Here is a 144,179-nt window from a genome sequence, read left to right as displayed (position 1 = left end):
TGTACATCTGAAAGAGGAAAAAAAATATATTCCTATGGGGGGGGGGAGAATATTTTCCAATTATTTCCAAAACACAAAGACATCGAGGACCAACAGTTTAATTCACTAACAGTCAGTTGATTTATTAGTTCTGAATTTAGATAGCAGAAGTGTATGTTGTACCACGTATACAAAGTTAACAAGTTGAGGCATGCGGAGGGAAACTGGGTGGGCTCTTCCAGGTTCCCTTTCCTGTCCTACTGAAATTACTTATAATTTTTTTGATTTCTATTTCTATTTTTGTTTTGTTTTGAAAATACACCCCTTTAAACTCTAATTCCAAAACAATATTCATCCGACTGATTGGTAAACTGCAGTATGGATACTAAACACCCAACTAATGCTTTAAATTATGAGGAAACCAGCAATGCTAATGAAACTAAAGAAAATACTTCCATGTATAGGAGAAACGTATCAAAATGTGAATCTAGAAAAACAATTAAATTTGTGTTGTTTTGAAAATCGAAGAAACATAAAATATGCACAAAATATAACATATAATACATAATAATAAAATATAATAATTACATAATGAAATATAATTAATACACAAAATATAATAGTACATATAAAACAAAACATAATACAACATAACACAAAACACAAAACATAAAATTAACATAAAATATAACACAAAACATAAAACATAAAATTAACATAAAATATAACACAAAACATAAAACAAAATTAACACAACATAAAACAAAGTTATGTTGACTAGCAACTAAACGAATACATCGAACTGCCATTGCTTAAATAAAAGCGAACAATAACTTGTAGCTTGAGCATTACTATCATCTGTGCTACTTATAGGTGGAGGACTTCGGATATTGTCACAAGGACCTAAAAAATCGACTGGTTAAAAGCGAAAAAGAAAAAAAAAATATCAAGATATATTCATACGAAATCAAGCCAAATTGTAGACGCAAATAAATGCAAAAAAAAAAAAAGGCTTAAATCTTTCCAGCGATTACTAAATATGGTGCGGTATATGAGAATCATCCAACACCTACACTTACAGTGATCACACCGAAATGCCGAGAGGAATTAGACTGCATCCCTGTTCGTGTTTTACCGTCCACCATCACCCACCTCTCCCACCGTTGAAGGGTAGACCCACGTATACCCTTCTATAGCAACCAGACTAGAAAGACGCCAAAGAGGAATTGGTGTTACACCAACGATGTACATCTGAAAGAAACAAAAAATATTCCTATCGAGGGGGGGATGGGACCACACAGTTTAATTCATTAACAGTCAGCTAATTTTATTAGTTTGGAATTAAATACCGAAAGTGCATATTGTACCACGTATACAAAGTTAACAAGTTCAGGATTGCGGAGAGGAACTGTGTGGGCTCTTCTAAATCCCCCTTCCTGTTCTTGGTCGGTACGTTCCATTACTTGAAATTAAACATTTTTCCATCATTATTTTCTTTTGAAAATACATTCCTTTAAACTCTAATTCCATAACAAAATTCAACCGACTGATTGGTAAACAACAGTATGGGAACTAAATAGCACCCGATGCTTTAAATTCCGATGAAACCAGTAATGCTCTAGAAAATGAGAAAATACTTCCATGTACATGACAAATGTATTAGAAAGTGAATTGAAGCCAAAAGAAAACCAGGACGTCCTCTTAAAAGATTCAACGATGACCTCTAAGGCCGGAACAGGCCACGCCAGGCCTGTAACTAATAACTAAATATATTAACTAAATATTAACTAAATAACTAATAACTAAATATAGGTCCTTGACTAATAACTAAATATAGATCCTTGACTAATAACTAAACTAATACGCCTAACTTAACACTTAAAGCGGAAGAGCAACTGTGCTGGGTTTATCTATCAATCAAATAGGACAACTCTACAGGACTCTATCTGTTTTTATACCTAATTGTCTGTTATCAACACTGAAAAATACATCACACGTCAACAATACTTCAATCCAGCTTTTCGCATTCATCAGAAGTGACTGTTACGCTATAAGTGATTGTTAATACTATAATGTTGGACTATTATAGTATTATAGTTATATATATTATAGTATTATAGTTATATATATTATATATATATTATAGTATTATAGTTATATATATTATATATATATATAATATATATAAAGTATTTTTTGTTTTCCACATATCTCACAGAAATAACGTACGCAATCAATGACGTAACGTGCAATGAAAGCGCCAACGAATATCGGCGTTAGATCGCAGTGCATTTGTTTCTTGTTAGGACGGGTTTAATTACACCTTTACATATTCTTATTTTTATTTCTTTGATAATGTCCTTATTCTTTTAAATGAACCTTTATTAAGAACCTGTTAAGACATCTAGATATTCTACTAGTTTCTATTGCTTGTTCTTGTACAGTACGTCATATTGTGTGATGCCCATAATCAGGCTTTCCATACATGCAATAGATACATTCGATTGAACGGAAACCAAGCATTACGCATGCGCCAACCAAGTATAGTAGCACATTTCGTTGATTATTATTATTATTATTTCGGGCGAATCCAGGAGTCCTTAGACTCATCGAGGGAGGCCCTAAACATCATGTCCACACAACTATGCGATTACATTCTCACAGTATCTATCATACCTCGCCTTGAACTCGTTCACCGTCATAGCACCCACAACAGACTCTGGCAGCTTATTCCACTCATTTACCACTCTAAAAGTAAAGAACCCAGCTCAAACACCCCTGCTAACCATACTCTTGCCCAGCTTCCATAGGTGTCCCCTAGTTCTCCCACCACCAGTCCTGATCTCAAAAATATCCTCCGAATTAATCCTATAGAATCCCTTTAGCAATTTGAATGTCTCAATCATATCTCCCCTTTTCCGCCTATCAACTAGTTTCTGCAACCCACGAATCTTCAACCTGTTCTCATATGGTTCATTCCATAGACCTGTTATCATCTTAGTCACTCGTCTCTGGATCCTCTCCACCTCCTCCCCATCAAGAAGGAACCGAGGTGACCAAATCTGGGCACAGTAGTCGAGATGAGGTCTTATCAAGGCTCGGTACAGAGGTACAATAACTTGCTTGTCTCTGCTCGTCAAGGTATTTTTCAACAACCAAGTGAGTTGATGAGCTGATTTAGCTACTTTTGCAATGTGCCCCCGAAACTTCATCTCCCTATCCACCAACACTACCAAGTCCCTGGCCTCATCAATCTCTGGGAGCACAGTTCCACCAATGTGGTATACTGCTGCTAATCCTTTCACCCCAAAATGCATAACCTTACATTTTGTCAGATTAAATTTACATCCATTCTCCTTAGCCCAGAATTCCAATCTATCTAAATCATCCTGCAAGACTTTGACATCTTCTGCATTCACTATTGCCCTACCCAACTTTGCATCATCAGCGAACAAATGAATTGTTCCACTTAGATCCTTCCCTATATCGTTAATGAACAGATTAAACAGCAGTGGTCCAAGAACAGAACCCTGCGGCACACCACTAGTCACAGGCCGTCTTTTGGACTCTACTCCTGAATAAACTACTCTTTGATATCTCTCCATCAACCAACCACCTATCCATCTCACCAACCCTATATCCATTCCCATATGTTGTAGTTTACGGATTAGTATTCCATGTGGTATCCTGTCAAACGCCTTTGCTAGGTCCAGCAGTATCACTGTAAACCCATTTCCCTTATCCAGTTCAGCCGTCACCTTGTTATAAAACTTGAGCAAGTTACTGAAGCATGATCTACCCTTCACAAAGCCATGCTGTCCCCTGTACAGTATCTCATTTTCATCAATCCATTCCTGTATTTTTACCTTGACTACTTTCTCCAAGACCTTGACAACGACTCCTGATATGCTGATCGGTCGGTAATTTGCAACCGTAGTCTTGGATCCTCCTTTATGCAGTGAAACTATTTTCCCCTCTTTCCACACCTTCGGGTCTAAACCAGACCTGAGACTCAGATTAAACAACATGGTCAAGGGCACTGATAATTCCTTAGCCGCTTCACACAAGACCCGTGCCGGTATACCATCCAATCCCACAGATGTGTTCACATTAATGTTCTGTAATAGACTAGTCACCTCCACTTCATTCATCACTATTCCCGTATAAACTAAAGGTTCCTTCATTTTTTCAATGTCACCACCTGGATGATATGCTTCTGCAAAGTGCGCGCTCAGTAACTCCACTATATCGACTGATTCAGTGACCTCCTTACCATCGTCATTCCGTAAAATCATTTTGCCGTGTACAGTTTTTTTCTTGCTTGCAGCATATTGAAAGAACTGTTTGGGATTCTCTTTTGCTGCATAGCTAGTTTCCTTTCATAATCCGCTTTCCTTTTTTTACCACACTCGTTACATTTCTGGCCTGCACTTTATACCGTTCGTGTGCCTGCAGGTCATCCTTTTCTTTAAATTCCCTCCACAGTTGTTTCTTTTTTTGGCAGCTCAAGCTTAATGGTGTTATTCATCCATTTAACACCTACTTGTTTTACTATTCGGACCCTAGGTATACAATCGGCCATAACCTCCTGTAAATGCTCCTTGACCACTTCCCATGCTCTATCGACGTCCAGCCCTTGCAGTTGTACATGCCATGGCACTGATCCAAGCAATCTCCTAAGCCTGTCATACTTGCCAGCACGGTAATTCCACATATACCCTGTCTTAATCGAAAATTCCACACCTTTAGCCACCTCCCAGTTCAAGACCTTATGATCACTCTCACCAATAGGTGGCAATATGGTCATATTCATTACAGTCAAATTCTCAGATGCTATTACCAGGTCAAGCACTCTCACACCCCTAGTATTTTCAATTACATGCTGTCTCAGATAGTTATCCCTTAATAATTGAATAAAATCCATTTCCTTCCTCACATGTGTCCTCTCCTCCTTCCAATCAATGTTACCACAGTTGAAATCCCCCATAATAATTACCCTCCTTCCACTCATTTCATCAATTTCCCTATGCATACTATCTCCACCATCTATTCCATCACCTGGTCTATAGCAGCACCCAACTGTATATTTTATTCTGCCAGTGTCAATCTCACATCAAATAGCCTCAAATGAGCTCCTTTCACTATCCTGCGATACAACTTCAATTCTCCTTGGCTGCAGTTCATCAGCTATCATCAATAATACCCCTCCCCCCATTTTATTCTCTCTGTCCCTCCTAAACACACTATAACCTACACATTCTATCCCACTAACTATATCATCTTCCGTCAGCCATGTTTCACTAATGCCAATAACCTGTGGCCAGGAAGAGCCAATCAAGGCCAAAAATTCTTCCTTTTTGTTCCTAATACTCCTGGCATTAGTGTACATGAAATGCAGTGATCCCTTAGTTCCACCCCTATATTGATGCGTTATTCTAAATGACCCATTCCCATTTTTTGTCCTTAGTTCTGGCTCGGGTACATGATAAACATTCTTACACTCATCTGTCTTACTGATGTCTGCATATCCATTCTCTCCCTCCTTGGTAGTTCTAGTTTCCCTGGTTTTGCACATCCATTTTCACTTCATTCAGCAACACTCTTTCCAGTCTCCGCACACCAAGTCCATTCAAATGCAGGCCATCCATCTTGTATAAGTCCTTTCGCCCTTCAAACTCATTCCACACGTCCACGAATTCCACACCACACCGTCTGCATAACCTGCGTATAATGTCATTTGCGATTATGGCCCTCCTTCTAAACTCCTCTCTGTCATACCGCGGCAACAGACTAACCATTCTAACTCTGTCACTCTTTTCTTTCGCTACCTTTAACAATATTTTCAAGTCCTCTCTCATAAAAAATTTATCACCTTTCAATTCATTCGTACCCGCCACAACTATCAATTCTTTCACCCTCTGTTTTTGCACTCTAATACTCTCACTTACATCCTTAAATTTCGCACCCGGTAAGTACGATTTAGTTACACTGCCATCTATCACCCCTCTTAATAACGAGTCACCATACAACACTCTTTCCTTCATTTCAGAAACTCTCCCATTCTTACGCTGTTTATTTACGTTAGCCGAATCACTCTGGAAAGAGTTTTGCAGGTGCTCTAATTGCCGTTGCGCATTTTGTATCACTGCGCGCAACATACCGATCTCACTTGCTACAAATAATTCCTCATTATTTTTATCATTTAAACCATTTTCTCTCTCTGTATGGTTGCTTTCACTCTTTCTAAGATCACCGCTCTCATTGCCATCTTGTACACCGCAATTCCCTATCAAGCCACTATTTTCACTCACATTTTGGCTTTCTTCAACCATAACTATCTCACAACCTGACACATACTTCAACTCCTCACTTTGCTTACACTTTCTGCACATTCTCCCACCACTATCACTTTCAATCCACATTCCAGCCTCATTCGGGAATGCATACATCCCACACACATCATATTGGACAAACTCTCTCACATTATAGTTTTTGAACAATGGCGTCGTATTTTTGGACGCCATTATCTTGCGTCGCATTGGCGCCATATTCAAATCTATGAAACGTAACGTTATATACTAAATTAAATAACGGAATTCACACCAAAATCCCACAGACACAACAAGCTACCGAAATTAGGCAATATTACGTTATGATTTTAACCTATATTCTAATTTTTACTTAAAATTGAAAATTGTACTTAGCTTTCGGGAGCTCTCTGAAAACACAACCATCCGTCTGGCCCTCTAGCCAACTAATAAATGCATACTATCTTTTAGGTAGCAGTACGAAAACTAGTGTTTACGATAATGGAATTGTGGCATTTATCTGCCGTATTGGATCTCTTTTTTTTTTTTTTTTTTTTTTTTTCCCCGGAAAAGCCTTGATTCATTGATAGCATGAGTTCTCTATCAATGGTCGCTATCTTTAAAGACTAAATAAGCTCTGCCTATTCCCTATGAGGTATAAAAGGCATGAGAGGATTTAAATGTGTGTGTAAATTAAAATATAAAATACCAAATAAAACGAGCAATATATTATATAACAAGGGGATGGCCAACTACGCGTAATTTTGGAGTCAAAATAATTCCGGTAAGACTTAGAAGAGCCGCAACTTTTGACCGATGCGATGGTACGCAAGTAAATGAGTGTGCATATGGCGAGGTTGTAACCAGCTTGTAAGAACTGCTTTGACTAATTACCAGTGGCAGCTCGTACATAAACACTGCGACACTGCAGCACCCCCCAAGGAAAAAATGAAAAAATTAAATTTTGTTTGTGTTTATAAATAATAGCAATGCTTACAACGTTATATAAATGCAATACAACCTGTTAAAGGTCACAGCTTATGTTTCGACATTGATTGAATAGTTAATAATTGGAATTGTTCGATTAACGCTTTAGATTACGAAGCAAATGCACTGCGATCTAACGCCGATATTCGTTTGCGCTTGTCATTGCTATTGATACGAAACTTTTATTATTGGTGTTTGTTCGTGGTGAGGATGAAATATTTTTAATAAAGCAATTTTTTAATATGTAAATTGATTTATTAATAAATTGGTTACTGATTAGGAAAAAAAGTTTATTTTTTATTTTTATTGTTATTTTTTTTTATATATGCAGCACCCCTGCTGATTACACACCTAATTTTAAGGACCTTACTAAGAAACTGGATACAAGGAAGGCTTCTACTAGTAAATAAGTAACTAAAATTATTGTTCGACTTTAACATTATTCTAATTGTTCAAAGTAAACTTCATTTTCGAAGTTAACTTTTTATTGCAGTAATTTTTTATTAACCCTGTTTTTCTCTCTCTCTTCTGTCTTTTTTTTTTATTTTGTTCCTTTTTTTGTTGCCTCCTCTTCTCTTTTTGTTTATTTTTTTCTGGTAGATCGTGAAGAGCCAGCTGTGGCCACCCCTGTTATATAACATTAAGCAAAATTATATTTTATTATACATAATGAAATGCATTTTAATCATGTATTTTATTATAAATAATTAAATACGTGATTAAAATTAGAAATTATAATTATAATAATAATGTAATATAATAATATATTAATATCATTATTATAGAAACACCTCCTGGAGTCAAGACTCATTAAGGGAGGCTATAAAAAGACGCATTCTAACAGAGATAATGTTCATCATACCTCATCTTAAATTAGTTCAATGTTTGCGCACTCACCATCTCACTAGGCAAAACATTCCACTCACCAACCACTCTCCATGCAAAGAAACAGTCATGCCTCACTTGTTACGCACCACTTCTTTATACAACTTCCAAGAATGACCTGTTGTCCCTATCCGTTTCCCTCCTCCAACCCTTTGAAAAATATCCCGGGTATCAATGTCTTCATAGTCGGTATTCCATTCCCAATACTGCTTTCGTTATTCGCCTCTGAACTTTTCCCAGAGCTCGTTTCTCACTTAGGAACGCAGATGACTAAACTGATGTGCAGTAGTCTAACCAAAGCCTTGTAGCGGAATGACCACATCCTTATCTCTACTTCGACTTCATGACATTTACAATATGTTCCTTGAACTTCAATTCTTTATCCACCACTGTCCCAAGATCCCTCGCTTCCTCAACTTCCTGTGATAACGTCTCCAATATGATACACAGCTTCACTTTTCTTTGAGATCCATAGTGGAAATTTCAAATGATTGATTGAGAGAGAGAGAGAGAGAGAAGCATTGGCGTCGAGTGGACGCTGCGTTCCACTTGATTGCTCAAATGTTAGAATTCAAATCAGGAGAATTAGGCAACCAGAGAAACACATGGAAACCTCGGATATGATATTCGAACCATGCTGTTATGGTTAGCATGACATCGACATGGAAAGTTGTGTTGCTGGCTGAGTTCGTATGCATCAGGCCACATTTTTCATGTAGAGCAATACCTGGTCTGAAACAATCTCCAGTTTTAGAATTAGTAGTATTGTACGCCCATACTTTGTAGAACCGACCTTGGCTTTGTGCCAAGAATAGTCATTTCATGTTGAAGGGGAGAAAGAAATAAAGGATGTACGAATTAGTACATCCAACACGCGAAGTCACGTGCTTTATATTTATACATACATTTTCCAATTGTCGTTGGAAAATTTTCATAAAAGAAAAGCTCATTTTCCGACGTACAATAATAAACACTCATCCCACGAAACACATTGATTACTCAAATATCGGAATGGATTCTCCTTCTTTTTACACGCGCAGAAGTGTCGAAGGGTCTCGCATCTATGGGTGTACAGTAAAGGCGTGTTGAGTAGGGATGAGAGGACCCAGTGATATCCAAGAGAACAATTCCTTACACCCCAATTATTAAATGTATGAATTATAACTACAGTCCAAAAAAGCATTAGTTATGATGAGAGGAGTGCTATTTCCTATTAGGAGGGATAATCGTAGTTTATTGGACCTGTTGAGATTAGGGTAATTTAATAATACCTGACAATTCTTTGTAAAGTTTTCCCATCAGAAATCTGCTTTGTGCAGGAATTTTCCAGCAGGACTGTACTAAAAAGAGATGGCATGTTCCGCAACACCAGACTGCTTAGGTGCGTAGTATTTGATGTAACGTTTATGTTCTTTTGGATTAACAGCAGATTATCTTCTGGATTGATTAAAATATGACAGATCGAAAAACCAAGAAATGTCGTACATACTTGGAAAGTCTAAAGTGGAGGGAGAAATTTTGAAGACAAGCCGAAACGTTGCTTGAATATTAAGATACCAGAATGTTTTAGGGATAATCTTAGATATTTATTGTAATAAGAAATGTGTCTAATTTCATCCTTTAACAACAGGTTGCCTTTGTGGTTTTTTCAGGGTTCTGTATTAGTAATTCTACATCAGAGTTCCATGCTTTGGTTACAAAGATGCAACAACACGTAACACAGTGCATTCAAGGGCAAGTTTACTTTAGAAATACAGAAGTATCGTTTACTATTTTTAGATTTCCATTTCCTTATCAACCTCAAGTTTTACATCAAGAAATCCAATACATTAAATTCACTTTCAGGACAAATGATTTCAACGAGGCCTTTCTCGACAAAGCACTCAGTACTTAGACGAATCCATTTTTTTCTTCTCAAAACGAAATTAATAGTATTTCCATTCTTTATGTAAAAGGAATATCTCAACTATCTCTAATTCTCTGATGACTCATTAATATTGAAGTATCGTTTGCTGTTCTCAAATTTCACCTTTTCTCCTTTCGAATTTATAGGTGTCTACGAAATGTATTGCTATTGTGGTTTATGATATTTATCGGAAGATCCTCTATGAAAAACATAAAATAAAAATTACATTACATAAAATATAAATTGAAATATAATAAAATATATAATACATATAATATATAATATATATAAAAAGTATATATTTTATTATAGAAAATACGCAGGACACAGGACATTAATGGCGCAGAGGGTGAAGCTTGACGCTTTTTATATTCCCTGTTGTCTGTTTCGGGAGCAGTGATGGGAGAGATTTGTGAGCTATTTTAGCTCGCCCTCAGTAGGCAGAAGTGGCTATGTGTCGTCGTTGGGTGTTAGGATGGCTTTTGGTCTTTTGTGTTTCCAGTGGCCATTACCGTCATAGTTTCCGGCTTGCTGAATTAGTTGGTTTGGATGCGTAGATGTCTTCATAAAGAATTTCTCTGCTAGGGAGCGTAGTAGTGAAGACAGGTAGAGAATATTTAAGTCCTGGTGGATCTGGGCGTTCCTGACGAACCACGGGGCGTCCAGGATCATCCATAGGCACTTGTTCTGTAGTCTTTGTAGCTAGAGGATATTTGTTTTGGAATTACGGCTCCATGCTGGGGAGGCGTATATAATTGTGGGACGGATCACTGTCTTGTAGAGTAGAATTTTGTTTCTTGTGTTTAGTTTGCTGTCTCTGTTGATCAAGGGGTACAGCTGGGTGATAGCTTTTAAAGCTTTGGTTCATGTGCTCTTGATGTGGCCGTTGAAGGATAATCGTTTGTCGAGTTGTATTCCAGGGTATTTAATTTCGGTTTTCCAGGGAATTTTTGAGTTGAACAGGGTGATGTCTCCTTTGGGGAATACTCGTCTTCTTGTGAAGAGTATCGTTGTACTTTTCTGGGGGGTTTACTTGTAGTCGCCAGTCTGCAAACCATTTTTCTAGATTCTGGATGGTGTCTTGTAGTTTTTTGGTTACGAGATGTGGTTTGCGGGATCTGGCTAGTATAGACGTGTCATCTGCTTAAAGGACGATGGTGGATGTGATGGGATTTCGAGGGATGTCTGCCATGTAGATGTTGAACAGGATCGGGGCCAGCAGTGATCCTTGAGGAACTCTGGCCAGGATTGTTCGTTGGGTTGAGACTGCTTCATTTATTTTCACTTGCATCTTCCTAGAAGCTGTTTGCGAGATATGACTTAACCAGATATATCATGTTTAGTGGAAAGTTTGTGATGATAAATTAGTAAAGGAGACCTTGGTGCCAGATCTTATCGAAGGCCTTTGAGATGTCCAAGAAGACGGCTCTGGTGTGCTGATTCCAGTTGAATCCTGTGGTGATATGGTCTACCAGCCTAGGGATGTGTTGGGTGGTGCTGTGGTTTTGGCGGAAGCCAAATTGTTCTTGTGGAATGATGTTTAGTTGGTTGACATGTTCTTGGAGTCTAATGAGGATGATTTTCTCTGTTTTTTTTTCCTAAGTTGGATAACAGGCTGAAGGGACGATAATTTTATGGTAGGTGTGGGTCTTCGCCTGGCTTGTAAATTGGATGATGTCGGCTGTTTCCCATGACTGGGGGGAAGTGCTGCCATTTGAAGATGGAGTTTATGATATTTGCCAGATGTACTATAGCTTTGCGTAGTAGTGCCTTGATGACTTTGTTTGTGATGCCGTCAGGACCTGGGGATTGTTTTGTTCTTGAAGTGGTTGATGATGCAATTATGATGATGAAAAAGTTATGTTTTGTATTTATTTGTTTATTTATTTTTATGTAGCACGAAAATGACTTTCTAGAGATCGGGTATGGAACTTGTTTAAAACTATTTTTCAGATTTCTAATAAGCCGGACAACATTCTTATACCCAATAATTAAACTCATCTACTATCATAATATATTTTATATATTCGATCGGTTCCCGGGTTAGTCGATCTCTGGCACGGGCTAGGGGGTTTTTCGTCCCGTAAACTCAAGAAAATCGACCGTCGAACCCACACAATTTTCAGACATTAAAAATATTGTGTTTGGGTTAGGGATCACGAGATGGCGGCACTAGCTTGTCGCCTTCTTCACTGCGTACCGATGAATCAATGATAGCCTTGGGACAGCTATCTCTCAGATTGGCTACCAGTGGAGATTGAACTGCCCACTCAGTCTCCAAAAGTTAGATAGGGCTAAAAACGGCCCCGCCTATTCTCTATACGGGAACAAATAGGCGTTAACTGATTTTTTAATTTTTTTTTATAATATATATATATATGTTGCGGCTTTTTAGAAATCTGAAATAGTTTTAAAAAGTTCCATACACGATCTCTAGAAAGTCATTTTCGTACTATATAAAAATAAATAAACAAATAAATACAAAACATAACTTTTTTTTGAGAAAGAGATAATATATATATTTATTTAAATATAGGCGATATTAGTAATTGACCGTTGATGCTTTACTAACATAGTGGTGTTTGTTGACCTGTTGTCTGTGCGTGTGTTTCTCTTCTCTTCATTTCATAGTTCAAGTACTTATACAAAGTACTTGAACTATGAAACTTGAACTATATATATATATATATATATATATATATATGTATGTAATAAAACAAGCTGTTTTATTCTATATATATATCATGCTTACCTTAGAGAAAAAAATTAATAGCTTCTTTAAAGTCATATTTTAAATTAACTATATCTAAAGATGTAAATTTAACTTTAAAAGTTTCAAAATTTATTCAAGAAAAAATTTAAGAAATTATTAGTGTGTCATATAATATTTCATATTTTAATTTATTTCTAAAAATTAGAATTAGTTAAATTTGTTTTAATATTTTCTTTTTCAAATTATTAATAATTTTATGTTTATAATTAAAATTTATTATAAGTAATTAATGGAAAAGAATGAACTAGAAGTATATTTATTTATTTATAAACAAAACCGTATAATTAACTCACGGTGTTCGATCAGATATTTTCATGTTATGACGTCATGGTTAATACTACAAGCACATTTTTTGAGGTGGGGGGGGGGTACATGTTTCAAAATGAGCAGTGCATTAATTTTGTGCTAATAGAAATGAAGACAATCTGAATATATTGCACACACGTTCTTCGCATTACAAGAAATTTATAAAACAATAATTATCCAGAATTTTTTAACATTCAAAAAGTTTAAAATTGAGTTATATTCTTTTGGTATATTAGTCGACTATAAATATTAAAAGATCTACACAATTGTCAACAATAATTTTACAATAAATTTACAATAATAGAAGTCGAGATGGCTATACAAAGCATAAGGTACGTTCGTTTGAAAAACTATTATGTAAAAAAGCGAGAATGTTAAACCATCTGACTCTTAACTATCAAAGTTAAGAACTTTGATAGTTCAGAACTTTCCTAAGTTCTTAACTATCAAAGAGCAGATAAAATCAATAAGTGTCAAACAGATTTACTTTAAGGCTTCTTTAGCGTTACTCCATGAGAGAATCCAGCACGTCAGATATGTACTTAGTAAACTAGACCTCCAATGCTTAGAAATTTTCGAAAACATCTCTAACAACATAGATAGCAACGTTTGGAATATTCTTGACCGCATGGTTCATAATAGTGTTAACAAAGTTTTTCTAGCCAGTAAAGAATCGCAAATTAATAAATTCAATACACTCTATGGAAGAATACACGACGCAAGACCGCGTCTCCCCGATGAAAAACTTATTCTCAACTTTTCGGACTACACATTATCAAAACCAGAATCTGACATTCTAAAAAAAAAAGGTTTCAACTTTGCTATCATTCCAGATCACATTCCAAAGATTGATTTCATAAGTAACATAGAGACTTTCTTCATTCTCGGAAACATTAGCAAATGATATTTGTTTAAAAAGGTCATCATCCTTTCAACCTAAAAACCACCAAAACCTAATATAACCCCTACTGAAAAGCGTGCTCTCTCAAACTTAAATAAGAACAAAAATATAATCATCCTAAAGGCAGACAAAGGAAATTCGACGGTTATTTTGAACACCAAAGACTACTTGATAAAGATCACTGATTTAGTTTCAGACACGGCAACCTATTGCATATTCGATGTAGACCCAACTACAAAAAATCTAAACGAGACTAATGTCCTATTACGTAATATGACGAGGTGGCCTTCCGAATTACAATCCAAATTCCCAATTACACCCATTGACGCCACGCTTATATGGTGCACCAAAAGTGCACAAAGTTGGTGTTCCGCTCTGTCCGATTGTCGACGGTAGAAAATCTCCGACATATCTACAAGCTAAATATCTAACTGGTCTTTTGAAAGATAATAAAAATAAATTGAATTCCTTCTTAAAGAACTCTAAGCATTTCACGGAAAAATTAAAAGGCATTACCATCTTAAATACAGACATACTTGCAAGTCTTAACGTAGTGTCGTTATTCACAAACGAAGAATTCACAATACCTGTTGAAGAAGTTATCAAGATCATAGAAAATCTCTATCCACATGACATAGTTTAGCTCTTTCGTGATTGCCTCAAATCAAATTATTTTAAAGTAAATAATACTATTTATGGACAAGCTGATTTGTTCGTGGAAAAACTAGAAGCTGATATCCTGGCCAAAGTAAATCCTAAGTCTTGATTTGGTGGAGATACCTAGATGATATATTCATTATTTGGAAAGACACGGAAAACAACTTATTTAATTAATTAATAACCTTATTTAAGTTCCTTACAAAATAAATCCGTTCTACCAGAAAATAAAGTTCACGTTAGAGTTGGAAAATAACAATCAATTATCTTTTCTAGATATACACTAATAAAGAAACAAGAGAATGGACAAACAACCTACAGACACTGGACGCTAACTACATTTCAAATCAGCTCACCATTATGCACAAAAACTCAGCATTATACGTATGCTTAAAAATAGAGCAACCAATAATATCTCAAAAGAAAAGGATCTCCTTGATGAACTCACTCTCATTTCTCAAACATTGGTAAACAACGGTTATCCACAAAATATAATCCAAAAGATTCTTCATAGGAATAATCCACAGCAACTACCTCCTGTCACACAACATGTATCGTCTATCGCCATCCCTTATGCCGGATCAGTTTCAACAAAAATAGCCAAACTCATGAGATCTTTCAACATCAGAGTTTCCTCAAACCTGTTAAAACTACACAACACATGCTAAGATCTCCTAAGGACAGTAATGCCTTTTACAAATACGCAGGTGTATACAACATCCCATGTTCCCGTGGGTTAAATTATATAGGCCAAACTTCAAGAAGCCTAGAAAATCGAAAAAAAAAAGAACATATAGGAGATGTTAACAACAACAGAACAGACACTTCAGGATTAGCCTATCATTTTTCGATGTCTCACCACTCCATCGATTGGGATAACAGCTCCATGCCTTAAATAGAAGAGGATTTTAGATGTAGAAATTTCAAAGAAGCTGCAGTTGTACTCCAGACAGGAGATAATCTAAATAGAAATTAAGATATGATACTGAAAGACATCTAGAAAAGCCTAATAAATTCACTTAGCTTACCAGAATTTTATTTCGCGAAAAAACTATACAACACGCTCAAGGAACAATAACTAAGACGCCATGCTCCATGCGTATGATGTTACGCGTCAGTTTTAATTTTACTTGATTTGACTATGCTACTCCATTTTTCTCTTTTTTACTAGTAATGTATTGTACCGATCTTCCTGAAGAAGCCAGACAGAATAGCTGGCGAAACTTGTTGACAATTGTGTAGGTAATTTAATATTTATTGTCGACTAATAAACCAAAAGAATGTAACTAAATTTTAACGTATAATTCAAAACGTTTATATAGATTATAAATAACTTTGCTATTAATAAAAATCATTCTAATATTAGGTGAATTAATTATTATGTTATTAATTTCCTTCTTAATCTGGTTAAATACTTTCACACCTTTTAAAATATCGCATATTTATGTTTATATACTTGATATTTATTTATATGTGTGATTTTTTGACCATATGATGAGATGGAATAGATGGATTGATTCATTCAATCCAATATCCTTGGAGGGTAATGGATGGCAATGCTGTAGCTAATGAAGTTCTAACTGAGGCTCGGCTATTGCTGTTACCCTCCTGCCATGATCAGAGCTTTAATAATATCTCAAAATAACACATTATCCCTACACTGCCTCCTACAGATAACGGGGAAGATGAAAAGCATTCTTGCTTCGCCCCTTTAAGCCAGTCCTTATAAGGACTATATGTGTGATTTAGGGGTTGGAAGTTCGGCCATGAGATGCGGTAATTAATACCCTTGGAGGGTAATGGATGGCAATGAAGTTCTAACTGAGGCGCGGCCATTGCTGTTACCCTCCTGCAATGATCAGAGCTTTAATAGCTCAATAGCACTTTATCCCTACACTGTCCTCTACAGATAACGGGGAAGATGAAAAGCATTCTTGCTTCGCCCCTTTAAGCCAGTCCTTAAGGACTCTATTTGATTTAATGCACATTTTTTCACCTAATGATTTGCGCTTTGGCACTTTTCCATTTATCACATTTGTGACACATTTATTATGCATTGAAAAACTGATCTGGGTCAACTAAATAATAAATCCTCCTGTTTTGTGTATATAGATGCTTTAGCACAGACCATAAAGGAAATTTTTGAGATGTTTTCTTTATTCGGTGCTCTGAGTATACTCGATCTCGATTATGGATGTATTCGTTTATACTTTTTTTAATAGCTCGCATAACCTAGATAAACAAAGTAAGCTAGAAAAACTCAGAACAGAACCGGGGTCTTTAGTCTGACGCTTTCTTAACAGAGATTTCGGGGCACTGTTTTATAACATATTTAGTTTCACGGGATTTTGCAACAATATTTTTAAGGTTTTTTTTTTTTTTTTGTCGTTCCTCTCTAAAAGATCTGGAATTCGATTTTAGGTCTTTTAAACTATTTTTCAAACTTTACAGTGAAACTGTTTTCCAAATCAACTGAGAGAGAGAGAGAGAATGCAGATAACGATACCTAATCCTTAGATCTGTGATATAATACAAAAATAAAGTTTTGGTCTATTTTTTTAGAGTAAATGAAGTGCAAAAAATAGATATTTTTTATTTTTATTTTTTGGGGAAAGGACAGCGCTGTCTAAAAAATGCGAAATTTCCATTTGGTTGAAAAGGGAATCCGTTCGAGCTATGTATATATGAGTATTCCTGAGTTTCTACTCAGTTGTTATAGTACATTTTAAAAAATAGATATTTAATGACTTTAAACCGAGTATATATATATATATATATATATATATATATATATATATATATATATATATATATATATATATATATATATATCTTTTAATCAATATCCGAATAATAATAATAATAATAATAATAATAATAATAATAATAATAATAATAATAATAATAATAATTTTAACATTTTATTATGTCTCAGATAAATTAAATGCCTAGATACTATAATGGATGTATATACACGCAGGCCCGGCTGGTGGCGTGTGCGAAGTGTGCAATATACTCCTGTTCGTTTTATCCACACTTTATTCAAAAAAAAAACTTTTTGGAAAGGCGCCGAACATTAACGCACACACAAGAAAAATACTAGGCGCCGGCGCTGTATACACGTATACATATATATAATATTTATAATACATTATAATTATGAATAACAGATATTTGAGAGTTAATAATATTTTTAAATAATAATAATAAATCTTTTAATCAATAATATTTTTGTTCACTGCTAAAATATTTACACATATGTGTACAATAGTTATCTTGAGTATAATTTTACAAAATTTTTCTACATTGGATTTCAGTTAAGAATTTTAATAGCACTCTTTGCCTCCATATTGTGCATTTACAACGCATGTTCTAATATTCATAGTGATGATTATACAGATTTTTTTCCGTGAATAACTAATATAATAATTATAGTTTGGGAGGCATTTCTGATTTCTTCCTAGGAGCTTTGCAAAGCTTATCTGAGGAAGATAATAGATCGTGGTGGGTTTCGTGGTTATGTTTCTATACTGGTCGCAAGCCAGGTGTTGATTTTACTGTAAAAAACAAAGTTTGTACGTGCTTGGAAGGCTTCGACTGCTTTTACACAGTTTCACTTTTTTTTTTTTATGGCAAGTAGGGTTGGATTTGGACATGGTGTGTTTGTTTGTATCCTTGTAGTGGTGTTTTTTGAGAGGGTTTGTCATAGGTTTTGTGTGTGTATGTGTGTGTGTGTGTGTGTGTGGGAGAGAGAGAGAGAGAGAGAGAGAGAGAGAGAGAGAGAGAGAGAGAGAGAGAGAGAAACAGGAATTTCTCTAATTTTCATTCTCGCTATAATATTTATATAGTGCCTGTTTCAGCTCTCTGTATGTTCCTAGGTTTCTGTTGTCGAACGGCAGTTTGTTTATCATGTCAGGTACGTAGAAATTTCGGGTGGCTTTGCCGTAGTGATTGTTGTACTTATATGTTATGTAGTTTGTTGACTGTGGTCTTGTTATTTGATATGTTGTTCTGGTTACTCTATATGTTGGGTTGTAGTAGTGTTTTAACATGACTGTGTAGTGGCGTAAGTGTTTCACCTTAAATATTTTGTGTTGTGTCCGTGCTTCCTGCATAAGTGTGGGTTGTTCCCAGAATATCAGTTTTACCATTTTATCTTGCAACCATTCTAACCTGTTAAGTCTGTAGTCTGTGCAGAATGCATATGATGTGATTGTGTATCTTAAAATGTTTTCACATAATGCTTTATAGATTAGTATTTTTATGCATGCCAGGGCTATGTCTTTAAATCGGTATATTTGCTTGCTATTATCCAAAGCTTGGTGTGTAGGTAGTTTATATGGCTATTCCAACTTTGATCAGCATCAAAGTGAAGTCCGAGATAGCATGTTGTTTTCACTTGTGTGATGGTTGTGGTTTTAGGTTCAGCGCTTTGTGTATGGGTGGGTGAATGTCAGATAGTGAGATATTTTGTTTCTATGGGCAAGGTTTGGGGGTTTTTGATATCATTAGCTTTGTTTTTCTGGGGTTTATATATATATATATATATATATATATATATATATAGGCGAAGCGAAGCCTCTTGGCTCTTTATTTCAGTGATTCTTAGTACTTTTTAAAATGTGACACGTTTTGTCAAATCGTATGGGAAAGCATGACTTCTGCATCATTTCAACCTGGGTATTTTACATCTGGGTCTGGCTTCCACTGACGTGACCTCAACAAAGGTCGAAACCGGTCTGGGTAGTGACCCCTTCCCATAATGCATAGCATCATACATGTCCCAAGGAGATGTGCTTTGCATTATGGAGAATACTAAGGAAAGTGATCAGAACTTACTCCACCTTTGCCACGAGTTGCCCCGGTCCTGAAAAGGTGCTTACGCTTGGATCCGCCGAAACTTTTATAGTTGCTATATTCGGCACGAAACTCTTGTAGTTTCTATATGTTCGGCTTTGAAATAATGTTGGATTCAATATCCACTTAATTTGTATAATAAAACAACAATAATAATAATAAGGTGAAGAAACCATACGTTAGAAATTTTATTAATAAAGTCGAAGGAAATATTTATCCCTATTAAAATAAATTTTTTGCTTTGTATGTTTACTTCATTTTGCACTCTTTTCATTTCTTTTTTTTTTCATTTCTTCCTTCAATAATATTCAACTAATCTGACGAGTTTTTCAGTACTTATTGAATGAGTCTATTAATTTAAATGATGTTAGTTGGTTTTAATGTGAATGCACAAAAAACTGATCATGCACAGGATCGTATCAGAAATATCCTGGAATTAGGAATTTCCGTGTATGTCGGGATTCCTACAATTAGAGAAATTTGTTTTATTTTATGTTAATCATTCAACAGAGATATATTTGATTGATATTGTAAAGTATTAATATAATATATTTCACATTTTTGCATTTATGCAATGAAGAATACCATGTACTTATAATTGAATCCTAACAAGCAATGTTTAATATTAAATCTAGGTTATTTCAAAACGGATTCCTTTACTAATATTCTTAATTTAGAAATCAAGAAGAGACGCCGCCTTAGATTAGTGTTTAGAAATCGACGATTTTAAAATTGAGAAAAATTTTAAACTTAAATGAACACGTATTATTAGATGTATACCTGAAAGGATTTCTATACTACACTGCCTGTTATTCCTTTATGTTTAACTCAGGGGATTTTCCTTCATGGAATGTTAATATATGAAGCAAATCTATTACAGTGACACTCGTGCTATACGTTGCCCCATAGTTTTCTCATTTGAAATTCCTTGCATCCGAGGTTCTCTCTCTCTCTCTCTCTCTCTCTCACACACACACACACACATACACACACACACACATACACACACACCCATCTACACACAAACCACGAGAGATCATTTAGTTATTAATATTAAAATTAACAATCTTCCAATCTTACAATCTTCTAATTCTAATTTAAAGATCAACGGCTTATTATCAGAGATTTTTATTCGAGAAGAAGAAGTATTATAGATTTTATAAAAAAAAAAAAAAAGTCCACGGGTTAGCCTAGTAGTTATGCGCATCGCAACCATATGCCTGTGAAATGTTTGTCCTGGGTTCGATTCCCGTCGCTGACGCCAGGATCTTAGGATCTTTCTCAGACATAGCCAAGTTAGCCGGCCTTGGGCGTCGACTGCAGGGTTTTCCTCCACAGTTTATCTGGGGTTTTTCATCCCACAAGCAGGCAAACCGGCCTTGAGAACTCAACGCTTCTACAGACATAGGATATACCGGAAGGCTAACTACGTTATCCTTGTGTACGACTGCGGTTAAATGAATAGAAAAACTCCCGACATCACAAGGTGAAACAGGGAAAAAGAAAGAAGAAGATTTTTAGCATTCACACAGCGGGGAGTTTACACAGATTAATGGACTGGTTATCATTAACACAATGTTCCGACATAAAAGTGTACACAAATTCACATGAAGAGGCAAGGAATAAGAAAAGTCTCATTGACAATGTTATTGTTGATAGTGATGTTTTCTCCCTGGTGCAGAACACCAGAGTGTACAGAGGATATGAAATTGGAAGCGATCACTATTTAGTCTTGAGCAGGATAAAATTGAATTTCATATTGAAAAGAATAACTTGTAAGAAAGTTTTAAAGAGAATAAAATTTGAGCAGCTCTCAGATGCGAACTGTAGAGTAAAATACACAAGCATAATTCAAGAAAAAATGAAAGAGTTTGAGAACAGGAAATAAACCTTGAATATTCAGTGGCAAGCCTTGAAGAAAACTCTGATTTATTCAGCTAGAGAGGCATGTGGTGAAGTTGTCTGCAAGGATAGAAAAATCAGAACTCCATGGTAGACACAGGAAGTTAAAGAAGCAGTGAAGGAAAAGAAAAAAGCATATCAAAAGTTACTGTCAAATAAGTCAGCTTGTGCTCTTAGAGAATACAGAGACAAATATAAGAAAGCTAAACACTGTGTAAAACTAGCTAAACAAAAGTCATGGGAGGACTTTGGCAAGAACATAGAAAATAAATGTCAAGAAGGTAGCAAAATATTCTGGAGGTTGTTGAAGAAGCTTAGGAATGGAGGAAAGAGTGCTGTAAAAGGAATTAGAGATGATAAAGGTGAAATGAAAACAGGAGAAAAAGATATCCTTGAAGTATGGAGTAATTACTTTGAAAAACTGCTAAATGAAACAAGCAGTGATGACAGCACAGTGATAAAAAAACACTGACCAGGCAATGCAATCAGGAATACATATCCATGCTTGAAGTAGAAAAAGCCATCAAAGGCTTGAAATGTGGAAAGGCAGCAGGAGTAGATGATATTCGACCAGAAATGCTGAAGTATGGTGGTATAAGAGTCTTACAGTGGCTGCACTGCATAGTTCAGAAAGCCTGGACAGAGGGACAAATTCCCGATGATTGGAGTAGAGCTCTCATAGTACCCATATATAAAAAGGGAAATAAAACCGAATGTGAGAATTACAGAGGTATTTCCCTACTGAGTGTTCCTGGCAAGATCTATGCAAGTATACTTGAGAAACGGTTGAGAAGAATTGTGGAAGAAAAGCTGGGTGAAGAACAAGCTGGATTCAGGCCAAATAGAGGCTGTCAGTATCAGATCTTCACTTTACGACAAATAGTCGAGAAAGCATGGGAATATAACAAAGATCTGTATTAAAGTTTTGTCGATTTGCAAAAGGCATATGACAAGGTGCCAAGAGAGAAGCTATTCAATACGCTACAGTTATATGGTGTCAATGGGGCATTATATCAATCAATATTTAGTCTTTATTTGAGTTGTAAATCAGCAGTTAAGATTGAAGGCAGTACAGAAAGATGGTTTAATGTTAAATCTGGTGTGAGACAAGGATGTACATTATCCCCTTTCTTATTCACTATCTATATGGATCACATTATGAAGGAAAGTGGTATTAAACGTGATATCAAAATTATGAATATTATGGAGGTGTTAATATCAGCTCTGTGCTTTATGCAGACGATGTTAACATTCTAAATAAATCTGCTACAAGTGTGCAAGATTCCCTGATTAAATTGAATAATTGTTGTAATAGATATGGACATCACACCTAAAGCAGGTAAATAAGGTTTTATGAAATAAGAGAGAAATTAACAAAAACACTAAATTATCTGTATACAAGACAGTATTCAAGCCAGTTTTAACTTATGGATCTGAGAGCCTGGTCAGAAGTAAAACACTTGACCAAAGACTAGATTAATACGAAGATATAGGTGGATTGATACGGTACAAAGTGCCTTAGAAGATAAAATATAAGATCTGATAATGTTGCAGTCTTGACACGTAACAGATTGATTTGGAGGAAAATTGTAGATAGGAAGTTAGTAACGATGTGGATTTTTTCATGTAGTACTGTTACATTCTCTACTCCCCTTGAGGGTACATATCATGAATTTGATAATGATCATCCCTCACCACCGCAAGGTAAAGGGGGGGGGGAGGAAGGGAAGAAGAAGATTTTTAGCATTCACACAGTGAGGAATTTACATAGATTTTTCTTCTGTAAGCAGACGCCCGCAGATTACCGAAGAGTTGTATTTTTCCGAGACAAGCACATCAGTTTATTATTTGTAAGACCCTTTAAATAGATATCCCAAACATTTCCAGTTCGATTACAGAAGAGAAATTTCTCCGGTAGATCCGGATTAAATTTGTGTTATATGATAGATGGGTACCACGGTCTCCATTGGATGTTAGAGTAACGTTTGACAGCTTTAGTACTTCAGAGGGATCAATAATCATTCAGAGGGATCAGTACTCAATAAAATTCACATGGATGATTTTTATTGAACTGATGGATTCTCTGATAAACCCACTTCGTAGGTCTGTTGGATTAATGATTACATGCGCATGTAATTATTACTGTTTATGGATAATTATTACTAACTACTCTTTACGGATGCTAGAGTTGAGCCAACCAAAGTATCACCGGTTACAACAGATGTATTGGCATTAAGACTTTTGCTGTTGGCCCTCGAAGCTTGCTTTAGGTGTGATGTTTGACATCGCTGATGAGGAACTGATTTAATAATGTTCAAGGTTACATAAGGATTGGGGAAGTGAAATGTAATGCTTCAGGATAGGATGTCCTCTACGATCCTCATTAGGCCAACTCCCTGGACTAAACAAAAGCTACTTTGATGTGAAGAGGCTTCTTATCATGGTATTGTGGAAGAGAGGCTCCTTGAGAACTTCAGAAAGTAGGGATCAAAGGTTTTCCACCTTTCAAAGGCATCTCTATAAAAGATGTATTTTTGAATGCGGGATGTTCCTCTGAAGCAGTTGATGTGCTTGCAGTTATTGCTTCAGTTGAAGAAATGCTGACTGTCATCTCACTTTCAACTAGTGGCTGTAATTCTGTGTGAACATGATAAGTATGATCTTGAGGAGCAGCCACAAATCAGCGACTGAATATTATAAGATTCATTATATATTCATGCATGTATGCATGAATTTGATTGAATAGATCCTAACCGTGTACTTAGACTCGTCTTACGAATTACAACAGTTTCTCTCTTAATTAAACGAACTTCATCCAAGGATCAAATTTACCCTAGAGCAGTGCTTTCCAAACTTATGGATGTAAAGGCCCTCTTGGAAATATTAAAATATTTCACGGTCCCCATCGAAAAACAAAATCGTAATACAGACATACATTATTATAATATTATTGTATTTATATTCGATACAAAGCATACACAGAGAATATCGCAAAAATGAAATGCAAATATTACATTTTTAGCATCTTACTTACACATTTGACATGCCACACTTAGTCTTAAAACATTTTAAATTTGGTTTCATTATTTCACGGCCTCAATAAAAGTAACGGCCCGAAGGGGGCAGCGGCCCACAGTTTGGGAAGCGCTGCCCTAGAGGAAGAAGTAAACAAACAGTTAGCCTTCTTAGATCTTTTAATTCTTCGCCAACCAGATGGTAGCTTCCATTTCTCTTTCTGTTTAGGAAGAAGACTCATATAGGTCATTATATGCATGCTGGATCTCATCACCATCCGAGTCAAAAGGCTGGAACTATTAAAACACTGGTTCATCTGGTCCACTCTTTATGCTCTACAAATGAGTTATTACCGAAAGAATTGCAAACATATTTTTTCAACTTTTTTATCAAAGGGTTATAAAAATTCCTTCATCAAAAGAGTTTTTAGCAGTTTTGGTATCTTTACCTCTTCAAATACAGAAGAAATAACTCGTATTCCTATTCATTGTGAGTTATTTCTTCAGTATTCTTATGTGAACACATAGCAAAAGTTTTAAAACCACTAAATATTTTTGTTGCCTTAAATCCATAAATCTCCACATTTCGCACTTCTCCCAAGGACAAGCTCACACATCTCAATCTTCCAGGTGTCTTTCAGATTCCTTGTGGGTTATCTTATTTTGGACAAATAGGAAGATCTGCTTTTATTCGGCTAGAAGGACACAAGTCTTATATTCAATACCTTGAACTTGAACAGTCTGGACATGCAGAGCATGTCATCAACACTAGACATAGAGTTCATTGGAACAAGGCAAGAGTTCTTCATAAAAGTCAGTTCCTCATGGAATGGTTTTATAAAAAATCATGGGAAACTTTACTTCACTCTCCTAACTTAAACAGATCCGATGGTTTATGCCTATCCCCTTCGTGGGAGATAGTACTTTTTAAATCAGCTAATCTTTCCTAACTTTTTAAAATTGTATACATATATATTATTTATTTTATTAATCATTTATTTTATTTTATTATTTTTATTATTTTTTAATAAGTTAGAAAATTTAATGACCTTTTTTTTAGTTTTCTTACTTTAGCTACTTCGGTGGCGCCTTTTGGAATTGTCAGTTATTGTTCTATCAGCTTTGTACTGAAGATGCCTGTGATACTCAGGCGAAAATTATACTAATAAATAATATTTTACGTGAGTTAATTCCAGTATTATAATTATTTAAATTTGATTGAATAGATCAGAACCATGCACCATCTCTAGTAAGGTCAGCTCTCTCCATCCGATATACACCAATATATATAAAGACAAAAGTTTGGAGGTAAAAGTTTCAGATTAGTGCTTCTTTTTCTTTAATAAGTGAGTTATTTTTATTGTATTCACGTTAAATATTATTGGTTTGTTCAAGTAATGCGCTATTAATTAATCAATATAGATATAGATTTTCGCTAATATAGATTTTCATTATTGTCAAATCAGATCGTAAATGTGTGTAGTAATCTATTTCAAATGATATTACAACAGTTTACAAACAGTTTACAGCAATATTTTAATTCTTAAATAATATTTCGAAATACATGTGGATAATGCGAGTAAACTAATTACTCGTATAACTAACCAGCCTTATCGAATTTTGAAAATTATATGTTTAAAAACGAAATGAACTTTACAGATTTCCATTTTTATTTCTGACATCTTAAGCTGTGTATGAGGTCATGTGCCTACAGGGTTGCAAGTTCTTCATCAGTGCACTCAGACAACGGTCATTCTGTATAGCCTTATTAATATGGCGAGGCTGGATGATAGCTCCTTTTTTCCCCCTTGCGATTTCTTCTTTGGCTAAACCTCCTGCCAATTCCAGGAGTTCAGATGTAAAGTAAGACAGTACACCTGCCAGATATACAGGAGCGGTCACACTGATTTTTGGAGTCGGTTTTCTTTTGCGCAGAAGACGATATATGCAATTGTAGGAGATTCCCAGTCCTATCAAATTAGTCAAACTTTTCCTAGCAAACAGGTAGGAGAAATTCTTGTTTTCTCCAAATTTATTTCCGGGCATGCTGATGCGTTTGACCTATACGATAAAAACAAAGAGACGGATGAAAAAAAAAGTTATATATATATATATATATATATATATATATATATATATATATATATATATATATATATATATATATATATATATATATATATATATATATATATATATATATATATATATATATATATATATATATATATATATATATATATATATATATTATTTTAAACTACGTCATTCATGATTTCTTTAAAACATGCAATCGTTTAAAAATTCCCCATATAATATAATATCATCACATACTCGCATTAAAATAACTAATAAAATAAGCAATAAAATAAGATAAAATTAAATTAAATTAAATTAATCTCTATGAACAGCTAATTCCATTGTAATAAAATTCTGGGGAAAGTTTACTTACCGTTGTTTTCAACAGAATTTAAATGAAATCTCTTAAAATCTCAACTGTCTACTTGTGCGTTCTGATGGATTGTGAACAGTTCATTTAGTTGACTCTGTGTTGCTTTGTTTTTGTAACAATAAAAACCATTACGAGCCAAGCAGTCAATTGTTGGAAAATATTTCGATTGATAGAAGTCTTAACAATGCAGGAGGACCAAGGTTTAATGATAAGTGAACAATGAAAAGAAACATTTTTCTTATTTGAATAAACTAAACGAATTACGCCAATAGCTGAAAGGAAGTGGTGTATTCATCTATGGCGCTAAGCTGCCAGTCAAATGAACACCTAAATTCCATTCTTGTTGCCGACTACATAAACGTTTTCTAAGCTTTTTCTTTTTCTTTTTTCCCGCAACTGGTTCCCGACTTAGTTGATCTCTGGCACTAGAAAGCAGTTTTTTTTTCCTCATGGAAACGCGGATATTTTGTTCCTTAAACTTACGGAAATCGACCGCAGAACCCATACTAATTCAGACAGTAAACATAGTGTTAGAGTTAGGGATCACTAGATGGCGGTACTTTTCAGTCGTTTCTCTTGCCGAATGCCGTGTATAATTAGTGATAATCTTAGGCCAGCTATCTCTAATTGGCTACCAGTGGAGACTGAACTGCCAAAAGCTAGATAGAGCTAAAAGCGGCCTCGCCCACTCCCTATAGGGAATAAAAGTCATTACCTGTGTAGCTCAGTGGATGTGGCGTTTGCACACCACCGCGCTTGGCCGCACGAAGGAAGGCTTGGTTTCGAGTCTAGTCGGCGACTAGAGGAAATTTTTCTAAGCCTTTTTTCGACCGGTTCTCGAGTTAGTCGATCTCTGGCACGGGCAAGCAGATTTTTCCTCCCGGAAACTCGGGTTTTTCGTCCTGTAAACTCAAGAAAATCGACCGTAGAAACCACATTATTTCAGACATTAAAAATATATTGTGTTAGGGTTAGGGACCACGAGATGGCGGCACATTTGAGCCGTCTCTCTTCACTGCGTACCGCTTAATTAGTGATAGCCTTGGGCAATCTGTCTCTGATTGGGTACCAGTGGAGTTTGAACTGCCCACTCAGTCTCCAAAAAGTTAGATAGGGCTAAATGGCCTCGCCTACTCCCGTATACGGGAATAAAAAGGCGTTAGTTGATTTTTTTTTTGATTTGTCGTTTTTTAATTATGACATCAACTGTTCAAGGTGTATAATGAATTTAAATTTTTGATTTAAAAAATATTAAAAATATAATTATATTTTCAAGTAAAATTTAAAATTTATTAATATTATAGAATTAACAAAAAAAATCACTTATCATAATTAGCTAATGTTATTAATTATGTAAAACGAGTAAAATCTTGCCAATAATCTCTTACACCTACAGTTAAACAAAATCACAGATTATTAAGAGATATGTTATTTGTTAAAAGCGTTTGGAGAGCAGCGATTTAGGGATGAATCGACCATGAGATGCGGTAATTAAAACCCTTGGAGGGTAATGGATGGCAATGCTGTAGCTAATGAAGTTCTAACTCAGGCTCGGCTATTGCTGTTACCCTCCTGTCATGATAAGAGCTTTAATAGCTCAATAACACCTTATCCCTACACTGTCCTCTACAGATAACGGGGAAGATGAAAAGCATTCTTGCTTCGCCCCTTTAAGCTAGTCCTTATAAGGACTTTAATAGCTCAAATGCGTTTGGGTATATTGACCATTGGAATGAAGCGTAGGAGAGATGCGATGATTAATACCCTTGGAGGGTAATGGATGGCAGTGCTGTAGCTAATGAAGTTCTAACTCAGGCTCGGCTATTGCTGTTACCCTCCTGCCATCATCAGAGCTTTAATAGCTCAATAACACCTTATCTCTACACTGTCCTCTACAGATAACGGGGAAGATGAAAAGCATTCTTGCTTTGCCCCTTTAAGCCTGTCCTTATAAGGACCATTGGAAATCCATTCATGAAAAATCTTTTACATTTGTAAATTTCTTCAATGATTGTGCACTTAAAATATGAAATTACCATTCCCAAAACCTGAGAAAGAGAGCGCCTAGATTCGAAATTTAGTTGGAATTTCCTACTGTTGGATCATTTTGGAACAAGGATTTAAGGAATTAGATTTCAGAAGGTTTTGAACTAAGTCGCTTTTTTTGTGAGTTGTTTTATTTCGTGGGTTTTAGTGCTTTCAACAATAGGGAAGTCTTACAGGAAATTACACGAAATTATAAGAAACCGTCGAATACTCTTAAAGGTTTGAGTCTAAGACTAAACATAATTTCCGATATAAGACACCGAAGTCGTATGAAGTTGGTGTATTATATCTGTATGAGGGTTAACTAACTAACTTTCAGTTGAAGAAGAAACGGGGAAAAAAATTATAAAGGTTCTTTGTATCCTAGACAGGAATTCAACCCGGTAAAAGACCATCGTTGTTCGTTACCGATTGAACTGCAGCTATCTAGATTCATTTCATAAAATCAAAGTCGAAGGGTACCTTTACAAGCGACAGTATTCCTAAAGCTGGAATTTACAGATAAAAGGAGATTCAAAATTTACGTGTGATAGAAAAAAAAAAAAATCCGAGTTCATCGGTTGATGACATTAATACATTTAGTAATACGTAAGAGTAGAACCTGGTGACTTGGATATTCTCCCTTTATTTCAAAGATTGTGGCGTGTGAAAAGTGATTCATTGTAAAAACGTGTTACATCATGTCCTTTGCCATTTTCTATGCCAAAAATCGATTCTAAAAAGTACTTGTTCATCGGAAAACTTCCACATGAAACCTTTACGATGTTCAGTTCTTATGATCAGCGAGAGAGTCGCTGTTTCCACACCTCAGGAAGATAGAAACGTTCGTTACAATGTAATATGAATGCATTTTTGATTCATTTTTATATTTTATTATTACACATGTGAAAGTGAATATCACAAATTCATTTTTAAGAGTCAAACTCAATTATTTTTAACGACTCTGTTGTACTGAGGGATGATCCGGGTTAAAATATTTGAGACTGGCATCGTGAATATTAAGTGAATATTTGGAGATGTTAGGTAAGAGAAATCATCATTGACACAATTAATTAAGAGAACACGTTTTGAAAATTGCAATTTTCTGCAATTTTGGAGAAATATATTATTATTATTATTATTATTATTATTACGGGAAACTCCAGGGAGTCATTAGACTCATCGAGGGAGGCCCCAAATCATATTCATCACAACTATCTGACATTCATATAGTATCTATCATACCTCGCCTTAAACTCATTCACTGTCACAGCATCCACTACAGACTCAGGGAGCGCATTCCACTCATTCACTACTCTAAAAGTAAAGAACCCAGCTCTAACACCTTTACTAACCACACTTTTGCCCAGTTTCCATGGATGTCCCCTAGTCCTCCCACAACCAGCCCTGTTGTATAAACACAATATGCTAAAGAGGTTTGAAGTAATATGGATGACTTAGGAATTCATGCATGAATTGTAAGTGATAAACAGGTTGTGGAAAATATATAAAGCGAAAAGTGAAGTACAGTTATATGAGAACTGTAAAGGGAACACCAGAAGAGTGACTAGTGTCATAAAAAGGAAAAAAATTAGCATTTGAGAGGACACAAGAACTGCATGTCAAGGAAAATTCCAAAGAATTATTCTGTTATTTGACCAATTCTAGATAAAAGGGCTATGAGCGAATGATTGGAACAGATGATTGGGTGAATAATGCAGACCTCGTAATAGAGGTATTTTAAAGAATGCTTAAATAAATTAATTCAGCAATAAGGAATTTTCTGCCCATTGAAAATGATACTTGTAACAATAAATCTAGTCCGCATGAAGCGAAGAGTTCCTCTGGTCGACAAATATATTATAATTGAGTCTGATCACTAGAAGAACTTATCTAAGCTTATTTTCGAGTGGTTGCTTAGTTAATTGACTTCTATCACGGGCAGGTAGGGCTATTTCCTCCAAAAGGATTTCGTTTTTAATCCCACAACTCAGGTCATATTTTGGTTCAGATAACTCTAAATGGTTAACGGTGAAGATTGACTTCTCACCAGTATCCAAAGGTTAGGGCTAAAACAGCCTTTCCTTCTCCGTTTTGGTTTAAAGGATTTATTTATTTATATGAATTAACTAACGCATTTATTCCTAAAAGGCAGCATACGAGACCTTTTAGCTCTAAACAGATTTTGAAGATTAGTAGGCAGCCAAATTTATCTTCATCTCTAATGACAGAAAGCTCGCCCAGGACCAGCAGTGATTAAATTATCATCTAGGGAGGAGAGTATGGCGTGGTAGTGAAGATTTTTGAAAAGTTGGTAAGAACTCGCATACAGAACTGGGTAGACAAACAAGCTATACTTTGCAAGGGTTTACTAAGGAACGGTCATCTTTTAGCAAATTGCTCATATTTTATAACAATATTACGGCCGAGTTGGAGAAAGGGAATCGATACACTATTATAATCTTGGCTTTTGTGTGGCATTTAATACGATACCACACGAAAGGTTGTTACATAAACTGTAGAATATGGGAATGGAATATTAAACTCTTGACTTAGATCGGTGGATGGTTGACAGACAGTATCAGAAAGTTGTATACGATGGATGTGAATCTACCAGATTTAAGGTGACCAGTGACACACACGCACGCACGTACGCACACACACTCACACACACACACACACACACACACACACACACACACACACACACACACACACACACACACACACACACACACACACACACACACACACACACACACACACACACACACACACACACACACACACACACACACACACACACACACACACACACACACACACACACACACACACACACACACACACACACACACACACACACACACACACACACACACACACACACACACACACACACACACACACACACACACACACACACACACACACACACACACACACACACACACACACACACACACACACACACACACACACACACACACACACACACACACACACACAAATTAATACATATGATAAGTGACCTAGCCTTAGTTGTGGCGTCGCCCGTACGTAATTCCAACCAATATTCAATGGTCTAATTCAGTGGTCTAATAATGTATTTTCTAAATCTCCTTTTCACTCATTGCAGTGCACAAACGCTTTCTTACAGCCTTAAAGTGGGACCTCATTTCGTGCTTTGAATCCTTCCAGCGGAATACATATTACAGTCCCTCTGATAACAAGTGTTCCGAATCTCGTTTCTTTCCAAAATTGAAAGATTCGATTTTATAACACAATCATGATTACTATAAGCACACTGGTTCACTCTTTGCATATAGAGATACATTAGTATTTAGTTTAGTCTTTGCTTTTTTTTATTCTCGTTATCAGCAAATATGCTTATGACGAGAATGGATAGTCAAGCAACTTTAGCATTAGTGCTTTTAGTTAGTCTTGTGCGATTTTTGTCCAAAAAGCATCTATTATTATTTTTGTAGTTCACGTAGCACACAGCGGGGAAATGATGGCGCTGTTAACTAAGCGCGTTGTAATGGCGACCAACTTTTACAGGTGTGGTGTGTATTCATGTGATTTTTGACTGCGTACTTCTTCAGATATAGAAATTGTTATTGACGCGTGCTTCAGTGTGGCCTCTTGATTACTGATTTCGTTTGCATATCACATGGCGACTTATAAATGCATAGGTATTAGTTAAATGTAATTACAAAAGGAAATGACATCGGTTTCTGCGGGTTCTACTTCCAGTGAATGACAGCGATCTGTCTTTAAATTACAATTCTGAAAGTAAATAAAAATATATAGTGCTGCTGAAATTTGTGCACGTTGTTATCTCTAACGTCTTTATTCGAGATGATTTGAATGAACCCGGTGTGCGATAGGCGTTCATTACCGGTAAGTTTAAAAACCATTTTTTAGTGTAGTAAAAACTGACAACCTCCATATGTGAAACGGAATATAAATGTTATCAAGTAAAACAGATATAGATGAGGGAGGAACGATATTACCACATTTTGGTGTAGTAAAATTACACATGTATAAGAAGTGCAAACCCTACATCTAGTAGGAAGTGTTTACACAGAATTCCTTTCCCCTTCACCCTTGACAGTGGATATGTCTAGTTTGAATTTGTGTAAATATTTGAGTTCAAGTAAGCTTCGCTATTTTAATGATAACTATAGATTGCTTTATTATATTATTTCATTTTTATTCGGAGTACTCTTGGTAAAAAAAATTATATAAGAAATTGCACAAATGAGCTTTCTGCTCGTAATTTGTTTCAAGGAATTATTTGCAAAAAATAAAAAAAACTAACTAAATAAAAAGAAGTTGACCACCGAATAACCACACGCGTTTTTATTTTTGACGTGACTGACTATCATCCATGTGCTGATTGTATACAATCAGTATAAGGATGCACATATGATCTGTACAGTCAGGACATCATGCGTGCATAATATAGCCGACAACTTGTAGTCAATATAAAATAGTTAAAATGAAATCTCTGAACATCTCAACATTAATGTTATCCATGATGTCCAATCCAAAATGACTTAATTATTTTTTATTTGGTACAGACTTGTAGTAGTGGTATACTACTACTACAAGAAGTACTGTAGTAGTAGTATACCACTGATGAAACGATAATTACATCTTGTTAAATCGTAAACAAAATAAAATGCCATTGAATATGAATGGAATTTGCAGTAAATTCCACAGAAATCTTTCTGATAATTTCACCTCTGTTTATATGTAGCTTGCAGTTATTTTAGTCCTCAAATTCTGCATATCTTCACAGCTGTGACATTCCCCCCCCCCCCACAAGAAAAAGAAACAAGCAGACAAACAAGGTATTAGCTATGCATTAGAGATAATGATATCTAGTAGCTACAAATTATTTTCTAGTTAAATGTTTATTGCTGCAGCTACATCTGATGAACCCAGTTATTACCCACAAATCAGAGGTAGATAAGTTTTGTATTTTTTTATGAATCAAAATAAAGAGGAAAGAAAGCATCATTTCTCATACTTTATTACAGATTGATGTTCATGTAAAATTATTTCCTTATTATATCTCAAATCATATCAAGAAGGAAATATTGTCATTCAAAACTGATTCAGATGGCTAGGTGAACTCATGAGGAAGCCAAGCAGAATAAATATCTGACTCACCTCTGTTAGTGCCTCGCTGATTCTATGGCATATCTTTTCATACTTTCTTCATTATTAGTATAACAGTATCTGTAAAATATTTTTTTAAATTTTTTTTATAAATGCTATTAAAAACATTTGCAGCAAAACATTTTGGTTGTATCCCACTAAATTTTCTTCAAAGAAATTGTTACATAAAATAATAATGAGATTTTTATGCCCCCCCCCAATCCCTTGAGGGAAGACAGTTGAGCCCTCCTAATGAGGGATTAAGTGTGTATATATTTATTACTATAAATTACGTGTGTGTTTATGGGGCTGGTTTGCCTGTTCTGAGGGATGAAAAACATGAGTTTCCAGATGGAAAAACTCCTACTTTTATGTGAGACCAGCTAACTCACGTTTAGTTGATAGAGACCAGATAAAGGTTCCTCCCATCATGGACAGGAATAGAACCCAGGTCTTTCCAACCACAGGGCTATACCAACTGAGCAACGGAAGCTCTTAGTGTTGCATAAGAGAAGAATGTTGTGTTCAGTTTCAGGAAAGTTCATTTTTTCATCCCATCCATGTATTTAATGCAATGCTATTGTGATAAAATAAATGCAAATGGCTCTCTTTAAAGATTATATTCATATGAAAGGTAACATGTACCTCTTGAAGTAGAAGAATCATAAAAATACTTATGAATAGAGTAAGAGATTTCTCATAGTAAATTCTCAAAGTAGTGGTAGTGGATTCTTCTTTGGGATTATATTAAAAGTATCCTTCTTAGTGGTATCTATTATTACAGTAGTGCCTATAGAAGTAATGAATGCAACTACTAAAATGATATGTCATGTTTACAAATACATTCATGGACATGAGGTGCTATTAGAATTGTACATAAATTGAAATTCAGTGATATTTTAAAACAAAGTTAGTCTAGAATGTTTGATTGTTATATGTTATAAGGTAAGGGAAATAAAAACAAAATAAGATAATTTGTCAAATAATTTTTGCTCAGTAAGAAGTTGTGGAGTATAATTAATGTCACTTAATTTTTGTTTTGTTTTTAGTTGTAGCTGATTCTGAAATAGGATTAGGGTCAAGAATACTGCTAAAATACAACAGTAATAAATGAATTGATTATTAGTGTAATTATCTGTTTTACTAGTAAATGATGATAAGGCAAACAGTGATATTAAAATTTTTCACTTCAACATCTGTTATGCATTAGAAGTTTGAAATGTTTGTTGCTGCACTAATAAGGTACTGATAGTTAGTAATTATTATTATCTGATACTTCAAGGGGGTCAAGGACTTATTGAGAGAGGCTGTATGAACTGGTAAGAGGTTATCAGTTTATATGGCTCATAAATCACCCAAACCACTGTCATACCTTCCCTTGAATTCATTCATTCATATTAGATGTACTCACTACTCCTGAAGGTAAACTATTCCATTCATTCACTGCTCTGTTAGAGAAAAACCTAGCTCCTATCCCTTTCTTGACTGCGAACAAACTTAACTTATTCATTCCAAATTCATCAGTCCAAAGACTCATCCTTTGATGAGTCTTTGAACTCCTTGGAGGTGTCACATAATAATAATTAACTTTCATGGATGCCCCCCTTGTTTTTTCCCCATCTTCCATATAATGAAAAATTCCATCAGAACAGTGTCCTATAACACCCATTCATAAGTTCATACACCTCTATCATATCACCTCTCTTTCTCTTGTTAACCAGAGTCTGTAATCCACATACTCACAATCTGCCATAATCAAATCCCATAATCTGGATATAATCTTTGTAACTCTTCTTTGCACTCTTTCCACAGCTTCTTGGAACCCAGGAGACCAAATCTGTGCACAATAATCCAGGTGCATACATATATATATATATATATATATATATATATATATATATAACAGTTTCCAATAAATAATTGGAGAGACATACACTGAGAACACCAGACAATCTATTGTGGTGGTGGGGGATATTGTTGCAGAAAAAAAAAAAAAAAACACCATATTGACCTTTAGACTTGCATTTCAATTTCATATTGATACTCAGACTTTGGTATATATTTGGACCAGTTTTGAACTTAGAAGTGTATCACAGAAAATAATTCTGTTACTCTATATTGTAAATAAAAATGTGATTTGAAGACAGTTTATTTGGATGCACTATTCCTTGCATTTCATCTACATGTTTTTAAAAATTGTTCCTGTATTGAGTTAAGGAATTTTTTTTAATATTGCCTTTGTCACATAATGGTGTCTACTTGAAATAAGAAATCTTATGTCTGTTCATTTCTCCCAGAGAATGTAGGTGCCATCTGTTAGTTCTAACATTTAGAAATTGGTAAGCTACTGGGTCTCCATTGCATCAGCTGAATGCATTACTTTTAGCATTCTAGATGCAAGGCATGGAGAATATATTAGATAATTGTTTCCATCTTGTGTTCTTAATCCTAACTTGGATTATATGTATGTATATTGTCTGCATTTCATGAGTGATTTTTCTGCATTGCAAGGTCAGAACCTGAAGCCTTTGGGAAAAAGAAACACTGCCCCACTTCAAATATTGACTAACTCAGGGACTGGCTGGGGAAAAAAAAAATACTAGATTAAAAAAAAGTTCCTGCTAGTCATTGACCAGAATCAAACTCATATCTTGTTTTCCACTGAAACTTTCTGGAAGTTATCACAAAGCTGTGTAGGCACCTCTATTCGCTTAATTAGATTATATTTCTTTTAATGATGATTGTTATTTTAAAAAGACAGAGTTGAAGAGTGCCAGTCAAGAGGATAAAATTTGTGAGGGAAGATCAAAAATTTAACCCCTTGTATTGTGAATGCTGATTATACCACTGTATTGTTACAGTGCAAGAGTTAATTTTGCATATATCACATTTCCTGCTGTTTTTTTCTGATGGAGCCTCATCTTTTAAAATTTTCATGGAACTTATTTCATAGTGAAGAATGCTATCAATTAAAAAAAAAAAAAAGCACATGTTTTGCTTTACATTGAACTAGGGCTTTCTTTTTCCAGCCCTGATGAGTGTGATGTTTTCCATTCATTGGGATGGCTGAATCTTTGTTTGTGGATAACAGCTGTAATCATAAATCCAAGGTATCATCCTTGGTTATGACATAGTACAATATAAAGTTCTCTCATCTACAGATTCATGAAGTTCTTGTTCTTTATTCATCAGTCAGGTGCATCAGTGTTTCATTGTCAGAAGTGTTGTTAAAGTAAATTCTATCCAATGTAAACTATTCAGAAATCTTCTGTCAGCATAGTCAAACATATTTCATATGTGTATGTTATAAGCAATCGTAGATTACAAATTTGAAAAAATGCCATAATTTGTAATCTGTAATTGCTTCAAATAAATTTCATAACAGTTGTTGATGCTGTCTGTTCACTTCATACTCATTATTTTAGGTTGATGTTCAACTATTTTGAAAACTGATGTGCAAGGTACAATAGTAAAAACTCTTGTATGATGATTTTGTGATTTTGAATCTGCAAGATAAAAGTTACACCAGGAGTGCTTGCTTTGAGTATGTTTGAGAATATTACCCTGACTATGTAGTGGGGTGCAGAGGCAGTGCTAGTTGGAACAAATGATCTGAGAAGCAGCATCATAAATCATATGGCAGAAGAGATATCTCTGCAAAGTATGAGTTGTACTTGAGTGAGTATGGAGGTGTGCTTTTAGAAAGGTGACTATGAGAATTTGACAGTAGACTGAATGAGAACCAGGGCAACTAAAATTATCACAGGGAAAGATACCAGAATGGTTTCGGATTCCTCCTCTCTGGAAGATTTTAGCTGCAGAGAAGGAATATGGGATGGCATTTTGTAGGGTTTAGTCAAAAATTATTATATAGTTAATATGCTCTCTTACAATATACTGCTCTGTTTATATATGATGATGACTAGATAATGGTGCTATGAGATTATTGGTTTAATTTTTTAATAGATAACAGTTGAGGCATTTTATATTTTCTTATTTTAACCTTTTTACCTAAATTATGATTGCTTTTTACATTTATTTATTTATTTATTCTTATGGAAAAAGGAATACAGAACAGCTACAGGTCAATGTCCAGTCTGGAAAGCCCATCCAAAGCCTCATCCATCACCTTGTGAATGTCCTGTAGGCCACCACTGTGAAATTGGCACCTTGGGTAGTAGTTCACAATATGAGTAATCGTCTGAGCCATGGGAGAACACTCACAATAAGGGTGGTCTGACAGCCTCCATTTATGTAGTAGGTAGCCACATCTGCCCTGGTTAGTTCTGATCCTGTTGATTGATGACCAAATCTTCCTAGGAAGAGCAAAACCAGGCTGCAGAGCACAGGGATCTTCTACCAGGAAGCTGTTTGTTGGGAGATTGTTGGACCAGTATTCTCTCCATATGTCAGGTGTTGATGGCAGGGCAGCTGAAGAGAGTTTGTCCATGGACCAGAAAGGCTTTCTGGATTTTAGGCAAAGCCTAGGTGGATTTATGAGAGTCTGGTGCAGGGGCAGGAGTGGGTTGCTCATTGCTTTATTAAATTCTTTAATTGAGGCTTATCTTCTCCGTATGTTTTGTGGAGCAATGTTAGATAGGACAGGCAGCCAGGAGAGAGAGAGAGAGAGGTGCTTCTCACTGTCCCAGTAATCGTGCATATGATAGAGTTTTGCTGGTGTCTATAATGTTAGTATGTGCACTTCTTTCCCAGACAGGGGCGCAATATTCTGCTGCAGAGAATGTGAGGGCTAGTGCAGACGACCTTAGGACTTCAGCACCACAAAACCAGGTTGTTCCAGCAAGCAAGCCTTGAAATGATATTGTTTCTTGTTTTAATTTTGTTGGACAGGTTGGTGATGTGCCTTTTATAGGTTAGGCTTCTGTCCAGGCTCACGCCAAGGTATTTCGGGTGAGGCTTGTGTTCTACCATTTCTCCACAGAGAGAAAGGTTGAGGTGTCTTTTCACCTCTGCATTGTTCAGGTGAAATACTGTGGACACAGTTTTTGTTGAATTTGGCTTCAAGTACCACTGCTTGAAGTACTCTTCCAGGATGTTCAAGGTTGATTCCAGGTTGGCAAAGGAGGTAGATTGATGTAGGATCGCTAGGTCATCAGCGTACATATACTTGCTTGAGCTGGTATGTGATAAGTCGTACACGTAGATGTTAAAGAGTAAAGGGGATAACACAGAACCCTGTGGGAGTCCGTTGTGAAGGAATCTGGGCCTGCTCTTTTTTCTGCCAATATGGACCCGAATCTTTCTGTTGGAGAGAATGGATTCAAAAAGCTGGAAAGTTTTTTTGCACCTTATAATATTCTAGCTTTAGGAAGAGGCCTCTGATCCAGACTGTGTTATAAACTGATGTTAGGTCAATGAAGGTGGCTCTGGATTTAAGTTTCTTCTGGAAGCCTGCTTCAATGTGTGTTGTCAGGGCCAGGACATGGTCACAGCAACTTCTTCCTGGCCTGAAGCTATCTTGTTCAATCGAGAGTGCTCTTTCGATGAGTGGTGAAATTCTTTGAAGGAGAATTCTTTCAAAGAGCTTAAAGGTGGAGCAAAGCAAGGAGATGGGTCATAGATATTTGACATCATTTGGATCTTTGCTAGGTTTGGACACAGCAATTATTTTGGCTTCCTGTCACAGATTTGGTAGTTTTCCAGTCATTATAATTTTTGAGAAAAGGGTGGCCAGCCATATTTGGCCTTGTTGACCGAGATGTTTTAAAAAATTGGGAGGATACCATCCACTCCTGCAGCCTTGACATTCTTGGTGAGTTTTAAGGCTACCTGTACCTCTTCCCGAGATACTGGGTGTACAAGTTCAGGAAGCTCAGGGCCCATCTTTAGGATTTGTTTGATGGAAGATTGAACAGTAATTTTCCTGATAGAGCTGGGAGATATCTTGGAGATTTTCAATAAATGATTAGCCATTTGATCAGAAGTTATCTCTGTTGTTTTGTGTGGTTAGTTCTGCCCCACCTAATTTTCTCAGAAGTGACCAGCTTTTCTGGCTAGATGTGGTGAAATTGAGTTCATGGATGGTTGAGATCCATATTTCCTTTCTGTTTTTATCCAGCGTTGCTATGAGCTCCTTAGCAATAGTTGGGTCTTCAGTCTCTTCATATTTGGCACTAAAAGTTCCTCAGTTTCTCTACTCCAGCATGGGATGTATTGTTTTTTGTAGCCTCTGTGAATAGAGGCTTTGGCTGCAGTTTTGATTAGTTTGACAAATCTTGGATAGCAATTAGGGGTAGATGGAATTGCTCTAATGATTTGCTCGATTTGTTTCTGAAATGCATTCCAGTTGGACCTGAGATCTGGGGTGTAGGTTCTGTTCCATCTGGCTGAGTGGAGAGTGCCTTCCTGCTTGGCATCGTAAATCAAATACATTTTATATGTATCCATCCAGTTAACTAGATTATTACCATCCCAGTTGTAAGAGGAATAGCCCCACATGGTGTGATGAGAGTTGAAGTCACCAACATAGATAGCAGGGTGAGGTGGTGGTGGTCAGTCCATCTGATCAGGCCAGGATTGTGATGGTGGTTTGTAGACATTGTAGATGATGATATTTTGAACTTTAATACCTATGGAGTATTCTGCATTAGGTAAACTTTGGGTTAAAGTTATGTTAAATGTTATGTCCTTGAGGCCAGGCCAGATGTAAGTTACTAGGCCATGCTTGGGGTGGCAGTTGACACGAGAATTAGGCCTGGGATCTTTCGTCTAATGAGGGCTGTGTCAGGCACATTGGTTTCCTGGAGAGAAGATGTCAATTGCTTTGTCTTTGGCTATTTTGCCAATGACTTTGGCTTTGGATAGTCGTTCTATGTTCAAGGAACATATCTTGAGAGAGTGTTGTTTAGGAGACTGTAACTTATTTTTCGAAGCTTACCCTCCACCCAAACAAGCAACGTGATCCTTGTAATTTCAGGCGACAATCGAGCTGGCATTTAGCTTTTTAAGTTTATTCATCATAGTTGCTGTAAGTGGTCCAAGAGGCTTGGTACCTTTGGACGCTTTGTTTGAGACATTAACTTCATGTTACCTGTGATTCATCTCTGAGGCTTCTTTTGTCTGAAGCACCAGCAATGTACCATAAGGTAACACTACGGAGCACGGGAAGGCTGTCTCAACCCCCCCCCCCCAACTTTTTACATTAAGGCCTTTGCATTTATCTCATATGCACTCCTCATACTGAAAGTGCCTTCATGTGCATCATGATTAATGCTATTGATGATTACTGACCAGCAGCATTCTTAAATAATTGCTTAGAACATGTGGTGATGTGCGTGACTAAGTATTTTGCATATATGTTAAGCAAGTGATGTTGACCTCTATCTACGTAATGGTTTCTAATTCAGTGGCTGGTATGTGCATAATGAAAAAGCATTGTAGTAAGGATGATTATGGGATATGATTTAAACAAGAATATGATTTCTTGTCAAGTATAATATGTAAGCAAGCAGAAAAACTTTCCAAGACTGTCATTCTGAGTATTTAATAATAAGATGATACATCTTATTTTTATTTGTGTAAATAATATATGACTTTCTATTGATTTAACCTTGGTATTTTCTTTGGGCTGGCTGTCACTGAGACCTAAAAGGTTGAAACCAGTCTGATTAGTGACCCTTTCTAATGCTTTTGCATTATCGGATGCTAAGGCAATTGATGTGAACAGCTTCTATATATACAAGTAGATAAGTCATATTATGCCTGGATATAGGATTAAAATAAGAATATAATTTCTTTTCAGATATTATATTATTTTTGGTTCTGGTTTCTGTCACTCACCTTTTTCCATGCCAAACATACTTAGAGATATATGGAATCAAGCATATATTCAATGTTTTCTAGACTAATTGACAATTCTGAGAATCTAGAGCCATAGCTGATCTCTTAGTGCACATCACCCACAACTGGACACATGCTGTGGAAGGGTTTGGAGAACCATGTACTGTTAGCTGATGGCATTTCCAGAGTTTTGGATCATGCTTGGTATTGAGGACTGCTACGATCAAATTGTCATTCTTTGGTCTATCTGCCACCTGTGTAATTGGGTAGTCAGGTTTCTCTTTAGTCATTCACTGCATGTCATGGTGGATGTTCTGTCATCTACCCCCCATTCTTCTATATATAAATGACCTTTCAATAACCAGTAATCCTATCCACAGCTTTGTAGGTGATAATACACTCCATCCTATGCATGAAACCATAAAGTGCACAGACATCCCAATCAAGATCATCTTCAAGCAGTGCTTAAACGCTGATCTCCATATACCATCCTTCAGTGTGGTGAGGATAACGTGGTCACTTTCAATGCCACCAAAATGCAATCCTGCCTTTTTCCCTTGCAAAAGGGATCTTAGCTTGTCTTTCCTTACATTCACTATACTTCTAGACAGTATCAGATTTCTCACTCATTTGATGGATTTATTTCCAATCTCTCCTGGCATAAACACATTATATCAGCCTTTCTCAGCTCTAAAATACCCTAGCATTATTTTCTTTTCAGGAGATGCTATTTTTCAACCACCTGAAATGTCCCTAAAAATTCTCAGTGCTGTCCAGAGGAGAGCAACTCGTAGAAGATCTCTTCCTTACAGACTCACTTCAACCTCTGTCTCACATATGCATTGTTTCAGCTCTGTGTTGCCTTTACAACAGGTACTGCCATGATCACTGCTTCACTGAACTGGCAGCCATCATTTCTCCACTTTCTGTTGGGCCTGTTAAAACAAGAGCAACAGCTTCTCACAATGCAGTTTCAGTACAACTGCAAACATCCTGAACTTCCTTCTCCTCCTTTCATTTTTTATTCCATCTATCCCTGGTTTCTGGGACAACCTTTCTTGTGAAGTGTTCCCAAACAACAACCTCCAATTCTTCAAGAAAAATGTCAATAAATTTCATGGCCAAACTGCAATTTGCAAGCTGCATGCAATGTGCGAAGTTGTTTGCTATGGCTCTTGAAGCAATTTTAGATTTTATTGCGTTTATCATAAAAGACTGAAATTCATGATACATACTGTATATATAACATTATATATACGAATATATAACATTATATATACGAATATATAACATTTTCCACAGACATTTTTATACGTGTATATTTAATATTAGATTATTTTATATAGTCTGTTTAACATTTAAATAGAATATAAATCTGTATTTAAATTTGTTTTTAATAATTAAATTTTTTAGACAATGTCTTGTAGATCTCAAACATCTGAAAAAACAACCTGTGTAGCTCTTTGGCTAGGTAATCTGGCCACCCCTGTGCTATGGATGCTCCTTCATTTTGTGCATGGGATCAATATATTTAGAATATATATATATTTATTTATTTATTTATTTACAAGATGAATATCAGGAAAGTGGAAAGATGTTCTGGAGGCTATTGAAAATCCTTAGAAATGTAAGAGTGATGTAAAAGAAATCAAAAATGGTAAAGGTGAGATGACACTGCAGATAAGAATCTAGAAACAAAGAAACAAGCACTGAAGAGGAATGCAAACAGGAGTGTATATCAGTATTTGAGGTAGATCAAAAGCCTGAAATGTGGAAAGGCTGCTGGAGTAGATGTTATTCAACCAGAAATATTCAAATATGCAGGCATAAAAGTTTTGCAATGGTTACACTGCATAATTCACATGGCCTGGTCAGATGGTTGAATCTAGATGACTGGAGTCAAACTCGCATAAAAATGGAATAAAGCTGAATGTGAGAATTAAGAGGAATTTCTCTAATAAGTGTTTCAGGTAAGATTTATGCAAAGCATAACCTTGAGATTAGGCTGAGAAAAATTGTGGAAGAAAAACATGGAGAATAACAAGCTGGGTTCAGGCTAAATAAAAGCTGTGAAGATCAGATTTTCACTTCAGATAACTATCTGAAGTGAAACTATATGAAATAACTATATGACAAGGTGCCCAGAGAAAAGCTTTTAAAAACGTTACAATTATATGAAGTAAATGGAACATGCAGAGCAATATATAGTCTATACTTAAGTTGTAAGCCTAATTGACAAGCTTAGATGTTGGATGTTATTCATAACTTATTTTTAATGGTATTTCAACAACAAACAACTAAATTATAAAAAGATTTACTGGCTGATATTTAGCTAGATTTCAAAGCAAGCAACATGTTATTACAGTTTATATGCAACAATGAGTAAGTGAAACTATTCAAATTGTAATAGACAAAAGATCTCAAGTCCTAATGCAGTATCCTCCAGTGTAAACACGTAGTGTTACAGTTGCATAGGAGTTTACCTTAGGATAACAGTCTCCCAAATTTTTGGCAAATTAAAGCAGCCATACTGGTCAAGGTTAGGAGAATGCTTCATAGCCATTGCTCACAAAAAATAGTCTTTCTGATCTGTGATATATTGCACATTATTTATTTTTTTTTTTTTTTCCATTTTATCACATGTAGGTGTATTCAAAACATGATCTGCCGCCCAGACTCGCTGTAATAGTAGTAGCAAATGTATTTTTTATGTTCTTGAGGTAGATGTTAATAGATCTTTCTGTCTGTCTGTAGTAGTAGGCTATGGACAGCCATTAGGAACTTTATACATTCCAGGATATGTTTTCCATTTATAGAAAGCCAACACATACAGGAAGATGTCTACATCAATAATCACATCCTCATCCAGTCCAGCAGTATGGAATTCTTAAAACACTTACACCTAAGGCTGTTTGTTCTAATGATGCAGCTGTGTCCACAGAACTAAACTATCTTCACCATACTTTCTTGTGCACTGGCTACTGGTCCTACAAAATAGATGAAACACTACATGACCCTTCTACTTCCCCACCACGCAAGAACAAAATACATATTCTGAGGTACATCTGAAAAGATAGCCAGAGTACTAATAAATTATAACTTTCACACCACATTTAAACGACATGTCAAATTAGCAACTTTGGCCTGCTCTCTATCCTCTAGTATATTGTGGAGTGTATGAGGTTCCCTCTGACATAGCTTAATATGGACAGACAGGAAGATCTGTTAACATCTGCCTTAGAAAACATAAAAAGAACTTTTGTTATCATTATTATGATAACTGGACTTCTGGACTGGTAGACCATGCTTTGGACACCCCCTTCATACAGGATTAGATGTAAGAAACTCAATATGCTATTTAGAGGTCATTACAGATCAGAAAAATTATTTTTAGACTCAGCCATGGCTATGAAAACTCTGCCATAGGCGGAGCTTATGCTCGGCCCTATGCCGGTCCTAAGCCTGGGTAAAAGAAAAAGGTTGTGCGATGGGTTAATTACCCATCCTTGTAAAAAATCCCTGATTACAGAAATCATGAGTGAAGCAAGAAATCCTTTGGTGCAGAGTGCTATAACCCATGGCCCCTTGACAGATGAATATTTACAAAACTTTGGAGAGGAGACAACAACTATGATGCATCTGGGGCCAAGCTTTATGGAACCTCACTTGTGGATGCAGTCAGTCAATCGGCCTCAAACTAAACTTAAAATCGGAACAAGGAACATTTGCACAAGGTATCAAAATTGGAAAAACTAGGCAGATAGTCAATGAGATAGTAAATATGGTATTGATATCTTAGGAATTACTGAATCAAGATGGACAGGCTTTGGGGAGATAAGAACAACTGACAAACACTGCATATTGTATTCTGGAGATGATGAAAGACATGAGAAAGGAGTTGCAGTGATTGTAAGTGAGAAAGCAAGAAAAAGTCTGATGGAATTGAACCCAGTAAATAATTGAATAATTAAACTAGATTTTTCTCCAGATTTATGAAATTGACCGTCGTACAAGCATATGTACCCACAAATGATGCTGAAGATACCAGTTCTATGATCAACTCCAAAATGCGATTGATAAAGTTCCTAAAGTGACATTAATTTCGATGGAAGACATGAACTCTAAAGTAGGATAAAGAAAAGCAGAAGATGAATGTGCTATAGGAAATGAAGCGAGTGGTGACCAAAATGAAAATGGAGAACTTTTTACATCCTTCTGTGAATTAAATAACCTCATCATAGGAGATAGTATCTTCAAACTTAAAGAAATTCACAAAATAACATAGCTCTCCCATTATCGAAAACAAAAAACTTGATCAATCACATTGTTATATGTAATACTTTCAAGCGGACAAGATGTAATGGTCAAAAGAGGAGCTGATGTAACTTCAGACCATTTTCTGTTAATTGCAGTAGTTAAATTAAAGCTAGCAAGAAATTCAAAACTAAGAAAGAATAAGTAAATATAACATTGACAAACTAAAAGAAAACAAAAGAGAAATGTACCAATGAACTGAGGAATAGATTCTCAGTTTTGGAAGAATCAACTGAAAATGACAAGGAAAATAAGATTGAAGCCAACTGGGAAAAGTGTAAAGAAGTCTTCAACAAAACTGCAGAAGATATTTTAGGAGTGGCAAGTGGGAAGTCACACAAAGAATGGATTACAGGAAATACATTTAAATTAATTGAAGAAAGGAGGAAGATAAAAGAGAAAATAACTTGAAGTCAGAAAGATTATGTGAAGAATATCAGAAGCAATACCAAGAAGTATATAAGATGGTGAAGCACTCCACTAGAAATGACAAGAGAAACTACTATCAGCTGTTGGCTGAAGATGCTTAGAGAGCGAATGATACCGGAAATCTTGGAGAAGTTTATAAAATTATAAAGCAACTTGGAGGAACCTACCAGAAGAATGAATGTCAGGTTAAAGATGGTGAACTACTAATTGAAGAGCAAGAAGTCCAAGAAAGATGGAAAGAGAACTTTGAAGAAATATTAAATGTTAAACATAATTCTTTAAATCAAAATATTGAGTCCCCTTTTGAAGAGATACTAAATGAATTTAAATTTCATGTAAACATGGAAGAGATCACAGTGCAAGAAATCATGGAAGAGATCACAGTGCAAGAAATCATGGAAGCAATCAAGATCTAAAAAAATAGAAAGCAAATGGAAATGATAACATTAGTACTAACTGCTCAAAGCTTCTCCTTATAAATGGAAATCAAGTAGAAGTGACAAACACTTTTAATTACCTCGGAGCAACTGTCAACATGGAAGGTAGTACCAATGAGGACATTGCAATAAGAATAAAAAACCTTGCTATCCATTTAAAACTTTACAGAAAATTTGGAAATCATCCAGTATAAAAACAAACTTAAAGGTGCAAATATTAATTCAACTGTTAAATCTGTACTGCTTTATGGAAGTGAATCATGGAAATTAACCAAACAACAAGAAAATAAAACTGTTGCCTTTCAAACAAAATGTCTTCGCAGAATTTCAAAATTTACCGGTCAAATAAAATCTCAAATATTGAAATATACAACAAAACAAAAACCAAACCATTACAATAAAGAAACACAGATGGATATGGATAAGCCATGTATTGAGAATGCATCAGAACACACAAGAATAGCATTGACGTGAGTGCCTCATGGTAAAAGGAAGAGGGAAGACCCAAAATGACATGGCGCCAGATGGTAATCGAAGAACAAAACAAACTAGGATGGTCATGCTGGGAGAGAGCAAGAGAAGCAGCACTGGACAGAAGAGGATGGTGCACTAAAGTCTTGGCCTCATGCACCTTATAGATGTACAGAGCAATAAGTATGGCTATGAAGAATTCTCTTAACATGAACAAGTAAGGTTGCGTTAATATGGCAAAAATTTAGGAGGCTGTTATCTTAAGATCAACTCCTACGTAACTATAATACTCCTTCTTTTTTTTTTTTTACAACATTAAGGGATGCCGAATTAAGACTTTAGATCTTTTGTCCATTGCAATTTGAATAGTTTCACTTACTCGTTGTGGCATGCAAGTTGTAGCACGTGGTTTGCTTTGAAGATGCTTGTTTGAAATCCAGCGAAATACGAGCCAGTTAATAAACATCTTTTTATAATTTAGTTTGTTTGGTGTTGCAAAACTGTTAAAATAATTATTATTAGTTTTATGGCTATTATAGCCTGCTTTCATTTAGGAGTGTCCCTTATTTTAAATATATTGGCTTTTTTACTCAAGAAATTTTTAGGGCATTATAAGTGTATTTGAAAGGAAATTATAGCAGAATAATTGAGGAAGAAAATTTTGTACATATCCTAGCATCTTGTTTAGATGCTAGGATGACTTTATTCTCCATACTTCTGCTGTTAGGCTGTTAAAGAAAAGGGGTGGGGGAAACGTGGGGGGAGTGTTCGACGCAAGGCAGGAAGAATAATTTTGAAAACCCGGGTTTTTCTAAAATAATATATATATATATATATATATATATATTATTATACTTAAGGGCGCTTCTTTGGGGAAGGGTTTTATGGGAAAAGTGGGGCGGGGAGAGCATTAACGATAGTTAAGAGTGTTAAAATAAGTTATGAATAAGTTATCATGAAAATAACTTATGAATAAGTCAGCATTGTGAATTAAAGGAAATACAAGAAGAAGGTTTGTGTAAAATCAGATGCATGACAAGGATGCACCTTACCTCCATTCTTATGTATCATCTGTATGGATCTTATTATGAAAGAAAGTGACATTAAACTTAATATTAGAAATGGTGATATCAAACCTAGCTCTTTGCTTTATGCAAATGATATTGTACTCCCAAACCCATCTAGTCTCCAGGATTTTCTAAATTGAATAACAGCATAAAAAGCAGCAATAAAAAAGACCAAAACAGTGAAAATAGGCACAAACATAGAAAACTTCAGCTGCATTCTCAATGGAAAACCTATAAAACAAGTAAAATATTTCAGCTATTTAAGCACAGCTTTTACTGAAGATGGCAAATTAAATTTTGAAATAGACAACAGAATAAGCAAAGCTGGTATGGTGGGGAGCCTGTTGAATAAATTTATAATAAGAGAGAAATACAAGATGATGTTCAAAGTTGTTTAAGTTATGGATCTGAGAGTTGGGTTAAAATAAAACACTTGATCAAAAATTAGAGACCAAAAATTTCAGAGTTCTGATAAAAATTAAAGGCATGATCATATGACATCAATGGCAGAATCATGTTAAGAATGAATATATTAGGAAGGAACTTGACATGTTAGCATTCAAGAATGTGTGAGCAGAGCTAATGTGAGGTGGTATAGTTACTTACAAAGAATAGGAGAGAAGAAGGGTTAGCAAAACAGGGGTTTGATGCCACGATGGCAGGTAAAAGACCCAGAGAAACACCAAGATCTAAGTGGATTGATTCAGTCAGAAGTACCTTGGAAGATTGAAAAGTTAGATACCATAATATTGGAGGGCTGACAAGTAATAGACTAATTTTGAGGAAAATGGTTAATAGGAGATTTAGTAATAATATAAACTTAATCAGAGTACTGTCATAGCAGCCATACATCACTTGAGGGTACATATCAAATAAATACATCAAGGTAACTGATGATGTATTTGTTTATTTTTTCTTTGCAGTTGTTTCTAGCTAAGATTTAAAAAATGTAGAATTTGCAGGGAGAGAAAATGAGTACTACTGCTAAATTTTTTAGCTCACCATGGTTATAATGTACTACTGATATAATATAAAGTTTATGCACAGTTAGCATATCTTATGAAAAGAAACGTTTACTTTTTTTTTTTTTGTTGCCATTTGCAGCCAAGATCATCAGGATATGATATATCACAAGTTCAAGGTGAGATCATAACTAAATAAAGAGAAGGGCCATGTTAAACAAAAGTTTTTCTTCCTTTTCAATTTTTTTTAAATTTCTCATTAGTGATTGATATTCTCTGATGATATGTCATGGAATTTACTGAATTTAAGACAATCAGTTAATATGTTTGATGACTTAATCTTGAACCAAGCATTTTGTTTTTCCTTATTGATGCATTATATGATTCATTATTAACATCATTTTTTGCCTACCACAGTTGGTAGGCAAAAAAAAAAAAGCATACAGTTATTCTGCTTTTTGTCATCAGTTGTATTCCTGATCATATCATTAGCTTAGAAATACTGACTCATTATCACTATGGTAGTTGCCACGTTACTCAAACCCTAATCAAATCAAGCATAGAATGAAAAGATGTTGAACAATAAGATAATCAAGATATTTTAACTATTTTGTAAGGTGGGATGTTCGCCTAAGTGATTAGTGTATCCTGCTCTCTAATCAACAGGCTGTTTGAATTCCATTGTGAACAGATGCTTATGATATCTTTAGGTTGGAGATGAATTTCATCTTTGAGTATGAAATCATCATTCCACTTAGTGGAGGCCTGAAGTGTCTTGAAAACATTCCATGTTTAGTCTCTAGAGCAGGGTTTCCAGATTATGTAAAGAAAAAAAAAATGAAAAATTCAAAAAAAAAAAAAAAAAAGGGGGAAAAGAAAAAGAAAGAAAATATGGAGATTAAGGAATTTCGTAAGATTGATGGAAAGAATGGTGAGAATCTGTGCATTAGAGTTACTAGGTTATGCTGCTGTGTTAATATTACAAATATGTTTAATCATGGAGGTAATTATAATGTAAAGATGAATGATGTGCGTTCATCTGGTTTATACTTATGAAGTATGTATATGGATGTCTGTATATGTGCGTTCATCTGGTTTATACTTATGAAGTATGTATATGGATGTCTGTATAAGTGAAGCATTAGATATGAACAGAGATCTGAAGGTTGTCCACCTGAGTAGTGAAGACTACAGAGGTGAGTATACAAAAATGCTTGGAGGTAACTTACTATGTTTCTACACAAATGCCAGGACTGTTGGAAAAAAAAAGGGGTTGGGTTTATTGTCTTGGTATTAGTGAGTCCTGGTTCCCACTGATGCATATACTAACTAGTATTCTGTGTAAATGAGATGTTGAATGTGATTCTGATCATATTGGATGATTTGAATCCATGGAGGGTAAAGCCATTACTGCAATATTAGTAATAATTTTCATGTAGTAGTAGTGAGTTTGAAGCTATATTTTGTGAGATAGATGCTGCACGAGTGATCATCATGAGAAACATTGACTGATAGCAGTGAAATCTCATGAGAAGAATAAAGCCAAATTTTTATTAAGCTGTTGCAAGACCAACCTCCTTAATCAGTATGTGACTGAAGGAATCCAAAACTATAAATAAAAAGTGTATTCGACTTGATTATATTGTTAGCAGATTTCATTTGAAGATGTCACTGTTCTGCTTCTGTTTGGTGACGGTGATCATGCTGTACTGACCTGGAAAGTGGCCAAGTACAGTAGCGAACAAATTAATCCAAACAAACTGAATTTTCATCAAATTTTTGGTTTTTGTTTCAGTTCACAATAGTTTTGGTTTACTATTTTCGGTTTTGGTCTTAGTTCACTATTTTGGTTGAGTGCTGCACCTTTTAACTGTTTTAACTATCTCCACAATGTTTATTAATAGTGTTGTGTGTTTTTAATAGCGTAAACAAGTTGATATTTGTGGTGTTTTCTTCATTTTTGTGTAGCTATAAAATGGATACATCTCCAATGAAGCATTCAAAAATATGTACTATTTCTCAGCACACATCCATGACTCAAAGACAAATTGGCAATGACTGCAGTGTTGGTTTGGATACTGTTAATGTGATTTTAAAGAGGTTTAGGGAGACAGGTACCTTTTCTCCTGACAGAAAAATAAAATATGGACAATGAAGGAAAACTACATTTACTCAAGATTGTTTAGGAAAAATAAAATGAATCCAAGATTGTTTACTGTAGACTTAAATAGTGACTTGACAACTATTGGGATTAATGTTTCTGACATGACAGTCCATCAAAGATTGTTGGAAGCAGGGAGGACTGCCACAGACCAAAAAAGAAACAACTGTTGACGAAGGCTATGCAGAAAAAGAGGCTCCAATGGGCAAAAGATTGTTGAGAAATGGAAGAAGGTCGTATTCTCAAATGAGAGCCATTTCTTTGTTCAAGGAGTGTGAGTACCCATATTCACAAATCTCCTCCTACCCACATTCAACAAGCTCCTAAACACTCAGCTAAAAAAGATGTTCTGGAGTTGTTTTACATTTGAGTCAAAGATCACTTGTGCTTGTTGACGGGATGATGAAAAGTGACCAATACATAAAAATATTGGAGAAAAGAGTGGCTCCACAGATCCAGAAAGACAAAGAACTTAAGTAAAGGGGATAAAAATCCCTTATTGTTTTTCAGCCAGTATGCGAAACTAAGATCGAAAACTACGATCTAAACGTCTCATGCCACACCAAGGCAACTCTTTTATCCCCTTTACTTATCAACCTCACCAGAAAAAATAGCCGTTTGGCTTTTCATCTTAGACAAAGAACTTGTTTTTCAACAGGATCTCACTCCATGCCACACTTCAAAAAAAGTGAAAGAGTTCCTCAAAAATCATAACATCTAATTGCTTCAGTGGCCAGGTAACTCTTCTGACATTAACCAACAGAAAATTTGTGGGCCATAGTGAGAAAAAGACTTGGTAAATTAAATTATGATATAAAGGAAGGTGACCAATGTATAACCCTAGGGATCATTCCTTGGTATATTATTCCCCAAATTTGACAGGATACAGCATGGAATCCTGTTGCATAAGTTGGAGGATATGGACTTGGATGATAAATCAAACCTGGATAATAGTTATCAAAAAGCAGTATATGGAGAATGTGATTTAAGGGCTGATTTAAGGTGACCAGTGTATAACCTAGGGATCATTCCTTGGTATATTATTCTTCAGCACATTAATGACATTGGAAAGGATTATGCTGGGTCTTTGTCTAAATCAGCCATTCTCATAATATATTCACTATAATTATAATCCCTTTTTCCACTCAAACACTGTTTCGTTGAGGACTGTTTTTACTGAAGCTTCTTGGTTGTCATACAGTTCTCTGATTAAGAGAATTAGATGCTCCTAAACAGACAAATACATTTTGCAGTTCTCTTGTTCTTTCCATAAACCATGTCATGTTCACTATCTGGTCTCTAGTTCCTCTACCTCTCCTAAAATCTTCTGGCATTTCTTGATTCACATGTGGTTTCTGTCTTTTTTTGGATCACTTGCAACATTACTTATATTGAAATTAAACCATTGGTTGTTCTGTAGTTCTCTTCAGCTCTGGGATTTGACTTTTTTGGAATTGGAATGAATACTGATGTTTTCAAATTCTCTAGTACAGTCTGTTGACGAATTTCAGTTAATATTTTCACTACTTTATCCCGGCTACTCCTAGCAATTCCACTGACGCTCCCTAAGCTCCAGGAGTTTTTTTTTTTGGTTTTGGCAGCTGTTCCATTACTCATATCAGTTCACTTTACATTATTATAGATTCCTCAGCAAATTTTCAAATTCTCCTTCAATATTGTTATCTTTCTCCTACAAATCCTGTACATTTTTTTTCCCACTTTTTTCCAAATTTTACTATCCCTAATCTAGGGATAAGCTTCCCTGTAACTTCATTTATCTTTCTAAACAGATCTCTATTCTCCCTGTAATGTTACTTTGTTTAGTTTCCCTGCACATTTTATTTAGATGTTTTTCCTTTATCTTTCTTAGTCTCTCTCTCTGAAAATCTGCATTCAACTGTCCAACCCTTTCTTAGTTTCCCTGAAGTTTAATTTTTTTTTCCATTTTTCTGATATTTGAATAGCTTCTTCTGACAACTATTTATAAACTTTCTTTCTTGTCATTTTAATTAGATTCTTCTTTGCTTATTCTATTATTATATATTTTGTTTCCTTCCCACACTACCTGTCCTATACAAAATTTTACTTTCTTACAAACTTCTACTTTAAATGCTCCATTTATGATTTAAATCATTAATATCTTTTTGTGTCTGTTTAACCATTCAGTTTACTATCAGCTGTCAATAGTTCATAATTTGCTCTATAGTCTGCACCAGGTAGTGTTTTTGTTGCTTTGATAGCACTTCTCCATCTTCTGTGGGCACAGTAAAATCTATCTGTTTCTCTATTTGCCATTAGGTGAAGTCCATGTGTATAGTCTTCTTTCATGTTGTTGAAGGTAAGCAAAAAAGAAATTGTTCTCAAGACAAATTCCAACATCCTTTCTCCCACTTTTCCTCAATCTTAAATGAAATTTTCCAGTGATGCCTTGTTCTTGTTTTTTCTCCTACTTTTGCATTCCATTTACTTAATATCAATAGAAAAATCTGCCTTATCAATACTGTACACAACAACAATACTTGTTTCAATCTACTGTGAAAGCATTCTACCTCATCTTCACTTGCATCTGTAATGGGTGCATACATCTGTATGAGTATAAAATTCACTGGATATTCATTTATTCTGATTAGGGTTATTCTGTTAGATACTGTGTTGTAACCCAAAATGTATTTTTCATCTTCTCTTCTCTTTAAGCCTATGAATGCTACTTCATTTCTTCTGAAACTTTCATGTCCAAAGTAATAAAACCTGAGATCAGCAGTATTAAAGTGACCCATTCCTGTCTGCCTAAGTTCACTAATTCCTAAAATCTCTAGGTCTTCTAATTTTTCCCTTTACTAGTCACAGTTTACCTTGATAGATATCTCTTACATTCTGTGTTCCTAATCTATGAAGATCAGTAAAGTGGAGGTATCTTCTTCAGAAATTAACTCTGTCAGAAGTCAAACTTCCAATGGCTTTGATCTAGCTTCACCATTCTTGTTAATTTAAATGGAAATTCTCTTCCACTGTATAGTCATTTTGATGCATGCCAACATGGGTGTCCCATCTTCCAGCACTATATCTCAATAATTTAAGCCTCTGTTCATGAGATTTTCTTGGCAAAGTATGTATAGAGGTGGTTTGCCATTGACCTCTTCTATGCTTGTGGTGCATGTTGCGCTATGGGATCACTGCCATGGGAGGCCCTATCAGTAGAAGCTTGCAATTCTCCAGACAGCATAGCTAGTTTTGTTTTAAGTTCACCTACTCAGGTTGCATGTCAGATGTAAACCTACTGAGGTTTACATGTGACTTGGGGAGGAACAGATATTTAGGGATAATTAATTAATTTTTATTTAATTATTAAGCTGATATTAAGCTCTTACTTGACACTTTAGTTATCTTCCGAATGGAACTTTCTGTGTCTATAAGAAGACTATCCATGCTAGTTAGGTACATACATTATCTTTCACACCACTATCATCACTCCTCTTAATAGTACGCCGTTATTAAAATTTCTGCAAATAGAGCTAGAACTATCTGTTAGACCATACTGGATTCAAAATTTAAATTAGCCACATTTGTTTCACAGTGGTTTCCCCTCATTGCAATTAGTAATTCTGCATTCTTCACCCAAACCTAACTCTCCACAAAGCTGAGATAAAAAAATTTCATTGTCATCGTTTATATCATAGAAAAAAAAATTACATATTCTTAAACATATAATCAGATTTCTTTCATGTCACCAAAAATTAGCTCCCTTTATCTTCATACCAAATAATCTTCTCCATCATGTAGGTAATCCAGCTGTCTACAGTATTCCTTGCTCCTACAAATTGACATATTTAGTCAAACTGGAAGAATTCCCAATAGCTATCTAGATGAACATAAAAATATACATTTAATATTTACACTACAGCTACTCTGGTTTGCAGACTGTGACATTGATTTTGATTATCAGATTCAGTGGGAAAAAAAGCCTCTTTATTTATATGGATATAGACTTAAATGTGAAAGACTATGTTTTGGAATCTGCTAGAATCTACAATATTCTCCTAACCTAAACAAGAGCCATTTTGGACGACTAAATTATATTCATATCTTTTGTGCCTGCGAAATTATCTCTGTTGCTGATTTTTTTTTTTTGTCTCAAAGTATCCATACCAGCTTAAAAATATTCCAAAGTTTGTGTAATAGCTCTCATTTGTCATATCGTTTACACCTTTGACTTGAATTTTTGATTAATTTATTTCTTTTAATGTAGTGGTAATTGATTGGCTAGTTTCCTTAATGTAATACTAAGTTTACAAAGTTTTAATGAGTTCGCAAGACTTAGTTCCAGCTGATGATTTCATGCGAACAAATGACATCAGAAAGTTACAAATTTAGATTAGGACTAAAAATAGGCTTAATACTCAAAGTAAGATAAACTTAATCTTAATACTTTTTAACTAATTTTTATATAGACAATTGATGTGAATTCAACAGCCTCACAGTAGCTTAGCCGTGAAGATACTTCACACGTAAACTCTGTTTATACTTGGAATAAAGGATTAAACAAGAATATAATTTTTTGTCAAGTGTAATTTAATAATTTTTATTTCTAATTTTCTCTAAAGAATCATTCCATAATTTTTAATTAGATAAATAAGCATTTACTTGTTACTAGTTTTAGTAATGCAGAGCCTTATCAACTTTACCTATAGAAATTGCTGCAAGGTGTTTTTATTTTTAATAAGAATCTCTGGAGCAGATATAGATGTAATAAATTTTTAACTTGGGGATACTGTATATTAGGGTTACCAAGTAATTTTATAAGCTTGGTTATTTAACTCCTAAAACTTTGGTATTTAGGGTCTAGCTACTCACTGAGGAGACCTCAAAAAAGGTTGAAACCGGTCTGGGTAGTGATCCCACCCATAATGTATTGCAGTATACATCTTTTAGTGAGATGTGCTTTATATTATGGGAAAATACTAAGAATAGTGATCAGAGCTTTACCCACCTTTACAATGAGTTGCCCTAGTGTTGCACCATCTTTAGACTTGAACTATGTTTCAGGTGCAAACTTAATTATTTGCATAGTTGGGATTAGGAGTTAAATAACCAAGCTTATAAAATTACTTGGTAACCCTAATATATATATATATATATATATATATATATATAGAGAGAGAGAGAGAGAGAGAGAGAGACTCATACATCATGTGCTAAGTCTGTAGTACAACTCCCAGAAAGACATTGGATCGTAGTTTTTGATTTTTCACCTCCAAACACCACTAAGCAAATTTGAAGACCGTTCTCTGCCTGTGAATGCAGATTAGTCTGGTTTCTTAGGGTTCAAGACAGTCCTAAACTTGGACTACATTGTCAGTACAAATAATAATTATCTGTTTGACAGTGTCAAATGCTAAATAAAAACAGTCCTTAGAAAATTAACTCAGCTTAAGTTAGTATAAGGACACTAATTAGTGAGCTTGTTATTTACCAGTTTAAATAAAAAATTTGAGTGAATATATAAATTTGCTACAAATAAATTTATTTATATATGACATCGTTTAATGAATGTGTAAACCTATAGTTATGCTTCTGTGTCTAACAGTAGAGCATCATCATCATGAAAAAGTAAGATTTTAATCCCACAATTCAGAAGAATATATTATAGAACTCAAAGTATTTCAGACAGTAATATACCATTTAAGAATATGGGATGAGATATTCATAGTCACAAATTAAAATACTAATCTACAGATTTCCGAAAGTAAGGTCTAAAGAGTTATGCCTGCCCTTTGTTGTGAATGAAAGATGTTAGAAGATTTATTTTTTATTTTATAATGATCCTACAAAATCTTTTTATTACTCAGGGTCAGCAGGTGGCATTTCTTTTTGCTTTAACTTTTTGGAAATCAGTAGACAGCTGGTCTCACTTTTTATCATTACTGAGGTTGACTACATTTCAACTTTATGCTAGAGATTGAATAACTCAGGATGTATGTGATATAAAAACATTTTGACAACTGTTTTCTCTGATTAGGGCAGATCATTATTAGCTATAATAAGTTTGTTAAACTCTGTTTTAATACTGTATCAGATCCTCTTTAGTTAGCTAAAAATCAGGGCTACTTGTGCAGAGTTTTATTTATTAAATCGGTAATTTTGGATCTCATATTCTTAGGATTAAAACAGAGCAAATTGTTCAGGTGCATCTTATAAAGATGCTTGTTGCAGAATAAGTACAATCTTGGGATGTGGGTTACAAATGGAGGAGATAGACCTAGGAACAGTAGCAGCTACATGATATAGCTAGAAAGTTAGTATTTCTTTAGCATCGTTGTTTCAGAGGAAATCTGTGCAGTGTGGAGGATCGTTATAAATGGTAATTTAAATACAGCATGAATAAGCAAAAAAGTCACTCCACGTTGACAGAAATCCTCATTGTTGGTGGTAAACAGTTGGAATAATCGTAGTAAGAACTGTGTATATCATCTGATTATCAAGACTTTCATTGTAGAAGCATGTAAAAATAGGGCATCTTCTATTAGGGGTAGCGGTGGTAGAAAGTAACAGAAGTACATTTCGAACAGAACTCTGGACGTTAATTGCTATTTTTCCACAGTTAAATGATGCATATTCATTAAAATAAAAAAAAAATATGGTGTGGTAATTCTTATATTTAAGGATTATGCTTGAGGTTAATAAGGTATGTTAGTACTGCCAATGGGTATCTTTGCACCCTGGCAAAATTCTAATTATTTAACTTCCTCTTCTTCCCTTTTGAAGATGATTTAAAACTATGCAAACTGGCCAGAAGAACACGGAGTTAACAATAATACATGGGCCTCATAGCCCTTGTTGCTTCGGTTATAATTCTAAATATCATCACCCTTTCCCCTTTTTTTTGTTGCTAAATCAGAATGCTGATATTCTAATATTAAGTAGTAAATAATTTTCGTCATCCATTGTGCGACCGTCATTCTGCTTATTGGAATCCTGGACAGCTTGAATTGCTTTGAGAAAATTCCGTATTTGGTTTCTAGATCCGAGTTTCCTGATTAAACCTTTAGTCCACCCATGATAGTAATGTGCTATAGTTTAATAATCTTCCATGGTGGAAGCGATATAAAAGAAAAAAATCTCCAGTTGTGAAGAAGGTGTCTTAGAATTTGACTGTATATAAAGATTATTTAAATACAATACATGAATAATTATTAATATGTTAAATTATAATAATAAAAACTTTTTTATTATTTAACGGTTTTGGTATTTTATTGTCCCAGTTATAATACTGAAGACCCTTGAACCCATGTTTATACATATTTGCACAATAAGGCTTACGTGTGTAGACAACGACATCAGTTGGTAGACGTTGTCTCATCTCCTGTGAGACAGTGACTGCCACTAATGTGGTTGATATTACAAGAGATAACCAACAACGTCTGACAACGTATGGGGAATGCTTATATGATATAGATTAAGGTCATTGATTTTGTATGGACCAAAAATGCTACCATGTATCCAAACAGTATTCCACATTTTCAGAACAGTGTTATCCATGAATTCGTAAGGCTTGGATGCTAGACCTCAGTAAGGCCTGAGCTACCCTAGGCGGGTATTAATAAAAAGTCCAGTTTGATCATTTGTGGGTGGAAAAAAATGATGTCTTACGATGATTGTTTTTGTTTGTTTTAATGATGATTGATAATATTGATTATTATTGTAAATACTCTTTCATATGTGCATGATGTGTAATGTTTAGTTTCAATTAACGCCATGTACTCTCTTAATGTTTCCTAAATCCCGTAAATATTTATTATTGTACAATGTGGAATAGAAGTGATCGTCATAAATAGCAATACTTTGATTTATTTTTCTGCTGTGTGATGGAATAGGCAGATGATTTTCATTGCCTTGTTCATTCGCGTTTTTTTTTTTTTTTTTAAACATAAATTGCTTATTGAGACACTAAGATCCCAGTATATTTTAAATCCATGATAAACATTGACTGAATCTGGACCAAAGACATTTCGAAGCTTGACAAATTCAGGCTTATTTATCTTACGCTCAATTCCAAACAAGACAATGGAGTAGAGGTAAAAAAATGAAAAAAAAAAAAAAAAAAAAAAACAATAAGAACCTAAAAGACTTCATTCTGGCAAAGGCAAGTTATTTAGAAATCCAGATTAAAAGTTTCCCATAGGAGTTACTTTGGTTTACACTACTTAAACGACATGAACTCATCTCACGGGCCCACATATATTCGCCTTTTATTGGTGCGTTTAAGTTTTACTTGCCTGACAGCTGTTTCGAACTGTTTGGTTCTCGTCAGAGACCAGGCAGAAACCTAAAAACTGCAAACATCCTCTATCTAACCGCAGCAGTCATCTCATGTCGGAAAGTTATTTTTCATAGGCGAACTCTCGATAGGTGTGTACATAAATTACAAAAATAAGGGCCAAAGTTTTATTTTTCATTTTTCGTTTTTTTTTTTGCCCTTCAGCTACCAGTGTACAAGTGCTAATTGATAATTTTACTCCCCGTCATTCACAGAGACGTGATTGCTGTGAAACTGCTAAGTATTTTACCAAGTAAATAAGAATATATGGAATTCTGAAGACGTCACTTTCTTACAACGAAACAATTATCTTCAAGACTGTACATTTCACGTCGATTCAGGATCTAAATATAGCCATAAAACAAGAATGCCTAGTGAGCAATGCCGGCACTAATTACATTCATAATTGGTTCGATTAGCGCCGATATTTTTCCTCGAAAGCGGAAAGTAAGCTTTTCCAGTCGAAGAGTGGCAGTCCGTGCCAAGTAATTAAAAGTTAAAATTAGTTTTCCCACTTTCATAAAGTTATCAGAGAAATAGTTCTATTTACGAACTACGATGGCGGCAGCATTTATCCAATCGATCAACTGCATTGTGGGAATAACGGCGAGTGTTCTTGATTATCTGCTGGGAATTGTGTAAGTAATCCTTAGAAAATATTTACCTCCAGAAGATTTAACGAAACGTTGCTTTCTTTCAGCTATACTAAAGAATGCCTGCATTCATTCATAAGTATATTCTTATATACTGCACAGTGTTAGGGTCTGTGAGCCGTTATTACTTTATTTTTAATGACTAAGCTCTTCAGTAATGGTCTCTTCTATACGGTATTTGTTGAATAACGTGTGCGATGTTAAGGTGCTGTGTGTATTAATTACTTAATATAAATTACCAACTGTAAAGTGCCAACATCGCACTTCATGGAAGTAATTTAAAACTCTACTTCGTTTTGATTAAATTTTTTTAACGTTATTTAAGGAACTCATAATAGCAGTAAGTCATTTGCTTAACTACTTTTGATATGCATTAATGATAACGATTTGTAATTAACGTATAATCGCCACTGAACTATTATATGAACGCATTTCGATTATCGAAGTATATCTTCGGATGATTACCTGTTTAAATCGAATTAGAATATAAGATATAATCATCATTTCTCTTTAAAAACCGAAGCTCGAACTTGAGGGATTTTATTGTGGTGATTCTCTCGCAGTACAAAAGTGAAGATCCATCTTAAATCCGAAAAATTCAGAATTCGCAGTACTATATACAGGGTGGCGCAAAAGTTGCGAAGGGGCTGAAAAAATGCATAACTTTTTGAAATTCAACATTGTTCTAATTTTTCTTTTCAGAGCTTGTAAAGTATACATCTGGGAGATTCAGTATGGAACGTTACACCATTATGCAACGAACCAAGATCATAGAGCTTTATTTTGAACATCGTCGTTCAATAATCCAGACTCAACGAGCCTATCGCCGTCATTTTAATGCGCGAAATGCACCCTCTGAATCGATGATCCGATTTGGTCTGCCTAGATCTGGAAGACCTCATTCTGCCCGAAGTGACGTGAATATTCAACGCGTTCAGGAGAGTATTGAGAACTCCAGAACATCAACCCGAAGGCGTGCTGCTGAGCTGGGAATACCTCGAAAGTCATTGCGAAGAATCTTAAAGAAAAGATTTACACATGTTTCCGTATAAGATGCAATTAGTGCAAAATCTGCACTCAAGAGATAACCAACAACGTCTGACGTACGCTGTTCGCTTACAAGAATTGGTCCGAGAACAAAATGACTTTATGGGTCATCTGATAATGAGCCGTGAAGCTCATTTTAACTTGAATGGGTTTGTAAACAATCAGAACTGCAGAATATGGGGCACCGAGAATCCAAGGTTTGTCAATTTTTCTTTGAAGACAACAATGGCAATGCTGTAACTGTAACTGATATGATCAGCAATTTTTTAAGACCAACTCTTGCTGATACTCCAGAGATGTGGTTCCAACAGGATGGGGCCACTGCACACACTGCTCGAGCCACGATAGGGGTCTTAAGGGAGATTTTTGGCGAACGTCTAATTTCAAGAAATTCAGTATTCAATTGGCCCACTCGTTCGCCAGATTTAACGGCCTCTGACTTTTTCCTTTGGGGACATCTTAAGGAGAGAGTGTATGTGAATAAACCCAGAACCACAGAGCAGCTCAAGGAGAACATTTGAGCCGAAATACCGGAATTAACGTCAGATACTTTGACACGCGTAATGGAAAATGTTCTCAAGAGTCCAACTTTGTGAAGCCGAAAATGGAGGTCACTTATAGCAGCGATTCCCAAACTGTGGGCCGCGTCCCCCTTTGGGGGCCGCTAGTTTTGTTGAGGGGGGGGGGGCGTGAAATAATGAAAACAAATTTAAAATGTTTTAAGACTAATTGTGACATGTCAAATGTGTATGTAAGATGCTACAAATGTAATATTTGCATTTGATTTTTGCAATATTCGCTGTGTATGTTTTGTATTGAATATAAATACAATAAATATTATAATAATATATGTCTGTATTACGATTTTCTTTCTCGATGGGGGCCGTGAAATGTTTTAATTTTTCCAAGGGAGCTTCTTTTACATCCATAAGTTTAGGAAGCACTGACTTATAGGATATAGTCTTTCATACCTAGCTCATAAAATTCTCCATGGATTATATGTTACTGTTTTGAAGAGAAATAAATTCAAAACTTACAGTTTAAAAAGTTATTATTGTAAACCCCTTCGCTACTTTTGCGCCACCCTGTCGTTCACTTTAACATTCATTCCACGTTTGCAAATAACTTTCGCGTGTGGAATAAATAAACGCACGCACACACACACACAGTGTGCCCGTTAAATAATGAGAACAATTATTATACCAAAACAAAGAACCATATTTGGAATTGTCAATTACACAGTTTCAAAATAATCTCACTCCAACTCCACACATCGTTTACATCTGTCGTACAGGTGTTCGAAGGAAGGAACTCCTGAACGGAAACGTCCTTCATTGTCTGGTTTGGATGTCCTCAACGTCGCCGAGGCGCTTCCCTTTTAAGGCAGCTCATCTTTGGGAAGAGGGAGAAAAAATGGAGCCAAATCTGGCAAATAATGTGCGGGGGGGAATGTTCGATTACACAGATCAACTTCGAAGCCAGAAACTGCTTCACAAGCAATTTGCAGCTGTGTTGTCGTGCAACAGAAACTAATTGTTGTGGAACAGTTCTTTCCTGATGCGTCACTTGTGGGCATACAGACGTTACATTATTCGTAACTTTCACTGTGGTGCCCTCAGAAACAAAATCGTGGAGGATGAACCACAGCGTGGTTCATCTTCCAGGGACTCCCCTCTTTAAACGTTGAAAACCAGCGGAATACCTGTTTGCACGGCTCAGTCATCGCCGTAAACTTTTTTAAGGTCTTCGTGCACTTCTGTTGCAATTTTTCTTAATTTACAGTCGAATTTTATCACAGCTCTTTGCTCCATGACGCAACTTCTGACACACTCCACTCACACAGTTACTTCAACGGTTGCCACACGAAACGTCGTGTGGCAACCGTTGTCGGAATGCTGCGTCACCCGACTCGAAGGTTGCACCTGCCATTACAACACACACTAGCGGGTTAAAACTATAAACGCGTCTGCTACTTTTATTCAGAGGGCTGTCCTGTAAAAAATCAATCATTACTTAACGGATGCACTGTATATATTTCACACGCCAAAGGTTGTATAATTTGTAGCGCATAGCTGCATGTGGGTGAGAAGTTAATAAAGGAGAGAGAGAGAGAGAGAGAGGGGGAGGGTATACAGTTAGATTCTGGTTAACGCCACCCCGTTCAACGATGTTTCGTTATAGTGCTCTTTTGCAAACGCTCGGTAAAATGGCAATTCTTCGAACTCCCCCGCTTTCAGGCGAATTCTCCTCCTTCAACATATAAAACTGAGTGTACAGACTTCCTCAGCAATTCGAAGTATTTGGTACGAAATACACGCATTCAGTTATTAAATACATACAGTAGGATTGAATTGTTTTTAAAAAAATATTTTTTCAGCCGTAATGTCTAGGAAAAAATAAGAACAGTGAAAAATCAAATATGCGAAGAAAAATAACATTTCACTTGATATGAAATTGAAATTTTAAGGAGATTGAAAACAGATGAATGTCGTTTATATAGGCGCTTCTCCAAACTTAGGAATATCTACTATAAGAAGGGCAAAGAATGTAACCCGTTTAAGAAGTCATATTCTTGAACAAATGGGGGGGGGGGGGGAAGGAAGCTTTGGATTTCGGTTGGGATCAAACTCAACGTAACATGCTTTTCAATTAATAATAATGGAAAAGACAAGAAACGACCCAGGTTATGAGCGAAGCTCTAAAGCTAGGTGATGAAAGCATTATCTTCGTGAACGAAAAAGGAAAGGACAATCGCTCTTCATGGCTACATCTTCAAGATGGCAAAGTTCTCACGCTCATCCTGGCCCTTCATCTAAAATGTATAACTATAAATAAGTTGATATAAAGTTCAATACTGTTCTATTCATGGTTGTGTTTTCGCTTTTTCCTGTTTACGTAAGATTAAAATGATCCCGTTTAGCATTCTAAGAACGTATCCTGAGCGTTAACCGTTCATGTTTTACGAATAGTTAGAGGTTTTCGCCATTGAGGAATGCTCTTCCCGAGGATAGATGTGAAAGGAATGAAAGATTCCCTTTTCATGGAAGAGGAGTTAGTTGGATTTGAAATTGGACTGTGAAGGAATTAGAAAGCCCTTCCTTAATACTTTAAGTAACATTACCTAAATGCTTTTTATTTCCTTTAAGTAGGTACATAAGACAGTTAAATTATATATGCCCACTCTTGGCTGTCGTTTGTATTTGTACTCCCCCCCCCCCTCATTCAAAAGAACATTCTGGCGTAAGTTGGATTCCAGTGCAGAACGTTTGTAAGCAGTAGGCCGCATTGCTACTAAAAGTGTAACCTGTTGTCATGGAAACATTACGTCAGTCCATTTGTTTCAAACGGAAATTTTTTCTTTTTGTGATGTCGAGGAATGAGAGAGATATAGGGGAAAAAAAGGAATTATACGTATCTTTCTCGTTAGATATTATAGACTGAATCCCACGCACAATCCAAGCGGAACGTGCACTTTGTTAATTAGGTAGGTCAGAGTTAGATTTTCACTCAATGTATTTTTTCTTTGTTATCGGATTTAAGTTTTGCAATGTTTCCATTGCAATTTTCCCTCACAAATAATGTTTAAGTAATGTAGACGAGAAACATGGATTAAGGTTATTTTGCTTTTGTAGTCGGAATCATATGCAGATTGAATACTTCTGTGAGATTAGGTAGCTGCGCATTATGCAATTGATCCTTCAGTTGGTCTCAATAAAAACAAGAGAGTAAATTTCGAAGTTATTTCTACCAGTAAAAGTCTTACATTAGAAATTTTATTTACAACGGACTTCGATGGCTCTGAATTCATCGCTCAACTCTTCCTCTAATAATCGACTGTCATAGGATTTCAGATTTTGGGAAGGATTATGGCTTCATAATAAAGATAATATGCAACAAATCCAAATTTTAACCCGGAAATTTCCATATCGTCGTGTTCCTGTAGGATTTAAATGTTAATAGTATGTAATATCCTTTTCCGAAATAACATACGAAGTATTTACACACAAATTACACTGAGCAACAAACGGAAACTTTTGTTATGCCTTGAAGATAAAGTACGTAAGTTTGACTGATTTCGACGTACTGAATTCTAATAATGAGATTGTACTATTTCTGTCACCCTCTTAGTTTTATAGGAAATCAACATTGCATGTTAACATACTAATGGCATTTCACATGAACATATAGAATGCGCATATGCGAATTTATTTGCAGTTTAAAACGCCTTCCTTGAAGTCTTGCACTAATATCTCAGTGGATTGAGTAGGAACTAGTAAAAAATCAGCATACATACATATTGGATTTCCACTTGTGTGAGTACTGTTGTTATATACAGAATCATCCTGATTCCATCAGGACGGTTCTTATATAGAACAACTTTCGTCATTGAGAGCAAGAGGAAAAACCTAAATGTGAATGTAGACTCTTGAATGACTTGTTGCATCTCATTGGTTTGTATACCTGCAGCATGTTTTTGCTGCAGGCACATACACCACTCTTGCCAGTTTTCAGTATCATTTAAGATGCCATCGATATAACTGTTTGTCATAAGTGTACGAAGCTGTAGTCAAACGTGCTTTTAATTTTTACATCATGTACTCTTGGGAATCTGTCTTTTAAACACCAGAAACTATCACCATTCTTGTGCAAAGCCTTAATGAGTTTTTTCAGCAAACCGAGTTTAATGTGAAACGGGGATAAGAGAAAGTTTTCGGGCTTCACAAGAGGAGATTATGAAACGGTTTTCTCCCCTAGGTACTAAACTCTGTCGAAGTGGTCGTTTTTTTTTTGTTTTTTTTTTTAACCCTATAATAGATGTATCTAGTTCGACGATCCCACTCACATAAAAAAGCAACAGCATTTCATGAAGCTTTTTTACTGTGCATGTATTTTTAATGAATGCCCATCAGAATGCTATTACTTTGAGTTCACCGCACATTTTTCACTTGTAGTCATCGTAATTAATATATTAGAAGCAAAGCAAAAGAATCCTCATAGGATTCCTTCATATGGATAACACCGCTCCAGGAAGAGAGGGATTCTTTTATTATTCTGTAGATCAGTGTTTCTCAAAGTGTGGTACGCGGACCCCCGGGGGTCCGCGAAAGGTCTTCAGGGGGTCCGTGGCAATTTTCGGCTATGCATCATTAACGCATGGAATAATATTTAAGTTGGAGATCGTAAAACGTTCCTATTGTATCACTGAATAAGGTACAGAGACATCTGCAGGCTGCGTAATATGTTTCTCAACCAACATTACAGTTAGAGACAACTGGGATAAAAACGGAAATAATGAATCACGTGACCCCTCCCACTATAAAATGCTGTATAGTAGACAATCAAAACCATATGGTGCACCGGCAACATATGGTTTTGTTTGAGTGAACGTGTTAAAACCAAGAAAATATAGTGAATGTGTTTCAGATGTTATGGAATTCGGTTGAAGAGAATTAGCATTTCAACTGAACTGTCGGCTTGTCTTTGTCAATTAGTAGCGCGATCTTTTGTTAATACCGCACCAATCATGTGAACGTTTTCATAGCTGCTTTATCTCTACTGGCATGCCATTGCTGTCTGTTTTGAGTTCTGCTTTCACCAGCCATTTGTTGAAGGACTGTTCGTTAAATACGGTAATTTTTTTTAGCTTTCAAATTCTTAAGTATGAATCACTGGTTAAAGACTGGATTTTTAAAATGCGCAAAAGAGAGGAACATAGTAGATACAAGTAGCTGTCAGCAACAAGAAAATGTTGATATTGTATCTGGATCAAGTGAAATTGATAAGTGTGTGTCGTCTGACATCTCTAAAGAACCAACTAGGAAGATGATGAGAAAACTTCGTAAGTACGATATAAATTACTTGAAATGTGGATTTTCATCGACGGGAAATGAAGAGAAACCTATTCCATTATGTGTAATTTGCGGTGAAACTAAGAAATGAAGGCATGAAACCATGTAATTTAAATCGCCATTTTGAATCGAAACATAATGAACGCAAGGACAAACCTGTCGAATGTTTTCAAAATAAACTAAAATAATTTAAAAGAATCTAAAAAGTGATGTCGATCATGTCATGTAGTGAAAACATGAAGGCTTTAGAAGCTTCATATCGTGTGTCGCTATTAGTAGCAAAAAGTGGCGCAGCGGAAACAATTGGTGAAACTTTGGTCAAGCCTGCAGCAAAAATAATAGCGGAAATTATGATCGGAGATAATGCAAAAAGATCTTTTGATCGGATTTGCTTTTCAAATAGTATCGTTCATCGAAGAATCACTGAAATGGCTGAAAATATAAAACAAACATTGTTATCCGATATACGTAAGAGTCGTTATTATGTGTTGCAGGTAGATGAATCCACCGATATTACAAATTTTGCAAATCTTCTAGTGTTCGTTAGGTACGAAAAAAAATCAAAAAATTCATGACGACCTTTTATATTGCCAATCCTTGCCAGAACATACAACAGGAGAAGAAATATTCAACAGTATAAATACCTTTATGCATCAAAACAAGCTTGATTGGAAAAGTTGTGTTGGACTAAGCACGGACGGAGCGAAATCCGTGGTCGGATCTAAAAGAAGGGCTTGTTTCAAGGATTCTTTTCCATACCGATGTTCGTTGACTTTCTCGTGGAAAAGTCCTTACTCGTTTATTTGAACTTCGGAATGAACTACAAGTGTTTCTTGATGAAAAGTTTGAATTAAAAAAGCATTTACATAATTGGAAATGGCTCATTCAAGTAGTATACCTGGCAGATATATTTATTGTATTAAATAGTCTTAATTTATCTTTACAAGGCAAGGAAATTTCTATATTTCATGTCCAAGATAAAGTGAATACCACGTTGGCAAAAATGAAGTTATGTCAAAAGCGGGTTGGTAATGGAGAATTTGACCCGTTTCCATCGCTTCATGAATTCTTCGCAAGTTCAAATGAACAAATTGATGATGATGTGAAAATTACTATCATGCAGCTTTTAAAAAGCTTACAAATTGAATCTAGAAAAGTATTTCCCTGAATTGGACATTAATATTGAGTGGATAAGATACCCTTTCAATAAAAACAAATTTATGCCAAAGGGTCTATCGTCAATAGAAGAACAACAACTTTTAGAACTAGCTTCTGATGGTTTCCTAAAAAATAAATACAGCGAGAATACGTTACCATCATTTTGGCTACAAATACAGAATGAATTTCCTGAATTAACAGATAAAGCTGTAAAATTAATTTTTCTATTTCCAAGTTCTTATCTGTACGAAGTTGGATTTTCGGCCCTTGTAGATATTAAGACGAAGAGGAATCGCATTATAGATGTCGAACCGCATCTGAGATTGAAATTAACAACTAGAGCCAAATTTTGCTGAAATTTTATCTCACCATAAGCAATTTCACTCCTCTCATTGATGATAAATTATTTCAAGTAAGTAAAACTTTATAGTATCTTTATAAAGTTTGTTCTATTAAAAATAAATCATATTTATTGTTTACATGAACATATAAATTCAAATAAAATAGATATTTAATTTTTTAATATTTTAAATTAATGTATTAATTTTAATTAATTTATTCGTTTTAAATAATTAATTAGGGGGTACTTCGTAATAATGAAAATTTAAGAAGGGGTCCGCGGATATCTGAAGTTTGAGAAACACTGCTATAGATAAACGTTTTTCATCGGTATCACATCTCCCCCCCCCAGTTTCCACGACTGTACACGGTTTTGAAAAACACAGATGATTGGCATTTAGTAAAAACAGTAATTTTAAATTTTGTAACCTTTTCGACATGAAGTGATCTTAGCCTTTCTCAGAAAATTCTAGCATTCTGAACCCAAAGATTCCATTCTTTGTTTTTCTAAGATTCAAATTCCTTATAAAATTATCGAATTTTTTTAGATTATCAAATGTGAGATTATTACACGCTTGTTGGCTGAATGCTTCATTTTCAGCTCCATCAGTAAGTTTTCTTCATCCATAGTCCTTGTCTCACGTGAATTAGGAACTAGTAAAGTACCATTATGAGGTGCTGTTCTCGTGGCCGATGTCAAGTTCGAGTGTTGTATTGTTTCGATTTTGCCGAAAAGTCGAGGATGTTTGTTTAACAGAAGTGGCAGTCACTTGAGTGATCTCTAGGCTCCTTCCCTATCACCGATAGCAAATGGCATTGGCGAATGTATACTCTTTAAAGGGCATGTATACCTTACTCTTAAATCTCATACATCTGCTACAGTATGTGTGATGAGCTAGTTCTCTCTTAAAATTTTCTCCCTTTGCTTCCAAAAAGTATAACTTTATATGCTTTCTTGATCAATTGAGTGACCGTTTATCACATATTAATGCTACTTCAGATTTTAGTCACACAGCCAAATGAGTCTGCTAACAAGACATCGTGAAATTGCAGGTTAAATGGCGATCTAAATGCAAATTGTAATGTGGTAAACGCTATTTAGCTTCTCCAAGGTGTGCCGAACTTGGTCGAGTATTTATTCCAGTACTGCGTTGAAGTGCTCAAAACGTTATTTGAACTTCATGATTTACGTCACGTTTAGATACAACATCATGTGATTTGGCTTCCTGCGCACGTCGTTGATGTGCATCATAAAAACTTATTCATTAGAGACAATATTATCTGGAAATTGATGTTGGTATTTCCTCATCAGTAGCTCTCGCATTGATATTGCAAAAACCGTAAATGAATCTGATGTCAGCTTATTTCTTGTTTTGAAAACTTAGTTCTGCTTCGTTTTAACAAAGCGCGCTGTTAAACACGGTCAACTCAATAACACACGATGGTCATCCGAAAACATACAAGCTTCGATAACGCTTTCGAGAACTAGACAACATTAATAAACCAACTACATCACATACTCAAGTAGTGCTGCAGTTACTAGCTGCCGAATCAAATAACCGTACTCCCATCCGTTCTGAATCATGTTCATGTAAACTTTTGTGCTTAAACTCAATTAAGGAATCAACCCTTGAAGTTTGGCATCTAGGATACTTTATATTGATCTCCACATAGAAAAGGCTGCAAAACATAGTGCCATGTTTAGACTAGATGTTAAAAACTGAGAAAGAACTTGTTAACGTTATGGTTGCTGGCCATCTTATTGAATATCCATCTATATGATCCGCACTTACAGAAGCAGACGTATGATAGCGATTGGATTTAAGAGTCAGGTGCCATATTATCCATATCCAGACATCCATATCTCTACATAGCAGAGACGTATCGTCTCGAGCAGAGTAATACTTTGTGTGTGTGGGAGGGAGGGGAAGCCCGGGCAAAGATTGAGATGCGCCAGGAAAGACAGGAGGTAAATGGCAACCACACAAGAGAAATATGATTTCTTGTCTGAGCATCCTCTTATGAAAGATATGAAGAGGGAATAGCATAAAGTGAGATTTTTCTTGCAAGAAAGAAGTCGATGTTCGTTTGTGTTGGAATAGACCTTCCGCATTCTGGAAAACGACATAGATATAAGCATCTAAGACTGTTTGTTTTGAAGACCCCTGAAAGGCTCGGAATTTATCAGCATTGCCCGTGCACAATTGCGAATGTTATGAATTTCAGAGTAGTGTCTCTTCAGCCAAATCTGATTAAGTGCATTCGATACGTGATCATAAACAAACTGATGAAGAGTAATTATAAATATATTTCTAATAATTGTGATATTTGTATAGGTATATAATTATAATTTCTAATGCACAGTTATAAAGGTAAAAAATAATTAGTGAACATTAGTCATAAATAATCATAAAAAGGGTTTAAATTTCAGGTTAGACTTATGTATAGGTCATATCTGTGAGATACAAAAATTCCGGTAATGAATGGAGTTAAAAGATTAGTTTTTTTTTGCGATTTAGCGATGCTTTGCAGTAGCACTTTTTTTTCCGTTATTTATGATTACTCTTCCCTAGTTATTTTTAATAAATATGTATTAGTAATATGTAGTTATTCGAACTTATATTATGTATTCATATCTTGTGTAATAGGGAGCTGCTTTATTTTATAGCAGAATTTATATATATATATATATATATATATATATATACATGTATATATATCCTTAGAGCCAGAAAAGAGCTCTCATCCACTGATTAGTATTAATTAACTTTGTTTTAGAAATCATGTATTTAAGTCATCACTTGTTATAGTTTGGCCATAGTTATATTTCTGATCTTAGCTAATTTCGAACCAAATCCGAAGCTCTCTCACATTTTAAATGATCCATTGTTCGCATTCTGCCTTATCCCATTATATTTCATTAGCAGGTTCTTCCTTGTTGTCAGTCTGACGTGAGGAGTGAGAATCCTTTCTAGGAACCTTTCAGATGATTGCGAATTAGAACAATTGTCTGAGATGTAATATAAAGCAATCACGATTTGTCTTTTACTCGCTGACAGCAGCTGATCCCCAGTGATTGTTTATGTTTTTTTTTGTATTCATACGAGTAAGGAAAAATCTAATAGTTTGTCTCTTAATCAAGAGACGTACCGATGTTTTTTGAACTGTCGAATTTAGTTGTTGTAGCATTTATGTTACAAATACTTAATTGGAAAAACGAAGAGATGAATTAACAATTCAGGTACCATTCAACTTCTGAAAATCATTAATGGGAGTAAATAAAACCAACAACGAAAAAAAGATATGCACAAATGCTTAAGTTATTTAAAGATATTATTTTCTCACTTGTCACACAAGGCATGTTATGACTATTTTATCATTTTTGATAAAGCGTATTGTATTATTTTTGTTTTCATAATATTACTGATAACATCCTAAATGTATATAGAAGGATATGCTTTTCTGCATTCATTGGAATAAAGTGTGACCTCAGAATAATATATGGTTTCATTTCAGTGTAGAGGAATTTGAAATCGGGAATGTTAATAGTAGTTGGAGAGGAGGAACCCGGCCAACTGTTACCAATTCTGAGTGCTGTTATAAATTGGAAAATAACTTTCCATGTGAGCCTGTATAGCTTTATTCTGCAAGCTTATGGCAGAACGGCTCAATAATTATTGAAGACCACGAATTTTGGAAAGGCAATCCGTCTAGAGTGAATAATGAATTGTTGGCATAAATATTAATCTGTAATGCAGACAGGCCGCTAAAGAGTTATGATAGATCACACGATTAAGTTCGTATTGCTTGCACTACTTAGTGTTTCGGAAAGGGAGCGTTACCTTTGTTCAGCTTAATGAATGTAGTCTCTGAGTAAATGTATAGTACCATATTTAGATTAACGCTGAACATGCGCTCCATAGGTAGCTACAATTTGCAAGGATTAATGTAATCGTGTGTAATTATCTAACGACTATCTTCTGATAGTGTTTCAAGGGTGCCTTTTCTCCAGACCGACAGATACTGAGGTTTCGAGTGTCCTTCGAATAATTTAATTCAAATACTTCGATATTCACTTCCTGCAATAGCTTTATTTTATGTGTCCATTGCCATATGCATTTCAAATTGCAAGATGTCGAAAGCGCGTTTGGAGACCTTTTGAGAGTAATTCTCTCATACGAGCTAGCTGCTATTGTGGTGATTTTCAAAGGATGTGTCACGAGTCAAGTTATTTATAGTGTCGCAGGTAGTATTCTATTTAGTATTTTCAAGGACTGTAAAATCTGCAGACTTAATATAAAAAAAAGTAAACAAATAAAGAAAGAAACTCGTTTTCAATCCAGAAATTTACAGTAGGTAGTATTTATAATTTATGCCCTAGAAATGTTCTAGTGAAATCGAAAAATCTTCGCGAACACACACACACACACATCACAATTGCAGAATATACAAATGAATGGCGATCCTTGCCCTGTTCTTTTCATTTTTCATTTTTTTTTATTTTTTCAGACTTGGGGGGGGGGGCAATGGTTCTTTGTTATCACAAACTCAGCACCTTCCTATCCATGACTCCGGCTGAACGACCAAGGGTTGTGCCATTTTTGTCGTTTGAGAATGCCATATTAAGTGACATTTTATTAGTTTTCAACTTAAAATGAATTAGCCTGCCATACGGAACTTTCAGAGTTTTTTTTTTTTTTTTTTGTTAATTTCTCAAAATACGCATGCTTGTTCGAGAAGCAGACATTAAACAGACACAATACACTGGATTCGTAGCTTTCGACTGTAATTCATACAAAATCTAGCCGAAATAAACCAGTCGTTTTATCGGGAAGAAATATTTTTCTCGCCGATAACAGTTGAAACATAGACCGACCGATGTCAGCGATTCGGATAGTGCATTGTCTGCCCAGCTCCTACACTACTCCAGACAACATTACTGGCTGTGGATGCTGCCATTCAAAGTAGTAGTAGCGACCGTGTATATCCGCGACTTTTGTATATTATAACAGAGTTCTTCAACCTTTTTACACCTGCGGACCGGGGAATAGGATAAATATTTCGCGGACCGGCTGATGGCTAAGACAAAAACATAAGCCAATGTAGATACTATTTTATTTATTAAGTCCAATGTTATGAAATTACAATTTTTAGCTAGTGCGACATCTGCTGCTACTTAGAGGTTAGAAAATTTGATATACAGTACGTGGCTGGAGCGTTGTTTCTGAGAGACGAAGAAAATTTTGGCGGACCCCCAGGAAATTTCCGCGGACCACAGGTTGAAGAACAAGGTATTATAAGACGGTCGTTGCACGGCTTCGTGGATAGCCGATCACATTCCTACGATAGGTAGTAAGTAAATTTGTGAATTACATAAATTCTAGATTTTGCAGGAACTAATTGATGTTTTTTCTTGAATATCTTGGGGTTGTAGTTTGGTGTGTGTGCGCGTGCGTTTGGGAGGAACAATGTGAAGGGGTTATTGCAAAGAACTGTATTTTAAAATGAGGAAGATTTGGGATTTATAAAGAGTAGTATTGGTAAAAATAAAAGGTTGTCTTAAGTGGAAAATAACATCAAGTTATATGGAGGCTGAGGTTATGGATGCGATGTGATGCGTTTGCATCAGGAAAGATTAGAAGTTTTAAAATCATCTTAAGAAGAGAAATCTGATTTTCATCGGAGATCTAAGTATTATCAAAGGTAGGGAACAGAAAAGCAGTGAGACCTTTCTTACAAGAAATAAGATGGAACTTTATTTTGGTAGCATCGAAATTGAGAAGGTTATCTTCACTTGGATAGAATATGGCAAGTAGATCAGTATTTAAGGCGTTGGCTATGGAAGATCTTGAAGCTTGGAATGTTTGAGCCTGACAAGGTTTGGGAAATGAAAAGGACCGAGGTTGTTTGTCATCAACAAAATTATGTCTAGAATTGACGGTAGTGCGAGACCATCGTTTATATATAGGAAGAAGAGCGTGGGCAAAAGTATTGAACCCTACAGCACTTCGGCATTGGTAGGGAAAATGAGATTATTAAGTTCGACTATTGAAAATAGTTCAAGGATTCATTTCATTGATATATTCTGACAGAACAAACACCATATACCAAATAAAAAATAAAATAAAATAAAACAAACGTGTTTGATTTCTCTCGTATATGGAAGTTATGGATGTTTGAAAGAATTTTATTATGTGAATAGTCACCCGTTAGTGAGAGGCTGCTTTTTTTCTGTATATCGAAATTTCAAGCACGTATTGGGTGGGAGATGTATATTAGAAATTTTGAAAATTACAAAAATAAGTGTACTTTATTGTACTGTATAAGTAGTAGGAGCGTTTATTGCACTGTGCAATATAAATGGTTTGAAAGTTGAAAATGTTTGTTGTAAAAATATGTACCTCGTACATACAGTATTTCATTTCACGACATCAAGGTCCATTACGGTGATGTGTAAGTCGACGAATCTGCAGTGGAAAGTTCGCGTTTTTATTGCATAAACTATAAAATACAGGTGTTGAGTTTGAACTTTGAGATTGATATTTAGAGATATTGAGAATTTAAAATTAATCCAATTTTATTTTATTTTATTTTTTAGGGATGTTTTAAGTTAGCCTTAAGGATAGCGATTCAGCACTCGAACCAAGAAACCTTTGATTCGAGTTTCGTTGATGTTAGTTTCATGGATGGTTGTAAATGTTTTTAGGTAGTAGATGAATATCATCACTCTTGTGAAGCCACCACCCTGGTGTTGGAAGCCTGAAGTACACGTGTCAAAAAAAAAAAAAAAAAAACAAGGAAGAACATAATTTTTGAAGATTATGAAGTACGCCCACGAGAGCTTCGCTTGGCGACTTGCCAAGAATTGTCGATTCATGCTGAAGAGGAGAAAGAAATGAAGGACGTACGAATTGGTTGCCAACAAGCGAAATCACGTGCTTTATAGGTAAAATTTTCCAACTGTTACACAAGCAAAATAGTTACCACTTTAAAAACTACAATGATCATAAAGAGAGAAGTTAATTTTCCGACGTCTAATAATAAACAACTCATCCCACAATACGGATTGATTATCCTATTATCGGAATGGATTCTCCTTCTGTTGACATGCGCAGAAGCGTCGAAGGATCTCGTATCTGTGGGCGTACTATACAACCGCAAATTCAGACGAATTAGCTTATGGCAATTTGTATAACCGACGATTTTTTTAGTAAAAAGTGGATACACATTCAAATGTTCCATTCGCGCGCAAAGAGGTATATCGAACGATATACCTCTTTGCGCGCGATGAACGATATCACGTGGTAGACTCAACAGGATAAAAAGGCAAAAGGCTGTGCTAAGCGAATTGTGTTTGAAGGAAGCTCTTTTCGTGAAGGAATAAAGTTGCAAACTTGGATGTCTTGTAATGTCTCAAAAACATCATCTAGATTCTAGATGATTTCACGGGGGAAAAATTATTGGAAAGCTAGAAGAAGGCCGAAGAATTGCTAATATTGCCAGAGAGTTTGGAATCCCACCTAGCGTTCTATCCAGGTTCTGGGCAGCGTTTCAAACATGTATTTGTGTTTCAGACGTTTGCTAAGAGGTTGCCCTCGTCCGACCATGAAGCATGAAGACAGATTTTTGGTTATAACAGTAAAATGTAATCGTCGCACAACGCAGGTCAGCTTGCAAGTCGGTCCCATTTAAGCACGTCTGCGTATATCTCGACAAACTGTGGTATGACGTCTGCAACAAGCACGCCTATACACCTGAAGGCCTGTAGTCTGCATCCATTTATCTACAGCTCATCGTAGAGCACCTTTTCACCGGTGTAGTAGACGTATCCATGAAAGAGTGGACACGACACCAATGGGCTAATGTATTTCTTACATTTTAGTCTTTCCTGTGATTCTAGACGACACTTTGTCCGACGTGAAAGTGGTATTGCTTAACATCGCGAGAATGTTCTTGAAAGGGATAGATATGGCGGTGATAGGGTCGTGTGTGTGTGTGTGTTGGAGAAGGGTTATGCTTAATGGACGCACCGAAAGTACAAGTACAGAAAAAAGGGACTATGACTGGTGAATGATATTGCGACGAAGTTCTTCAACGTCATGTTCGTTTGTTCTGCTGCATTATATGCGAAAAATTAATTTTTATGGATGAAAATGCCACACCATATCGTACACGAGCAGCGGATATGCTTTTGGAGACCGAGGATTTTAATCGAATCGAATGGCCAGCACGCTGTAGAGATATCAACCCCCTTAGAACACGTTTGAGTCACAATAGGAAGACACAATGCTGCTCGAAATTTCTCCAGAAAACAAAGAAGGCCATATCCTGGTTCTGAAGGAACAGTGTGCTAGTTTGCCCCAAGAACTCCTGAATCACTTAGTGCTGTGCATCGCACGACGTTGTGAGAGCTATATCGCAGTTCGGAGTGGACGTATTCCATACTGAAATGCCTTTTCGCATTGTTTTCTATAGGCACTGTTCATTAATTCCTTAACTGTTTTTAGGAAATTTGTAACTTTTTCCAAACACGTATTGCAATTTAATTTGTACGAAATTTACAACCCATTTTTGTGTAATATAATTTATTAGTATACTGGCAATAAATTTATGTCCATTTGGCTGTAGTCATGAAAACCTTTTCATATGCAGGTTAAAATGTAGTTCGTCCTTAGCTTTTGGACGCCAGTGTATATTGCAGTTGTTAGATTGAATTCAGCGATTCATTTAATAGGAACTTGGATTCGAAATTATAGTCGAAAACTGTAGAAGCTAAATAAATCTGTTTGGAATTTTTCATTTCAAAACGTTATGTACAATATTTACGTTTTTATTTGTTGAACTTAATTTTCATTCTCAACTTATATAACACTAAACTTTTAAAATTTGAATTAGAAATTACATTTTTTTCCCTCTGTGAAATAACATTTACAAGCCTTTACTTATTTCTTCACTGCATCTTGCTGTTTATTTTCCTAACTTTTGTAGTAGGTGGTGTATGTATTGTGCAGTAGTAATCTGATATTTGATTGCTTTTTTATTATTATATTCTTTTTATCTCTTTAATCATTTAGCTTTCATTCTTATTAAAACCTTCCAGTAATTTTTTCTGGCGCTGTATTGAAAGTGTCACGATTCTCTGCCAGTTTCGGGTTATGACTACTTTAAAACAAAAACAAAAAACTGTGGCCTCTTGACTATAAGAGTGCAACGATGCACCCTTGAAGCAAAAATGAGGGGCGAGACGGCTAGTAGCGATTAGACAAAAAGCACCTTCATGTTTAAGAGAACGGGATGGCTCATTGCCTATGGAAAAAGCTTTAGTAGCATTAAGCTTGATTGATTGATAGCATCATTAAAATAACTTTTCAGGAGAAAATTTTCATTCCTGTCTCGTTAACGTGACAAAAAGCTTTAAAATATTTCTGAAGGAGTTGGGGGATGGGAAATGAAAGAAGAAAATGCGAAGCCAGTTTAAAGGAAAGATCTGTGTCTTGAGCATAGCTTTTTGGAGTAAGGCATTACCTATTATTTCAGGGAATGGTCGTAGCGGTAAAATTGCTCGCGGTCTCTATAACTGCTAGTCGTTTACTGTGATTCATTTATACGTTCGAGCGCATAAATTCAATGAAATATAAACGATTCCTCCGTCAAGAGGAAGGAAGAAATTATTATTATTATTTTTTTAATATATGCATTAAATGCTCCCAGTGCTGCTTAGTTCCGTGAATGAAACTGCGAACGAATAAAATCTCAATGATATGCGTTGGTACTCCTAGTTTGTACCCAAACAAGTTTATTATTATTTTCTAATTGCCGTATAAACCTATCAATATATGCACTACCTTCCAAAATAATTGGGCTCTATGATTTTTATTTTGGCAACTTAATTCAGCATTCGTGAAACATTTTTCTGATATTATGCAGTCTTCGAAGGCGTACCAGTTCTCTGGTTTAACACAAGGTTGAGAATCACCTCTGGAACCTATTGATCATCGCCTTATTCTGAGTATTATTAGATAAACTTGCGACAGCAGTACCGTGAGCATTTTGGACGACGATCAGTCATCCAAAACGTTGCCCCTGTTTATACTTTTACTGCCATCACTGATAATGGACCCACCCATTAAGTATCTGGGACTATCTACTGTGTATCGTACGAGATGTCAAGATCGTCAGTACAGTCTATATTTTAAGGATATTTGAGAACTTTTCCGAATGCTGCATCTCTTCATCATTATATTTTCAAATTGCTCATTGCTCATATAGCAATTGTGCTAATTGTTGTTTGTTGTTAAGCTTTACCAATAGTGTTTTGCAAAAGCGTATGAATTTTTCTCCTGGGATCATTGCAATCAACCGTTTCGAGTATGGGAACTGAATGTCAGGAGATAAAAGGGATCGGGAAAAAGTTGATCCATATCCAAAATTTGGAGAACTAGGTTGGATGTAGCTGAATCAAAATTTGTAATGAAATGTATATAAATATAATAACAGCGTTCTTGGATTCATGAAAATTTTATCATAGAACGCCAAAATCTAACTATATAATAACTAGTTGGTGTGTTACAAAAAATGTACATCAGTGGTGGGATGTTCGGGATTGTATATTTGGGACTTTTTTTACATCGGGATTTCAAAACGAATGGAGCAATTACAATAAACTTTAAAAACGATCGCCTGTCTTATTTCTAGTTTTATATTTATTCAATTTCATAAGGAAAAAAAATAAAAGTTTGCTTGCAAAAAGCAAGCGCGGTTGGAAGAACAATGCAACTTGTTTGGTCGAGTCGACAAGACCTAATTTGAATCTCGTTGTGGACGCGAAGACCGTTTAAGGGTTTTTGAATCGAACGACGGCGAATTTTCCAGTGTCCTACAGAACGTGGAATGGCATTTCCTTTTGCTAAACAGACACTGCAGCCGGAAGAACTTATACATACTATACATACACAACATACCGGTCTCATGTACTCAGTTTCCTCTTTCGAATTCTAATCACTCCCAGTCAACGAAAAAAAAAAAAAAAATTGTCAACCGGAAATTGAATTAAAATACGAATAACAAACAATTGGCCAATGAGCACGTTTTTCATTGTTTTTACACGTGTTTGACTGAGAGAGATCATTGCATACAATTCAGGCTGTTTCGTGAAATACGTGCACTGTTAGTGGGCTGCATCCGAGCCGTGATTCGATCGACACTCCAAATTTAAGCAATCAAAAAAAAATAAAAAATAAAAAAATAATAATAAATAAATAAAAAGCAAGCAGTCTCATTCTATATACCTCACTCCCATTACTTGCCTCTTAACTTTTCTATTAGTTATCGACAATCACTGTCGGGCTATTAAGTCATTTTGTCCCTAGCTCATTCACTGAGAAGCAACTGCAAAAATCAGACCTGTGTTTGTACAAGATTTAAATCTTTTCAAAGGAATAGTGTCGCTCAAAAGCGGGAAGTTAATTATATAAGTGTGTGTATTTATATGCTACGTGCATTTCAGCTGCCGATAATGTAATAGTCCTTAAGTTAAAATTAAAAGTGAGTGATAAATTTCGCACTGTAAACGATAACTCTTTCACCTATGATACGGAAATATGTGCTTTTACTACTCACTGCTGTTTGTTTTGGCTCAAATCCAAATTTTATTTCTAGTCGGTTACGTTTCTCTTGGTGTCTAATTAACTAAATTACTCCATTCTTTATTCCCAGTGCTTCGTAGCGAGTCTTGCTACAAATGATCATGCACTTCTCTGAATTAGTTTTATACTTTTGCTGTTCGAGTGTTAATATAATCAGTCGTTTCCTTTTCACTGTTTCACATCTCTTTCCTAATCTATATTTGCTTTATTTATTTATTGTGTATTATTACTCTTCATAGATATAGGAAGTACATGGTAGGTAGAGAAAGAACAAGAAGTCATTCAGTGAACAGGGGAGTGATTAGCAAATTTTTCTCATGGCGACTGAAATATGTTGCCAGAACGAGTTGTGAGTGCGAGCTACATCAGGGAATGGGTTTAAGGAGATGTATGACCTGCATTGTGTTGAGTGTGATGGATTATCCCGGAAAGTTGTTCCTGCTGTTTTAGATTTTAAGTGTAAATATGATGTAAATAAGTTCATGTTATGTGTCGAGTGGACCTCCCACAATGTCTCGGACTCTATTGGAGGTGCCGGGTAGAAATAATAATATTTTACAAATTTCATTAAATGTTTAATTTAAGCATTATCAATAATAGTTAAATTATCATTGGTGGCAATATATTTTTGTGATTTTTGAGCCGTAAAATGGGGAAAAAAACCTTACTGTCAGTTCTCGAATTATATACCTCATATTAATATTGAAATAACTTTTTTTTCTTTGCTTCTAAAGATAAAAGCATCCTTAATAGTAGAAACTTTGACGTTTGATTCTAACTATACAAATCCTTGATCATAAAAACGCTTGACATCTCATAAGAAGCAGATCGTTACTAGAATGTCTTTCTTAGGTAAAATACTAAACTCATAAAAGGTATTAGTTTTCATAAGAACCATCACGTCGTTGCTGTATTGCGCTGTGAGTTTAAAGTGGTGCCATCTTGCGTAAGTAAGGGAAACTTCTGAGAAAGTTATGTAATATATTCACATGCACTTAGAACAACATGATTAATGTTATTTAAGTATTATTATTACTCGGTTAGTACAATTAGGCCGTACGTGAAGTGTTTATTTATTACAGAAGAATTATAGGAATCGAAGGAGAAAATGTGCCAATTTCTTTTCCAGCGATCTACTACATGCTATCTGGATACGTAGTATCACTTGATACATACACAAAATAGGAAATAAAATAATTTATTTCAGATACTTATTCTGACTGACATTTAAAAACATATGCGAGAAGTATGCTGTCCACACATATACTGTTTAACTGTGAAAAGTCAACTGTTATGTTACATTAGTACAATAAGAAAATTTTTTATAATCTCACCCACACTTTTTTTTTTTTGCCTGAACTGGCTTGAATTTTCAAGCCCGTTCAGGCCAAAAGCCACATTTTTCTCTTTTACTCTCATTTTCAGACTACCATCACTGGGATCCGACGCTCCGTTCCTGCTACTATGTTTGCCGTACCCTGCGAACTCGTAGTATCCGGAAAGTAGGATTTTGGTGGTCTTGTTATTGCGTCGGCAAAATGAGTAGTTCTGGACAGAATCAGTCGCCTACTAGATTTGCCTGCCACTGAATACTACTTTAGTGGTATTCAGTGTCTCTTTCCCTATAATCTGGGAACAGGGTTCAAGGCTTTTGCCGAATGTCGGACATCTGTATGTAGCTCCGTAGTAGGTGAGGAGCTCTGGTGCCGAATCCTCATTCTTCTTTTGAGTATGACTATTTCATCCTGAAGTATATGTGAGGCCGTCAACGGTCCCCAGCGAAGTTCATAAACCATATCCACATCAACTGACAACAAAGCTACAGAAAACATCCGATGTATCTTCTAATGTACCAGCTTTCCTTTATACTCTCAGTAAGTGAAGATCCTATCGAGAAAATATGACTATCTTTATCCAGAAGGGTCAGTAGGATCACCCCCCCCCCAAAAAAAAAAAAACATTTTCTCCTTCAATTCCTATAATTCTTCAGGAGATATTCTTGTCAAAACATTTGTCCAGAAGCATTCAGAGCATTTCCTCCTCCGCGTAACATCAATCGGCGGATTACCAATCGCAGCAGTTTCTCGGACAACTGAAAATTTCCCAAGGAGTGATTTCGAAGTTGAGCCTCTTTGATGTTTCTGACGAAGAGTTTGCTCCCAATTAAAAGATCAAGGACTGGCGCGCGGACACACACAAGAATTTTCATTCATGGGAATGGTATCGTGGTACCTACCAGAAATATCATTCTCACATTTAACACCCCAAAACCACCAGCATCACTGAAAGCAGGTCTCAACTGTCCTGTTAGGTTCTACATCCCGTACCCTTTGGCTGCTTCACGTGATACATTCATACTCAGACCGGCTGTCTTGGCTCTGCCTTCTGTGCCCAATGCGCCAGCAAAGAACATGAAAATATTGATTGCAAAAGCAAAACACCTAGAACATACTAACGAACACACATACCATATGAGGAATGGGTAACTATCTTACGCCGAGAAGGCAATAGTAAAAAAAAAAAAAAAAAGTATCTAAAGGGATATTAATACACATCACTGCTCCGCTTTCTACAGTTACATAATCCCTGAACGATATGATTTACTTGCAATCGCAATAGAGGCAAATTAGATGGAAAAAATGAATATGGCCTCACCTCGAAAATGCAACAAAAATGATTCTGCTATAACAAAACCGGCTAGTTAAAATAATCGAAGGCGCACCTAAAAGAGATAGGGACTAGCCTAGAGACCCCACTATTGTGGGAAATGGTACCTCTATCCTCCCAGAGGAAAATAAAGCCATAAAACTTCCCACTGTCGTGGTATTGATTTTGATGACGTCTTGGATTATTTTTTGCCAAGGGAAGGAAAAATTATCCGTAAGAGGAGGAAAAGGATTGGATCCCATGTGGAGGAGTCGCCATCTTTGTTAGCAACCATACCTCCATCCCACCAGGTTTCACTCGGTACTGATATAGATTCAGTTGTCATTCACCTCTCAGTTTGTTATTATAGTATTCTGAATCTGTTTACCACACAGTGCAAATATATCAAAGGATGATCTCATTTGGCAGTTGTCACTTCCTATGCTCAATGGGGGCCTTAAATGGTTACAGTACTCCATGAATAGTACATAAAACTAATATTAGAGGAAGCGTTATGGAGCGCATACTCGAAAAAACGATAACATTTTCCTTAACACTGGAAATAACACCTTTCACATGCCCGCCTTAGTATTCACATTGTTGTCGATCTAACAATTTGTTCACCCAACTTCTAAAAGTTTATTCCAACTGTCTAAATGGGAAGTAGAAAATAACATGTATGAGAGTAATCATGTTCCTATGATATCCTTTCTCTTACATGCCAACCATTTATCCTATCATTGATATTGCGATGGAAAAGAAGACTAGGCTTACTGGAACATCTTTTCATCCTTAGCAGAATTTGGTGCTGCAATACTCAGCTCCTCTGCTGTTACCCAAACAGTAAATTATATTAAGATCGTTTAATACAAGCCTCTACAGTAGCCAAAAATCATAAAGTAGGTTTACGTCTTTCCTCAATCATGATGGAATTCCGAATGTACAGCGGTCAAGAAAGCTCAAAACAAGACTTTGGATATCTTTCTTAGATCCCACCACACGCATTTCAATTGCTGTTAAACCGGTTCGTGCCTGAATACGATAGTCAGAGCCGAAAGGGCTCGTGGATTCAGTTCACATCTGTCGCAGATCAGCAAACGCCAAAGAGGTCTGCGACAAAATTCTTTACAGCAACTCTCCGACTTCCTGTACTGTTATCTCCCCCCCCCCCCAAGTTCCTCTTTCAAAGCAAAACAGAAAAACATGAAAGTCCTTCTGTCTTTGCTTGAATGATGTAGGACCTAATGACATGGTAGTCATTATGATAAATGAAACATACGCCATCAGCTTGAATCAGAATGAATGTCTCTCCCTTTTCATTTGAAAGTTTCTGAATCTTTCAAGTACCAGTTGGAACTACTCTCACCCGAACACTTCTCCAAAAGGACAGAGTCCTACAAGGGTCAGTGTTGGGCGTCATGCTATTTGCAGTCATAGTCAACTCGATAACAGAACAACTTTCTCATTATTCGTAAACATTATTCTCTGTGTGGATGCCTTTACCATCTTTTGTCATGTCTACAATATGAAAGTCACAGAAAGACTGTTGCAGTAAGCCGTAGACCACTTTTCTACCTGGACGCTTGCAAATGGGTTGGAGTCTTCACCACAGAAAACCATTTGTGTGCACTTTTCTGCAAATGTGGTCTATATTCTGATCACAGCTAAGATGAGGATTGATAGTAATCCCATTTAGAGACAACGTTCTTGGGACTCATTCGACAAAACAAAAAAAATAAAATAAAATACATCCTACTCCACTTATGTCAACTGCGATATAAGTGCTACAGAACACCGAACATCTTTTGCACCCTATCCACAGCGATGTTCTCTGTTCTGTCTCTACCGAGCATTTGTCCGATCAAGACTCGACTGTGTCCGAGCTTCTGCTCTAAACGCTTCGGTGGCTAGATCCTATCCGCTAGACAGAATCGCAATTTGGAACATTCTGAACATCACCTGTTCTTAGTCGAAGCACACGAACCACAACTCTCATTTCGACACCAATTCCATTTGCAGTATGCAACAGAAATAAAGTCCTTCCAAGTGCGAACATTAAAATTATCCACATTGGATAATTTTATTCTTTCTTTCTTTCTTGCATAAAATATTTTTTTAATACTGTGGCATATTAAAGAAATCTTTCAGGTGTAAATTTTGATTTATGATTACTGTGCTATGTTCCACCTTCACTCGTTATAGTTATCTATCCTTGCAAAATCTTGATGTACTGTTTATGATGATTCAATACGATCGAAATTATAAACAAAGTAAATTTTATATTCAGTAAAACGCACTGTGAAAAGCCATTGGTGCATATTGATCTTTTAGACAGAGAATGAAGATTGCATTTTTGTGAGTAGTTCAAAAGATAGTCTGTTCGGTATAGGATTTTTTTTTTTTTTTTTGTTTTTGTTTATCATCTATATTATACGGTTTGGCAGTCTGCTTTATTAGTGATTCTGCATGACAAGAAATTTCTGAATTACTTTATTGCAGCTTCTGTAATTATCAAAGCTTATGTTTTTTTACAAGGTTTAAATTTTTTTTTCTCGAATCATACCAGAATTGCTGACTCTGTCAACTATTGTCATTATGATTTCGTGTTTCTCTGTAGGACGATGATGAAACTACGTTCTGGATATTCTCCTGCATATATTTAATTTTCCTATATTGCACGCATGCGCACACACCGTGGGAAACTTTTATAAATTTATTTGTTTTGTCTGGCGAGCAAGCACTACGTGCAACTAATTAAAAAAAAAATTTAATTACTAGTTTAATACATACATTACGTAAAGAAAGTGATCTCTCTTTTTCAGCTTCTAATGCGAATTGGATTTTATGGTTTAAGCTGTCGAGAAATTCTGTAAAATTCTTCTGGACTTCTTCAGACACTGACCAAATAATGAAACGTCATCGACCTATCTGAGCAGCAAGCTGTTTAGTTTCTTCCAAATTCAAAGGATTCTTTGCGCATATTCGCCAATTGTGAATATATATACGTTAAAGACATTATTACGAGTTTGGATCACAAACCTGTTTACCAATGTTTCGAGAGAAGATGAAGAAAATTTTCCTCCAGACACTATTCCAACATTGCCCAGAAAACACTTTACAGGTTTCAGAACTTGTATTATTATGAACAGAAAAGATGGCTTAGCCATCACTGCATTTGGCGAATATGTACGTGGAATCATTTGAACAAACAGCCCTCAGTATGTATCATGCTAACGAATACTGGATCAGATATGTCGATGACATTTTCATAGTTTGGCCAGGGTCGGAAGGAAACCCTCAAGAATTTTACAGAATTCTTCAACAGCCTAAATCACAAAATCAAGTCAAAAAGGACAGATCACTTTTTCCCTAGATATTCTCATCTTATCATGACTATCCTTCATTTGAAGTTTACAAAGATGTAAAATATCCACATACTGCATCACACACTGTCCTGTTCCAAAACGAGGCATCATCAAACGTTCAAAGACAAAGCCATTACAGTATCTGGTGAAAAGAAAAGACAGAAAGAAATATCATGTGTTAATGATATAGTCTCCTAAAAATGAATAATTCTCAAAATCATCAATAAGCTCTCAAATAGACCTTATTTTCCAACTATATAGCTGCTGTTTCTTTATCATACATTAAAAAATGTCAAATATAATAGCGAAACTTTTCGAGCGATATAATTTAAAACTCGCCTTCTCGCCACACACACACACAAACAACAACAACAAAAAAACTTAAACAATCAGAGATGTACAAAATTTTCTGTATATGTGGTACTCATGTGGGTCAATTGGAGAAATCCGCCTCAAAGAACACTTCAAAGATGTGAAAAAAAAAAAAAAAAAACAATGTCAGGACTAGCATTTCACACCACCACCAAATGCATGAAATGCATGAAGTACTTTGGAAGCTTACGCACATAGCACATAGAATTCATCAACTGTGTTTTCGCAGATTTAAAGATTCTAGCGAAATCATACGATGTCCAACTCAATGCAATAAGAACCAAGGTCTCATCTTAAATCAGCTTTGGTCAGCATATATTATCTACATATTAATGAATTAGGTTATGAGACAGTTATATAGCATATCGCAATAATGTGCTACGCATCTGACATCTCGATACATATTCAACATGTGATTTATGCTTATTCGATGTATTTTGACTTATTAATTTAGAAATATCCGTTGGTACGTTTTTTTCTTCTCTATTTGCATGTAATATCTAATCTGAAGATGTACACGACAAGATGCACTAAACTACTAATTAAATGTACATTTTCTTTATAATAAGTCGTATGTGGTGGTCTCCAGACAAAATAAGTATGGACAATTCAATCCATGGAAACCACAACTCATTTTATAAGTCTTTTCAGCTGAAGTGCGGTTAACTTGTCTTATATGAGGCTGGAACGGATTTTCATTCCGTACAACAGCAAACCGCTGAAGAGTACACTTAGTTAACAGAGAGAAACATACTGTCGGACCACAGTTGCGAGAACCCCGGCTGGCACAATGCCAAGAAGAGTCAATTCATGTTGAAAGGAAGAAAGGAATAAGGCGATGTACGAATTCGTCAACACGCGAAATCACGTGCCTTATACGTTAATTTTCCAAAGCTGTTGTACAAGCAAATAGGTACTACTTTAAAAAACTAGAATTTTCATAAAAGAGAAGCAAATTTTCTGACGTATAATAATGAACACTAATCCACGAAACGCATTGATTACCCTATTATCGGATGGATTCGCCTTCTGCCATGCGCGGAAGTGTCGAGGGGTTTCGCATCTGTGGTCGGACAGTAAACATTTCCTTATAGGCGTTGCTGTTTCAGATGTAATTCCAATTTCCTTGCATGTACATATACACAAAGGTTTTATCGAAAGTTAAAAGAGTTTTCCAGAAAGATTTTTGAACCATCAGTAAATCTTAAAATCTCTTCCAGAGATTTCATCAAGATTTCGCTTTTCTGAAATCCCTTCCAAACATTTTGAATCTGTTATTCAGCGGACAAAGATAAGACAGTGAAAGAGCTTCTTTGATTCTGAATCTCAGAGAATTAAAAAAAAAAAAAAATTCATCCGAGAAATGATAGAGTGAAAGACAAGTTATTTAAAAGATCTGCAAAAGAAGAAAAATTACGTGACAATATGACAGGAGCAATACAAGAAGGCTTCAAGTGTTAGGCCACTTCGAAAAATTGTATGCGGTAATAAGGAACGTATGTTTTGAAAGAAGGAAGCAAGAAAATGTAGACGGTTATAAAATTGGTATGCTGTGCTAACTGAAGAGGATGAGATTCTTGAAAGATGGCGGGGACGCTTTGATGACATTTTAAATGTTGAACACAGTACAATTGACATAATAAGAAGTGCAATAATGTAGGAACATCTTCTAAGCATGGGTTTAAATATTACGCTAGAACTAGTATCGAAAAATGAAATAATGAACGTAATAGAGAAGATGGAAAAGTGGAAAAACGTGACTGATAGTATAGCGATAGAAATACTTAACCAAAGAAATTGCTGCTGATAAATTGCAAGTGATCTTTAATAATGTGCTAGAGAGTGATAAGATGCTCAGACAATGGAAAGAAAAAACAGTGATAAACATAATTTCAAAGAATGGCCGGTGAAGATTAGTCTCATCTTTGCACCGAGAACGAATAGGATAGTAGATATGGAAAATGATTTGACTGTTGCTAAGCACATTCGAATAACTGAATAAACATCGTAAAAATAAAGAAAGTGTTCGCATTCTTATGGAAAGAAAATCTATTGAATTATATGTGAAAGATTTTAAAAATTCTCTGAAAGAGCTGAAACAGTTTAATTTATACATGGGATATACAACTTGAATTGAAGAAATGATTTGTATTGTTAACTGTTATAAAAATATGCCTCTTTCTAAATATTCAGTTTGGATTAGGAAAAAGTTTTGTTTACACGTTTCTAAATATGTAAGTAGACAGATCGTTTATATTTCTAAACTAAAATTAATAATTAAAAAAAATCATGGCCCGCAAAAAAGTGTATTAAGACTTAGATAAACAGCTGTCGTGTTTGCTACATTTCACGTAATTCTTAAAATATTATTTTATCTTTGCATATAAATATAAAATGTGTTCTTTTAATGTTCATGTTTCATTATCTGTGATTTTTTTTTGTTAATATTAAACTAAAATAAACACATTTACTTTTCTGAAATTTCCTTTGAAAGTTACTGTTTAAATTGCACTCCACTTTAATGTGTGTGTCTTATGCGCTAGCCACTGCTCTCATCAGCGCTTCATGTGCTGCTTGCATTTTCTTCTTTACTCTTTGTGTGTATTGTGTAATTTACAGAGGATGGTATGACTCAGGCGTACGTTTCTCTCTTTAAATAGATCAGCATTAGTCGGTGAGCGGATAACGTCTGAGCTTTGCATCCAAAAAGGCATAGAGATTTATAAAAATGAAAATAGATAACAGATAATTTACATTGCTTGATTGGAGATCTGAAGTGGAATTTGGATCTGAAAGTACCGCGTTTGCTCTCAAAAGCAAGATTATCTAATATTTGGCTCTCTCTCTCATTGCGCTGACGTGCTATGTGTAGGATTATCATAAAAATTCCGTTTTATTTTAATAGTTGCATGATATGATTTTTTTAGTAAGAATAATACTTGGATTATTTAAATTAAAGCCAGGTCGGATAAAACTATAGAGGGAAGAAAGTTGTCTCGCCAGCCCACCAGGCATTTTGTTGGTTTTGTCCGAGATCACGAAATAGACCTGCGGTTGTTAGGTTTATTGCATTATCAGAAAGAAACTGGACCTTTCTTTTTGCTAAGAAATACTATGTAGTATCGCTGAACTAATCTGTGACATAACAAGATGTTTGAGATTAGGCAGAAGCAGAAAATGCTGTGGAGGCAGTTTATTATGTCTGTTAATTGACGTCTTCTTCTACGAGATGAAAAACCCGATTTCTGGAGGAGGGGGGAAAAAAAAACCTCGATCTCCGTATGAAATAGGTTTTTTTTAGAAGAACATATCAATTAACAGACACAATAAACTGGCTAATTCGCATTCATTTGAAAAACTAACGCTTATAACGGTTCTTTGTGTCCTATACAGGATTCGAACTTAGATCTTTTCAACCAAACGGCATCGACGATACTGATTTTGCTACGGACCACGAATCCAATACAACTTTATTGGATAACAAGTTTTGAACAACGAACGCAGTGAGTGAATAACTAATGCAAAGAGAACATTTCGTCTTCTGTTCCACGAAAAGGAAGCAGAAGATAGCTTTCACAGTGACTTAGAATTGGAAAAATATGTCAGATAGCAAAAATATTTTCGACTCGTGCTTTGGAAAATAAAAGTTAAAATGTACTTAAATTCCAGATCTAACGCCTTTAATTTATAATGTGCAAGACGAGAGGGCTACAATTCATTTACATGCAAAACATTGTTTTTTTTTCTTCCCTAGAATTGTTTAATTTTTTGCTTGATTTTAGATCAGTTTAATATTCATTATTAAATTATAAACTAGAATAAATGAAAATACATTGAAGATCTCCTTGTCAGTGCTGTGTTATGTCGATGAACTTTCATTAAAAAATAAAAAAAATAAAAAAAGAGATCTATATAAAATATTCAGGAAGTAGCTTTTGAAAAGAATGACAAAAAATAATAGGTAATGGAATTGATACCCAAGCTTTGAATTCCGGAAATAAAAAGAAGTGAATATTAGGGGAATATGCAATGAAATAGTCCGAAACCATGCTCATGCATATCTTCGCAGTTCTGTTACTACAAAGATATTGCATGAACAGAGTTTGATCAAGATGTCAGAGTCACATACCGGAAACCAATGTATTATGTATCTTACTCTTGGAAGACGTGGGAGACCAAACAGTAATCTCCCCTTTCCCAGCGTAATAAATAAATAACATTCAGCGGGATTTAATGGGCCATTTTGACTTCTCGAATGGGAGGGCTTGGAAAGGCTTCATGAACCCAGTTACAAGTGCTCATAAAAAAGCTGCATAGCTTACAGTGATTCATTTTTATCACAATAATGAACTTTCTCCGCTGCGTTTAGTTTTTCTTTCTTTTGTCTCCTCCTCCTTTTTTTTTAATGCATAACATTTTCTTCGATCAGAATGCAAGTGTCAGCCATTACGCTAGGTCCGCTTGTTCACGTTATATTTTTTACATAAGTAATAGTTTGATTATAATGTGTTGAGTCTGTGTCGTACAGGTTACGAAGGAGACTGCTTTGGAAGTAGCTTACTCCGTTTTCTAAATTTATTGTGAGTTACATTTTCTTACTATTTAATGTTAATTACTTGAATAGTCTTGCCATTTTGTTACTAACTGGTTGTGGATTCGAGTCTCACTGTTATGTGGGTGTTTGTTTAATCATTAAAAATGTAATTTTATATTGCCGTTTACAGTATTTCCTTTAAGACAATTTTGTACTCTTCACTTGCTGAAGCCTTGTGAAAGGAGTGGCCTGATTTTAAAGGTGTCTGCAGTACGTATTTAGTTCATTTATAAACTGCTTCCGTGTGTCTCCGTCTTTCGTTCTACTGCAAGATTTCTGTGTTTTACGGCGCAGCTACTCTATCGGAATTGAAAAGATCATAAACGCAGGTGATATTATCCTCAACAGGACGCCAAGTTGCTGCACAAAATTATGCAGATCTTACTGATAATAGTAACAGGATCAGCCAGTCATTTATATTTGCAACGTCCATTTATTTATTTTTGTATTTTGAGTACCGTATATCCAATCCTGGCAAGGCCAAATTTTGCAATTGCTCATTAGAGGAATATGTTTTTTTTTTGTGGTTAGCTTCGGCAGCATCATATAAACATCAGGTACTATGCACAGCATCATTACTGAAAATAACAGGACATTTCACTAGTTTTAAAAAATCCTCTAGCAACCCAAATCCAGAAATATTAGTTCAGTAACTCGCCGAGCAGAAAAATATATTAATTTGTGCAATTAAGTATATCTCACGCTTAATATATATATATATATATATATATATATATATATATATATATATATATATGTGTGTGTGTGTGTGTGTGTGTGTGTGTGTGTGTGTGTGTGTGTGTGTACACACTAGTGGGATGTTTTCATATCCTTGTATGTGCATGTTGCAGCTCTCGAAATATGTTGACTAAATAGTTACTTCTCGAAGTTGCTGACCAGTGGTCAATAATCTTTCTAGGAGGAAGTGGCATCTCTCTCTCCTCCTCCTCTTCAGGAATATATTGCTTATAGAAATGTTTAAAAAAATTACAGAGCAATATGACCAGAAAGCAGTGATAGATTTAAGCTGGATGAACAGAGCCCTGATTGACTGAATTGTGAATTAACAACGGATTTATAAAGAAAACTAGCGATAATTACATTATTTGAAAATGCTTTGTATTTGGCATCGTGCTCTAAGTTTACGTAGATTTATTGGTATAAATTTTCATATGCACTCATACGAAATATGAGTACTAATTGCAATTTACATATCCAAGAAGATTTCAGTTTTCGGGTAATTATTTCATTCACTTTGTAATGATAACATATTTTGTCACAAGGTTCTGTATGTTACTAGTATCTTTGCTGTTCCATCGTTCGAAATATATTCATTCTTTCCACATATCTGGAGCTTATACGTTGTAGCTGGTTGCATCGGACCTTTTGCTCAGATATCTGTCGGTAGAACTAAGCTATGGATCCATCATCATTTGTCAAGTTAAAAGCAAACAAAATGTGCACTTTTTTTTTTAAAAAAAACTTTGTTTCATACTTTTTGGTTCGGAATTCATTAATAAGCTTCTTAACCGAATGAACAGACTAGCTACGACTTTTATTGCCGAAAGTAGAACGTTTGAGAGTTCCATTTATGGCACAAGTCAAAGGGTGGAGAATTTTTATCCAGCCTTTAATCCCTTTTTTTTAAGCCTTCAACTTTTGACATAATTAAAAAAAAAAAAATACTTGTAACATTTCTTGGTACGAATATCGCCAATAGAGCTTCCTGTTCATATAGAAAGTCCCCTTTCTTACAATTGAACTATCAAGGCTGACATGAAACAATTTTGCTAATAGTTTTCGTTTTTATGCTAGTTAACCTCACTCCTGCATCAATTCTTAAAAAAAAAAAAAACTGTTTCTCATACCACTTGCTTACGATAATGTTATACTTCAAGTAAAGAAAATTTTATCCGTAGGTCTTTCTTGCCAGAAAACCCTTAATCTGAAAACTTCGGATTTCTCTTTTGTTCCGACATTATCTTTCTTTTGAACAACTATCAGCTGTGTACAAATCCTCAGCTGTCACACAACATGGCTTTGAAACTTTTCAGAAGACATCCCTCCTTGATGGATAACATGAGCTTCGCTGTATGTGACGTCAGGTATATGAGGTTCCGAACATGATTCTAGTATCATCGCCGTGTGTCCCATATTCAGAATTTCAAAACGCGATCATCCCGTCCATAGCTCAAGCTAACGATCGATTCGCTAGTATTTTTTTGACAGTCCACCCTACAAAAAGAGAAAAAAATTTATCACATTACCTTCTCAAGTTTTAAAAATCGAATTTTCACTCCCCCTCTTACTAATTGGTAATTTTATTATGTTATGTTACATTATATATTTTTGAGTATTATTCATACATTTGTCATTAAACTATTCTACAATACACAAACGCAAGAACCGCTAGTGATGCGATAGTTATTGTCATTGCCGAATAAGAATAGTATTACGAAGTGCTTTTTTTTTTTTTTTTGTAATTGTCTAATAATTTTTACGTGCTAAACTCCCATTAAATTCGTTTATTTCCTGCACATCTATACACTTGTAATAGCACAACTTTTGTTGTACAAATTTTTTCAAAGTTAATATTTGGAATCTTTATAGATATGACGTCATTTACAGTGTTGAAATTAGTATAATACTTTCTCAAGTTATGTCAGCTATTAGTTGCTATAATGAACTAGTTTTCCTTGGACGTATTCTAATATTTATTCAGCGTGCATGAAAATAATTTGATCTGTTTTTTTAGAACATAAATTACTTTTTGAGTGCTGCAACGAACTCGTTGATTATAATTTACAAGAATCCTTAGTACCAGAATTCGCCCTGTTGTAACTCCGTTTCTAATTTACATATTACTGATTCGTCAATTTTATTCGACAAGTGTATCGAACAGGACACGGTGCAATATTTGAAGTATTAAATCCAGTGAATAAAATACGTAAATCACTTTAAACATAGCGAAGAATGCCCCACAACGTTATCTCTTCTTCTTCATCCCTTCTCATTCTTTTCCGCAGACACCTCTGTAGGCCACACCGTTTAAACGATTACGCCCACATTTAGAATATAGTTGTTTCTTACATTGCTGATCCCTAAGAAGTTCAGCTTAATTTGACTAAAATGAACAGAGGATTGTACGATGGAGTGGTATATATACATTCTTCTCAGAATACTCTTAGATTTCTTGCATGGCCAATTTAGACTAAAAATAGTGAAGGGATTGTGTATTGGGGTTGGAGAGGAATTGCCTCCGCTGGAAACTGTTATACAGTTCACATCGTTTAACTGATTTCTACCAAATTCGGAACATAGTTAGAAATACACTTGAAAAAGGTATTCTAAGAAATTCAGTCTAATTGGGCTGAAAAAAAGAAGTGGATTACACAGGATTCGTTTCTCTGCAAACGCTAAACGGATCGTTCAACAAACGTTTTTCGACCGAATTTGGAATACAATTGTTTCGTATGTTAAGTTCCTCCTCCAGTTTTTCTCACATTTGCTCCAAAATTTGAGGGCATAGTAAATTGAGGCAAATACTGCATATCGTGCCGCAATTTATGTTTAGTTTTGCGGCAAGACTAAACGATGCATTTTGCATCGTTTAGTCTATTTCGAGCAGTTATATGTCGACTGTGTTTACATACTTCATCTAGAAACAACAGCAACAAAAAAAGTGGTGTCTTATATGTAAAAGTTAGCCGAGTGGTGAGAAGGAAGGCGTTTGGTACAATTAAGAAGCCTCTGCTCGCCTGACATTGTTTTGTAATTGTTGAGAATGGAAGTTCTGCGAAATTTGAGCAGCAGCAACGGTAACAACATTTTTTTTTTTCAATGTCAGGCAAGTGATAGCCTTAGATAGATATCATTTAAGAATCTTTGACTTTTCAGTACTCGACTCACTTTTTTACATAATGAGATGTTTAAGTATCTTAAAAAAGTAAGATAGCATTTATGTCGAGATATTAAGATATCTTAGGATAACCTATTAAGATATCTTTTTAAAAAATATTCACACGTTTCAGCTTAAACGTTCATGAATGAGTTCCATCCTGACACGTCTCTGTTAGGAATTTGCTCATATTATACACAGATACTTTATTAGGTTATGCATTAATTAAATTACGCTTCGAAACACATTCTTAATTTTTATAAGTGTACAGTAAGTCATTATCCGACATAACAGTTCTAAATGATGATCTTTAATTTATTAAAATGCAAAGACAGTGTAAAGAGATAAGGTGCGAGTCGGTCCCAAATTACTATAGAGTGACTAGCTTATTAAGTATACGTTCCTATCTAATTAGCGAATAATATCTCTTTAGCTCTCTGAAAAGCCTCGCCTCGTTGGTGATGGGCTCCACAGGCATGCTGAAAGCATTTTCACAGGGATGCTGACCCATCCTGACTCGATTGCTTTCTGGAATTGCCTTGCCTAAGAACTGGACTTTGGCGGAAGCCAGTTGCCAACTGCTCGTTCCCACTCATCTCACAGACGTTAAAATGAGTTAACAACGTTTTTGATCCCTTAGGTTAAGTTTCGGATATTTTCAAAGTCCAAACCTAGGTCTTACTTTAAAACAACCATCCCAGTGCTGTTGGCTGGTTCTGTTCGTTTGTTTGGAGAATGAAAACTACGATTTATCCTGTGGAGAAAACCGGTCCATCTCCATTTGAGACAGGTTGATATACTTTTTGGGATATACGTGAAGAAAAATATGAAACTATACCGTATTGATAAGTGCGATGAGATATAATGCATCTGTAATGTCACTCTGTCGTCATCTCCGACCTTGATTACCAGGCCGAAGTCCAGAATCATTATGAAAGAACGGACGTCTTGGAGTGAATGATCCTAAAGATTAATGATGCCCAAGAATTCGCTTACAAAAGACGGGAATTTGGGATATAAAAATGTATGCGGTGTTCATGTAGGAATATTGTTTGGTGGCGTACTGAAGAACATTTTCAAGATGGATGAAGGTGATTTCTCTCTCTCGCAGGTGTAGTATTTCGAGGAGGCGCAATTCATTTTATAGTTTTCAGTTTAGTTTACTAAGGCAAAAAAGAAAGAAAAGAGGTCGTTGCATTTTAGATAAGAATTTATCTTAATGAATAGGAGAAATAAGAAGGGAGAAGTCATAAAATATGAAAAAAAATGATTACAGTCAATCTCAGTTATACTGATTGCGACATATGAGTGAAGTATACGTTAATAATTGATTTTCATAATTGGAATATTACACCCGGTGTTTTCTAAAAGAATTAACGCCGTTGGTTATTCACGCACTAAACGGCTAGTTTTAAAATAGAATTAAAATAAACAACAAATAAATAAATTATTAAAATTTACCAGCAGCACATTATTATTATTAATATTATTTTGCTCAATTATGTTAATTTTGACACAAAAAAATCAGTATGCATGCTTGTACAATGCTTGAACTTAAAACCACACTGTCAGATCCTTTTCAGTTAAAAATATTATCTAATTTTCAGCGGAATCAAAAGTATCCTAGTATCAAATTGGATCGCGAAAGCTTTCCGAGCTTCATTTTCTTATTAAATTCAAATAATCGTCATCATTGTAGATAACATCGATAAGCTCACAGTTATACAGAGCCTGTATAACTGTTACACAAGTTCGTACCAGTCGTGAGTCTGTCGATGAAGGGAGTTTTTTTTTTTGTGTTGTCATGTAGCTTGTCTTGTATTCGTATGGATTATGAGGATGCTCAGTGACATGTAATTTTACACTGTGGATATTCTTGACTGATTATTGTCTGTCTTATATAGACTCTGATACCGCGGATAACTAATCGGGACTTCTTTTTCCCGGACTTCTTAACTGTTCGGGTTTCACTGTTTAAACGTTTCTAACACGCTATTTTGTGTTCATTAAAGTGTGTGTGTGTGTGTGTGTGTGTGTGAGGTATAGGGTAACCGCCTTATCTTCGAATTACGGTTGGGAAGTCCAAGGATACTTGGAAGACTGTGGGCGCTTAAGTGCCTTTTAAAGCCTTGATGATATATATATACGCGCGCGCGCGCACACACACACACACTGTCCCATAAGTTTCCAGATATTTTAGTAATTCATAAAAATTACAAAAATTGGTATGTTAGAGTGCGGTTTGCACGAAAGTGAATCGCAAGGAGGAGGATTTTTTTTTTGGCGGGGAGAAAAAATTTACTTCAAATTTTCATTGACACAGGGCGCTATACCACATGCATCATTTGCAAATACGTGCAAATGAGAGTTCTATAAATCTCAGGGTCAGGGCCGTCGCCAGATTAGATCGCGCCTTGAGGCAAACAATTAAATATCGCCCCTGATGGATTATAGTCCGTGCGGTTAGTCTAGTGGCTATGCGCTTCGCAACCATGTGCCTGGGGGAAGGAGTGTCCTAGGTTCGATTCTCGTCGGAGACGTGAGGAGTTGAAGGATCTTCCTCAGCCATAGCCAAGTTAGCCGGTCTTGGGCTTGGACAGCAGGTTTTTTCCGCCAGTTTATCTGGAGTGTTTCATCCCGCAAGCAGGCAAACCGGCTCCGTGAACACACAGGTTACAGTCATAAATACTTAACGGCAAGGAAGGCAACGGGAAACCACCTCGGACAGGTGGTCCACAGGCTTAAATTAACCAAATAAATTATATATTTTAATTATCCAAACAAAACAAATTAAAATTGAATAAGTAAGTAAAAATTATTAAAATAAATGAATACTTAAAAAAATAGCGGCAGAATGTTCAGCCACTATTTTAATTTGCAGCGGCAGAATGACGAGTAATAAAAGAGGGGTGAAGTGAAAAACAATATGGTTTTATTGCTTCCACCTTCCCTTGCTGTTTTGTCAGATTTGAAGTGAACATGTGTTATCCACATGACCACATTTCAACCAATTGCTTGTTGTTTATTGATTTTTATTGTTGAAGGTTTTCCTCCTTCAACCAAGGCTCAGTATATCTTCAGAAGTGCTAAGTAATATTTAACAACAAAATGTGTTGTGAGTTAACTCCAGTATTTATATATTTTTCGGAAATCGCGCGAAAAGTAAGCTGACAATTGAGTTGAAATGCTAACTCTCTTCAACCGAATTCCAATAATATGTGAAACTGCCATAGCAGCATTCACTATATATATATATATATATATATATATATATATATATATATATATATATATATATATATATATATATCTTAATTTTAACACTTTCGGTTGAATTTTATTGCTGCCGAGCGAACTCACACCATCTAATTAATAACAATAGTTTTTAGTAAGATACTGTGTTTGCTGGTGCAACATATGGTTTTGCTTGAGTCTGTATATACAGCATAGTTTCTGTATGAGGGGACATGTGATTTATTAATTAGTGTCGTTTTTATCCCAGTTGTCTCTAATTGCACTATTTGTTGTGAAATATATTACACAGACTGCTTATACCTTATTCACTGACATAATAAAAGCAATTGTTTTTCTTGCCTCTGCAATATAGTGGCTATTTGGGGAGTGCGTGTTGTTTACCGCAGGAGCAAGTTACTATCGCCCTGCTCTGAACGTGTTTCAGCATTTTTCATTTGCGAGGTATATGCAAAAATATTTGATTTCTTTTTTCGAAAAGTAAAATCAGCGGTGAGAGTTATATGCAAGTAAGTACGGTATTTCAATTATGGATAAGTACATTGGTACCTTCTTTAAACGGAAAAATATCTCGGATGACAGTGATAATACAAAACGAGTTTGTAATGACAGTTTGTGTGTAGTTTCTGAAGAGAAAGAGGTCTGTAACGAAACACAGAATTCCCATCAGTTGCAGTACGATAATATTAATACGCTTAACGAAAGGAAAGATATGCTGACTTGCTGGACACTCGACCAGTGGATAGCATTCAAAGGTAAATACAATTGGTTAGTTTGTAGGAACATTTTTCTGTTTTGTGACTTTTCTCCCTTTACGTTAATTATGCCTAATTATTGTGTTATTATTCAACAATTGTTTACAGTTTGGAATGTGTATATAAAGTCAATATCAACAGTAGCCTGATTACGAACGCGTGATAAAAGGGACGGGGAGGTTTGGAGCTTCCCTGGATAGTATTCAAAAGGCAAATACAGTTGGTTATTTTGTATAGGGCCCCGAAACTTATTAGTTTAGAATTTAACCACTGGGAAAGGGTTTGTGTTCACCTCAAAACTCTGAAATAGAATTTGGAAACATTTTCCGAATAACTTTTTATAAGAAATTTCTGCGATTTCACGATCCATTTCAGGCTCGCAGTCACGAGAACGACCTTTCGTTATCGAAAAAAGAACAGCTAATCGAGCTTTCAAGTGACAGTGGGCTTAAAATGCAATTCCATGATCGTGGTTTGGCTCGATTCTGGATCTCGCCTTCAGTGAGAAGTGAATTTCCCGAATTATTTGAAGAAGTCGAAAATCGTCATGCAGTTTTCTACAACCTATCTTTGCGAGAAACGATTTTCATCGCTCCTTCAAATAAAAACAAAATACAGAATTCGTCTTAGTGTGCGTGTGCCGATCTTCGACTGAAATTGACCAATATTGAGCCAGATATCCAGCAACTCTGCAAGATCGAGAAGCTCATCTATCTCATTAAAAGTAAATAGTAACATAATTATATCATTTTATTTATTTGTTTAATAAAAATGGAAACTTTGTTTTAATTTTTATCCACAAAATTTAATTTTTTATCTATATATCCGGCCTGGTTGGCCGACTCTCCAGCCGAAAGGATGGAGTTCGAATCCTGGGCATGGATGTTTGTGATTGTCTATGAAAATACTAGTGGTAGTGGTCGGAGGTAGACAGCGTTGGTTTAGATGATGACGATTATAGTTGTGGTTGGTGAAGACGAAGAGTTGTAGAGTAGGTGCTCTTCCTCGATATGTCTTTGGATTACATGGAGGTGTTATGTAATAGTGATATCGACAAGCTTTATATGTTCATTGTGCATCACATAGTTTGAATTTGGCACTTGGAAATGCTATATCTGTGACAAATAAGAAATTGCATTGGCATAATTGAAAAGGTACACAATTTCTTCAATACCCCTAAATGACAGGACGTCCTTGTTGTTTATAATATTAATATATTTTAAGATTTTCAATATCTTTATTTAGCTTGCAAAAAATATTTGCGTGCACCTTACTATTGTCTAAAATAATGCAAAAATCTGACAGTCACCTCTTAATTGCCCTAAATTTTGTTGTTGATGATGTGGCTCAATTAAATACCGTTCGTGAAACACCAGATTCTTCATTTAAAGATATTTTCGATGAAGCATGTATAAAAGCCAATAATTTTAATATTGACATTAAAAAGCCAAGGACTTCATCAAAACAAACATTAAGGTCCATTCCAGCCGATTCTGTAGAAGTGTATTTCAGGAGAACTATTTCATTCCATTTATTGACCAAATATTGACTCAACTTCATGAACGTTTCACTCGCCACCGCAACATTTTTGAAATATATTTTTTTCTCTTCTACGAAATGGAAAAGATGCTCCAACAGCAAGTGCAATGGAAGATTTTCGTCAATTGTGTGAATTTTATGCCGGTGATTTGCCTTATACAAATCCAGCAATTTTGAACGCCGAATTCAAGTTGTGGTATAAGAAATTTGAAAAACCGTTTGCAATAGCCCCATGCAAAAATGCCGTTGATGCAGTTTCAAAGTGTGACAAAATGATATATCCTAACATCTATAACTTATTAAAAATATTTGCAACGCTTCCGGTAACAACATGCGTCAGTGAAAGATCATTTTCTAATTTACGCCTTTTAAAAACCTATTTAAGATCTACCATGACACAATCACGATTGAACGGACTTGCTTTGCTATATATATACACACAGAGAGATTAATGTAACCACGAGTGAAATAATTTAAGAGCTTTGTAAAAAGAAAAGAAAACTGGATTTTATTCTTTAAATAAATTTTTATAATCACCTAATGAATTTTATTGAATGAATAAAATTTAATGAATTTTAGTTGAACGGATTAAAATATTTTTAATGCAAATTCATTGTATTAAAAATATTTTTATCCGTTCAACTCGCCCCCCCCCCACCCCAAGATTAAATCCTAGGTGCGCTTTTGTTAAAAATAAAAATTTGTTGCTGTGATGCTTACGCACCATGAAGGGTACAGAATAGTGACATTTTCGCTATGCCTGTGATTCTTGTAGCTTTTCGTGCACTGCTTACACCGCTTGTTGATTGTGCCGCTAGGGCATTCATTTGCGATACCACAACGCTGGTACGGGCTTTGGATAACATTGGTCTGCATGTTCGAAGGCGATCTGACAAATTTCCAGTTTTCTCGAAAACGTCGTATTAGAGACTGTAGTCTTGCAGGAGCTTCATTCTTTTCTGCGTTCGGAACTCGTAAAACTTCCGCTACCGATTCCCCACTTATAAGATGACTTCACTAACAATATCTTATCCACCAAAGTAAGTATCACAGCAACAAATTTTTCTTTTCACAAAAACAGTTCTGTTCATCCACAATGATTGAGAATTTGCACGAATTCTTTACGAACTGTCAGCAGTACACCCTGCGTTTTATAGAACTCTCATTTGCACGTATTTGCAAATAATGCATGTGGTACAACGCCCTCTATTGGTCAAAATTTGAAGTAATTTTTCTCCCTACCAAAAAAAAAAATCCTCTCCTTGCGATTCACTTTTGTGCAAACCGCACAATATACCAATTTTTGTAAATTTTATGAATTATTGAAATATCTAGGAACTATGGGACACCCTTTATCTATCTATATATATATATATATATATATATATATCGATGCTGTATTTCAAATAGAAAATATAAATTAATTTACAATTTAATTTCGGATGCAGCAGCTGATGTTTAAGGGATGATATGTTCTTTTTGCTTATAAAGTGTACCCTTTCTGCCATTATATTATGACCAAGCTCCTGAAATTGGATTAGACATTAATTCTGAGTAAACCATGATAATGACAAACCGAAAAGAATACAATAAAAGATACAACTCCTATTAAGGTAAACAATAAAGAAATTGAAATAGTAGATGAATATGTATACTTAGGAAAATTGTTAACAATGAAGAAACAACGAGTCATGGAAGAAGTGAAAACGAAGAATAGGAATGGGATAGGCAGCTTTTGGAAAATTGAAGAGATTTTTAAACAGCAAAATAAAATCTGAGAACAGAACAAGACTGTTCAACCAATGTGTATTGCCTGTTATGACATAAGGAGCAGAAACCTGGCCAATCAAAAAGGAAAAATAGATAAAATGCAAATAACAGAAAAAAAGAATGGATAGATGTCGGCTAAACATAAGACTCAGAGATAAAATCAGAAATGAAGAAATAAGAGCTAAAACAAAATTTTTACATATTGGAGAAAACATACTTCGAAAGAAATGGGCGGGACAAATCGCAAGACTCAAGGACAATAGATGGACAAACGTTTTACTGGAGTGGTGGCCATATGAAGGTAAAAGATCAGCTGGAAGACCTGAAAGAAGATGGGCAGATGATATAAGAAAAACAATTGGAACTCGTTGGCACCGACAAGCTCAGGATATCAACAGATGGAGAGAATTGGGAGACACCTATAGCCAGAAGTGGCTATAAAAAGGGTTAAAAGAACGATTAAAATCTCCCTTACACCTATTTATAAATAGTTCAGGTCGTAAAATCTCTCAGATAACAGATTTCTTTTTATTTATATGCCGGGCACTTAAAATGAATTTTACGTGCGCATATAACTAAAAAGAAAACCTAAATGAATGACATTATTCGGAGTCTAATTCAAATATTGGAGGAACTATTTCACAATTACCCTCGACACTTTCGATGATGTTACTAACGAAGCTGTAATTGGTCTTGCTAATATCGCCTTGCAATTAATAAATAATTGACCTGATGTATTTTCTAATTTCGAAGAAAAATTCGTGTTTTTTCCCCCTTTTTCTGTCTGTGTGCAACTTTAGTAAAGGAGTTTAGTTTTCCGATTGTTAAAGAAAACTGCACACCAGAGCAAAGTTGGAAAAGCCGGAATCTGCTTTCAAATGTTAGGTATTGTAGTACAGCTTTACCGTCCGTCTAGCGCTAACTGGTTTTGTTATGCGATTTTGATTGCGTGCGCATTCGTAAATGTATTCATGATGGCCATCAATGTTGAGCACTAGCGTGACAGCTGGACTCCTTCCTGTCGTTTCATATCGACAAGATGCAACATTCCAGGAGAAATCAAGTGTGATGTGAACTACGAGTCACCGAGGTGCCTTTCTAAGGAAAGAGGTTGCATAAAAATAGTAGAGAGAGGGTTATAACCTTGGGGGTTAAATTTTAACGTACGAGAATTCATTATTAAAACCACCACCGTGGAGCTTCCACTCGCATATAAGAAATTAACGGATTCCTCGTGTTCAATTTATTTTTATGTTCACAACACAGATTAGTTATTAATCTGTACTTTTGTATTCTAATTACTGCTCAATCGATATGCGCATGAAACATTTAACATAATAAAAGTTCTCTCGCAAATAAATGAGATGAGGATGTTTCCATCCTCATCCCATTTGTTTGCGAGTCTACAATGCATTTAAAGCAATCCATCCATTTTTCTTTGCTGGTTATTTGTCTCTATGGCAACCATCTATCAGGATGCCATTTCTCTTACATTACATTTGAGACACTTTTGCAATAGGTTGTGACTTTAAGAATTTATTTACAAAATAAGAATAGAAAATTTATACTTTATATAACCTTGTTGAAAAATAATACATGCAAAACAAAATAGAAGGCTGTAAATTCACCAGAAGGATTGGTAATATTGTAATTTCGGATGTGTCATAGATTCAGTTGTTGTTACAAGCAATGTTTTTTATATTATCTATATTTGATATGCTGCATTTATGACTGGAAATTTTTCATGCATTATTACTTTTAAAATTACATTTTCGAGAAGCGATCCTTGTTATTGTGCATTAAAGTGACCAGATCAAATTTCCATATAATTTGTGTTCATCTAAATAACATTAACCCCCACTAGAGAATATGTTATAAGACAATTGGCTTCACTTTTTTTTTCCCTAGCTGCTTGTAAATGCGTATCTACTGTTCATGCTTGCATATTAGCAATACGTTATCGGAGCGGATTACGAATATAAATGATAATGTTCTTCGATTAAAAAAAAACAAAAAACAATACAACATCATCTCAGTCGTTATCGAGAGAATGTCTGTAGAATAAATTCCTAAGTAACTAAACGTAATGGATGAAATTATCTCAAATGTGAAAATTTGACAGATTAACTCATCTCTTTGCATATTCCAAACATGTACCGGAGAAAACCGGGTAAAGGATGGAGTACCTGCATTTTTTTTTTTTTTTCAAATAGAAAGATAATGAAAAGTAATGCCTGAATTTATGCACTGAGAGAACATCTTTTTGAAGAAAAAATGTATAATGGATCTTAGAAACATTTACTTGTAGTTTTACAGTAATTCGATGTGATGTAATCATGTGAGACACTTTGCTTTGACGACCAAGTGAAAATTCAGAGATGCCACAAAAAATTACACTCATCCAATTCGATCTCTCCGTGAAATGCACGCAAATTAACTGAATAGTTGTGAGAATGCGACGTGGATGATTTAGTAATGAAATTAATAAAGCCATTAATTATTTTCACAATAAAAATTGTATTTATATTTAGATAGTAGATTAATTTTGTCGCTCGGCGTAATAGTTTGCATATTACAGGCCTGAAGTGATTTGAAAAAAGTTCCATGTTTAGTTCGGAACTAATAGAATTTCTGGATTATGTACTCTTTAGGGCCATAAGAGGCAATCATCTTGATTGTAAGGGAAGCTGCACTCCCATGGACCCCTAGCTGGATCTATCCTCTCCTTCTTCTACTTTGAGGAAGACCCACTTACTTTAATCTTTCCTATAAGGCCTTATCAGCCAACTCTTCTTACTTTATGACCCTTGTGCTATTAGAGTACTCGAGGGCCATGGGGTCATTTCTGGCCTTACAACTATGTCCTCTCTATAAACCTTACTATATTTCTTCTATAATCTACCCTTTCCCCTTCAATATACCCTATTCCTCCTATGGGTTTAAATTCGGAAGAAGGCGAGTTCAGAAGCCTTAAGGTAGCAGCCCTACCACTGAACTATTCCATCGTCAGGCTAGTCTCCTGACATGGAGAACATAACCATACTTGTAAGCTGACAGAAAAAGATAATCGGATTGAATCTATGGGAAACGACCCTGGAATGGAAAAGGGAAAACGAAAATGGAAACGACAAAATATAATACACATAGCAAACTGGAATGTAAGAGGAATAGCATATAAAGAAATAGTATTAGACCAGTTATTAAATGAAAGAAATTTTAAAATAGCAGTAATCACTGAAACAAAAAAGAAATTAAAAGGAACTATGAGAACTGAAAATTTTAATGTGATATACAGTGGAGTCGACAGAGACCAAAGAGCACAAGCAGGAGTCATGATTTGGATTCATAACTCCCTTTCAAAACAGTTAAAACATTATAAATTATGGAATGAAAGAATAATAGAAGCTAGAATAAAAATAGATAGAGGCTATTTAACAATAATTGGTTTATATGCCCCAGAAGAAGGAAGAGAACAGGATAATATTGATTTTTATAATCAGCTACAAAACATATATAATAAAATAAATAAAAATGATTACATAATTTTAGCAGGAGACTTAAATGCAAGAATTGGAAACACGAAAATTAATAATAATATAGGAATACATGGAGAACACACTCTAAACAGAAATCGTAAAAAATTGATTGACTTTGTAGTTTATAATAACCTAAAAATAATGAATTCCTTCTATAAACATAAAGACATACATAAATATACTTAGGCAGCAAGAGGATGGAAATCAATATTAGATTACTTCATATTAAATGAAAAGACATCAAAATTTTCACTAGATGTTAGAGTTCACAGAGGATATGAAATAAGCAGTGACCACTTCCTTGTTAAAATAAAATTAAGATTACCACCTAAATGGCTACAAGTAACAAGAACAGAAAGAAAAATTGAAACATTTGTTTATAAAACTAGACTATTGAATGACACAAATGTACAATGGCTATATGAACAAAGAATTAACCAGTATCTAGATAAAATAAAACAAAATGAAGAAATAGAAATAGAATGGCTTAATATAAAAACGATACTAAATGCAGAAGCAAATGAAAGCTTAGGAAAGACCAAAAAATTCAATAAAAGAAAAAAACTGAAGATCTGGGATGATACAATCAAAGAAATAATCAAAAAGAAAAAAGAAGCCTATCACAAATGGTTAAGCAGTAAAAGATTAGAAGATGAAATGGAATATAAAAGAATAAGAGCCATAGCTAAAAGAGAAGTCAGAAAAAGACAGAGAGAATCATGGAATAAATTTGTTTCTAATTTAGAACATGATTTATATAAAATAAGACCCAATGTATATAAGATTTTGAAACACCTAAATGCAGATACCAAAGAAAACATAAAATTAAACACTGAATTGAAATTAGAAGAATTTCTAAATTACTACACAGAACTGTGGATAGACAAATATTTTAAAAAAGACAACTGGCAAACAATTAACGAAAATGAAAAGGAAATAACTGAAGAAGAATTAGAAATCAGCCTGAAAGAAACAAGAAACGGAAAATCACCTGGAGAAGATAAGCTAGATTCAGAACTATATTTCAATATAGTTCAAAAACAAACCAGTCTAAAAGTATACAATACATTAGCCCTACCGGTCTTAATGTATGGAAGCGAAATCTGGACAATAAAACAAAAAGACAAACAAAGATTAACAACAGCAGAAATGAAGTTTATGAGAAAAATTGCAAAGTATACCCTATTTGATCACAAAATTAACGAAGATATTATGAAAGAATTAAACCAAGAACCAGTAATTGTAAAAATTAAAAAATATAAACATAGATGGATGGAACACGTTCAAAGAATGAAAACAGAAAGATTACCAAAACAAGCCTTAAAGTACAAGCCATTAAGAAAAAGAAAACCAGGACGTCCTCTTAAACGATGACTTCTAAGGCCGGAACAGGCCATACTAGGCCTAAATCCTTGATACGTATGATGATGATGATGTACTCTTTAGACCACTCACAGTACTAATCCTTGTTATTCATGCAATTCGTGCAATTCACATAGATTGTATGTGAATTGCACTCACGAAATTGGGGTGTTTTCCTGATCTGTGATTTAAAAAAAAATGTCACGAAGAATTCTCGCATGAGAAAGGAATTGTAACTTATTGAAGTTGACAAATCAGCTTTATTAATTTTTACTCAACTTCCAATCTACCCTCGAAACCTATAACATACACTGCAGTGTATTATAGGTGCACTTTTAGGACAATTTCAGAATATTTCTATTTCTAGGGAATGATAATTTACCTCGTTCTTATTGAACAAAATTATTTACTTACTAACTAGTAACTGTACACAAGTTAATTCCAATAATTTTTAGCATTTCCTTTTAATACGGTACACTTTCCTCCATCCAAAATTTTTATACTTAGCCTAAATACATAGACTAATAAAAGACGTTTCACAGTACCTATAGAATTGGCAATATGAACTCCAATAGTTGGAAGAGACCGGATTGAAAAAAATTTCTGATTTTATTGTGCCACAATTTATAAAAATTTCTGATAAAGCGTTTACTTCTACAAAAATTTCTGGTAAAGAATCTTCCCTTTGTTTTCTCATGCACCTTTAGGAAACAAATGAAAGACAATATAATACTTATGAAATGTTCTTCATACCTCTTTTAATAATAATGACAAACATAATGCGCTTGCTATTATATTGACAAGTGGAAGTTTTGCTTCTTAAGCGATGTTTTGTCCTATATTCATATTCTATCTTCATATTCTATTCAAGTAATAGTGGTAAACTCAAGAAATGAAATACCAGAAAAAATTATTTTCTGATATTTAGTTTTTATTTATATACACGCATACTTCGTTTACATGCTTTCTGAGATCAGAAAACGGTGATATATTCAACCAAGTTTTTAACTAGTAAAAACTTTGAACTCTTATTTTCGCGTTAAATTCAGTATCTTGGTTATATTTCTGCATTAGACATTGTATGTTAGTTATCCACAAAGTGTACTAGGTCCTTTAATTAAATGTTAATTAGGATATTGGAAGCAAAACATAGCACGCATAAGTAAGTCAAATCGATGCAAAGAAGATCTGTCACGTGGATGGTAAAATTTGGAAATACTCTTATAACGCGGATGTTAGGTTTCATAGAAATGCCGCGTTATGCGAGACTCAGACCACATAGAAAAAGTAGGGTTAGGTTCCGAAATCGGTTTTATTTATTTATTTATTTATTTTTATTTTTTTATAAACAACAATGACATATCCAACAAAAAATATTTTTATTTAATTCAGCTAATTCATGTAAGTTAAGAAAACATAAACTATGAAACAAATATATAGTACAGTATAAATTTATAAAAATTACAAATTGTACGTAAACTTCATTGCACATAATGCAGAATTGTTTTAGGCAAAATAAAATCAAGTGCATATTTTAATTGTCATCACTGTCTTCAAAACTAATATTTCGGTTGGTTTAGTTATCAAGAAGTCAGTAATAAGACCTTGCTTACCACTATCCTGCAATTTTTTATTAAGTTCATAATATGGAGCTAAACAAATATCCAATTGCTTCGTGAATTTTCCGGAGTGCTCCATTGAGGGATTCAGAATCTTCATCCGCCATTTGATTTGACGTCATCTATTAACTATACCAGTTCCTTCTCATTTAAATCTGTTTTCCTATTAATTCACTAATATGCGTTATGCGAGACTCAGACCACATAGAAAAAGTAGGGTTAGGTTCCGAAATCGGTTTTATTTATTTATTTATTTATTTTTATTTTTTTATAAACAACAATGACATATCCAACAAAAAATATTTTTATTTAATTCAGCTAATTCATGTAAGTTAAGAAAACATAAACTATGAAACAAATATATAGTACAGTATAAATTTATAAAAATTACAAATTGTACGTAAACTTCATTGCACATAATGCAGAATTGTTTTAGGCAAAATAAAATCAAGTGCATATTTTAATTGTCATCACTGTCTTCAAAACTAATATTTCGGTTGGTTTAGTTATCAAGAAGTCAGTAATAAGACCTTGCTTACCACTATCCTGCAATTTTTTATTAAGTTCATAATATGGAGCTAAACAAATATCCAATTGCTTCGTGAATTTTCCGGAGTGCTCCATTGAGGGATTCAGAATCTTCATCCGCCATTTGATTTGACGTCATCTATTAACTATACCAGTTCCTTCTCATTTAAATCTGTTTTCCTATTAATTCACTAATTTCGTTTTCAACCGTATCGCAAAAGCCCTCTAAGTAGCCATTATTATAAAAATAAATTTTTACATAAAAAAGCATTACATATTGTATGTAACTCACCAGAAAATAGTGCTCAGCTTGAGATTAACACACGTATGATTTTTAATGCGCTTTCCTGGCAAATAAGAAGGCTATTTTTAACAATAAACATTTACAGTAACAATCGACGTGCGTGTTAAAGAATATTTTCCCTAATATAAATTCGCTTCTTAATTCGCTACATGCGAATTTTTCTACTAAAAATTTTTTTTTTATTTTTATTTTGAATAGTATGGCGGTTTCAGAATTTTTCTACTAAAAAGATTTAACTTTTTTTTTTTTTTATTATTTTGAATAGTATGGCGTTTTCACATTGTTAGAGAATGTATATCAATTAGCGCAGTCTGTTTTAATTAACATTTTGCTCACCTCGATCACGTTCTCATTACTCACATGCTTCGTTCCTTGTCCACTTTCTCACTCTTTGCTAGTTTGATCTGATGAAATAGTCGCTTAAAACTTTCATCGGGCGTTTTAATTTGTTCCTGGTTAAAATTCTCAACCGCTTTCATTTATTTCTTTCCTTCTCATTTTTTACATCGCCTTTCTTCATAAAATGCAGAATACCATTCTTTGGGAATACCAGACCAGTGAGCACCGTCTCAAAATGCCTTTTAGCTATCATTTAATAATTTATTAATTAACAATTATCAACTTGGTTATCTGAGTCGATTCATTTTCGAACTAACAGGATATGGATTCGAATCTCAATTCTAATCCATTCTTTTGCATGGATTTTTGAAAGTCTATCGGTAGAAGATTGTCATCGCCCGATTGTGACCACTCTGCTTACTTGGGTGCCAGAAGGCTAGACAAAAAGTAAATGTTTGATCTTTAGAGCAAGCTTTCTAATTATCTCATCCTTGATCTACGCATGGTACTAATACGTAGGTTTACAATATTCATGATTAGGGAAGAAAGTTACTATAAACTACTTTCTTTGTACAGCCTTGCTTTCGGCATAGTACTTCTTTTCCAAGTAATTGGCGCTCTTTAAATTTTAATGTAATATAAAAATTCAGTAATATCGTTTTATCTGTAGTATGCTGGCACCGTTTTCCATGCAGGAGAAGTTTGACCATCCAATGGATTAATTAATTTGCAGTGGAAATACCAGCTAGTTTCAGTATTTTATAGTAAGACTGAGAAAGAACACAAACCAGGGAAGAATTTTTATTTAATTCTGTGTGTGTTGGATAAATATGTGAGTAAATGTGGTATTTCTAAAGAAGTGTTCTATGCGTGTACATTTAGCGTACTCTTTAGATTTTAATTCTATGATATCAAACTCACGACTGCAGTATCAAATGTTTGTTTAATGCATTTCTTTATATACGTTTAGTAGAGAGAGTGACTGTGTTGGAAAGCAATTTGAACAGCTTACTTTTATGATAATTTTTCTTTCCCACTCCTTTTGTTCAGTGTATTTGCATCCACCTAGCGCAACCGCCACCTGTCGGTATTAGCTGGTGGTCGAATTGACGACTTGCATTACACGTTGTAATCCCACTGTAAAAGAAGAACCATTTCTTTATCCAACCCTTTTTTTTGAAGCAGATAAAAAAAGCAAGAAGAGAAGAAAAAAAAAAGAAAAAAAAACCCCGAATACTTTTGGAACAGTTCTCGTATTATGAACAGGAAGTGTGTGCTCGCCTCAGCAAGCGGCCTCAACGCTGCAACTCGGCGTCAAGCGGACGGAAAGAAATGGAGAGAGCACTTTCGTGTTTGATGAGTTCCTGTGTGGAAGAAAGGTGAGTGTGTAGAAAGGACGCGTGGTGACAGTGATTGATATCCCTTCCATACACGAGACATCGGATTGTGAAAAATGATCTGGATTGCAGTCCTATGGATTATCTCCATTCTCGCTGCGAGAGACAGTTATGCATCGCTATTATTCACCTCACCACTGTTTGGTCGACTTGCTTGTAATTTTCTGACCCTGTAGCAAAATTTGAAAGCCTGACAGAAGTAGAAAAAAAAAGTGGTTTGGTTAACGCCTGTTTAAAATTAATGTACCGTAGTTTAATACGTAACCTGCAGGGAATTGAATGCCAACTGTATCATAAAGTAAAACATTGATTTTTTTTTTTTTTGGGGGGGGGGAAGATGATTCTCGAAGTTAGTATTACTATTTTTCTTCTGATGGCAGACATTTCAGCTTCTTTTGTTTTATTTGCCTTAGACAGTCTTTCTTGGTTTGTATTATTACTTTTTTTTTTTCTTTCTTATTTTGAGTTCACAGTTTGTGAGAGAATGCGACTTCATAAAGTAATTCATCCCATTCTTTCTGTGAACAGAATCACTAGCCGAACATTTTAATTAAATAAGTTGTCAGATAGAATTTTTCTTCGCCTATATCACGTTTGCTCACAATTATAAACTTTCATCACTTGGGATAAATAAACGGAAATACATTATTAATGCCTGTCGTCATGAGCAGCTGTATTATTATGATTATTCTTTTTCCGAAGTTAGTCTTATATTTTTGGCAGTGTGTTTTCTCATTTCTCTAAATACACTAAGCGACCCATTTATTAGAGGCTTTCCAGTTGGACCACCTGGCGCCTTTATTGCCCAGGATAGCCTGAATAGATCCTGCATAGCTCAATCGCTGTCAACAGTACCTTTTGGTTTGAAAAACCTGGGTTCGAATCCCTTTAAGAAGCGAAGAACCTTTATAAGAGTTTTTTAAGTAAGCCGTTCGCATACGAAGGTGGGAGGAAGTTTTTACTCATGAAACACAATTTATAGATAATGCACAGCTTTAGTTGTTTCAGCTATAATTCTAAAACAATAGTAATTAATCTCAATAGGCTGGATCATATATTCCACATGGTTCCGCCATGTGACGTATAGCAGTCGAAATTATAAGGAATTCCTGTAATCCCATCAGATACTCAGACAGTGTGTTCCTATCGTGTACGTCCTTTCCATCCAAAGAGAAGCAATAGGATTTGATTCAGAAGGCCAGTTCATTATGGTGATACCACAGTCATGTTCCGTAACAATTTCTGAGTGACACATCACATGCAGGATAAATGGTCAACATTAATAAGTAAGTTCGACAATCATTTTTAGCTTCGGCGCTTCGAGCAGCCTTTGATCTGCTTCTCTTAAAGAGTAAGGAGTGGCAGGAAAAAGTTAATCACTCCACAGTCCTTTGGTAGTACTTTCGCGAGGACGACGCAGCATTTTCCCTTCTGTTTGAACGTGTGTTTAAGACAACATGAAATCACCGAAGCTGGGATTCATCACTCCATGTGACCTTTCTCCAGTCCTCTGGTAACCAATAGTGATGTTCTTTCATCCACCTTATCCACTTGTAAATGTTGGAAAGTTTAGGTAAGTTCAGTGTCCCCCCCCCCCATACACATACTGCAGATAGTCTTTGACGCATAACACATTTAGATGTAATCCATGGTTGTACTATGACATTTGACAACTTGTAACACATCCGTTAGGTGTTTTTCTTGTGATTCCGTTTCTTTGTATGACTATTTCATTGACATTTTTTGGCCACGTGTCCAATGTTAAGGTTAATTAATTTTTTAACCCCTTCATCACGGCCTATCGGAAATTTTGCGCCTAGTCATTCTAGTATGGAAATAGTCGCACACACATTTGAACGCAGATACCGTTTCCTGTTGGCAGAGTACCTGTTATTTATAAATTGTACCTGTACTAGTGGTTTCATTTAGCATGAAATGCCTCTAATATTTTGGCCATGCAGTGTTAAATGCCCAGTCTTCACATTGATTGTGAAGACTCAGGTTGTCCTTAAAGTTGATTACCTGACTGTCCTTAAGGTTGATTACCAGCAACCTTAAGGACAAATACACTTGCCAAAAGTAGTAGGTCATCGAGAATTGCAAATAATAATCAAAACACTTTTTTTTTTCTTTAAATGAGGTATAGGCTTGCCTTTGGCTGACTCCATTGCAGTATATCATGTACATGATCAGCTTTTCACGAACCTCTGAGGTCTTCAGGAGAAATTACCTCCATTATGTAAATTTGGATTGCTTGAGTTGTGCCACTGATGTTGGCCTCATGGACAATTCCTCACGCATTATTCCACTTCATCCCACAAGTGTTCAGTCTGTTCAACAGGATTCATTGTAATTCACATTATACATGGCGTTTTTCTGAAGTCTTCTTTATATAAACTATGTTGAAATGAGCATTCAGTTCAACACTAGATTTCAGTGAACCATAAATTGCACATCAATACCATGTGATCTTGATTTTGTTTTATGATAATGCATTTTGGATATTTCTTTCTTACATGAACTAGTCTGCGTACTTCTTGGATGTACTGTACTGGTCTTGCCCACACCCGATGTTCTGTTTTTGTTGCAGAGGTGTTCACTTTAGATGGATAACTATTGGAACTCTGTGCAAGGCCAGTCAACTTTCCCCAACTTATTCTGTCGCAATTATACTTGCAGTAGGACATCTTGCGTTACCGTGTTGAATGAGATATTTAGATGCACCTCATATCCAGGTTCATTTCTTCTGGGCATTACAGAAAGTGAGAAATTCACCAGATACTCTACCCCACCAAACTTCACATTGATACACTTGGATATAAGGTATTCTCCTGAAGGGACGCAGACTATAGCCTCTTCTTGTTGCGGATATCTTGCCACAGTTTGTCGAGATATCCCCGTTACCCGCGCTTGAATGGAGCCAACTTGCAAGCCGAACTATCGTGGTGCGTTGATTACTTTTTTGCTGTTATAACCAAAAATCTGTCTCCATCCTCCATGATAGAGGAGAGTGACCTCGTTGCAAACGTCCGGAACACATTCCGTTGGTTTGAAACGCTGCTCAGAGCCTAATTACAATGCTATGTTGAATGAGTGAGATTCCAAACTCTCTGGCAATATCAGTAATTCTACGGCCTTCTAGCTTTCCAATAATTCTTCCCCTCTTGAAATCATCTAGATGATGTTTTTGAGACATTACAAGAAATCCAAGTTTGCAACTTTATTCCTTCACAAAAAAAAAAGCCTCCTTCAAATACAATTCGCTTAGCGCAGCCTTTTGCCTTTTATCCCATTGAGCGCTAAGAAATGATCCCTTTGAGTGCGATTCGAAAATTTGAATGTATACCCGCTTTTCTACTCGAACTCGTTCAGTTACACAAATTGCCACAGGCTGATTCGTCTGAATTTGCGGTTGCAATTTTCAGCAATTGTGTTCGTCATTTAGGTTTTGGACACCAGTGTATATTGTGAATGTTATGTTAGACGCATGTACTGTGTTTACCACGTTAATATACTGATATATTCGCATATTAATATATTTTATACATATATATTTGCATTTAAGAAATATTCAGTGCGACAAGTATGCAGTCTTTTCACTTAAATCGTAATTTTACTTTACTGGTGCTTTACTTCACTTTACATGAATTGCAACAGACGAAACCGAAGATTGGTATGAACGTGGCAAACAATTTTACCCATCGTCTGGTAGCGCAAGACATCATTCATAAATTCGAGTAAAGAAAATATACCTGAGATGATTACTGCGCCTACGTTATTAAAGTAAAAGTTAATGTGTAAAAAGCTGTCAACGGAAGTTTAAAATACGTGGTCTTATACAACGAGTACAGCACAAAATAAACAATAATCTCACAGTGTGAAACCACCGTCCTCGTCTTATTGGAGTTCTGAAGTGGCTTGATAAACTTCTGGTTGGTCTCTAGAATAGCATTTCCGGATTATGTAATATATATATATATATATATATATATATATATATATATATATATATATATATATATAAAAAATAAAAATAGAAAAAAATACTTAGCCCTCAGCCTTTTAATGCAGCCTTACAATCTTTTATCGGCGAGTATCACATAAAAAATAGTTAATCTTGCTTTTGACAGTACGGAGTTAATTGCACTGTTAAAATAGTTTCATCCTTTTTTTATCATCACTAGCAATTTGTCAGTCGAAGTCAGTCAACCACTCAGAGTTAAGTCTGTAGGAATTTGCATAGGTATTAGATCTACTTTTAGTTTCTGATTCGCAAGTTACTTTTTCATACTGTACGAAATGGTTCATATGGACCAGACCAGTTATGGCGCCTGGTAGCCAACAGGCCATAACTCAGGTAGCTAACCTTGTTAACAGGTTAGCTACCTGATATATTTAGTTTTTTGAATCTTTTCTGTTAATACATTTCTTACAGTTCCGGCGTTTAATTTAATATCCTGATATTTGTATAGTACACGTCCTGCGCTGAAAAATACTTTTTTTTTCACCGCCGAATTTTTAATTTTCGGATTTATATTAATATTTTAATCCTGTGTTGAAAAGCACTTGTTTTTCACTACCAGTGCCCAAGATTTTGAGACCTTACAAACATATTTTATTAGTTGTGAGTTTTGCATAATTTTCAGTGAAAAACTTAATAGCCGAAGTAAATTTCTTGTTTCGAAATGGTCGGTTGACAGTTTTTTTTTTTTTTTTTACAAGAAATTGTTATTCAGTTCTCTATTAAATTTATTATTCGAACTATAAAAAAAAATTTCTGCTTAATAAATTTATGTTATTCCGTCTTTACAAAACTGTTATCACCCACGAGTTTAACATTGTCTTCGTCCCCCTACCATAAGTTTATCATGGTTCTTGGAATTTTATCAATCATTCTGTCTGACTAATATTGTATATGGAATTTTGATCAAATGCGTAGGGGAAATGTTGGGGTCTCTGTGAAACTTATGGGTGTTCTCTTGCCTTCATTTTCACATAAAATGATTTATGTACTAAAGAAATAAATGTTGCTTTTAGATATAACGCATTCACTTTATATGATTTATGTGTGTAAATTTACAATTTGCATACCTAATTTAAGTATGTAAGTTTTTATGATTAATGCCTTTTTCGTTACAACCAAAAATCTAGACTGTAACAATTAAGAGAAATTAAATTGACATTCACCTTAAAATAAGTGGATTTTGAATTCACTTTGATGTGGTATTTTAGTTAGTGAGTCGGTAAGATTAAAAGGAATAGGTTTAAGAAAAATAGTTAAAATACCAGTATTTAAGAATATTTTATCGAACGAACGAACGTATAAAGTCTAATTAAAAATTTAATAGCAGACGATGAGAAATATTTGGATAAATTTGTGTCCTCTTGTTTAACCAGAGGAGGAACGTGTACAGTAGGTTGGTTTCGGCAACATTCAAATTCAAAATATCTCTACTGGAATTTATAGTTCGTGCGAGTAATTTGTTTAAAATTGGTTCGAGTTTTTTTTTTTTTCCAGCTCCACTTACGAAATTAGCTAAAGCACATTTAGTACTGGATGGACCAATGGTTAGAAATGACGGAAAGCTTTTTCCTGGAGACCATTTTTTTTTTTTTAAGTCACTTTCAATCCTCTAATAAGCAGAGTAGTAGGTGGTAGTGAAAATTTTTACTACTTGCAGACTATAAGTCCCACAGTGGGACAGTTTGTCATTGTGGCTTGCATTTTACTACTATTTTTATTGAGTGTATTCTGGTATGTTAATAACTTTGAGCAAAGAGTGTATTTTTTATCAAGAATCGTTTATCCATTGTTAATTCTTTGGGAAGATTGCTTGGAAAATAAAATTAGTCCATGTTAATTTTACTCCCCAAACATTTTTGACTACGAGTATATCACTTAATGGAGGAGGGGTGACTGCCAGGTGTTATCTAACTATTTAATTAGAGAATTTTTGAGTTTCTCATATGGTTTGGACCATTTTTTATTTCAAAAAGAAAACACTAACAATATTTTCATAATTCTATGCGCATTACATTTTTGACTATTTGTGACTTACTGACAGGTTTCAAAGTAAATGGAGGGGGATGGATATATACTTAATAATGTCTGAGTTTGTAGGATGACACATCCCTTTTGATTAAAAAAAAAAAACTGGCTTCAATTCTCAAGAAATAAGAAATCTTTAGATTTTTTCAAACGAAAGAGAGTTAGCCGATCTCTAGGAATTAACGGGATTCTTTCTTCGGGAAACTCGATTTTTACCCTCCGGCAAAATAGGAAATCTGGCCGCACATATCACATTCATAGCTTCTTCCGCATTCAAAAAAATTGATATTATATATTACATTTTTGTCTAAAAGTACTTCTGTGCAGCTCAACTCCTAACACTTTATAAATCCCCAATCTCCCTAACCTTAGAAATATTGTTCTCACATTTCGGGTAGCGCATCCAACATCATCTTCCCCCTAAGAATTCTTGATTGTATACAGGAGAGTATACGGATTGTATACGGACTTATATATCATATCAGAACACGAGCAGCCATTAGTCAACATCCATACATACACAGTTCAATTCAAAACATCAAACCAACTTCTCATCTTCTTCCTTCATTTCATCCATTTCTGTTCTTTGGAACAGAAATAAACGGAATGAACTTAATTGATTCCTTATTTTTCTTTAACTAATTTTCTCCCAGGCAGTGCTGTTGTGTTATAGACTTTGTGACATCTTTGATATATATATATATATATAAAATAACAAAAATACATTTAATGGGAATTGGTGTTTTTGTAGATTATGTACCATTGTAGCGAAGTTGTCTCCCGCGGTGAATCCTCGGCTTCCAGGTAATAATAAAATAAACTAGTTTCATCATTGTCCCAGAAAAAAACTGTCTGCTAAAAGCAGCATTAGAACACGCGGATTCAGAACCTTGCAGTGAATTATGCTTTATTAATGTCTAGGCTGTGCTTGTGAGATACAATACACTGTGGGTTTCTAATTCTGAATAATTCGCTTAAATTATACTTAATTGAGTCGTAATGCCGTTTGAGTATTGTCAGATATCCTCATGTTGTGGTGAATTTGCATATTGATTTGGATAGTGACAATTGATGAATAAGACATGAATTTTTATTCAATTCTTGTTTTATTCATCAGTAAGGTATAAAAACTGAACTAAACGTTATTGTTCAAAGATGAATAAAGGTTTATAAGCAGTTTGTTCTGTAGTAGAATTATAGATAAGCTCAGCATAAGTTCCCGTGTTTCTAAACTCAACAAGAACAAAAATTATTTGAACTTTCCTCTCCTTTAATAAAGTCTTGGCTTTCCCACAAAAACGATATTAACATAACTTTTCATTTCATCTGTACCGATGAAAATTATTAGTATATATATTATACACACACCCTTTGTTTACTTTTTTGAGTATTGGAGTAGTGTGCATCATCGTTCATTGAGAGAATACTTTTGAAATTGACTATGAACAGTGAATTTCCGTCCCTAATAACCAACTTAAAGTCACCGACTTTTGTTCATCCTTGCATTTTATATATATATTCGTTTTTGCTTTTCTATGTAGCAGTTTATCTAGACTCTGAACAATGCATAGCACCTCACTCCGACTTACTTGTACTAAATACATTTCACATGAGTCATTTTATTGTGCTAAAGCTTTTTTTTCCTCTAGAGTCATTTGATTACTAGGTCTTCGCTTGTTGTATGAATGGTGCTTGTATGCAGTGGTTTTCTGATTGAGCGAGAGATGAGTCATACACGGCCTGAGAAGAATTAAACTAGTACAACTAGTGAAATCACTGGACTATTACATTTAGATGATTGTCCATTTATATATGATTAGGCTCTTTCTTTGGATAATATAAATCAAGGCTCTTATACTTCATCCTCCATTCTGGTTCGAATTAAGCCGTTCTCCCCCTCCCCCCCATTATCTTTGAGGATATGATTCATAAGAATTTTGATTTTGGGAATGAAGTAATGCATGCGCTACTCTTTATTGATATCGGATGTCAATTTGATATCTGACTTTGGAGTCGGCAGTAATGAATTCTCTCTAATCTCAACAAATATGGTTGCATTGATTTACTCAAAATTTGGGTCATATTTTAAAACCACATTCAGCCCAATGGCTATAGGCTACCTATATATATCCAGCACTACGATTTTAGGTTATTTTTTTCTATTATTATAATTTTGAATTGTTTGTTCTAGTCCATTAATTGTTAGTGTCTTGCGTTGTAATGATTGAGTATTGTTCTCCGAAGATGATGGTTTGAATTCCGCGAAACGTCAGTAGCTCAATAAACTACATAATTTATTTTGTTCTTATATCCGGCATAGTTGGCCGAGTGGATATCCCCTCTGACATGGATGTTTGAAAATTGATGTAAGACCCCCCCCCCCCCCTTATTGCATATCTGAAGAGGCTTGAAGAAGTCACCTATTTGGTTATTGGAGCAGAGTTCCTGAATTATCTGTCCCTTAGACTACCCATCGTACTAATGTATAATTATTTTGGAAATTTTTTATTTATTCATGTTTTTAATATAATTATTCCGATTGCAACCTGTATTTCCGATTATTATTTTATACATCTCTCGAACAAATGAAAAATAAATAGTTTTAGGAATCATGTTACGATTTTGAGCTCTTTGGAGTGATATCCGACTTTCAGATCTTGCAATGGGAATCGTGATAGTAGCTTTAGTGAAAAATACGTCTTGTAATGTTTAAAAAACAGAATACACATTTTTCTCAGTACGAGATCATTAGTGGATTCATTGCTTCTTATTCAAATAAAATGGTTAATCGTAACTCTTAAACAGTTCTACTTCTTCAGGCAACACAGAAAGTACTTAAAGCATAAACATACTGCGACTAGTATTTTATTCTGAATAATAGGATTCAGGAACATCATCGCCATTTGCTGGCACTGTTGCAGTGCTTCTTTGAGTGCATGCATATTTTGAAATATCTTATTTACAGGTCATGGTTGGACCTCTTGATGGGTATGGACTTAATCCAAAGCTTCCCCATAAAAAAAATTCGGAAATCAGTCTTGTATTTTTTACACTATGTTGCTCCTATGAATTATACAATAGGGGTTTATCCATATGATTATAACTTATTGATTTTATTGAGCGACATATTTTATGCAGCAAATAGTGTTGCGTTCTGACATATTTGGAATTTTGGATAGCTTGCTTCTCTGCTGCTAATCAGCAAGGGCTTGAATCTCACTTTTGACGTGGACGTTTGTGAAACCTTTTAGGTGGTAGATGCCTGAATCTGAATTGATATTTAAAAAAATAAATTGAGTCAGTCTACTTCCAGCAGGTCAAAGAGAAATGTATACAGCATTTTATACAATGATAATTGCAGATTTGAACAAAAATGAATATTAAGTTTTGTGTAATTACGCACGTCAAACGCTTGAAATGTTAAAAGAAACCTCTGAGGATAAAGTAATATCTCAAGCAAGATATTTTCATTCTTACATAAAGTTTTAAAGAAGGTTAGAAGACCTCAGTGACAGTTCACGAAAAGGTTATTCAACAGCTTACAGAAAGTTTATTCAAATATAAACTTAACTATAGTTATTACCCTGAGAATGAATTTAAATAAAGAAACATTGTTAATTTGATAGAAGCTATGAATTGGAAGATAGCAAGCCAGTTCATAGTATATTGTATCCACGAGACAATTCTCTGCCTCTCCCCAAATGGATAACTGATCTTTTGTGGTGCACAAACATTTTTTTTTTTACTTCATGCTATACTTTTTATCCATGCCATTAATTGCATTCTCCCGTAACCCTAACATAATGTAATGCAAACTGATGGTTATGTTTATATGAAAAATTAAAAAAAAAAAAAAAAAAAAAAATATATATATATATATATATATATATATATATATAGAAACTTAATCAATGGGTATAAAGTACATATAATTCTGATTACACTTACATAAAAAAAACTTGCATATTTTAAAACTTTAAATTGAAGAATCTGCCTGAGCCCAACCAGCAATGACATCTATCTGTTCATCGTGTGTGCTATTTCAGAATACTCAGACCTCATCTAGAAGATAACAAATGTTGCTTTAAAAGAGAATAAAATTTAATTTTATTATAAATTTAATATTTATCAGCTATTTTTTAAAATTTTAAATAGCTGATTTGGAAAAAGTGGCTTTATTTAATATGAAGTGGAAGCAAACGACTTAATCACTTATGCACCCTCTGTAGGCTAAAGACAAAAATACATCTTTGCTGGTTGTACCACTTGTAAATTTACGGTATTATGTTCGTGCATACTAAGCAAAATTTTCACAAAATATCCTAGAAATTTTACTTCCCATCTCTCCTCTTATATGGAGAACATCCATTAGTTTGCTTAACCTTGTTCCACCTTAATATCTCGGCTTCGCGCTTTCCAAAACTGAAAATACAAAGATTTGATACCATCGGGAGCATTGAAAAGGAAGATGCAGGCTTTGCGAGTTTTACGAGAGAAGCGATTTTAAATAATGGAAGTATCGTTGGGTAAAACATATATCTTCCCGACCAGACTATTTTTAAAGTGAACAGAATCTTAGAGTATATTAATAAAATTATGCTTATTGTCTCACTGCTTTATTAGCCACATAACATGAGAGGAACAAAACTTAATAAAAATAACTTCTGTATGAATTTATGTTTTATTAGAATTTAATATTAAAGTGCATAATCATTTTGTATAATCATAGCAACAGATGCAAAAAAAAAAAAAAGAATTATTTTATTTTATTTTTATTTTTTTATTTTTAAAGACATGCATTTTACCATCACAGAAAATGTTGGCAACTGATTTGGCGTCATTGCATTGTGTCTATTAGACAATATATATATATATATATATATATATATATATATAAATTCAGTACGTTAAATGACAACTATTAGTTGCTTTTTCATATCGACTAATTCAGTGTGTGTAGTAAGAGCGATTTATAGAAAAGGAAAAACAGATGTTATTAGACTCGATGGATTCATTAATTATATCGCTACGTAGCATATTTAATTTGGATATTATTTAAGGACAAATTCGAAATGTAATTATTAACAATCCTACTTTAAATTCAAGTGAGTTTATTTTATGTATTTCTGACATTTCTTATAGAATTATTTTTTATTCCCAAATAACGAATGACAGAAAATTATTTAGGCAGCGAGCATATTAAGATATGACATGGACAAGTAAAGGTGATATATTTTCAAAGTGTGAAAATATGTTTATAGTTTTATTACTTTATTTGGATAATGAAAAAAAAAGTCGATCACTACAAACATCCCTCTTCTTTTCCACCTTGATGTCTCTAGCCGTTCTAAACATGGTAAATCTGCAAAGAAATCGTTTATAGTATCTACAGACCTGCGTCAAAAACTTTGTAAATATTAACATCTGCCATTCACTTGATAGTTAGATTATGTAAATAAGTTATCTAGCTTGATCCACGGTGAAGTTTTGTTAGCTGCTTCTTGTATATAAAAATCGTTAAAAATACGGAAATATTCAAAATTCGCAAAAAGAAAAAAAAAATTATCTCCTTAAAATATAACTGATCGTAGTTCGGCTTAATTTTATTGATCCTAGACGGTTTCAAAATTACCTTTATATGAAACTTAGGACACAGAGAGTCGGAAAAACTGTTATTGTTTCGAAATGATTGTTTTTAAATTAGTAAATGAGCTATCGATAATTTGTGCCTTTCGATTCATAGGGATCGAAATTCGCATGGATCTTCTTACCAGTTTTCTAATTTCCAGCCACTCTTTTAATGTCTCCATATTTGTGATATACTGTTATGTCTGACTGAAACATAGAACAAGCATAGAGTAGACAATTGCTTGTTTCTTGCTGGATGATGTAACGCATACAGAATTTTTGGTGCATGGAAACAAGAAATCATTATTTTATATCGGTGTTAATCTCTCTCTCCAACAAAGAACCTGTTTTACTATATATATAGAGAGAGATAGCTACGATTATAAAAATGCCACCACGGAATTGCAAAAAAAAAAAAAAAAAAAAAAAAAAAAAAAAATTAAAAAAAATAAAAATAAATAAATTAGAAGTGAACTAGCAGTCACTTCAAGACAGCTGATGATGTCTCTTAAAATTCATTTGATGCGGCAATTCACTTAGCTATGTTGAATCCATTTCATCTATAAATATTTGAAAAGCTTGTTCCATTGACGCCACGTGACGTGAGTAGACATTCTCAAATGCAGCATGTATAGTCCTGTCCGTCATTTTGTGTGCAACGACATCATTATAATTGCTGTCTCAAATATATCCAATGTATAGATACAGTTAACAGAGCTGTATATGTAGTTATATCTAGTTATTTAGGTAATTGTGTTTGGAAATAGAGGTTGTGATCAGCGGCTTAGGTTTATTGCTTGTCATGAAATAGAGATTGCCAGTGGTATATCAATAAATAAACTGCGGTAAAGTTAGAAAGGAAGAAATTGGGTTTTCCATCAGATTTCGGTTTTCTCTTAGAAAGATTAAGACTGTTCGGCTCCATAAGCATCAGTTCACCGTGGACAATCAAGTTTATGGCTGAATACGAGTGTATTCGGATTGACAATAGTTTTTAGCTTGCATGAAAGCAGTTTACCATCATTTCCCAGTCTTAGGAAATACATGTACTTACTTTCAAATATTGAAAGGGCAGCCTCGTGCATTTCACCTCCTTTCCCTCCCCCCCTTCGACAGTCACAGAAGGAAATCACTCTTGAAATTGAGGGCTATTTTTTCTCCTATGTTTAGAGTAATCGCTCTTGATGGAGCTGCACTGACAGCTAGAAGTGTGATGAACGATTCAACTTACTATACTTTTAGTGCTTTGACGATAGGAAAGCCATCTACTTTATGTCCAAGTGAACATCAAGAAGCTCTACAGTTTTTCACCTCTACTATTTAATACATGTTCACTGGCGACAAAGGATTGCTTTTATTTTCGTAAAAGTTTTAAACCACTGGAATTAAGAATATATCACTGCATTAAGGATTAGTTTGTACTTTCTTTTCTCGTCATAGTAGTGGCCAACCTTTTTGTGGAAAAAGATCTCCGAGCACATGTCCGATGTGGTGGGATATTACTGAGCCGTTCCTGATTTAATTACTTTAATTAACCTAATTAAACTTTATTACATGGCGGCGATACATAAGAAGAATTTTGCGCATTTCTGGTCAACAAAGATACACGTAATATGAAACAACGTCCAGAAAAAAGAAAAAAAAAACATATTCTTCTCCACATGAAATCTGTTAAATAAAACCTAGTGGGAATCTTTTGAATTTTGAGATAACTCCCGTGCCTACCGAATGGATTGAACGAAGTATGAATATAATACAGGGTTTTTTTTTTTTCATTAAGTAATCCTGAACTCCTTTGTCTCAGGAAGTTATAGAATTTTCCACGGGAAACTGGTTTCTATCATCATTAAAGTAATTTAAAAATTAAACAGTCTACCTTTAACAGCATGCCAGGTGCATAACTTAGGTACAAAACCTAGTGTTCTTCAAATTATTTTTCTGTAAATCTCTAAACATCTTATCCTTGCAAAGAGCTTAAAGGACAATTCGGCAAGTAACTATTCTGCCATATAATTTGAATGAGAGCAGTTTCTTCTTTCAAATAACACTTCCACTAAGCCACTATAGATTTGGCACAAGGTACATGTTCTGAACACTCGCACATGGTAGCTATACTCAGAGAAACAGGTCTGTGGGGGGTTCCTTTTAAGTGAATAGATAATGTAATGCTTCTTCTTTTTTTGGTCCAACTGACTTACATTTCAGCGTTTACCCAGACGATATATCTACGTTTTGCATAAACTCATAAAATATCTCTTGTCTCGCCATCTTGATGCCCATATTTATTTATTTTTTTTTCACTCTGCAAACATAGGTTAGAAATGAACAGTTGAAATGAAGACTAGAGACTTCATGTGAAAGTTCTGAGAACACGTAAGACAGTGAATAATCGCTACAGTAGCAGAATCATATTAAAATAAGATATTAAAAGAAAATTTTCATCATTATCATTTAAGAATATGTAGCAAAGCTAAGGCGATAAGATAGTACGGTCACTGAAACGGAAAGAGAATGGTTAGTAAAACGGTTATTTTTATTTATTGTGTGTGTGTGTGTGTGTGTGTGTGTGTGTGTGTGTGTGTGTGTGTGTGTGTGTGTGTGTCAGGAAGTTTTCCTGAACGAACCCAAGTTCTAAGGCATATTGATGTAGTTACTATTGTCTTAGAAGATCGAAATGTGAGATTTGGCAAATTTTAATTTGCCAAATTGGGATTAATTGGGAAGAAAAGTGTTGACAGAAGACAACAGAAAACAGTTAAAGGAAATATTTTAACAACGATGTTATATAGTGGACCATTTCTTACTGGAAAATCTGTGACTTGTTAAGGAGGAAAAAAAGCCTTTTTTTCTGAAATACTTTTTTTTTATGTCAATTACTCTTACGAATGACTACAAACCTATAGGATATTTGTACCTTTGAGGGGACGTAAGGATAACCTGGAAAACCTCATCTAGAGACTTTCAAGCCGATTCAGGCCTGTAGTAAGAAAGGTGATGAAAAACTATTTTCAATGAATGATAGAAATCATCACAAAGACATTAACTATCTGCGTCACTCTATCCATAGCTGCAACCTTGTTGGTTTGGAAGCGGAGATCTGTGCACTCGGTCAACCAACAGAAAAAATTTTTGCTTGCCCAAATACTTTTGGTGCGAGACCACCAACCTGTTCAAGACGGTCTGAAGTGGCTGCAAAAATCCCATTTTTAGTCTTTAAAGCAGGATTTCTGAATTCTTCCCTTTTTCCTATTTATTTATATATTTTTGCCCTTATGCACCCATAATCTTCCAAACACTCTTAGAGTTTCTAACAATTATTTCAGGATAAGGTAGTTAGCCTTGTGACTATGGTATATTTAGTATGTAAATTGCGTGTGTTCTCTTGGTTGGTTAGTCTGTTTATGAGATGAAAAAAACTACACCTCCGACCGGCTAACTCACTTTCAGTTGAAAAGTCTTGATAAAAGTTCTTCGCATCCTAAATTAGATTCGAATCCAGGTCTTTTCAACCGAAGGTCGTCATCAAAACCGACTGAGCTGAGAAAGCTCAGGGTTTCCGAATTAGCAAACTTTTATCCTGCCCATTGTACTAATACACTAATGTCCAACCTTAAAATCGAGTTTACAACTTTTGTGCGCGGGATTCACATTAAAAAAGTTGAAGAAAAATAAACGCATAAGCGAATTTAATTCGTAGGCATGTCAAGTTTAAATTGCTTAGAACCATTTCTAAAATGTTCGACAGATTTTCTTGCGACATCAGAAATATTGTGTCGCCACATTTATTGAGATAAAAGTTTTTAAGTTAACTAACTTATTATTTTTTTTATTTTTATTTTATTTATTTCATATTTACTATTTCTTTACCTTCTCTTATAACGCTTACGTTTAAGCCTAATGTGCTGGGTTGCTAATTATCAGCAACGCGACAACTACCGTTTGTGGTGGAGTACTGTTATTTGCAGTCATAATTTTCTCCTCCCTTTCTCTAACAATGCCAAAATACTGTTGGATTCTTTTATGGTTAGGACCTTTTGTTATTTTACTGCGAAGCGATTTTAGTTCCTTTCTGATCATCCCGTGATGGTCTGAGAAAGAGATAGACGAGATCTGTTGCGAATAATGCTATTTTAATCCAGCGCGTTCTGCAAGGGATCTGGCAGTGATATATCTTCGGTAACGAAGCCTCCTTTGGGCAGCGGAACTAATCTAGCCGTCTGCTTTTCGGCCGATAACGGCGATGCTACTGCTGTCACCGATTGTCAGAATTACACTCAATAAAAGCACCACTGATGACCTTGCTTGGCGGCTACTCAAAGGAAGTTTCTGATGTAAGGTGATTAAACGATTCTTTCTTGTAAACACATCAAACTGTATGGATGGCTTCTTTTGCGAAGATACATAATAAGTAGCTGGGATGGAGCTCATGATTAACTTGAAAATTGTGCAACACATTCAAACCAAAGAAATGTAAATATAAAATTAATAGTATAAAAATGCATGCTGATGCCTGCCTTGGAAGTACGGTTTGTGAAAAACCATTGCTGGTTTACGACAGACTATGGATTCGAATCGTGTTTTGAACAGTTTCAACCTAGTAGTGTAATTTTTGTCAAACCAATCCTCGGTTCATGATTAATTGATGAAAAAAATTTCGTCTTTTCGTTATAATTTCGATTTTTTGTCAGAATAGTTTAAACGAAAATAGTTCTTTTCTTGATTTTGCTTTTTATCTTTTATGGCAGAATAATTCAAAATAAGTCCTCGATAGAATTTCATAAAATAAATAAAACCCACTCAGAAAAACTCTTTTTGTTGTAACTTTTGGAAATCGATGGGCACTGGTTTCCACGTAGTTGTCAACGGCAGTTGAGTTCCGACGATTTCACATCGGAACGAGAGTACGGCAAAACACCTACCACCATCTCTTATTCCTAAAGTTTAACTGTTATATTACAGGTTGCATATTGTAAGTTCTACGGTCTTTTTTTCTGAGTTTTAAGAGATTTAGTCGAGGTTCATATGGAAGTGTTTTCACTCCCAGAAAGTGGGTTTTTATTCTGTAAAACAGACAAATCGGCCAAACGAAAAGGAAATTACCATAGACAGATTCATTAGTCTTGTAACCTGGATTGTTTCGGTCCTAATTCAAAACAACTCCATTCTTGAGTTTTAGAATCAAAAATCCGAATTTCTGGGAACTGGCTGAAAAGGTTATAGAAAAAAAATTCATCTAGTTGGCAATGGAACTTAAAACGGTCTCTCTTCTGGCAGCCTAGTGCTATACAAGTAAAAGCGTTACAACAGGGTTACACAAATCATCTCGGAATCTAAAGAATTTTGGTATTTAGGTTCACTGATTAAATTTGCGGAGTCGTTTCATTTTGCCATCATAAATAGGACATCCCAAAAAGTAATTATTCCTTCAAATTTTTTGATGATATTACAAAACGGAACATTATATGATTGTGATCATTTCTTTTCTTGTTATCCTCTGTTATTATAGTTCTTATATTTTAATAGCAGATTATTAATTGGATTTTGCATGGTTTTATGCAGTTTAAATGTTTATTTGAACACATTTCAGCATTGTTACGAATACGTATAGAGAGAAATTTAAACATTTTTGTCCGTCTTCTAAGTAAAATCCATTGCAATTTGTTGGGCACTCAAGAACTGCATTTTGCATCTTATATGTATACTAGTTATTCTTAAGACAAAGAGTAAATTGCTGCGATAAAGTTGCATTTTCTGTTTGATCATTATTAATTCCTAATCCCATTTCTTACATTAGTAAATCACTTTATTTGCAAACAGACCCGCTTTAGTGTATGCTGAATAAATTCCAATTTAAATTACAGAAATTGCAAAGCTGATGATTGTAGGATGCCTTGACTTGCTCGCATGGAATGTGAGGAAATTGGAGAAGAATTGAATGCACCTAGTAAAGAAAACTTCTTTGTGTTTTCATTAAATTATTTGAATATCCAATCGAATACATTCAGGTAAGCAACTCTTGATCTGGTTATTTTTAATTATTTCTTAAATGAAATGCAAATTTAATTTGCTTTTATATGGAAATACAAAACATTATATATTGACAAAAATTGGTCGAGTTCGTTACTTAGTATCACTTCGTCAATGAAAAAAAAAAAGATATTTCCTCGTATTTTTATTTAAATTAATTTTTGCGAACCATTGTGAATTTAAATATTCCCAAAAATTGAAAACGAATGTGGTCCAAGAGTTAACAGCACTGAGCTGTAATATAGATATATAGCAGTAGAACTCTCTTGGCGGACAGCAAATTGAAGAGCTAATTTTGAAGCGGTTAGGTATAGTTCAAAGTATTTCCACCCTCTCTATTTTTTTTTTGTCATATAATTGTGCCTATTGAATATTTTTAATCTTGTTCAATTTTAATCTTATCGAATAGAGTACTAACTCGTTCCTCCCTTCAGTTTAATATGGTCATCACTGCCAAGGGGGAAAAAAAATCCCATTTTTTGGTGCATTAATATTTATGAGAAATTTACTGCTAACTACCAGTTATTTACATCAATCAGTTTTTAAATTACTGCAATACCAATTTCGAAATCAGTTCGTACTTTTTTATGGAAGCGATTCACGCAATGGAAGTTGTGGGTCAGAAACCATTCGCGTGATCACTCTTGATTTGCGTGCAACGTCACACAATTATTCTTCCAATCAACTCTCAATTTTCTTGTAGAATAAGATGATTTACTGCTTAGAACAGTAGTAATTGGGCGATTCGTTGGGACTTTCACAGAAAGTTTTATTAACCAAAGTCTTCCTAAAAGAAATAATTCATTTAATTTGTTATGCAGCGAGTGTTAGTTGACTTAATGCCACATTAAATATCATGTTTATAGTTTTTTTCCTTCCCGTTACACAGCGCTTAGTACACAATGGATAATGAAACTAATGCTTCGATGTATAAACATTTCTTTTATTGTAATTAACTACGATGTAAATTATGTGCCATTATTCATAATTCATTTACTTAATTAAGCATTTTTAATTTGAGAAATGTTCTCGTAGTTTTGGAAATCGAATGATGCAGAAAAATTACCGAAAACTAATTCAGAAACATAAAAAAAATTACTATTCGATGTGCTGTAAATGTTTAATAATTAATCACATAATTTTATCCCCAAGTAATTGACTTTGTTTCAAAGGAAATAATGGCATTTCATTGGTTTTACATAAACCGTTGGAAGGGCATTAGTCTTCATGAAAAATTGAAATCGAATTCATTCTAATTACTATACTTATTTCAGAAACAGATATGCAGGATAACTTATTGGGCTTAAATTCGATTTTTGCTTTTAAATGGTGCTTTAATATAACTGGCCTGATTCCAGGTGAAACGGAGGCGAAAAATACCGTAAAATCTCGAGTCTTGACTGCTGGATCGAAGAATCTAGTTCAGGTTTCGGGTGACACTTCAGAAAAAAAAAAATAATAGTTTATTTTTCTTGTCTCACACAGCCAACAATATAGACTTTATCGGTTATCCTTTGCTTTAAATTTTTTAATGTCTTGTCTCCAAATTGTGAATTAAATTTCGATTCAAATGAGCATCTTTTTTTCTCAATACGACTGGCTTATTCATCAATGCGCCTTTTGATCCTGGTGACTCGCTTCCTCCGTTTAGCTATCGAGAATCGGCGACTTTGGTTTCTCTAACGATATCCGTTTTTATTAGCTTCATCAACATTATGATTTTCTTGCTGACAAATCTCAAGAACTTCTTGTGCTACATCGTACACAGTTGAAGAATGCGATTCGTACGCGTCTGAGAGTCGATGTTTTGATTCTTCAGCATACCGCAAACGACTAGGCCGGCCCGATTTGTCTAACCCTATTACATAGTAAAGTATATAAGGAAGGTGGGACTTACAAAAGATGTCTGGAATGAAGAGGAATCCCGAAATGTGAGGGTCTAGAAAGTTTGAATGTATTTCGGTTGCAGTTAGAAAACAATCATAAAAATCAGTTTTTCGTGTGATTTCTTAAGAAATATGACCAACATTTTATTCCAGTTTCACTTATTTAACTCGGTAATCATGCAACGATGATATTTTCCGTTCGTTTCAAGTATATTGCTTCTTTAGTATTGCGCCATTTAAGCACTTTAAAGAAATGGTGTTTCTCAAGTATTTATTCAAGATATACCCGATGCTTGACAATCGTATGTTGCATGTACGTTACAGATAAACCGGCTCGTGGACTATTCTCATTGTTGAGTTAGTTTTATTATCATACCTTGTCTACTTTTATTCTAGTTGGGGAAATCAGAAGCCAGTCAGTGTCTCAGGAGCAATTTATATACTTTTGGAAGTCTTCTGCGCCTTGCAAGATGATCGTATGCTGTGCGATACATAAGCTATCCATTGGGCTCAACAATTATCCCATGAGACGTCTAATGTAGCTTTTAGCCTAATTAAAGCAGTGTTGTCGCCTCAGAGATCCAACCGCTACATGCTTTATTAATTAGTAGGAAACTTTCTTATCGTATGTCCTTTATATTGGCAGTCACTTCTTTGTTTACAGTTACGTGAGTTTGGTGATAAGAGGCAGTGATGGTGGGTTATTTATATTAATTTGGTTAGCAGTTTTAGGTTTATAATATTCCAGTTCAATTTATTGTATTACGGCATGCGCAGTATACCATAATTAGCATGACCGCGTCGGGACGGTACAGTATTGTATTGAAATAAGTAACATACGGTTGTTGACTCGAAGCGATTATTCTACTAAGATTATACTGTTGCACATATTCTTCGGGGTTTGATGTTGACATCATCTAGTGCAGTACCGAGAGTGTATAAATCAATCTCGACATGAAGTGCTACTAAGCAGAAATATCCAGAAAAAGATACTAAATAAACAAAGGGCAGTTTTCCTTTCTTCAGTACTACATGTTGCAAATAGCTAAAAGTGATACTCATCTTCAGTGGAATACAATATACTGGAATGGTTCATTATCAAATGAAAGAAAGCGCATTAAAATACTTCTCCTCTCGGTAAAAAGCTTTTAAAATGAAACTTTCGAGTAGTAAACAAGAATTGCGTTTAGTTTCCCCCCTTTAAAGTTGTTCTAATCTCAAGTGTTCCATTATAATAGTTTGGCTTTGAAAAGGAACGTTCGATTGGGTAGAGATTTATCTTCCCTCCTGGTACTTCAACTACTTACTCAAGGGGTTTTCGATTAATGATAGAGTTGAGTCTAACGAGCTCGGCGAGATCCATAAAACTTGCACAGTTCTGTACATTTTGCTGATGCAGCATTTACTCCGTCGCTTTCGAGTGCCTAATTCTGTTTATAGCTGAACTGTCTTGGCTGACAGTATCATAGATTAGCAGCGGTAGTGCGAATCGAAGTTGTCCGAAATCGAAATTCGCCTCGCGGGTGTCATCCCTCAATCTGAAAACAGTAGAAATGTCAAGTCACCATTCACGCAACTCGTTGACAACAAAATGCACTTCTCGGGTTTGAGTGGTTTGTTACGGAAGCTACGACAACAATCAACAACATCAGTTTGAAAAGAAGAATCCCTTGCTTTTTCTTCACGTGCAATCATTTATTCGTCAAAAGGGAAACAATAAACATTTATAAGTGCTGTTACTGCGTCTCGCTTTCTGTATCCATCTGCGTGTTTTGCCATGTCCACTTTTCCAAGGACTCGCAAATACGGTTGTAGATTGTACGTTTCCCGAACGGATTACTAATACCTACATATTGATGTTGAGAGGCGATCACAGACTTTTTGGAGAATTTATAGAACTGCGCGTTTACTTTCGCATATATTATAATATTTGACATGGTTTACTTCTATGATTTCCGTTCCCTTAAAATATATTTATTTCTGATAAGGAACAAGCGAGCCGGAGAGAGTATGCAGCTGACAGGTGTAACAGATAGCATATAGACAGGGACGTAGAAGCAGCCTCCACGGAAACTTTTTTTTTCTTCTATGGTTTGATCAACTCCTTATGTTGTCATCGACATATGCTAATATATAACGAAAAGAATTACATCGTAGTGTATGTTATAGGTGTACATTCGTTCAAGATACTCGGATACTCGGGGGAAATAAATAGGCAAGTGATTGGAGCTTTGGACATTAGTCATGTACATAAATAGTCTAGCTGTTGATATTGTTTTTTTAGGTGAGAAGTTATCGTCATACGTTATCGAAGCCATTAATTGCGGAAGATGACAACACACAGATCCCGGATGTCCAACAGAATTGTCAACTCACAACAAGCTATGATTTACATATCAAAGAGTAAAGAATGAAATGAATCGAAACTATCAGAATAATATTCCTTTTTTATACGATCTTTTCTTGCACCGTAGCACAGGAAAATATTACTGCATTTAGTTTTCTGTAAGCGGAGCCATGATTTTAATTTCAAGCCGTTGTATTTTATCTATTTCTAATTACTCTTGGATTTTGAAATTTTTTGATTTCCATTGTTTCAGAATTTTTATCCCAGTATTATCCAATTTTAGATAAAACTTGAATATTTACATTTCTACATAAAATCGTGATGATATTTTGTTGAAAAAAAAATCAGTAGGAACGGAAATCGAATGTGTGCTTCTGTACAGAAAAACTTTCTCGTTGGAGAGCCAGCTGGATTGGTCATATAGCTTTCAGCAACAACTCTTTTACTTTGGATGCTGACAAGTGGCAAAGTGCTGGCAGCAGATACTAAAGAAACGTCTTCTGCTGGTAGTGCATAGAGGCAGACATCAGACAAAACTTGTCGATATCTAACCCTGGCGACAACAGCCAGTTGGGAAATATTTAATAACAACTTACAAGTGATGCTCTATTTTTTCCTTTTCCTCCCCTGGTCCTCTACTGGTACTGGTGAATCTAGCCCGCATCATTGCAAAATCAATAGTCAACTTTTCTGTCTGTAGCTTGCTTCATATCTCGTAGATGGAAAAATGGAAGTATTTCGTTCTTTTTCGGACTAATGTTTTCGTCTTTTTTTCACTCTTTGCATATTCACTGTGATTGGATTTGCCGGAGAAAAAAAATCCGAAATAGACTATATTACATCCTTTATTTTCGTCTTCACTATGTAACATGGACTTACTGCCTATATTAATATGGAAAGCAGTCATAAAAAGTCAGTAATCATTAAACATAGCTAGCTAAAAGCATGTTGATGGCATCCCTTGTATGATGCAATATTTTACAGTTAGGTACGTTGTTTTAACTTGATGCATTGGCAGGAATATAATGCTACATGTAGAGGCTGCAGAATGGCTTCTTTAGCACAGCGATAGTTTCCGTTCAAGCGAAGCTAGAATACACAAGTAAAAGAAAGTAATTTTATATTTTGACCAGTTTCTTGCCAGTGATATTTATCTGCTTTTTGTGAAACAGATATTGAAGATATTAACCGAATCAGGCTAACAATGGTTTATTACTTGGATTAATTATATCTTTCACGAGTATTCTGTAATTTTTCAACAGTCTCATCATTCTCTGTACATTTTTACTATTTATTTATTTCGTATGCGGTTCTCCCCATTCCTCAACCGTCCTTTAGGACTGGTTGAGTCCTCCTAATGAGGGATTAAGTATGTATTTTTATGACTGTAGATCCGTGTATGTTCACGGGCCGGTTTGCCTGTTCTGAGGGACGAAAAACCCTAGTTTCCGGGTCAAAAAACCCCCTACCTCGGTATGAGACCAGATAACTTTCCTCACATCATGGACGGGAATCGAACCCCAGATCTTTCCGACCAAAAGGCTTCATCTATACCGACTGGGCTTCGGAGGCTCACACTTTTACTATGCTGAGTGTGATGCTGCACGCTGACTCCGACATCGGAGCCCGTCGTTCACAAAATGGTGTTATTGGAGTGCACTTTTCAGAAGGCCGAACAGTTGGTAGTTAGGAGATGCCAGATCCGGTCTATGATCGCTGTGGGGAAGATCATTCCAGTTAAATGTTGCAAGTTTTTTCATTTGGTTATACAATAAATTAAAGATGTAAAGAAATTATATCATTGTGTTAAACCTTTACTCTATTTGTATATCGGAAATATATCCTTTCTTCATTACTTTAACCTTAGGATCTCTTCTGGGTCTGACTCCCATTAATGAGTCCTCAATAAAGGTAGTGGCTCTTCCCATAAAGCATGGCACACACCCGAAAGGATATGTGCTTTCCATTATGGAGTACTAAGTCAGCATCGGCCACTATATACAAGTAGCCTAGTCGTGAAGATGTTTCACGCGCAAACTTTGTTTGCTTATACTAGGATTAAGGATTAAACAAGAATATAATTTCTTGGCATCTTTAATTTAATTCCAGCTAAATGTTGCAGTTGTATCCCTCTATGCAAACTGGTGTGGTCGTTTTCATGGAAGAGGACTATATTCATTCTGGTGGGTTGGATTCTGCCGATGTTTTTTGCAATTTCTGCAACATATTCACTACGTTTTAATAATTAATTACCGTTTTGAATTGATCGCGGTGCCTCTCTCCAGAAAGCAGTAGCCTATCTTTCCCTACGGGTTACTTTAAAATTTTTTCTTGATTTGAGATGATAATCGACTTCGTTTCAGGATCGTATAGGGAACCCACATCACCTGTGGTTGAACATGGCAAAAGCTCGTGAGTTCTGTTTGTTCCAAAATACTAACGTAGCAATGGGAAAAAAGTTAATAATGACATTTTTTAAAAAAAAAAAATTTGTATGCCAAAAATGAGTAATCTGTAGGCTTTGCTCTAGAGGCTAAACATGGAATTCTTTCAAGCTACTTCGGGTCTCTCACAAGCAGGGTGGTGACCTCCCACTGTGCGACGAAATTCACCTGCTTCTTCAAGATATTCGCAAGCAGTAATGTCCTTAGTGAGATTCGAACAAGCAGCCTGTTGGTTGGAAAGCGCAGATACTAGTCAAACTGGCTGGCAATTTTTTAAAAAATTAAAATCTTCCATTGTTTGTGGTTGAAAAAAAAAAATGTAAACCTATGGTATATCAGTACTGTGAGTGGGTTGAGGGTTTGAAAATGCAGAAACCTTGTCCTAGAGGCTAAACTGTACTTTTTTTTTTTTTTTTTGTTTTGCTTTTCATCTGAGCGATGACCATTCATTTACCACCTGCAAACATTCATGCCAGAATAGGATTGGAACCTACAACTTGTTTTGTTGGAGATTTCACACAAAACAGTAATAAACTGGCAGACCGTAGTTAATTATTGCTTTGTGTAAAATGCGTGGGGACTCTTCGAAAATGCTCTATTTGTGCCCCTATTAAGTGATCGTTTATTCTAACATTTTTTTTTTTTTTTTTTACTCATACCAAAATAAAAATAAATAAATAAAATAAGAGCGTTCAGTTTGCCGGTCTCATACGATGGCGGTAAAGTATTTCATTTCACAGTACAGACGCATCGACCAAGGAGCATACGCAGTTGATAGACAATAAAATTTGCAGAAGAAATTAGCCTGCGGTATCATAATATTAATTAGTTTTCTAGGAAGAAAACTAATTAATAGGTAATAAATAGGTAATAGATGAATTTACAGAAAGGTTGTGACGTTGAGCAAAAAAAAAAAAATGAAAATTTATTTTTTCGTTATCTCAAAATGAATTTGGTGAACGATAAGCAAACGTTAAATTGTTTATTTAGGGAGAAATAAATTTAGAAATATTTATGAACTTTTAGGTTTGGAAAATGAGTTTTTATTTTTAACTGAATGCTATCAAGACCTCTCCTTGATGCCGATGGCGTCCGTGTAGTATTTATGTTTACATCTTGAAACAAGCTAAACTGTAATTCTGGATCATTCATATATATTTTATTTTGCGGGATTTTCATTTAAAAAATTACTCCGTCTCAGACGGGATGACAGAATTTTTCTTCCCTCAGTCTTTTGTTTTATTCTACAAAATAAATAAACAAATTTGCCGGAGAGCGCGATTAGTTTACAGACGTAATTCGCTCTCATCCTGGTCTTAGTTACTTAATCGTAATCTGAATAATTAACTTATACACTTCACGTTCATCGCCAATTTCCGATATCATAATGTAAAATATCAACGAATTCATTTAAAGCTCGATATTTATCGGACTGTTTTGCATCGAAATTGGAAGCCTGATGGGGTTTCTATTTCAGCTTCTGAGGGTTGGGGAGGAACTGCAGAATATATGTTTTAAAGTTATCGTTGATTAACCATGTTGCTTTGGTTTTTAAATAATTTTAAGAATGCGTTGCATCTGTTTTACGTATCTGAATTTCACGCATGGTTATTCTCTTTACACTAATCCTTTTCACTGTTTTTCCTGCATCCGTCGATACAGAGAAATTATCTCTAGGTTTTGAATTGTTGGCAGATGCGCCCAGAATTTTCCCGTGCTCATTTTCTCTTCGCTATTTCTCATTACTTTCTTTCTTTGTATTCTCGCCTCATTTTTAGTTATTCTAGTTTTTCTGAGGGAATTGATAATACTTTATCAGTTTTTCTGAGGGAATTAAAATCGAACTGCAGAATACTGAGCAGTATTCTGCAGTTCGATTTTAGTTAAATATACCGATTGTATACCAAGATTTGTTTCTGACGTGTTAATCCTGTTATGCAAGTGGACAGTGCTCAGCTTGGGAATACTGCTCAGTAATGTCACGCCTTGAATCAGACCTCTTACGCCCAGTTTGACACAACACGAAATCCAAAGCTGCAATACGACAAATAGATACGTTTATGACAATGTCTGTTTCAACCATCGAGAGGACATTCATGCTAATTGTAACAGAATCTCATGCAAATTACTATAGTCTTACTGGAAGCCTGCTGTTAATATAAAGGAGATAATTATGAGTTGCATTCACACTGATTACCTTGAGGATGACGGTTTCTATCTCTTGATAATACTTTATCAGCCGTATTTTCAACATATGCTTGATTTTTTTTTTTTCAAATATATTCTGTAATATATACATTTACTGTATTCGAGAAGGCACTTCTCGAATACGGTAAATGTTGCGAGAAATAGAAATATTTTAGTACAGTAAACCCTCGATTTAACGGACTTCGGATTTAATGGACCCTGTTAATTTTAAAATGCTTTTAACCAAGATTTGCTTATAATTAAATTAACAGGTTATTTTTTTGTTATTGATTTCCTGTTATTTTTAACAGATTTTAGCGAATAGGCCATCATGTATTAGAAAAACACTGTAGTAATTTAGCTGACATAAATGAGTCACCGCTCATAAAACATGTTCGGTGAATGATTAGCACGTGATCTAATCATTCACTGAAATCTCTATGTAATTGGTTTTTTTTTTAACGCGTGGCATGACTTTCTGCGGCAGTTTTAACGCGTGCGGGCCGATGTTCCGACGTGCGCTAAGCCACGCCCAGTAGTGTGTATTTGTTTACCCGAGGTGAATATTTTATGTACGTACGCATTTTATAGACCTATTCAATATAAATTTAAAATTACAACTTTGCCGTGAAATTAAACTTTTCATAGATACAGTACTTAATTTTAATTACATAAAAGTTTCTACATAAATAAAAACATGTAAATTAGCTAATTTGTCAGTTTTTTATCATACGCATTCAGAAAATTTGCTTTATTATATAACGGACTTTCGGATTTAACAGACACTCCCCCCCCCGCCCGAATTAGTCCATTATATCGAGGTTTTACTGTAATGTCTGTTGGTTACGTCAAGGCTCTTCAGGAACTATGAAGCTGCTGTTATTCATGAAACTCTTTATACGCCTCAAAATAATACGAAAAATAATCTCAATATACGATAATTTATTTTAGAAAATTCCACATTCTCCAGAGCATGCTCGCATTAATTTTCCTTTGTGTCATCATTGTTAAAAGTTCCATATAAAGAAATGTATAATTTTTTTCCATTTCATTTTTCAGAATCGCAATATCAATAACCTGCTATTGCTATTTAGAACAAACACAAGGCTATTTTATGCACAGGCATAAAATAGCCTTACATGCCCTCACTTTATTTTTATTTTTTAAAGTAATCTCTATGTAGATTATGGCTGGTCTGCGGAGAGACACTCTAAATTCTTCTGTAGGAACACCCTGGTCGTATTTTTTTGAAGAAATGTCTTATTTTCATTTACAGCAGGACAGTGTACAGGTTAGGGTTAGTTAGTTGTTACCCCAGAACAACTATACGAAAGGGGCGTGGGTGTATCATGTCTGTAAAGTGCGCGTATTCTGAGGCTGGGTTGTCTGTTTTTCAGGAAGAAACAGAATTTTGCCATTTTGGTAAGAAACTGACTCTTCAGATGAAAACCAAAGCCCTTATATATATAAAGAGTCCTTGCTTACTAGAACAGAATTTGGTCTTTCCACTCAAACAGACAAAAGAAACAGAAAATGGTTCTAAAGTTGGTTTTTTTTTTGTTGTTGTTTATTTCATTGGAGATGCATGTCACTTGGGCACATGATCATAGCGGTTCAACAAAATAAAAAAAAAATCGCTTATTATCAATGTCAAAAAAAATCTAATAAAAAAAGTGATCCCTACCTCTCTTGGCGTCTCTTTCGTAAGTTTAAGATTTCAAGGGCATTTTGAAAGAGTCTGACATCCATAAGGGGGGGGAAATTGTTTAAATTTTTGGAAATATTATCCCCACCTTTCCCAGATCAGCATTGAATCTAAGATGTATAAAATGAATGGCAGAAGCGCTGTTATATTTAAAATGTTTTCTATTTAATGGCTTTTATATATTGCACCATGTTGAGGGAATAGAAAATAGATCCCAAGAGAAGTTTCTTGGTAAAAAATGGCATGATGTTGACCTTGATTTATCCTAGTCATTTACTCGGATAAATCAAATGTCAGCAATATGCGCTTGATGGTGACGTTATAAAAGGTGTCGATTATGAATCCTGATTTCTTCGGATAGCTGAATACAGTTCCAGGTGTTTTTAATCCTTAATAAAAGAATGTTAGATTTTGGTACATTGTGGAAGTCTTATGGCAACACCATTCCATTTCTTATAAACAGTTTCTTTTTTTCCATCAATTTTAAAAAGTTTTGCTCCCTTTAATATCAGTCCCACCTACGAAAGCTTAATGATGGCTACTCAATAGGTCAAATTTAAAAGATTTTCAAGCCGCCACAGGCTTTCATTTCACGGGATGTGGTCTCCTCCACTGCGACAAAACTTCTTGTTCGCAAAAATTATCCTTGTTCATCGTTCTTTTTTTATCCTGTGTCAGTCTCTTGTTTTTTCTCCCTCCACACGAGTATAATCTCCTCTGTAAATTATATTCATAGAGAGTTAAATTACAGCGCAATCTCCTACTAAATTATATGCATTCGTATTACCTCTTTATCTGTCAGTAAAAGTGCTGCAGATTTACATTCTGTGAATTTCTTTTTGTAATCTAGGTAATTTCAGAAGTCTGAAATTACTTCATTTCGAATCCCATTTAGGACCCGAAGAACTTTTATTAGAACTTTTCAACTGAAGGTGAGTTCGCAGAATTTTTCATCTGGAAAAACACACGTAATTTACAAACAACAATGTATTGGCTTATAGCTTTAGTTGATTCCTCTGTAATTCCAAAGCAATAACAGCCACCTGGAAACCTTCTTTACTCATCACTGAGTCCTTTTCAGAGTTTTTCTAAAACCAGATAACCAAGTTTGAGCAGTTGCCCTGGTCGACTTCAGTGTTGTAAAGTGGAGCACTGACCTCATTATCATTGCATCAGTTTATCGTATTGTGTTCCTCACCCTTGCAGTGCACTTCAGAACACGGTTCACCTGCGCCTTCCAAATTGCAGCATCATATAAAGATGGAAAGAAGTATAATTTTTCATCATTGTATCGCCTGCAAACTGCTGCCTTTATAATGAGCAATAAAGTCGCTCATAGTTCTTATGTAAACCAGTACTTGGTGCTTCAAATGCACCTTTAGGGTACTTTTTGCCAACTATCTGCAATGGCACAAGTAACGGTAAGCTAACCATATGTTCCTTGTTCACGAATTAAATAGGCCTGATTTAACCTTAGATTTTTTTTAGACATAACTCTATCTTTCAAACTGCTGTTCTTGAATAAATAAGAAACAATTTTTCGTGCAATTATAAGCGTACCGTCTTTTTAGATTACAAACTGGCATCTGTATATTGTCCTGAACCAAAAGCTTCAGTAACCTTTCCACCACTGCAAACAAATTGTCCTTTAGATTTAGTTAACAAGTAGGGTGTAAACATGTCAAAATCAATATCTCGAGGATAGTGTAGCACCATTAAACAACAGCTAGTGAAGATTTATGGTGGCTTAGTAAATTAATGTTCTGCTATATTTGAGTTGGTAACTTCCTCATGTAGGCGCACAATACATTGGTACATTACAATATGACGAGAAGAGATATTTATTTCTTCATCAGCCGTTAAATATCGCCCCGAAAGCGGTGGTAATGCCGATTGTGTCAAGGTTAATAGCCGAGTAGCTGCTTAAACCATGTTCATTTGCTTTTAATTAAAAACTAACATATCGTTAATTTGCATTTAATTAAAATCTATCTTGTCGGTATATTATTACGGCACTAAAAGCGCTGGACGAATTTTGTCGCTGTGCTAATGAGACTATTCATTAGGATTGGTATGTTTTTATCATTTATAATATTTGAGTTGTATCAACAGTCTCAAGCGTTTGTAGAAGTGTATTTCGTTCTGTGAAAGCTATCAAAAAGTTCGGAGACAGTGTAATGCCTGTGTAGTGCAGTCGCGAGGATGATGCACCATTGTACTTCGGCTGAAAATACCTGGGTTAATATTATTAAGTACGCGATGGATTTTCAGCTGAAAGTGAATTAGCCAATGGCATACAGCAGTGGCAGCTTTTTATTTATTATTATTTTTAATTATTTTGCAAACAGGCTCACTGACCAAAGACCAAATGCAGATAAACAGAGATTTATTTACTGGTTTCTATAGCCTTCCTTTCTTCGTCGTCATTCCATTCAAACCAAAACAATGGCAGACATTTCTTCTCCGGTATAAGTAACTCCTCCGCGGCGACATGTTTACCTTCGAAGAATATCCCATGAACCCTCACTTTGAGCGTACTTACGTATGCAAGAAACCTAAACACCTCAAAACAATTTTTTAATTAATTGAAGTTTGAAAGGGACACAAACAACCTTTTTCATTTTTAGTTTTAGAAATGTAATTCTTTTTCTAGTTTTCAACAGAATCCTTCTGTTGGAAAGAACCGGGTTCGAATTCCGTCTAGGCCTGAAGAATCTTTATCAGGGCTTTTCAGGTGAAAGTGAGTTAGCTTTTTACTTGAAAAGTCTCTCACGAAAGTGGCAATGTTTTATCATCACGCATACTGGCAAACTGGCCAGGAGAAGACACGCAGTTTACAGACAAAATATACTCTATAGGGTTAGCCACCTATCCTGGAATAACGGTTAAGAAATCCGAGGGCGCCTCTAACGGTTGTAGGTGCTTGACTGAACCTGATGAGGACCGTGGAAGAAGTATGTTCGACGATAGCTTATCTGTTGACGAGCGAATTGATTAATTAACTCAATCTTCCGCAGATAAATTTTGAAATACCATCCAGGCGTTAGCTGATCTTTTTATGCTTTATGACTACCCTAACAGAAATGGCATTTATTTTTTCTCCGAGAATAGACAAAACCATATACTCTCACACCGGTTTTGTTTGAGAGTGTATGTAATAAGATACCACTTCATGACCGTAGCTGTCCTGGAAGTAATCCTAAAACAATCTTCAATGAACCAGCGGCGGGAATTGAACTGCAGCTTCTTCGGTACTTGGAACTTGGCATTGTTTGCGTTCAAGAATGTGTCAGCAGAGCTAATCTAAGGTAGTATGCTCATTTAAATAGAATGGGTGAAGGAAGGTTAGCAAAACAAATGTTTGATGCCAAGAGGACAGGAAATAGTCCTAGAGGAAGACCAAGGTCTAGGGGGATTGATTCGATCAGAAGTGCTTTAGAAGAACGAAATGTTAGATACGACAATATTGGAGTGCTGACAAGTAATAGACTAATTTGGAGGAAAATTGTTGATAGGAGATTATTCATAATATAAAATTAATCCTGTAGTGCTCTCTTAGTAGCTTAAACATCCCTTGAGGATACATATCAGAAAATTGATAAGTGTATATATAACATCACATGAAATGTTTGCTATTCCTCTATTTTTACTTCGCTTGATTCTCTTCCACCTGCATTTTGTACATTAATCAACGATGGACGTTTCTTATTTAAGTCCAAATTCCCTCGAATAACACCGCTAACACAGTCAAAAGAACATTCACATTACTCAACTTATGCCCCTCGCATAAATTAATGCACAACAAAAGCTCTTATATCTAAGGATGTACATGTAGGCGGATGATGAATAACAGTCTATAATAT

Source organism: Typopeltis vanoorti, chromosome 14 (assembly GCF_054136105.1).
Source record: "Typopeltis vanoorti isolate ZY-2024b chromosome 14, IOZ_Tvanoo_1.0, whole genome shotgun sequence".
NCBI lineage: Eukaryota > Metazoa > Arthropoda > Arachnida > Uropygi > Thelyphonidae > Typopeltis > Typopeltis vanoorti.
Note: the sequence above shows the minus strand (reverse complement) of the source record.